The sequence below is a fragment of the Grampus griseus genome (genome assembly GCF_964374135.1).
Source record: "Grampus griseus genome assembly, chromosome: 11".
Classification (NCBI taxonomy): Eukaryota; Metazoa; Chordata; class Mammalia; order Artiodactyla; family Delphinidae; genus Grampus; species Grampus griseus.
This window is the reverse complement of record NC_139005.1, coordinates 4,175,023-4,318,485: the sequence shown is the minus strand read 5'-3', so window position 1 is coordinate 4,318,485 and position 143,463 is coordinate 4,175,023. Positions and strand designations below refer to the sequence as shown.

The 143,463-nt window shown below is 47.5% G+C and overlaps 4 protein-coding genes across 4 annotated transcripts in view; 2 read left to right on the top strand and 2 right to left on the bottom strand.

The window, feature by feature from the left end:
• FGF6 (fibroblast growth factor 6) overlaps window positions 1-5,498 on the top strand; it is a gene marked incomplete at its 5' end in the record, with an annotated part of 10,675 nt that extends 5,177 nt beyond the window's left edge. Inside the window, one exon of the mRNA XM_082667089.1 lies at window positions 5,264-5,498. Coding sequence (XP_082523215.1) covers window positions 5,264-5,440 — 177 coding nt within the window. The 3' untranslated portion in view covers window positions 5,441-5,498. The remainder of the gene's footprint in view (window positions 1-5,263) is intronic.
• A 42,390-nt stretch (window positions 5,499-47,888) lies between these two features.
• On the top strand, window positions 47,889-57,742 carry FGF23 (fibroblast growth factor 23). Its single transcript, XM_082666439.1, has 3 exons — window positions 47,889-48,178; window positions 53,834-53,937; window positions 55,310-57,742. The coding sequence occupies exons 1-3, from the start codon at window positions 47,983-47,985 to the stop codon at window positions 55,742-55,744; spliced, it is 735 nt and encodes a 244-aa protein (XP_082522565.1). The 5' UTR covers window positions 47,889-47,982; the 3' UTR covers window positions 55,745-57,742.
• A 7,204-nt stretch (window positions 57,743-64,946) lies between these two features.
• On the bottom strand, window positions 64,947-92,738 carry TIGAR (TP53 induced glycolysis regulatory phosphatase). The gene is made up of 6 exons (XM_082666706.1): window positions 92,608-92,738; window positions 84,124-84,161; window positions 80,493-80,614; window positions 71,219-71,296; window positions 67,798-67,908; window positions 64,947-66,897 (listed from the first exon to the last, which is right to left on the bottom strand). The coding sequence occupies exons 1-6, from the start codon at window positions 92,637-92,639 to the stop codon at window positions 66,469-66,471; spliced, it is 810 nt and encodes a 269-aa protein (XP_082522832.1). The 5' UTR covers window positions 92,640-92,738; the 3' UTR covers window positions 64,947-66,468.
• An 18,830-nt stretch (window positions 92,739-111,568) lies between these two features.
• CCND2 (cyclin D2) lies at window positions 111,569-139,294 on the bottom strand. The gene is made up of 5 exons (XM_082665001.1): window positions 138,842-139,294; window positions 136,861-137,076; window positions 134,145-134,304; window positions 125,594-125,742; window positions 111,569-116,874 (listed from the first exon to the last, which is right to left on the bottom strand). The coding sequence occupies exons 1-5, from the start codon at window positions 139,034-139,036 to the stop codon at window positions 116,725-116,727; spliced, it is 870 nt and encodes a 289-aa protein (XP_082521127.1). The 5' UTR covers window positions 139,037-139,294; the 3' UTR covers window positions 111,569-116,724.
• Between the last annotated feature and the right edge of the window lie 4,169 nt (window positions 139,295-143,463).

Sequence of the window (143,463 nt, the reverse complement as noted above, 5' to 3'; positions counted from 1 at the left end):
TCCATTTCAGCTAAGGACCAGAAAAGTAGCAGTCAGGGACTGCAGGAGGAAAGGGTCTTAGGACAAGGAGTTTTCTGGTTTTTTCTCACCACCCGCCTCCTTACCCATCCACACCCCTCCCCAGCTCCCATGCACACACGCAGCCAGGAGTAACGGGGGCAAGTGGCCCAGGGCAGGCCTAGAAGGAAGAACTTTAAAGATAAAAAGACACTTTCATTAGTCCGGGTGACCTACTGACCAAAGACAAGATGGGATGGATGTCTGGTCCACCGCAGACTCTAAGGGGCATTTCCGCCAGAGGTGACTCACGCCGAGAGACACCCCTGTATGTACCCCCCTGCAAAACGCCCTTCTCCACTGCGAGAGCTAAATGCGAGAGTTTGGGTCCTCATAAGTCTGATTAGACCTATGTGGAATTGAAGACATCGTCATGCTGGGGCTTGGGACCCGGCAGGCCCAGGCAATGTGATCTGGGGGAATTCTTTTCATTTGTTCAAGTCATAATATACGGTAGCTGCTTTTATTAACATGTCGTTCACTTGGCTTTTCTCAGCAGAGCTCAGGAGCCAACGTTCCTGAGCCATGAGACTCAGCGCAGGGGCACGAATGGAGAGATGAATCGAGGGGCTGGTCCTGATGCCAGCTCGAGCCTCCGTGTGGGCAGTGGAGCATCGGGCTGCAGGGGGCAGTTCAGGGCCATGGTCTTGGCCTCGCCCCCAGCCGCGTGGCCACCTGAACACCAAGGATGGGGTGGAGAGGGGTGCGGGGAGGAACGGGCAAGGGCGAGGTAGAGAGGCTTCCATAGCAAACTTCACCCATTTCTCCTTTCTCACTGCAGATGGACACAGAATTCGGGGGAAGGCTAGGGACGTGAGGTAGGCTAGGGAAAGAAACAGAGGTCGGAAACTTTTTGAAAATTTGGGGTTGGGGGTTGAATAATCAAAATCTGACCATCAGAGAACAAAGCACAGTGTATATGCAACCACTGTCTTGCACATTTAAACAAATGTGTTTTAGGAGACTCAGACCTTAGCAAAGGCTGGATTCTTCAACTGGACACATTCTAGATCAGAGGATTGGGGCAAATGCCCTGAGTTTCTGGTCCCAATCGCTCAATTCCTCCCCTCCCCCACCCCCCACTCCCCCCAGGTCCTTCGCCCCAAGATCTGCATTCCTCTCTAGAGTTTGCAAACCACACGCGAAACCTCTCCCTTGACCACCATCCAGATCAGAAATGAAGTCTCCTGGAAACTGGTGGGCAGGTTGCTCTCCAGGGTCATAAACAGTTAGAACAGAGGGGAGAGAAGCAGGGGATGGACAGGGGGAAGGACAGGACCCGGGGGAGAGAACGGACCAGTCTCTGATGCAAAGGTTCTCTCACTCCCTTTTCTGGCCCATCTTCTATCCTGAATTCCCTTCCCGTTTTCAATAATCTACTAACATGACGAGGTAATACATGGACCTGGTTTAAGGGGGAAAACGTGCCGAAGAATATACCACGGAAATGAAGTCTCCCTCTCACTGTTGTCTTGAAGCCACCCAGACCCTCCCCAGAGCAGCCACTGTTGCCAGGCCCTGTGTACCTACCGTCCCAGGAAGTCCCAATGTCCCTGTGCATGTTCTCACACTGGCCTCAGTTTTTAAAACCACACGAACCGGGGCAGACTAGCCACACAATTTGAATCTTGCTTCTTCACTGAACAACATGCCTTGGAGACCGTTTCAAATCCGTGCGCAAGGAGGTTCTGTTTCTTATGGCCGAGAGTATTCCATTGGGTGGCTCTCCCATCACCGAGCTAACCACTGCCCTCCTGGTAGACACTTAGGTTGTTTTTGGTCTCTCACTATTACAAATGATGCCGCCGTACATGACTTTTGTACCTGAGTGGGAGTGAACCAGTAAGATAAATTCCTAGAAGTGGAATTCCTATCCAAAGCTGTAGTTATTATTTTATTCTAATAAATATTGTAAAATTTCTCTCTATAGCGGTTATAACAATATACACACCAACAGACAACAAATGAGAATTCCTAGTCCCCTTGCCCTCATCAATGAAAGCCCATTGTCAAACAGTGTTCTTTCTGCAACCTGACAATTAAAAATGTGATCACACAGTTATGGTTGATGTTTCTCTGTTAGGCACATGTTCTTATGTTTAAATGCTATTTGTATTTCCTTTTCTGTGAACTGTCTGTTCATAAACGTCCATTTTTCAGTGAGTTCAGGGTTCTGGATATAGTAGCAAAATTCAATCTATTGCAAAATATATTACAAAATATAATGCATTGTAAATATTTTTAATCCGGTTTGCTATTTATATTTTTATTTTGTTTAAGGTGATTATTCTTTTCCAAGCAGAAGTCTAATTTATTCATCTTCGTTTTTAAAATGCTTTCTAGTTTTTTGTGTCCTACTTAGAAAGACCTTTCTGACTTATTTTAAGGTTCTCTTCTCTTTCTCTCCCTTATTTACTTACTTACTTTATTACTTACTTTATTTATTACTTACTTACTTACTTACTTACTTACTGTGCCCACGCGTCTTGTGGTGTCTCAGTCTCCCCACCAGAGATTGAACCCGGGCCTTGGCAATGAAAGCCTGGAATCCTAACCACTCAGACACCAGGGAACTCCCCTTAAGGTTCTCTTTTTAACATTTAAATCTTTGTTCCTTTTGGAATTTATTTTAGTGTTAGGAATAAAATCATACATCAAACTTTATTATTATTACTATTATGATGATGATTATTAAAGATAGCATCCAGTTCTTCCGACACCACGTTTCGCCAGTGATTGGAAATGCCACTTGTATGTTATGTTCATTTCAGATCCACCTTTATTTTATGTTCCTGTTTGGATTTACTTCTGGACTGCATTTTGTTAGTTGATCCACACCAGACTATTAATCCATGTATCATTACTTCTACTCAACTTTTACCATTGATCCCAACTTTATTTTTCCCTTGTGCTGTTTCTCCAGAGTTTTGCCCATCAACAGCCTTAGGTCCTGTGGCTGCCCCGACCCCCCATGTCCAGAGAGGCCCCAGGGGTGCGGGGCCGGAGCCCAGTCAGCTCTGTGCCCTCCTCCCCCAGGCTCACCTCCTACTGCCACTCAGGCAATAAATGCAGGACTTAGAAGGTAAATTGTCCTGCAACCCACAGCAAGTTTTACAGGAATGATGATTCTGGGTAAGACAAAGTCTTTTAGTGCTTTTAATTTAAACTAACTCATGAATCAATTGGAGAAGCATCACTATGGCAATACAAATTATTTTTTATTTTACTGTGGGCCAGGCATTATGCCAAGGACTCTCCATGCATTATTTCAATGAATGCTCCCTCCAGGGCGAGGACGGAATTATTCTCACTGTTCCCATTTTACAGATGAGGAAGCTGAGGCTTCGGAGGTAAAATCATTTGCCAAGTTCACACAGCTGTGTAAGAGGTGAATCGTCACATGCTCTTTGCCTATTTTGATGAGTTTTTTTTTTCCTACTTTGGGACATTCCTTTCTTCATTCTACAAGTGTTTTTGAGCACCCATAACAAGGGAGATGAAAATTTGTGAAAACAGAGCTTCCTGGCATGGTCTTCAGACGCCAGTTGATGTGGCTGGTGGAAGCTCACAGGGTCATCTCAAGCAAATTAACATCACAGGAAGGTGCTCTGTACACAGTAACCCAGGGGCGTGAGCGGGAAAGGGAGGGTGCGTTCATTCAGCTGGGGCAGAAGGGACCAGCGACTGGTACTACCCGACGTGTCTCCTAAACAACGTCGCCTGTCCCTTGCCAGCTCTCGCTGCATCAGAGAGAAGCCACCCCTGCAGGGGCATCCGTGGGTGGCTGTGCCATTCCAATTAGACCATCATTCATTCAGCATCACGTGCTCAACAGGACACAGTCCTTGTCTCAGGGATCCGGGAGTCCCCTGGGATGGTGCACTGTTTTCCGTGCTGCCGGACTGGTCCACTCGGAGCCCCGAGGAGCTGGCTCATCCTCCTCCGTTCATAACAGGAAGAGGCTCTCGTCCACCCTACGGCTGACAAGGCCAGGTGCTCATAGTATAATTCCTTTTAAGAAGGTCAGGCGATACCCCTAGCACAGCCGCTTAGCCACTGAGTGGGTTTTTTATAGCCGATGGCCTCAGTCGGCAGGAAGGAGTCGGGTGTTATGCTCAGCTCTGTTTCGGTTTCATTCTACATTTCTTTAATGACTAGATCCCAGGCTTCCTGGCTCCCAGGGAGCGACCCCCATCGGAAGCCCAGAAACCCCTCCAGTCCGGGGCAGTGACCCGGGTGGGCTTGGGAGGAAGTGGCTCTCTTTTCTAGGAATAAAGGAAGACTTGGGTGATTTACTGGGGCTGAACTTGTTGATGTGTCCTTGGCACTGCTGGTCACAGAGGGAACCAGGTTCTTTCCCCCATAAAAGTTGCTGCTCCTCGCCATCTCTGTCCCTGCCCTTCCCTGGCGACCTGTGGACGCCCAGGAGGCACTGGGCATGTTGTTCAGTGAAGAAGCAAGATTCAAGTTGTGTGGAGAGTTTGCTCCAGTTCGTGTGGTGTTAAAAACTGAGGCCAGTGCCCCCCATTCTGGGCTCAAAGTCAAATCCGAGAATGGGCCCCTTTAAGGGGCAGCAAACTTGGCCCTTAAACTGGGAGAGACAGGGTGAGGGAACACAAGTGGAGAGACAGTGACCATATTAAACAGATGCGCTGGGAAGGACTTAGGAAGCCATGCATCTCGCCCTCCACTCGCCGCCCCCGCCCCCCGCAAACGCTCCGCAACCATATGGTTTGCAGAAAAGGGAATCAGGCTGGGAGGGGAGGCGCCTGCCCCAAGGTCAAACAGCTAGAGCCACCAGGCAAACCCCAGCTCTCTATCCTGCCGCACTAGGTCCTCTCGCAGTGGACTTGAGAAAACAGCTTCTTTTATCCTTCCCTGGTCCTTTCTCTGAATAAACCATCATCCCTGTTCTTGGGAGAAAGTGTCCGGGACTGGCAGTCAGGAGAACCCCCAGCCCCCTTGTGACACAGGCTGTCCACCCCCATCCCCGGGCCTGGGCTTCCTCATCGTGAAGGAGGGGAGGGGAGGGGGGACCATGAGAGCTAAGGCTCCCCTGTTCTCAGCTTCCATGTTTCTGCTCACCCAGGATGGCCCAGGGCTCCTGGAGGCTGTCTGACATGGGAAAGCGAGGGACCCACCGCAGACGTGCCTGCTGGGCCTCACGTATCACTGATGCTCTGCCGTTTGTCCATTTCTCTCACAGCCCAGCTTCCAAGAGGAGTGCAAATTCAGAGAGACCCTCCTGCCCAACAATTACAACGCCTACGAGTCAGACCTGTACCGAGGCACCTACATCGCGCTGAGCAAATACGGGCGGGTGAAGCGGGGCAGCAAGGTGTCCCCGATCATGACTGTCACTCACTTCCTCCCCAGGATATAAGGACCCTGAAGGAAGGCTCACAGGTGGAAAGCAATGTCTTTTCTGTTGGAATTTTGCACAAGTGAACAATTCCCCCCTCCCCCCGTGCCACCCTATTCGGGCTCCTTTTATGCCTGGGGGGACCTGAGTCGGTTCCCTTGGCCACCGGACCCCATGACACGTGACCCACCCAAGCGAGGGGTTGCAGCCGGCATCCTAGAATGGCAATGGATCCCATGCTCTGACCTCATCTGAGGAAAGACGGTCCAGAGACACTTGGGGGGTGGGACCTTGGACACAGGAGAAGGCAGGGAGGAAGCGTGTGTGTGTGCTGATGCGTATCTGTACATCTTGGTATATATCGTCAGAACCAAGGCATCTCGGAACAGCAGGCTCCTTCCTCCCGGGGTCATCGCTTCAGGAATCTGCCTGCAGGAATGTCACCTGTCAACCCAGCAGGATTGACACGTGCTCCCATTCTGCCTCTTTCCAATCACCTTTCCATTCAGAGGCCACTGACTGCGCGGGTTGCATGGAGGTGGGGGCAGCAGCTGTCCTCTAAGTGCAGGGAGGGCAGGGTGACAGGCAGTAAGATTTAGCTGCTGAGCAGAAGGAGTGGGCAGGTACTCTGGGCATCCTGCGTGTGAGGGCTCTGGGGACACTGGGACACATCGTCAGGGAGGCTGGGGGAGAAGGGATCCCCCTCTTGGAGGAAAGGGTAGAGCAGCGTCTCTGGCAGCGGGGGGAAACCTGCTCGAAGCAGCGGGAGAGACTGAGTGTTCTAGAGAGAGCCTTTCTGCCTGGAAGTCAGTGCTGCGCGTAGCTCGAGAACAAGCTGGGGCCAGGCTGCCTGCCCATAATTTTTCCTCACCTTGAACCAGGTCTTATTTTAACCTCAGATGACAGGGATCCTAATAATGGCAACCTCTTTGGCGAGGGGTGAGGGGGTACAAAATAGGCCACGAAGGAAGTAGAGAGGCTTTGGACTACAGATGCTAATTCCTTTCCAGCAATGTCCAGGAAACTCACCCAAGTTCTCATCTGATACTCTCACTTCCTTCTCGGGCGTCCTCTGCCACATGCGCTGGTGCCTGGGCGCAGCGGAATCGGGCATCGTGACCTCCGGAGGTTGCCCCCTCTGACCCCCCTACGGTAGGAGAGGAGTGATAATCCCGTGAAACAGAGCAGCCAAGCTGAAACAGCTCCTTGCCGTACCTTGCCTCCTTGCCTCCTGTCCTTGGAGAGTATTTAAAGAAGAGGTGCCCCAAGCGACTATAAATGTTGTCCTCCTGGAGCCTTCAGATTCCTGAACCATTGGAACGTTCCTAAACCTGAAACAAGAGAGACCCGTATCAGAGCACAGATATTTTCAGTGTCTGTGGCTTTGCAGAACGAGCTGACACCCTCTGCGACTCTCGGGGGCCCCAGCCTGCGAGACAAGCCCTCATCTGCTGCAAATACCTTCGCCTTTGACATACCTCTCTATTTGCAGAGGTGGCCATCTATAGATTGACCTGAGATGAGCTGAGGATAGAGGCTGGCGATCCAAGGAAGAGACGCCCTACTGGCTGCCTCCCCGCCTGGCACATATCAGGGCAGGTGCATGCTGGGGGAGGAAGGAAAGGCTGCACCACGGGGGGCGAAGACGGAACGGACAGTAAGAGCTCAGGACGAGAGTGCTCGAACCTTGGATAGAAACTGGACCGAGTTGAGGTCTTGGTCAAGCAGAAGGGGGAGTAAATTGGTCCATCTTGACTGCTCAGAATATTTCAAGTGTAGGTCTGCTTGGAGGCAGGGGACAAAGCTGATTGTTTTTCAGGAGGTCTTGTCCTGAGTAACTGGTCTTTTTTAACAAGGTACCTCGGAAACAGATGCACTCAGAACCTGAGCTGCATGTCAGTTCCAGATGAGACGTGGTGGGCGTGCAGGAGGGCTGGGTGGACGGATGGACCTCGATCTGGAGAGGAGAAGAAAGTCACAGGTCCCAAACCATTCATTCCCTTCTTCCCAGGTCTTGAGCTCCCTTGCAGGAGAGACTTCTAAAGAGAGTCGAGAGCCTTCGGATGGTTAGATCTTTCCTGCAACTCCCTAAAGGCTTATAAAAGTGCCCAAATCCTGACCAGGACTTTCCCCAAATGTCCACTCCCATCTCTCGTGTTAGGAGTGAGAATGAGAAACTCTGAAATCCCAAAGCCAGCCGGGCTTGATACCCGTCGCTCTAGCATACGGGTTGTCTAAGGTTGGCATCGCTATGGGCAGCTGGGCGTCTGTTCTCACTGGTACCAGGGCCCGTGCTGTACCAGTGGGTCCATACTTTGAAGGTCACCTCTGGAGGTAGGGACGCATCACTGAGTGTTTCAAATCCTTCCCATCCAAAGGAATTCTCCCAAGGGCTTTCTCTTTGACCTGTGAGTGACTTAGACTTAGGAAAAGTCCATCCCCATCCGCAGAAGTGGGTTACGGGGCGGGAACACAGTGAGATCAGCACAGGTGTGCAGAATCCTCTCCTAGCTGATCCCCATCTGAGTTCTGAACTCACCTGTCAGCCCCATCGGACCCAAAAGGCTGCAGAAGAGGTGGCAGAAGCAGGAGAACAGGGGTGTCCCCACCTTCCCGCTGAGGATGTACTAAGAATGACTTGGGTCTTCCCTCCCTCCCCCAGATCCTGAGCTTTGACCCTGGTTCATAGAGTTTTGTAGATAACTGGCCTCTCTTCCTTTCTGAACCTTCTCTAGCAGCTCCATGCAAAGGTGGGGCTCCAGGAGCCCAGAGGCTGCCTTATTCCCTCTTCAAGAGCAAACGATGAAGAAGAGAGCAACACACGTGCACCCCTTGAGATGGCTTCCCAGCTGGGACGAGGTTAGCTCAGAACAAACTGGGGGCCCAGGACCACAAAGAATCGGCACCCTCCTCGCGGGGCCATGGATAGAGCTCAGAGGAAACCAGAAAATGCCCTGCTAGTTCCTGCTGTTGACTACAGTGACCACTTGCTGCCTTCTAAGCCCTTCCCTCCCCGCTTCCCAGATGGGTTTGCACCTCCCTGGGAAAGCAGCTTATAGCTTTGTGATGGATACCCTGCGGTTCTCCTTCACAGCCTCCCCTCCGCCCCCATGTCCCCTGCACCTCCTGCGCACATAGCCCAAGCCCCTGGTCAGAGCCGTTCTATGGCTTAAGAAAAAGGGGATTTTCTCCTTCCTCCATCCAGGCTGTAAACCTCTCTCCTTAAGACGCACTGCTTTCTCCCCAGGCCTGGAATTCTCTCCCAGCCCCGTCCGACCCGGGACAGCTGGGGTTCTCCTGCTCAGGCTGGCTCTGGTCCTCTCTTGTCCAGGACCTCAGATCTTTCACATTCTGATCCTACAAGGGTCCGGGGGGAGGAAGGAAACACAAAAGGCCGTGAGCTGTCGGTCTCCTTCTCCCTGGGGTTGGACATCCATTGCCTCGGCCCACTTTGGACCACAGCCACTAGTACAAAGCAAATGCGTCTGGCCTCCAAGATACCAGGATGTCCTCTCTGCCCTCCCTTTCCTTTTTTGCCCCTTTTCAGTGGACACAAGCTAGAAAACTCCTACATATTTCTATCCCAATGCTTTCCCCCAAGGGCTCTGTGTCTGTTGCCACAGAGAAGGTATTCTCTGCCACCCGCCACTCGTGCACCTGTGAAGTGGGTCTCTAATACTTGCCCCCCACCTCTCCTCCCAGCAAGAACCCAGCCACTCGTTCTGCTACCTCCCAGGAAAACTCCAATGGTAGGAATGTTTGTGTCAGGGCCGGAAGGATGGATAGAAACACTTCAACCTGCACTTGCCCCTCAGCTGGTGTTTGCTCTTCCCAGGACGGGAGGGAGGGGTAGTCATGCCCAGAACATCCCCAATCTAGTCCCTCCTGCGGGTAGCTAACGCAGACCCACGTTTGGATGCCTCATGAACTACCAAAATTCCACCATCCGGACAGCCGCGTCTTTGCACGGGTTTCCCTTTCTGAAAATCCATCAGTACCTCAGGCTGGGTCCCAGGGCAGAGCTGTCCTCAAGCTTGGGTCTAGTGGGTAGGAAAACGCAGACTTTGTTCAGTCACGTGTTTGTAAGATGTGAGGCTTCTATTTTTTTAATATGTATGTGCTGTGCACAAACCGTATCGTGTTCCAGCAACAAAGGAAAAGCTCTTTTTATACGTTCCTCTAAACTGTTTGACTCCACCCCTCTTCCTCTAAACTGTTTGACTCCATCCCTCTTCCTCTAAACTGTTTGACTCCACCCCTCTTCCTCTAAACTGTTTGACTCCACCCCTCTTCCTCTAAACTGTTTGACTCCACCCCTCCTATTAAAACCGACGACGCATCTCTGGGTTGTGGTAGCGTCTCACCTGGGTTCTTCTTCACCCCTCAAGGAGGCAGGCGTGTTGGAAACAGAAAGCATGATGGCACGGTGCCGTGGACCTTTAAGGCCAAAAGTCACATGGGTCACTTCAGCCAGTGCCGTATTTTACAAAAGGGGAGTCTGGCCCGGAAGAGAGGAGGGAGATCCCGTCGACCATAGTGGGGCAGGAGCCCTGTTCCACCTTGTCAGAGCCGGTTAGGCACATTTCTGTGACTATCACGTGATTCACTCATCCACTTATTCACCCGTCAAGGAGTAGCTCTGGAGCAGCCGTCTCTGTGCTGCCTTGCGCTAGGTTTGGGGGTATGTGAGTGAACAAGGCAGAGACAGTCCTCTGGCCCCTCACGAGCTTGCATTAAAAAATAAAAATCACCCATGAGTGTGTTAAATCATATAGATTCCCAAGCCACACGCGCAGAGTCCAGGCCTGGGTGGGCTCAGGAATCTACCCTTGTGACACACACCCCAGGCCACCCTGACGTTGCAAAGCCCTGGCCTAGTAGGATGACTGGACTTGTAGGAAAAAAGATACCTTTTCATAGGTTAAAAGAAGAAGGCCAGGGAGTTTAAGTTTCTTAGCCAGGATTGCCCAGCCAGATGAGACCCCCTTCCCTCTTCCTGAGTCTCCCTTCCCCCGCCCCACATCATCAGCCTGGGAACCTCCCCACAGTGTGCTCCTGCACCCACCACCCACCCTTTTCTACCTCGTCACGCAGCCTCTGGGGGAGATTGCAACGTGCCTTCTGCTGAGTGATGCCGGGTTCTGAATAAACCCGTACGCTCTTGGAAGAGCTGCCTGGCCCCATGGCCTCTGCACCTCACTCCCATGTTTATTCATGCAGTTAATATCTCCGAGATCCTACTACGTGCCAGAGACCACACTGGGCCCTGCAATATCGCTATGACAAGTTATCTGTGGGCTCATGTACTAGCAAGGAAGACAGACATTAAAGAAAGAATTCAGCAAATAGTGATAAGTGGCATGAAAGAGAAAGTCCAGGGGTAGCACAGGGGCACAGAACAGGGTCCTGATCATCTGAGTGGATAAGGCAATCCACCCCAGGGAGAGCTGAGCTGTGAGGGGCAGCAGCCAGGTGTCGGGTGGGAGCCAGCAGTCAGGGGACGAGGGGTGCTCTGGGGGACGGAGGCTGTAGCAGGTGTTTGAAGGTGCAGGTGGCTGAGCGGGGAAGATGTAGCCCCTCTGAGGCTCTGGACCAGGGAGAGAGTGAGGAGAGCTGGGCAAGACGGGCCTCGAGACAGGTCTTTAGGAGCCATAGTACGGAGTGCCTGCTGGCTAGGATGAGGTGCTTGAATAATTTTTAATTTTGCATATCATATAATTCACCCTTTTCAAATATACAATTCAATGATTCTTAAGTACATTTACCAAGTTGTGTGACCATCACCATAAACCAGTTTGAAACCTTTCTATGACTCCAGTAGGATCCTTCCTGCACATTGACTCTGAATCCCCACCTCCCCGCTTCCACCCAGGCGACCACTAATCTGCTTCTGTCTCCACAGTTTTCCCTTTTCTATTTCATGCAAGGGAATCATGAAATATGGGGTTTCTTGAATTTGCCTTCTTTCACTTTAATCTAAAAATGAGAGCTCCTTGCTGAGTTTCAGAAGTGGCAGGACCGGACAGGGGTTTTAGAAAGGTCCCTGGAGCCGTCTTGTGCAGAATGACTCCAGGGAGAACAGTTTGGAGGCGGCTGGAGTCCCAGGCTGGAGGAGACAGAGGCTGCACAGCGCGGTGACAGGCGACGGAAAAGGGCTGTCATTTCTCAGTCCTGACTCCCCGGGGGCTCTCTGGAGTCTCGATACCGACCAGGGGTCCTGGCCTTCCCCAATCAGTAGAAATTGACCAGAGGCCAGACAAGAAATTCAGGCAAGGCTTTATTGGGGTCCCCGCTGCAGCAGGGGGGAGCAAAAAAAGTAACAAGTTCCTTTGCTCACTTGCTCTCTGAAGGGGGTAGAGCTGGTTCCTTATATGGGGTGAGAGCAGAGGTGTGTCCAGGGGTCGGGCTGGAGCGGCAGCTTAGGTGTTTTGCCCGCCTCTTTGTGGTGTTGAGTGAAGAGGGCATGCCCAGTGCCCTGCTTTCGCTCCCAGCTCTTCAGAAGTGGCAGTTGGGGTTTTTTTGGGTCTTTTTGTATCTTTTGGTCCAGAATTTGCCTCAACTGCACATGCTTGCAGTTATTTTTAGTCCCATACAGTTTCTTTGTACAGTAAGTCCCCTACATGTGAATGAGTTCCGTTCTGAGAGCACATTCCTAAGTCCAATGTGTTGGTAAGTCCAGCAGAGTTAGCCTAGGTACCCAATAACACAATCGGCTCTATAGTACCGTACTGTAATAGGTTTATAACACTTTTCACACAGATAATACATACAAAACAAACACAAAAAATAAGAAAGCATTTTTAATCTTACGGTGCAGTACCTTGAAAAGTACAGTAGCACCAGCACAACAGCTGACACACAGGGGCTGGCATCGAGTGAACAGGCAAGAAGAGTTACTGACTGGAGGAGGGAGAGGAGGTGGGAGATGGCAGAGCTGAAGGGTCGCCAGCAACAGGAGACGGAGGAAGCTGCAGTTTCACTCATGCCTGACATTGACGGAACACACATTCGCATCTATGAAATTTCGCAGCTTGAAGGTTCATGTATAAGGGACTTACTGTGTTTTGCTGTTCCAGAAGTCGTTTGTCCAGCTGCAAGCAGAGCAGCACAGGGTGCCAGGTCCCAGGCCTGTCTCAGGCTGAAGCTGATTCTTCTGAAATGCGGGAACCAGCCCTCACCATCTTCCGAAATGAGTCTCTAGAGATATCCTTCTCTCTGTCTGACACTCGAATCCCTCCATGGACCCACCAGGAGGCTCCCTTGAGGGAGTCTGTGTCGGTCACTGGGGCCCCGACGCCAGCAGGATGACACAGGCGAGAGGACCTCATTCAGTATCATGTGCTTGACCCGGACGGCTGCTACGCCTCCTTCCCTCGGGTGTGAAGAGAAAGAGCTGGAATGCCAAGACGACACACTAAGAAGAGGTGTCCAACTGCTTAGGATGTGAAAACAATATCCCAGGGATATTCCGGACTCGGTCCACACTCCGTCAGACTCCCCTACCGCATTTCTGTCTATACTACAGAAATAACGCTTGGGGTGGAAACCCCGAGACCTGCAAAATCCTCGGTTGACAAAGGTGCTTGTGAAGGAATAAATACATGTTTTTCAAAAAGATTTTTAACACAAAACTTTGGACACTCCTCCCAAAGAGTTTCATGCTCAGTTTAAAAAAAAAAATCAGCCCAAATACTCCATTTCTTGAACGTTCCTCCTTTGTTGCCCTGAAAGAGAGGAGGGAGACTGTCGACTGGCCCTTTGGGAGGCTGCAGAGCCGCTCGCCCGTGGCTGCAAATACCGACGGTTAATCGCTACTTCCTCTTACGAGGAACACGAGAGACCTCCCACCCGGTTCTGGTGGGACGCCCTCCACCCAGCCGGCCAGCACATGTCCCCACGAGGCAAGGCTACTCGGGGTTTCCAGGGGCCACAGGGACAGCCTCTCCCTCCCTCTTGGAGCAGCTCCCAGCCCGTCTGGGTCTGCCCGGCTGCCTTCACAAGATGCCACAGACTCGGGGGCTCGAGCAACAGACCTTTACTATCTCACTGTTCTGGAGGCTGGAAGTCCAGGATCAAGCCCAGCAGAGTCCTCTCTTCCTGGCCTGCGGACAGCTGTCTTCTCATTGTGTTGTCACGCGGCCTTGCCTCTGGGCGCACACGTGGAGAGAGGAAGAGAGAGCATTGGTGTCTCTTCCTCTGCTTATAAGGACACCAGCCCTGCAGGATTAAGGTCAAGCCCTTATGACCTCATTTAACCTTAATCACCTCCCTAAAGGCCCCGTCTCAAAATATAGTCACACTGGGAGTTGGGTCTTCAATGTACGAATTTGCAGGGGACACACTCAGTCTATACAGTGTCCGCTGCCGCCTGGAGATGTCTGACCCCAGACATGCTGTCATCCTAACAGAATTCCAGAGGGAGATGGTCAGTCATTCCATCTACTGGACCCCAGGGGGTCTGTTCTAATCACACCTAGCCCTAATCCGGAGGCCCAGTTTTTTTGAGCGGGTAAGATAGGCAGTGCCCTCTAAGGGAATGGCTGTCGGCTGGGGGTGACATGGCCTCTGGTAACTTCTGAAGACACTTTTGATCATTGCGAGTTGGGGTGCAGAGTGTGTAGTGCTACTGCTTCTAGCGCGTAGAGACCAGGGTTGCTGCAAGACATCCTACAAGGCATAGCACAGCCCCGGACCACAGAGAACGTTCCAGCCCTAAACGCCAGTAGTGCTGGGCTTACGAAAGCCTGCTGCCAGGTGTGGCCCGCCTCTTACTTGGCCTGAAATTCTCTCTCTTTTTTTTTTTTTCCGGCCACATCACACGGCTTGAGGGGTCTTTGTTGCCCTAACAGGGCTGGAACCCACAGCCTCAGCAGTGAAAGCATGGAGTCCGAACCACTGGACCGCCAGGGAATTCCCTCACTTGGCCTGAAATTCTTCGCTGACTCTCACTGGAGACCCAGAAAGGCTTTTTTCAGGCAGAAGGGCTGTGAGAGGAGCGTCAGACGGCGTTATCAACCTTCACACCTCCTTCCCATCTCCAGGAAGTGCTGTGCAGAGGGGATCAGGCAGTGGTTGATGGAGAGCTGTCCAGAGGGGAGGGTTGGCAGATGTGCCCTGAGGAATTCACACCTGGGTGTCACGGAAGCGTTTCTCAGTCTAAGGTAAAGCATGAGGGGCAGGTGACTAGGCCCCAAGGGAAATGACGTGAAGACACCCCACAGGTCCCCTTCTCTTCCCTCTCACAGCACCTTACTCAGCTCAGGCCCCCCCCTCCACCCCCCCACCCCGCATCCCAGCCAGCAGGACTCTTCTTACAACTTTGCCCATAAATTGTTCTTGCCTATATAATCGAAGCATCTTCATTCAGTTTTCAAAGAATACTGTTTATTTTCATTTCCTCAAGATTATAAAATTAACATTATAAAAATAACATGTTCGCAGTAGAAAATTTAGAAACCGCAGGAAATGAAAACAATCACCTCGTCGCTCATAATCGCGCTCCCCCAAAGGCCACGGCTGTTAGGATTTTGTTGTGTTTCCCTTCAGCCTCTCGAGTATAAGACAGAGCTAGCACAAGCACGGCTGATGGGATGCTACGGAAAAGCCGTTTTATCTTCGTCTCAAAGCCATAGGGTCATTTCAAGTTGCAAAAACACCTTTTTCTTTAAAGGTTTTTTTTTGGGGGGTTTGTTTGTTTGTTTTCAAGCTGCAAAACACAGCTGCAATTCAGAAACTAGAACATCAGGTAACACGGAATAATCTGCACTTTGTTCTTCCTTCAGAAATGAGAGCTCCCCTCCCAGCTCCAGCGTGTCGGGCCCATCTCTTCTCTCCTCCTCCGGCACCTCCTCCCTGACTTGTGGGCTGCGGTTTCTGGCCCTTCTGGTGCAGAAGGGAAGCCGGGAGGAAGGGTAGGTCAGCGGCAAGGCTCTCAGCTGAGTGGCCCTGTCGTAAGCTCTCTGGGTCTAGTAAGTGCCTAAAACTGAGTCTCTCTCAGACTCTCAATCTGTCTGTCTGTCTGTCCCTCCCTCTCTCATTAGGGGCTGCTTTAGATTTTTCAGAGACCCTCTGTCTCTGGAGACCTCTTGCCTCTAACCTCCAGGACCCAGTGAGTTCATCTTTTTTTTCGAGGGGAGCCCTTTGCCCCCTCTTCTCCCAGACCCCTTGAAAGCCAGCAGTCCATCCGCAGCCCCCTTCTGCCACATCCCATTACCTCTCTAAGCATCTGTATGGGACCCTAAGTCCCCCCGCCCCTCCTGTGTGGCCCACAGCCAGACCCTGGGAAACACGCAGACAACCCTGGCCCCTCTGAGCTCTGGGGGTGAAGGGGGAGCCCAGAGCAGCCCACCTGCCCATCGCTCTTACCGCTGGAACAGTTTGGTGGCCCCTCTGTCCTGCCTGGGAGACTATCCAGGCAGGAATCGCACAGCTGCCCTCAACCTCAGGGACAAACGTCCAGCCGTCTGTGGGATCTCACCTAAATCTCTCCTTTGACTTAAGGCACTCCAGGCCCACCTAAAAAGCCCCCTAAAAAGGTTACCCCTAAAACCCACTTCTCAAAATCCTCTTACTTCCCGGCCCTCAGTACGGAGGAATCCCATGAATTCGTGAGCCGTGGCCACCAATGTTCTCTGGCCTTTTCCATTCTTCTCCATCCGACCTGCCCACCCAGGTTACTGCGGGGCCTCTGATCTCCAACAGTGCCAGGAAGATAACACATCTGGACATTTTTATGGTCTTCTGTTCATTGTTAATTGGAAAAACCCAGCCAAACAACAATAGCAAAGCAACGAAAAATAAATAACACATAATTCTTGATTAAAAACATTTTAAATCCATACACAGCAATTAGGAGGGTGGAGGGAGAAAGGTAACAACATTTGGAGAGTAATAAGAAATAACATTCATTATATTTTTAACCCTCTTTATGGATCTAAATGTACTTTTTCCTTGATAGAATGTGTTATGCACTTCTTGATTGGTTAATAAAATTGTGTTTGCAAAACTTAGGATGTAAAAAAAAAAAAAAAAAAAAAACTTAGGATGTAAATATTTTGTAAAGAAGGCAAAGAATACTCAACGGAAAAAGCTATTTCCCCATGTTTTCCAAATTTTTGAAAAACTCCTAAAGTTTTCAAAAACTTCCAAAAAAATTCTTTTGGTAACTTTCATCCAATTTTTCTCCCATAATTCACATTGTCATTTACCCTTCCGGCTGAGCCCTTTTCATTTCTTCTTTGCGTTTGTTCCTCTGCCCTGCGGGGTCTCCCAGGTGAAGTCAGGGCCATCCATCGTCAGACCTTTGGTACCGCCCCCTTGTGGTCACTTCCTTAATAACGACGGTTAAGAGCCAGTGAACACCGATGGTGAGTTGGGACTTGGATGCTACTTTTAGAAATGAATAGACCGTAGTCCTTGCTTAGAAAGAGCTCACAGTCCTGAATGGAGGAGTCACCTGCCCAGCTGACGCTGCTTTCAATCGGAATACATCTGAGGTTGCAGAGGAAAAGGTGACTCAGCAGAGGGGATGGGATGGGAAGACTTGCGAAGAAAGGCCACTGGGGCTGGGACTGCAGGATGGCAGACACGTGGAGAGGAGGAAGGGCTGTGCTAGGTTCACAGAGGGGCCTGAGCACAGGCTGAGGTCAGGATATAATGACACACGGGAGGTTCCGCTTAGTAGGGGGTTAAAGTGTAGACTTGGGGGGCGGACAGGTGGAGGTGAGGTCAGGGCTTAGATGTGGCATTCAGAAGCTGCCCCATCTTAGGCGGGTTATTTAAGCCTCAGTTTCTGCTTCCATAAAAATGGAGAACGTGAAAATTGGGCATAACGCTAGTGCCTATCTCACAGCACCCTTGCAAAGGTTAAATGGAATAATACACGTGAAGTGCTTCGCACGGGACGCGGTGTACGGACGCGTTCAGTAGGTGGCAGCTGCGGAGGGCAAGCAGTTCAGGGTGTCCTAGAGGGTGGAGGCGTGGACAGGTGTGGAGGGCAATGTAAGCTGGAGGCACACCTCGAAGGCCAAGCTCAGGAGCCCCAGATTATCCATAGACAGAGGGGAACCCCCGCAGGGCTTCAAAGAAAGTGGCCTGATGAGATCCTGCCTCAAGAGGAGGATTCTGTGGTGAGGGTAAAACAGTGAAAGCAAGGAAGCTACTCATTCATTTAATACTCAAATGTTTATTTACAGCCTCCCAGCTTTAAGTCAACGAGCTTGTGCTTGTGAAGGTCACTGAACTGCAGAGAGAGCGGCCTCTGCTGCTGGGAGCTTTCGTTCCGATGGAGACAAGATGGCCACGAAATCCCCACACAATATACCGTTATCAGACGTCAGGGGGAGGGCGACAGGGGCACGCATGCGGGGCTAGGACGGAGAATAACCCGGGGAAGTGAGTCACTTCAGCTCCTGCGCCTACCAGGCAGAATCAGTGTGCAGAGGCAAAAGACGTGATGTGTTAGGAGTTTGGGTTTAGCGGATACACACTACTATATAGAAAATAGATAATGGAAACCTGGTAAGGGACTTCCCTGGTAGTCCAGTGGTTAGGACTCTGTGCTTCCACTGCTGGGGACGAGGGTTCAATTCCTGGTCAGGGAACTAAGATCCTACAAGCTGTGGGAAGTGGCCCACAATAAAAATTTTTACAAAACCCAACATGTTAAGCATCTCATAACATGCTTTCATTATATTAAAACATACCAGTGTTGTTTTCTAAGGAATAATACTCCCAAAATTTTACTGGCTATTTCTTCAACTCTTTTTTGTTTGGTGGAAATAAACTGACATTCCTCCAAAAAGAAAAATAGATAAACAACAAGGACCTACTGTACGGCACAGGGAACTATATTCAATGCCTTGTAATAACCTATAACAAAAAAGAATATGAAAAGGAATATATATGTGTATGTATAACTGAATCACTTTGCTCTACACCTGAAACTAACACAATATTGTAAAGCAGCTATACTTTAATTAAAAAAATAAAAGAGAGAGAGAGAGATGCCAGCAGAGTTTGTGAAGCGCAGATCCCTAGAGAGGTGAGAACGATGTGCTGCTTCCTCTTTCCTGGCTCATCCTGGGCTCTTAGTGAATCTTTGAAGCCTTTGCCCCCAGGTACCCTGGCGGTTGACTCATCTGATCCCCCCTCAGTCTTTCCTGTGGCTGGAGAGAATCAGCCAGCTTTAAAATGCCATGGAAGCCAACCTCCTGTTTATGACCCTCAGCCTGGAATCCAACCCTGTTTTACATAAAGCAAAACGCATTTTTCCCATCATATACACCAAATTCTCTGACCTGGGTGTGAGTCCAGGAAGCACTGTACTTTGTTTGGTTTGTAACTTTCCAAGAGCAACTCACCATTTTGGAAAACCATCTCTTGACTGTGCCACCCCTGGTACTGATTTCATCTGTTTAATGAAACCTTGGTCGCTCCCACATTCACAGTGGTTCCCTCTTTACGTACGTACACCAACATACTTATTTAACCCTTATTCCAAATGTCAAAAAGGCACATAATTTTTAGTTGAAAATTTTCTTGCTACTCTTAAATCCAAATGTATCCATTATAAGTAGGTAGCAGCATCTCAGTACTCCAGTATATCTGTTAATGTAGCAGCGCCTGAGTATTTAGATATCGCTTTAGTACTTTAAGTTACTTTCTTTTTATTTCTCCTACAGTTGTGGCAGTATGTTGGTTTTTTTGTTTGTTTGTTTTTTTTAGGGCAAGAAAAGGAACATGATGATAGATAGAATTCTTATTTTTAAATAATATTACATACAGATTATTATCAATAAATTTGAAAACTTGGAGTAAATGGATATTTTCAAAGAAAACATGAAATAATTGTCTCAACAGAAGAATAAAACACAAAGAGATCAATAACCACTGGAGAAAACAGAAATGTAATTTAAAAATTCTGTCCCTGAAAAGGCGTCAAGAAGATTCAGATGGTTTTACAAGTGATTTCTAGAAAAATGTTAAGGAAAAAAAGTGATTTCTGTTTTAGACAAACAATTCCAGATCGAGTACAGAAAGGTGAAAAGTTTTCCTACTTCATTTTACAAATTAAATATGACCATGTTGGGACTTCCCTCGTGGTCCAGTGGTTAAGAATCCACCTTCCCATGCAGGGGACGTGGGTTCGATCCCTGGTCAGGGAACTAAGATCCCACATGCTGCAGGGCACCTAAGCCCACGTGCTGCAACTACTGAGCACATGGGCCACAACTAGAGGGCCTGTGCACCTCAACTAATGAGCCCGCATGCCGCAGCAGAGGAACACGCGTGCCGCAACGAAGATCCTGTGTGCTGCAACTAAGATCTGATGCAGCCAAAAATAAAATGAATAAATAAATATTTTTAAATATATATATATATATATATATATATATATATAACCATGTTACCAAAACTGGAGAAAAATTGCAAGTTGACTAAGACAGTTATTGACAGTAGGATTCAGAAATGCAGATGAAAAAATCCTAAACCAAATATTAGCAAACCAAATACAGCACAATATTAAATATATATATCTGTATGTTGATTTTTTTTGAATGGTGTGTGTAAGTTATATTAACTAGGATTTTGCATTATGATCGTAAAGACGGTGTTCTAAACTATTTGTTGTTAGAAGAGCTGTCTTGTGTGATAGGGTAGAGAACTGCTGTGTTAGTTCATTTAACTAGAGAAGGGACAGGTAAAGCTCTCAGAAACTCCAGTGAAAATGACTGGGGCAGATGACAGCTGTTGCTGAAACGATTCACCCCTGCCTCCCTGGCCTGGTGGTTTCCTTGTAAGGTTTGTCTGAGCAAGTCCGTCTGGTCTGAATTTAGCTGGGCCCAGGCTCTTTACAGCAAGGACAAGGGAAGACATCCTTATAGTTGCTCATGAAAATTCATACCCTGTATCCAGACCCCCGCACTCATCCACTACACTCCCAGGCTGAGACTGGGGGCAGGGAAAGCCCCCCAATTACAGGGAATGAACAGGATTCTCCTGATGGTTCCTACTGGGGATAGCACACAGGCTGTCACAGCCTTTGACCTCAGCTGAGTTGTCTGGGCTGAATTTAAGTCCCTCGGGGAACAGGCCAAATTAGTCCACAGCGAGGGAGCATTTGGTATCTTGGTTAATTCTTTCTCTGGAAGCAGGAACCTGGACTATTTATCAATCTATTAACTTCTTCATCAGCCGTAAAGGATGTGCTGGCTGTTCACACGGGTACAGCTCTGAGCTGGGCTGTATTTATACAACTTCCTTCTGAGACGTGTTCCATGCTCCTTGAGGACATTAGCTCATCGCGGCAGGGGTGGAGGGAGGAAAGAGGGACCAGGATGCTGGTGTTCCCCTCTCCCTTTAAGGCAGAGGGATGCGCCCCCCACCTCCCACCAGAGGCTGGGAGACTGGGCTCCCTGAGCCTCTGTCCAGGGTGACTTTGACTGAGTCACCTAAGCCTCCCCGGCACTGGCACTGAACTCCTGGCCCCCACCCAGGAAACACAGCCTGAGCTTCACAGAGGCTTCACATCCACAGCTACCCGGACCCCCGCCGGCTGCAGCTCCCTCCAGAGCTCTTTTAAGGACACTGCAGGACCTCGAACTGAATTCTTTTTTAAAAATTGTGGTCAAATATTTATAACATGAAACTTACCATTTTAAGCATGTTCAAGTGTATATAACGGCTCAGTGGCAAGAAGTACGATCAGACTGCGGTGCAACCATCACCACCATCCAGCTCCAGAACCTTTCCATCTTCTCAAACCGAAACTCCGCATCCATTAAACAATAACCTCCCATCCCCCCACTTCTCCCGGCCCCTGGGAACCTCTAGTCTGCTTTGTGTCTCCAGGCATTTGACTATTCTAGGTACCGCATGTAGATGGAGTCATACAACATTCATCCTTTATGTCTGGCTTATTTCACTTTGTCTTCAAGATTCATCCATATTGTAGCATCAGCCTGAATTCTTTTTTTCTTTTTCTTTAACATCCTTATTGGAGTATAATTGCTTTACAGTGGTGTGTTAGTTGTTGCTTTATAACAAAGTGAATCAGCTATACATATACATATATCCCCATATCTCCTCCCTCTTGCGTCTCCCTCCCACCCTCCCTACCCCACCCCTCTAGGTGGTCACAAAGCACCGAGCTGATCTCCCTGTGCTATGCGGCTGCTTCCCACTAGCTATCTGTTTTACATTTGGTAGTGTATATATGTCCATGCCACTCTCTCACTTTGTCCCAGCTTCTCCTTCCCCCTCCCCATGTCCTCAAGTCCATTCTCTACGTCTGCGTCTTTATTCCTGTCCTGCCCCTAGGTTCTTCAGAACGTTTTTCTTTTCTTTTTTTTTTTAGATTCCATATATATGTGTTAGCATACGGTATTTGTTCTTCTCTTTCTGACTTACTTCACTCTGTATGACAGACTCTAAGTCCATCCACCTCACTACAAATAACTCAATTTCGTATCTTTTTATGGTCAAGTAATATTCCATTGTATACATGTGCCACATCTTCTTTATCCATTCATCTGTCGATGGACACTTAGGTTGCTTCCATGTCCTGGCTATTGTAAATAGAGCTGCAATGAACATTTTGGTACATGACTCTTTTTGAATTATGGTTTTCTCTGGGTATATGCCCAGTAGTGGGATTGCTGGGTCGTATGGTAGTTCTATTTGTAGTTTTTTAAGGAACCTCCATACTGTTCTCCATAGTGACTGTATCAATTTACATTCCCACCAACAGTGCAAGAGGGTTCCCTTTTCTCCACACCCTCTCCAGCATTTATTGTTTGTAGATTTTTTGATGATGGCCATTCTGACTGGTGTGAGATGATACCTCATTGTAGTTTCGATTTGCATTTCTCTAATGATTAGTGATGTTGAGCATCCTTTCATGTGTTTGTTGGCAGTCTGTATGTCTTATTTGGAGAAATGTCTATTTGACTCTTCTGCTCATTTTAGGGTTGGGTTGTTTTTTTTTTTGATATTGAACTGCATGAGCTGCTTGTAAATTTTGGAGATTAATCCTTTGTCAGTTGCTTCATTTGAAAATATTTTCTCCCATTCTGAGGGTTGTCTTTTCATCTTGTTTATGGTTTCCTTTGCTGTGCAAAAACTTTTAAGTTTCATTAGGTCCCATTTGTTTATTTTTGTTTTTATTTCCATTTCTCTAGGAGGTGGGTCAAAAAGGATCTTGCTGTGATTTATGTCAGAGTGTTCTGCCTATGTTTCCCTATAAGGGTTTCATAGTGTTTGGCCTTACATTTAGGTCTTTAATCCATTTGGAGTTTAAGTTTGTGCATGGTGTTATGGAGTGTTCTAATCTCATTCTTTTACATGTAGCTGTCCAGTTTTCCCAGCACCACTTATTGAAGAGGCTGTCTTTTCTCCATTGTATACTCTTGCCTCCTTTATTAAAGATAAGGTGACCAGGTATGCATGGGTTTATCTCTGGGCTTTCTATCCTGTTCCATTGATCTATATTTCTGTTTCTGTGCTGGTACCATGTTGTCTTGATTACTGTAGCTTTGTAGTATAGTCTGAAGTCCAGGAGCTTTATTCCTAGAGCTCCGTTTTTCTTTCTCAAGATTGCTTTGGCTATTCGGGGTCTTTTGTGTTTCCATACAAATTGTGAAATATTTTGTTCTAGTTCTGTGAAAAATGCCATTGGTAGTTTGATAGGGATTGCATTGAAACTGTAGGTTGCTTTGGGTAGTATAGTCATTTTCACAATGTTGATTCTTCCAATCCAAGAACATGGTATATCTCTCCATCTGTTGGTACCATCTTTAATTTCTTTCATCAGTGTCTTATAGTTTTCTGCATACAGGTCTTTTGTCTCCTTAGATTGGTTTATTCCTAGGTATTTTATTCTTTTTGTTGCAGTGGTAAATGGGAGTGTTTCCTTAATTTCTCTTTCAGAATTTTCGTCATTAGTGTATAGGAATGCAAGAGATTTCTGTGCATTAATTTTGTATCCTGCCACTTGACCTAATTCATTGATTAACTCTAGTAGTTTTCTGGTAGCATCTTAAGGATTCTCTATGTATAGTATCATGTCATCTGCAAACAGTGACAGTTTTACTTCTTCTTTTCCGATTTGGATTCCTTTTATTTCTTTTTCATCTCTGATTGCTGTGGCTAAAACTTCCATAACTATGTTAAATAAGAGTGGTGAGAGTGGTCAACCTTGTCTTGTTCCTGATCTTAGTGGAAATGGCTTCCGTTTTCCACCATTGAGAATGATGTTGGCTGTGGGTTTGTCATATATGACCTTTATTATGTTGAGGTAAGTTCTCTCTATGCCTACTTTCTGGAGAGTTTTAACTTTTTGTCAAAAGCTTTTTCTGCATCTTTTGAGATGATCATATGGTTTTTCTCCTTCAATTTGTTAATATGTTGTGTCACATTGATTTGCACATATTGAAGAATCCTTGCATTCCTGGCATAAACCCCACTTGATCATGGTGTATGATCCTTTTAATATGCTGTTTGATTCTGTTTGCTAGTGTTTGTGTTGAGGATTTTTGCACCTATGTTCATCAGTGTTATTGGTCTGTAGTTTTCTTTTTTTGTAACATCTTTATCTGGTTTTGGTATCAGGGTGATGATGGCCTCATAGAATGAGTTAGGGAGTGTTCCTCCCTCTGCTATATTTTGGAAGGGTTTGAGAAGGATAGGTGTTAGCTCTTCTCTAAATGTTTGATGGAATTTGCCTGTGAAGCCCTCTGGTCCTGGGCTTTTGTTTGTTGGTAGATTTTTATTTTTTAATCAAAGTTTCAACTTCAGTGCTTGTGATTGGTCTGTTTATATTTTCTATTTCTTTCTGGTTCAGTCTTGGAAGGTTTTCCTTTTCTAAGAATTTGTCCATTTCTTCCAGGTGGTCCATTTTACTGGCATATAGTTGCTTGCAGTAATCTCTCATGATCTTTTGTATTTCTTCAGTGTCAATTGTTACTTCTTTTTCATTTCTAATTCTGTTGATTTGGAGGGAGTCTTCTCCCTTCTTTTCTTGATGAGTCTGGCTAATAGTTTATCAAATTTGTTTAACTTCTCAAAGAACCAGCTTTTAGTTTTATTAATCTTTGTTATCTTTTCCTTCATTTCTTTTTCTTTTTTCTTTTTTTCTTTTTTCTTTTTTTTTTGGCTGCATTGGGTTTTCATTGCTGCTTTCTCTAGTTGCAGTGAGCAGGGGCTACTCTTTGTTGTGGTGAGAGGGTTTCTTGTTGCAGTGGCTTCTCTTGCTGCGGAGCACAGGCTCTAGGCAAGCGGGCTGCAGTAGTTGTGGCATGTGGGCTCAGTAGTTGTGGCTCGTGGGCTCTAGAGCACAGACTCAGTAGTTGTGGCACACGGGCTTAGTTGCTCCATGGCAAATGGGATCTTCCTGAACCAGGGCTCGAACCTGTGTCTCCTGAATTGGCAGGCAGATTCTTAACCACTGCACCACCAGGGAAGTCCTTCATTTATTTCTGATCTGATCTTTATGATTTCTTTCCTTCTGCTAACTTTGGGGGTTTTTTTGTTCTTTCTCTAATCACTTCAGGTGTAAGGTTAAGTTGTTTATTTGAGATTTTTCTTATTTCTTGAGGTAAGATTGTATTGCTATAAACTTCCCTCTTAGAACTGCTTTTGCTGCATCCCATAGGTTTTAGGCCATCATGTTTTCATTGTCATTTGTTTCTAGGTATTTTTTGATTTCCTCTTTGATTTCTTCAGTGATCTCTTGGTTATGTAGTAGTGTATTGTTTAGCCTCCATGTGTTTGTATTTTTTACAGTTTTTTTCCTGTAATTTATATCTAGTCTCATAGTGTTGTCATGGGAAAAGATACTTGATACAATTTCAATTTTCTTAAATTTACCAAGGCTTGATTTGTGACCCAAGATATGATGTATCCTGGAGAGTGTTCCATGAGCACTTGAGAAGAAAGTGTATTCTGTTGTTTTTGGATGGAATGTCCTATAAATAGCAATTAAGTCCATCTTGTTTAATGTATCATTTGAAGCTTGTGTTTCCTTATTTATTTTCATTTTGGTTGATCTGTCCATTGGTGAAAGTAGGGTGTTAAAGTCCCCTACTATTATTGTGCTACTGTCGATTTCCCCTTTTATGGCTGTTAGCATTTGCCTCATGTATTGAGCTGCTCCTATGTTAGGTGCATAAATATTTACAATTGTTATATCTTCTTCTTGCATTGATCCCTTGATCGTTATGTAGTGTCCTTTTTTGTCTCTTGTAATAGTCTTTATTTTAAAGTCTATTTTGTCTAATATGAGAATTGTGGCGCTCCCTGCAGTTGGCCATGTCAGACTCGGAGCAGAGCTTAGACTTCCTGATGGAGCAGAAGCTAATCCACATGAGGAGATTTGAAAGTGATTTTACCCTCTAACTCAGTAATTCAACTTATAGGAATCTACACAGAGGAAATAATCAGAAATGTGAATAGAATTTATGTGCAAGAATATTCATCAAAATGTTATCTGTAGTGATAAAACAACCTGAATGTCCAACAGCATGTAATAGTTAAACAAACTCTGATAAAGCTGCTGGCTGCTTAGAGTGGTTTTCTCTTGAGGTGAGAATATCAGGAATGTTCATAAACATGAATGTTTTACAGCAAGCATGTGTAAGTTTGGTGATATGGAAAAAAAGATGATAAATAATAAAAAATAATTATGACTCTGAAAAACTTTAATGGTGTGGGAAGATACAACACTGAGTAAAAAAAGGATGGTACCATACTAAATATGTCATATAATATCATTTACATATGTGGGGAGGGGATTTCAGGAAAGAAACATTCCAAAATGTTAGCATTTGACATTATCTCTGGGGTATGAGATTATTGATGATTTCACTCTATTTTTTTCCTGAATTTTCCAAGGCTCTAGAATGAGCATTTTCCTCTTTTGTAATCATGAGAGAAATGAAAGTTATTATGCAAATAGATTGGTGCAAGAAGAGGAGAAAATGAAGCAAAGCCAAACATCACTGCATATCAGGCAAGCAGGGGAAGGGAGAAGCCTGTGGCTGACCTACAGCAGGCACTGTTGGTTGCCTTGCTATGGAGCCCGGTTTGGCTTGGATCAGTAATGTGCCCAGCTCCAGGCAAAACACTCACTTGCTCAGCCCCTCTGTAACCAGAAGTGGCCGTGTGATGTGTTTCTGGCCAGTGAGACGTGAGCAGAATTCTATCCAGGACTGTGGGAAGCAGCTCCTTCTCTGTTTCCCTTTTATCCCTGCCTTGAAAATGTATATGACGCCTGGAGCTGGAGTAGCCATCTTTCAACTTCAGGGTAAAGGCTGAGGAATCACAATGATGTCAGACCTGATGTTGACACTGAACCATCACCAGCAGGCACCTACCAATGCTTTCTTATTACGTGAGAAAAATACCCCTCTCTGTGTTTGAGCGCTTGTGAGTTGGGTTTTCTGTTAATTGTAATGGAATACCTAATAATTTGGAAGAAATGACCAAGATTTGTCATTAAGTGGTTTAAAAAAAAACAGAACACAAAATTATTTGTAAAGTTGTTTTGGTTGTCTGTTTCTACATAGCAAACCACTCTTAAACAACAATCAATCACTGGCTACTCCTCACAATTCTGTAAATCGAGAATGTGAGTAGGGATTAGCTGGGGGGTTCTTCTGCTCCACATCACCAGAAGGGGTCAGGTACTTGGTTGCATTTAGCTGGTGGCTGTGCTGGACCAGAAGGTCCAAGAAGTTTTCACTCACATGCCTGGCGCTGTGGCTTCTCTCTCTCTTGCTGGGTGGCTTAGACTTCCTCACAGCATGGTAGTCTCATGGCATTCAGAATCTTTATAAGACAGCTGGCTTTCAAGAGGGAGCATTCCAAGCATGCCAGAGCAGAAGCCACATACCTCTTGAGGCTAAGGCTTGGAAGTTATACAATATCACTTGAGCCATAATGTACTGATCAAAATAAGTCATGGGGCCAACTCAGGTTCAAGGGGAGAGGATATAAGCTTTGCCTCTCGATACAAGGAATGGTGAAGAACTTGAGGCATATTTAATCCACCACAACAGTGTTATCACGATTTTAAAAATATGGTTATATGTATTGAAAAAAAAAAAACCCAGAAGGTAGAATAGCCCTGGTACAAGACATTTAACAAAATGTCAGAAGAGGAAGGAGAGCTAATCTAACAAAGACCCGTATAGACTTTTCAGTGCTATCCTCAGCCTCATCCCCAAACCCAGAGCAAACAGAGTGGCTCAGATGTGAATAAATAAAAAGAAATGACATGAACATTATGCAGACATTCTACAGAAGTTGAGTGAAAGAAAGAGGAAAGAAGGAAGGAAAGAAGAAGAGAGGAAAGAAAAGAAAAAAACAAAATCAAAGGAAAGAAAGAATCATGCAAAAGACAGACAACTAAGTCAGTTTGGAAGAAAACAAAACGCAAGGAAAAGAAGGAAATCCTTCATAAGTGTTACACACTAAGAGACAACCTAAAAAGAACTTGTATTCAATAAAAACAAGAACTCAAAGATGAGATGAGAAAACAATATAATAAGACAGAAGAAGAAGAAGAAGGAGGAGGAGGAGGAGGAGGAGGAGGAGGAGAGGAAGAGGAAGAGGAAGAGGAAGAGGAAGGAGAAGGAGAAGGAGAAGAAGAAGAAGAGGAAGAAGAAGGAGGAGGAGGAAGAAGAAGAAGAAGGAGAAAGAAGAGGAGAAGAAGGAGAAGTAGCAGCAGCAGTTGGGGGGGAGGGAGATTGTAGAGCAAGGAAGCAAATAGAGAAGCAAAGCAAGATCATTATAGAATTAATAGATAAGAAACAGAATAGATATGCTGCATATGAGAATATTTGTTAATGGAAAGGCTGAGCCAGTGCCAGTGAATACAGAAGATAAAGACAAGAGCTAAAAGCAATTAGAGAGAAAAGAACAGATATGAAGGACGGTGAAGACAACTCAACATAAGATATTTGGTACCCCTGAGGTAGAGAAGCCAAGAAATGAAATAGAATGCTAGAGATATAATACAAGAATTTTCCCTGAAACACAAGAAGAATCCAATCTGCAGATTGAAATAAACACTCTGGTTCCATGAGAAACTGAAGCTTTGACACCAAGAAATATCCTGTGAACTTATTAAACCTTAAGAATTCTTCATACATCCTGAAGATGATACAAAATGTTAAATCAATTAATATAACTCAAGTATTTAAAATGGTTAAACATGTAACATATTATATTGTACATCAACTATAGTTTTTTGAAAAACTGAAAACAAATGGTTAAACAGTGCCTGACAGTTCTTTCAAGTATAAAATCTAGGCATAAAAAGTCAAGCTGACCTCAGACATCCAAGAGCATTATTTAACTGATAAATAATGGAGCAATATTTACAAAGTTTTGAGGAAAAGAAAATGGTACCCAAAATTATAATCATCAAGAAGTCATTTAGTATAAAAGCCAAAAAAAAAAAACCCCAGAATTTATCAAACCTGAAAGAACTTAGGAAGACAGAACCCAGCAACTCTACCTGGGATGGGGGGGAAGCTACTTTAATAACATTTTACATATTAAAATATGAATCCAAATAAAAATTCAGAAAAGGAGAAACAGCTGAAAGAGTACAGGCGATAAACACTAATACCATTAGATACTGACTGAAGACTAAACAATCGTAGAACAAATTTTGACAATGTAAAATTAATAATATAATTAACAAAATTAGGGAGTTGTGAGGAGAGCGCGGACACATGAGAGATACTGATTATCTTATTTTTCATAGCATTTACCCAATCGAAACCGCCGAATTTAAATCAGTGAACAAAAAATAGATAGGCGATGATTCTAACCTCTTAATGTTTTTCATAATATTTTCATAATCTATTTTCTTAAATGTGGAAGGATTTTATCAAAACAATATCTCTTGTGCAAATGACACATTTAACTGAAGTTCACCAATTCCCTCACCACTTTCAGTTCCATTAAATCCAAGTAATAACGAATTAAAACATTTTTGTGTGAAAAGTAGAACATGTAGTATGATCCCATTTTTGTAAATATAATTCTGTTAACATTTCTACCCATTCTTCTGTCTATATAGATACACATGGAGATTACTACCATAATGTTCATTCAAGGGTGGAGATCCATGGGCGGCAGGGTTTTTTTAACTTTGTTCTTTTAGTTTTATTCTTTGTTCATTTTTTACTTTATTTTCTTAAATTATTTATGACTAACTTATTTTCATAAAACAAAAAAAAGTGTTCAAGAAAGGAAGATCAGAAGAAAATACACTGAATTGTTATCAAATAATTATTCATGTTCAGAGAGAGTATAGGTATTTTTTTTTACCTCTCTACTTTTCTATAGTTTCCAAAGCTGCTCATCTTTCAGATCTCGGTCCTCCATCATTTCCTCCTGGTTATTCACTGACCCCTATGCCTGGATGGGACCCATTGCCGTACCTTCTCCTGGGTCTGTGTTCCACCCCTACTGCAACATTTATCACACTTTAATGCGACTTATAAAATTGTCTTTCTTCGCTGCTAGACAGTAACCACTTTGAGAGCAGAGGTCATGTCTATCTTTTTTTTCTGATAAACTATCACATAGCAAAGCTACTCAATAAATATTTATTTGATAAATGTACATGCTGAAGTTATATCACACAGCAAATATTATAGCAGCACACAGCAATTGCCTTCTATCTTCTAAATTCAATCCTCTGGTTTTGCCAGACTTATCAAGCTGTAAGGTACATGGACAATGGAAGGAGAAAATCTTTTTTTTTTTTTAAGAATTAATTTTTTAGAGCAGCTTTAGGTGCACAGCAAAATTGAGAAGAAGGTACAGAGATTTCCCGTACACTCTTTGACCCCAACATGCACAGGCTTTCTCATGATCAATATGCCCTACCAGAGTGACACATGTGTTACACATGATGAACCTACATTGACACGTCATCATCACCCACAGACCACAGATTACATTAGAGTTCACTCTCGGTGTTGTTATAGAGTCTCTGGTTTTGTACAAATGTATCAAATGATGTATATTCATCATTATAGTATCACACAGAGTATTTTCACTGCATTGCCCTAAAAATCCTCTGTGCTTTGCCTGTTCATCCCTCCCGCCCCTAATCCTGATCCTTTTACTGTCTCCATAGCTTTGCCTTTTCCAGAATGTCATATAGTTGGAATCACACAGTATGTAGCCCTTTCAGATTGGCTTCTTTCACTTAGTAATATACATAGAACGTTCCTCCATTTCTTTTCATGGCTTGATAGCTTATTTATTTTTAGCGCTAAATAATATCCCACTATCTGGATATACCCCAGTTTATTTGTCCATTCATCTACTGAAGGACATCTTGGTTTCTTCCCAGTTTGGGCAATTATAAAGTTGCTATAACATCCATTTTCAGGTTTTTGTGTAGACATTTTTGGATAAGTACCGAGGAGTGTGATTGCTGTATCATATGGTAAGACTATGTCAGTCTTGTAAGAAACTGCTGAACTGTCTTCCAAAGTGGGGCTACATTCTCACCAGCATTTGGCACTGTCAGTGTTCTGAATTTTGGCCAATATAGTAGGTGTGTAGGGACATCTTATTATTGTTTTAATTTGCATTTCCCTGGTGACATATGATGTGGGGCATCTTTCTGAATGCTATCCGCCATCTGTATAGCATCTTTGGGTGAGGTTCAGGTCTTATGCCCAATTTTTAATCAAGTTGTTTGTTTTCTTATTGATGAGTCTTAAGAGTTATTTGTATATTTTGGATAACAGTCCTTTATCAGATGTGTCTATTGCAAATATTTTCTCCCAGTCTGTGGCTGGTTTTCTCATTGTCTTGACTTTGTATTTGTCAGAGCAGAAGTTTTAACTTTAATGAAGTCCAGCTCACCAATTATTTCTTTCATGAATGATGCCTCTGGTCATGTATCTAAAAAGTTATCACCAAACCCAAGGTTATCTAGGCTTTCTCCTATATTATATTCTAGGAGTTTTATAGTTTTAAAGAGAAAATCATTTTTAAATTCAAAATGTAGCCCTTGATTTCCCATTTCCCTGATTGGAGAAGACAGTCAGTCACACATTAGCCCTGTAAGTCCTCCCAAAGTGAAAGCCTTATGATTGGAACAAATGTCAAAACTGGCAGTGATATTCTTTTAAATTTTTTCTTTTTGTGGTCCGATAAACACATCATTTTGCTCTTGAATTTCTTAATTAATCAGCTTGGACCATCACCTTATGGCCCTTCCTATTAATGTCTCTCCAAACTTTAAAGGAGTGTCCACACTCTCTACTTTCATCCCCTCATTTCTTGTTTTGCCCTCAGTCCACACAATCTGGTCTCCAATCCTACCCTGTTGAAGCAATTCTTTGCAAAATCATGAATGAAAAATTGCAAAGTCTGGTCCCTGAGCTTGTGTGTCCCCTCTGCAGCATTTGGCATGGTTCTTCATGCCCTCTTTCTGGAAATCTTTCTTCCTCGGACTTTCCCAAGACCCCACTCTCCTTTTGTTCCTCTCCTCATTCCTGATCATTAAGAACACACACTGATCTTGACAGGGAGCTGAAGACTTCCTCTTTATTCCAGCCCTGGGAATGGAATCTCGGATGTGAGTCAATAACAAAATGGGCTTCTTCCTCTGAGGGGTATACCCTGGGGTCCTGACGCTAGCAGCTGGAGCTCTTCAGTAGAAGGAATAAATAAACTGTAGCTGGAAGCGGCATCACATTACATCACATCATGCTCTTCTCTGCCACTAAGATCTCTTTTGTTCCTTCCTTTCTCTCTCTACCTCCTTAGACACCTGGCGGGCATCAGGACAGGGCTGGAGGGAGGAGAGACCAGATCAGCTCTGCTCCAGCCTCTCAGAGAGGGGTCTTCAGTTCTTCCCTTTATTTAAATGTTTTCATTCATTTCCTTCTTTGGGGATTGGAGAGGTAAGACCCCAGGTATCAAGGGCAGAATGGGAGCTTAGAGGAAAGAGGCCAAGAAGAAGCTGCCTTTGTGTCAGTCAAGATCTCAAGTTAAAGTTAGCGATGCCCTTGAAGCTCACACACTGCCTAGGACCACTCACTGGTGTAGAAGTTCTGGCTCCTAATCAAGACGGTGCATTTGCCTGTGGTGTCTTCTGCACATCTTCAATCAGGAACCCACTGCAATCAGAGGTAGTTAATCCAGGAGTCAGGAACACAAGCTTCTCAGCAAAAACTCTCTGAGTAACATTTCTTGATCTCAGTTGTCAGCTTGTTAAATGTCATCACCCCCCGGATACCCAGGGCCCCCCTTTGCCAGTCCACGTGCTCTCCCTTGGTGGCCCAACCTTAAGATTGCTTCCACTACAACCTGCATAAAAACAACTCCCATGTCTCTACCACCACGCCTGATCTCTCTTCCCCAGAGCCACACACCTCCCAAGGCCCCCAAACCCACCACCCCCAAACTCATCATCTCTCCTACCAAACCTACTCCTTTCTGGTGTTCTCTAAACTGGGGATGATTTTTTTTTTTTTTCAAATAAATCTGATTCTTGTATGCACAGCGTACAGGTGTGAAAGCCCTCCAATCCTGGGCCCAGGCAAACAAATGCATGAGGAGCAAAATCCTGTGTAACCCCCTCAGTGCTGTCCTCCACCCCCATCTCCCTCTTGAATTGACTCCATTCCACCCCCGGCCTCCAGTGGTCCCAGTTCACCTTAATCCTCCCACCCCCCGCGGGATTGCAGTTTCCTGTTGACAGAATCACCCATCAGGCTCTGCCTGCCTGCATGACTAAGTCCCCCTTCCGAGTCTCCCTCACCCACATCTTCTGATGCTGTCCATGGGGCTCTGGGCCTAGCGTAATGTGGGCACACACCTGCGTTACCCATCTTCTCCTTCAGAGACGGCGGAGGGGGCATCAACGCCTTGGCATCTCAACCCGACAACCTTGCCAGCACTGCCCTGCACAGTTCCAGGGACAGACAGATGCCACCCCATCTCCAGCCAACCCCCAGGGGCCCTGACTCAGCTCAGCTGAAGACGCCCAACTCAGAAACACAAGGGTCATCCTTGACTTAACCCCCCGTGTACAATCAATCATTTCTTCTTGTGAATCTTCTTTCTAAAGATTTCTCATAACCCTATTTTTTTTCTAGCCCCAAATGAGCCCTGTTTTAGTCCAGTCTATTACCATTTGTCATCTAGAATATAGTTGACGCTTGAACAATGTGGAAGTTAGGGGCACCGACCCCTTGTACGGTCTAAAATCTACGTATAATTTTGACTCCCCCAAACTTAACTGCTGATAGCCCCCTGATGCCCAGAAGTCTTACTGACAACATAAACAGTCAATTAACACATATTCTGTATACGTATTATGTGCTGTATTCTTGCAATAAAGTAAGCTAGAGAAAAAGAAAATGTTATTAAGAAAGTCATAAGGAAGAGAAAAGACATTTACAGTACTGTAATGTATTTATCGGCACCATAAGTTTACAAGATGAATTGCCCGTCTATACCTACCTCAATGTTGTCTTATATGATACAAAACACTGTAGATGTTATACGTGTTACTAACGTTACTAACACTGGATATCAAAAATGAAAAGACAATGTGAAAAAGACAATGTGTTATACCTGTTATACAGGTATAATAATGCACGCACAGATAACGAAGATGCAGCAATAGGATTGCTTTAGAGTCTCCTAGTGTAATCAATACCATTACAAAGTTATAACACAGTAAGAAAACTAAGACATTATTAATTTCATATTAAATATCACTCGACTTATGCCTCTGTAGGAATAGACTAGTATCTACAAATATGAAAAGATATTTTATGCATTCATGGCAAGACTTTTTCTTAATTTTTTCAATATTTCTAGACTATGCAGTTCATCTTCAAGTTTTTTCAAATTGTCACAAATCTCCAAAAATATTTCCAATATACTTATTGAAAACAATTCACGTATAAGTGGACCCACGCGGTTCAAACCCATATTGTTCAAGGGTCAACTGTATTGTGAAGTTTTTCTAACTGGCCTCCCTACATATAGTCTTACCCCTCCTCAGATTTATTCACCACACCACTACTAGTGATCATCTTTAAACCCACATTTATTTATTTATTTATTTGGCCAGACCACGTGGCTTGTGGGATCTTAGTTCCCTGACCAGGGATGGAACCCGGGCCCTCGGCAGTGAAGGTACAGAGTCCTAACCACTGGATGGCCAAGGAAGTCCCCTTAAAACACAGCTGTAATCCTGTTGATTCCCTGCTCAAAATTTCCAGGGCGTCCCCCTAGGCTGAGACTATAATCTAAATTCCTTAATATGTCATCCAGGTGCACGTGTAATCCGTCTCTGCCCACCTTCTCTTCTCATTTCTCACTGCTTCTCACCTCCTTTTATACTGTGGTTAGATTGAAATTCTCACAGCTCTCCAAAGATGCTATGTCCCTCCACAGCCCTGCATTTCCACATGTGATGTCCCCTTTTACAATAATCTCTCCTACAGCATGCCTTGCCCACGTGGCTAGCGCTTCCTCCTTCAAAACTCCACTCTGCTGTTGAGTCTTCTGGAAGGCCAGCCTGACGTCCCCTGGCCAGTTTCGAGGCTCTTCCTGCTGCTTCCCAGAGCTTTCCAAACACACCTCCCTTGTGGCCCAAGTCACACTCAGGGGAGTTTTCTCTTTGGCAGGCACAGGAAGGCAAGAATAGTGGCTTCACCCACTTACCTCTGAACCTACCACAACAGCTGGTGTATATTAGGCACTCAGTATATAGTCACCGAATAATTGGATAAAGATTCAGTCCACCTCACCTTGAAAGCCCTTCATGCGGGTGGGAATGGAAATATAATACAATATGCACACACTTATTAGAAACCGTTGGGGACCAGAGCAGCTATAAGGAATGGGAGGGAAGGTTGAGGACCTACTATGAATCAAGCACTTTGCATATGAGGTAGACAGTGTATCCCCATTTTACAGACATCTTCACTAAGCTCTGAGACCATGTAACTTGTCCCAGATGGCAGGCAGTAAGAGGGCAGAGGCTGGAAACCCCGGATGTATTAATCAGGGAGTCGGAACACCCATGCTGTATAGCCCATCCAAAGAACCCTGGTAGGTACCACCTCACCTCAGGATTCCCCAGTTGAGGAAATGGGTACAACTCATTGGCTGTGAGACATTGGGTCAGTCAATCACCATTTTTAGGTCTCAATTTTCTTCTCACCTACAAAATGAGGGTAATAACCCATGTCACCTCTAACGCAGAGCTGAGACCTGAGGTGAAGTTTTCTTTTTTAAAAAATTTTATTTATGTTTTTTATACAGCAGGTTCTTATTAGTTATCCATTTTATACATGTTAGTGTATACATGTCAATCCCAATCTCCCAATTCATCACACCACCACCCACCTCCACTGCTTTCCCCACTTGGTGTCCATACATTTGTTCTCTACATCTGTGTCTCGATTTCTGCCCTGCAAACCGGTTCCTCTGTACCATTTTTCTAGGTTCCGCATATATGTGTTAATATGCGATATTTGTTTTTCTCTTTCTGACTTACTTCACTCTGTATGACAGTCTCTAGATTCATCCACATCTCGACAAATTACCCAATTTTATTCCTTTTTATGGCTGAGTAATATTCCATTGTATATGTGTACTACAACTTCTTTATCCATTCATCTGTCAATGGGCATTTAGGTTGCTTCCATGATATGGCTATTGTAAATAGTGCTGCAATGAACATTGGGGTGCATATGTCTTTTTGAATTATGGTTTTCTCTGGGTATGTGCCCAGTAGTGATTGCTGGATCATATGGTAATTCTATTTTTAGTTTTTTAAGGAACCTCCATACTGTTCTCCATAGTGGCTGTATCAATTTACATTCCCACCAACAGTGCAAGAGGGTTCCCTTTTCTCCACACCCTCTCCAGCATTTGTTGTTTGTAGATTTTCTGATGATGGCCATTTTAACTGCTGTGAGGTGCTACCTCATTGTAGTTTTGATTTGCATTTCTCTAATAATTAGTGATGTTGAGCAGCTTTTCATGTGCTTCTTGGCCATCTGTATGTTTTCTTTGAAGAAATGTCTATTTAGGTCTTCTGCCCATTTCTGGATTGGGTTGTTTCTTTTTTTAATGTTGAGCTGCATGAGCTGTTTATATATTTTGAATATTAATCCTTTGTCCATTGATTCATTTGCAAATATTTTCTCCTGTTCTAAGGGTTGTGTTTTTGTCTTGTTTGTAGTTTTCTTTGCTTTGCAAAAGCTTTTAAGTTTCAGTAGGTCCCATTTGTTTATTTTTGTTTTTATTTCCATTACTCTAGGAGGTGGATCAAAAAAGATCTTGCTGTGATTTATGTCAAAGAGTGTTCTTCCTATGTTTTCATCTAAGAGTTTTATAGTGTCCTGTCTTACATTTAGGTCTCCAATCCATTTTGAGTTTATTTTTGTGCATGGTGTTAGGAAGTGTTCTAATTTCATTCTTTTACCTGAAGCTGTCCAGTTTTCCCAGCACCACTTACTGAAGAGGCTATCTTTTCTCCATTGTATATCCTTGCCTCCTTTGTCATAGATTAGTTGACCATACGTGCATGGGTTTATCTCTGGGCTTTCTATCCTGTTCCATTGATCTATATCTCTGTTTTTGTGCCAGTACCATGTTGTCTTGATTACTGTAGCTTTGTAGTATAGTCTGAAGTCTGGGAGTCTGATTCCTTCAGGTCCGTTTTTTTCCCTCAAGACTGCTTTGGCTATTCGGGGTCTTTTATGTCTCCATACATATTTTAAGATTTTTTGTTCTAGTTCTGTAAAAAATGCCATTGGTAGTTTGATAGGGATTGCACTGAATCTGTAGATTGCTTTGGGTAGTATAGTCATTTTCACAATGTTGATTCTTCCAATCCAAGAACATGGTAGATCTCTCCATCTGTTGGTATCATCTTTAATTTCTTTCATCAGTATCTTATAGTTTTCTGCATACAGGTCTTTTATCTCCCTAAGTAGGTTTATTTCTAGGTATTTTATTCTTTTTGTTGCAGTGGTAAATGGGAGTGTTTCCATAATTTCTCTTTCAGATTTTTCATCATTAGTGTATAGGAATGCAAGAGATTTCTGTGCATTAATTTTGTATCCTGCAACTTTACCAAATTCATTGATTAGCTCTAGTAGTTTTCTGGTGGCATCTTGAGGATTCTCTGTGTATAGTATCATGTCATCTGCCAAGAGTGACAGTTTTACTTCTTCTTTTCCAATTTGTATTCCTTTTATTTCTTTTTCTTCTCTGATTGCCATGGCTAGGACTTCCAAAACTATGTTGAATAATAGTGGTGAAAGTGGACATTCTTGTCTTGTTCCTGATCTTAGAGGAAATGCTTTCAGTTTTTCACCATTGAGAATGAAGTTTGCTGTGGGTTTGTCACATATGGCCTTTATTATGTTGAGGTAGTTTCCCTCTATGCCCACTTTCTGGAGAGTTTTTATCATAAATGAGTGTTGAGGGCTTCCCTGGTGGCGCAGTGGTTAAGAATCCACCTGCCATTGCAGGGGACATGGGTTTGAGCCCTGGTCTGGGGACATCCCACATGCTGTGGAGCAACTAAGCCCATGTGCCACAACTACTGAGCCTGCGTGCCACAACTACTGAGGTCTGCGTACCTAGAATCCGTGCTCCGCAACAAGAGAAGACACCACAATGAGAAGCCCGTGAACTGCAACAAAGAGTAGCCCCCTCTCGCCGTAACTAGAGAAAGCCCGCATGCAGCAATGAAGACCCAACGCAGCCAAAAATAAATAAAAATAAAATAAATTTATTTTTTTAAAAAATTGGTGTTGAATTTTGTCAAAAGCTTTTTCTGCATCTATTGAGATGATCATATGGTTTTTATTCTTCAACTTGTTAATTTGGTGTATTATGAGATCAAGTGGTTTCGCCTTGAAAGGCACCATGGGCGTGACGGGTGCCTGACGGCTGCCATAAAGTTACGGTGAATGGATGAATTCCTCAAAAACACGAGAGCATGCCAAAGGAATAGACCACGTGCTACTCAACACATCTGTGCAGGGAGGGCTGGAGTGATGATTGGTTGACGCCCTCGGGTCTGGGGGAGGCTGGTGGGGATGGCTTCCTTTACGAGGTGAGTGGGCTCCTTTCTGAAGGGAGGGAGCTCTGTGTTTTGAGGAAGAGAAGGAAGAGGAAACAGCTCAGGCAAACCTCAGCGCTAGTTGAGAGCATCGGAATATGAAACTGGGTTCGACAGAAGAGATGTGGCTTCCTGGAGTGGGAATCAGAAATCACTGGAGGTAAAGAATAATCTGCCTGGAGCTGCTTCCAAAGCAGAGCCACACCCTTCGCCCATGTGTTCCCACACCCTCAGGAGAAGCCTGGGCACGAGCCGTGGTCCCACCGACAGGGAGCCGAGTGAGGGGCACCAAGACGGGATGCTCTCGCTGACATGGTTGGTGATGCCACTAGCTGTGGGGTAGGCTGGGACTTGAGCCCAGGTTTTTGTTTTGTGTTTGTTTTCATTCCAAGTTCAGTGTCCTGCCATCACGTCAAGCTCAGGGAAGAACTCATCGCTTCATTCAGTAGATACTTAATAATCTCCTAACACGTGCCAGGTATCGGAAATAACTCTGAAATGACGATGGCTCTGAAGGTCACCTGTGAGGAATTCTGAGAGCAGATGAGAGCCATGTGGGAATCGTCTGAAACTGCAATGGGAGGTTGGGGAAAAGGAACCCTAAACACAAGAAACATTTACCGTCTACCAAGCGGGGCTATGTGACCCCTTCCCATGAAATTAAGTACCACATATGTCATAGTATTAAATCGGGTTGACTATCTAATGAGGCAGCTACAATTACGACCTTTCTTTTTAACTTTTTATTTTATATTGGAGTAGAGTTGATGAACAATGTTGTGTTTGTTTCAGTTATACATATACGTGTGTCTATTCTTTTTCAAATTCTTTTCCCATTTAGGTTGTTACGTAATATTGAGCAGAGTTCCCTGTGCCATACAGTAGGTATGACCTCCTTTCTGACAGGTGAGGAAACAGAGGCTCAGAGCGGGGAAGTGGCTCGATGGGGTAGAGCCCCGTTTCTGGCCTGAACTGTCCAACCCCAGGACTCTGCTTACTCCGAGCCACACTGCAGACAAGTGACTCACAGATAGAGAGGGAACAAGGGGTCTGAGCACGGAGCACAACGGGAGGGGCGAGAAGGTTAGGTTCTTGCCTCTCCCGGCGGACTCCCACCCCCTCCCCATCATGCGGGCCGGAGCATCCTGTCTGCCCCAGCCCTACGCCTCAGCAACCTGAGGGGATGCCTGCCTCCGGAAGCCCCGGCTTCCTGCTTTCTGCTGAACCCACAACGCGTCAGGCCGGCTTTCCCAGCTGCAGCACGCAGACGACCTGACCTTACAGGCTGGGGCTGAATCACCAGCCCCTCAGCTAGAAATAGCCTTCGCAGAAGTGTGCGGAGGCCACGTGTACACCGGGAGGGGAGGGGGCAGGGCAGTGTGTCCAAGGAGTCCCAGGACCCCGAGATAACACGGGTCCGGATGTGCTGCATCCCAAACACGGTAGGCTGGCCTTGGTCACAGGCTCCAAGGAGGTGAGTGGGCACCAGGATGTCTGCTCTCCGACGTGGGCTGCGTGACGAGGCCCAGGCATCCTGCGAGGGCGGGCTGGGTTCCGATGGGCAGCCCTCGAGCGCCAATCAGATCAGGCAGGCTGCGCGTGTGTGCGCACACACACACACACACACACACACACACACACACACACACACACACGTGACTCTGCAGTCCACAGCTCCCACCGTTCTTCCCTGAGAACAGTCCCAGCTTGAAAAGCATCGCTGTCTTCTCTCTGGTTTTGGTCAAAGGAGCAGAGTGGGGTATTAGGAGAAGGCGGTAGCCCGGCAAAGCCCGGCAGGCAGAGCCACGGAGGGTTCTAGACTTTGCTCCTTCTTCCCCACCTAGAAGAGAGCAAACCTCCAAAGTTCACCCTGTAGAGCTTGTTCCCAGCGTACCACGTCCTCCCAGCTCTCCCCTGGTGTTGTTCTCTGCCTACCATGTTCCCATCCCAGCAATTCAGTCCCTGAAAACAGGAATGTTCACAGGACGGGGGGGTGTCGTTGGCGGAACTCTGAATTCAAAGCAAGACGGCCGGGGTCTGACTCCGTGTTCTGCCACAGTCGAGGCGCAGAACCTCGCACAAATCCCAGATTGATCCTCAGTTTCTTCATACGTAAAATGGGATTCTTATTCTCCCACGGGGTGGTTGGGAAGATCCGATACGAGAATGCACGTGAGGATGTTCTGTGAAGAGTATTCCGTTAGGAAAGTTCTTTGTAAATGTCAGGGGGGCTTCTGTTATTACACAAGACTTGGGGCATGGGGACCAGTCCTGGCTTCAGTTCAGATCACCATGGGAATGCCGCTGAAATGTCTCCTGCTGTGACACTGCCCTGGCCTCCTCCCTGGGGTTACACGTGGGCCCAAGTAGGTGTGAGAAAGCACTTTGTCACTGGGGTTGTTTTATACCTGGGGCAAGGTCCTACCTGGTGACCTTGGAACAGGGCTTCCCAACTGTCTTCACATGGTGGCCGACATAGAAGGTGACACCTGTCGGCACACTGGATGCCCATCCTCCTAGGTCCCTGCCACTGCAGCCAGGAGTCAACGGCCCTGCACACCTGCTACCCCTGGGGACTTACAGGACGCACAGCTCAGGAAAGCTCCACTTCGAATCATAAACTTCTTTAAAAAAAAAAGTGAGATTGGTTGGTGGAGGTGTGGGAGGTACAGATGGATAAACTTCACACAGAATCCTTATCCAGAAGCTGTGTCCCCGCTTCCTCCATCCCCACCCCCATGCTTCCCCAGCAAGTCTGACCTAAGTCTCTGACTTTACTCTGAACGGAACCAGCACAGCCCTGTTCTTTTCACCCAAAGTGAACCCTCTGTGAAATCACTCCCGCAGCCTGGGACACACAGCGTCGTCTTATCTCCCCCGAGCTGTAGTGGTGGAGGCCAGGAGAGGGTTTCCAGTAAGAAGCGTGTTAGCGGAAAAGAGGCGGGGGAAGACGTAGGGAAGGAAAGGGGACTTGAGGCTGCAGCCACTGGTCATTCTCTGTCCTCTGCTGTCAGGCTCTTCTGTGACCTTCCCTTACCCGGGGTCCCCAGAGAAGGCATCTGCAGGGCTTTAGCCCTCTTTCTCCTGCAGCATAAACTTTGTTCTGGCACCAAAGGAGAGACTGCAGAGGCATGGATTCTGTGATATTACAGAAGCCCCTGTATTTCATTGGGGAATGTATAATGAGGGTTTTATTTATATATTTGGGTTTCCTTCTGAGTACCTCTATTATAATAGTGACCTATAATACTAAATTATAAAAAAACACAGTCCTATGTATGATATTAAATATTAGAAGCATCTGTAGAATCTGTAATTAAAAAACTAAATAATAAAGATCAGAGAGGAAATAGATAAAATAGAGATTTAACAAACAATAGAAAAAAATCAACAAAACCAAGAGCTGGTTCTTTGAAAGGATAAACAAGATTGACAAACCTCTGGCCAGGCTCACCAAGAAAAGAGAGAGAACCCAAATCAACAATATAAGAAATGAAAAAGGAGACATAACAACTGATACCACAGATAACAAAACACCATAAGGGAATACTATGAACAATTATATGTCAACAAATTCGACAACCTAGAAGAAACGGACGAGTTTCTAGAAACACACAGCCCAGGAAGAGATAGATAATTTGAACAGACCGATCACTGGAAGTGAAATAGAATCTGTAATGTAAAAAACTAAATAATACAGATCAGAGGGGAAATAAATAAAATAGAGAAATAAATAAAATAGAGATTAAAGGCGTCTGCCTTGCTTGAGCTGATCCCTCAACCACTGTGGACATTATAAGCAAGGCAGTGGGAGAGAAACAAGGCCACCAGCAGAGAATGTAAACACTTCCAGTCACTGTCTACAGGTGGGCAACTCCCAGTCGATCAGGTCAAGTGTAGCAGGTGATTAAGCAAACAATGCAGGAGGGGGCTGGAGGACAAGACAGTGTGCAACCCTCAGAGAAACTCTCAGACTAAGGCATCCGGGAGGGACTTCAGAGACTGTTTCATTCACCATCCACCACCTCCCCAGTTTACAGATGGGGAAACAGGTCAGAGGGAGGACATGGTCCCTCAGTTTGCATGCACAGATTTCAAAAGAAACAGGTTCCCTTTGACGGGGAAGCTGATACACATGACGGGGGCGGGTAAGGGATCTGCTCACGTCTTATCTAAAGGAACGAAAGGTAACTAATTACGCAGGCAGATAGATGCTGTTCTGGCACATTTCATTTCCCTGACCCTGGAATGAATTATTCCAGGTAGTGATTTTGACACAGATTCAGGCAAACACCGTGGCCGAGTTTTGTTCTCATTCTTTTGAATATACTTTCTTTTTTAGAGCAGTTATAAGTTAACAAAAAACTTGAGCAGACAGGAGAGAGTTCCCATATACCCCCTTTCCCACCCTACACACAGTTTCCTCTGCTACCAGCATCTTGCATTAAGTGGTACGTTTGTCACAGTCGATGAGGCAATAGGGACGCATGATGGTTAATAAAGGTCCAGAGTTTACGTGAGGGTCCACAGCGTGTCGTGAGTTCCGTGGGTTTTGACAAACGCACCGTATTGCGTTTCCATCATCACGGTCTCCTACAGAACAGTTTCACCGCCCTAAAATGCCCCCCTGCACTCCAGTTCTGGGCTGTGGGCGTCCTCCCAGTGCACAGTTCCCCTCACTGTCTCAGACGGTGGCCAGGTACCACCAGCCCCAGACAACAGGGTGCAGTGCGTGCACGGTACACTTGCAGGGCTGGTCCTGCCACTAAAGCATTTGCTCCCAAGAGATGCTCTTGTCCTAGGAAGACCTCCATCTCCTGCTTCTCCTCACCTCCAGCCACTCCCCCTTCCACGTTCTCACGACAGCTTCCTCTCGGTCACCGTCTAGCAGAGCCCCTCCCGCCAAGTTCATTTCTGTTATATTTGAGATTCCACATATAAGTGATATCATACGATATTTGTCTTTCTCCGTCTGACTTACTTCACTTAGTATGAGAATCTCTAGGTCCATCCACGTTGCTGCAAATGGCATCATTTCATTCTTTTGTGTGGCTGGGTAGTATTCCATCGTATATATGAACCTCTTCTTCTTTATCCATTCATTCAAATGTAGATGGACATTTGGGTTGCTTCCATGTCCTGGCTATTGTGAATAGTGCTGCGTGAACATTGGGGTGCACGTATCTTTTTGAATTGTAGTTTTCTCTGGACATATGCCCAGGAGTGGGACTGCAGGATCATATGGTAGCTCTATTTTTAGTTTCTTGAGGAATCTCCATACTGTTCTCCCTAGTGGCTGTATCAATTTACATTCCCACCAGCAGTGCAAGAGGGTTCCCTTTTCTCCACACCCTCTCCAGCATTTATTATTTGTAGACTTTTTAATGATGACCATTTGGACCAGTGTGAGGTGATACCTCATTGTAGCTTTGAGTAGTGAAGTTCTTGAAGTGACCTGCTAGCACTCCTCACAGGACTGTCAGAGCATCAGATGGGATGCTGGGTGTGTGTGTGCATCGTAGGTTGGGAAGAGCCAGACAGAAGCAAACGGGCTTCTGCCCAGAGCATCATCAGCGCCTTGAAGAACAGGACTGTGCTTTTTCATTCTTAGGCTTCCCTAAAGACTTTCTGCAAACACTAGCCACAGAAGAGACTTTCCATAAACAGTTACGTGTGGGTTGATTGGACGCATTAGAGGAAGAGAGCATAGGATTGGATGTTAGGAGTGGAGCTTTCATCGTCAGGAGAAGAAGACACAGGGTGGCATTTTCAGGAAGGCTGGAGCTCTTCCCCTATGACCATTCATCCTGGAGGCTTAGACATCCGTCTGCCTGACCCCAGGGATTGGATGGGCAAGATGCCAGGGAAACCGCTGCTGAAATGATGGAGCCAGAATCATGACGAGGTGGGAATAGGGAGCAGAGACCTCCATCTGCAGACGGAGACTTTAGACAGAGTCCAACAAAGCAAAGCAAAGTGTGGCCCATCCTGAGACCGTCGCCCCGTTCCCTGGTCTTTCTTTTACCAAGATTCCTCGAAATTTTTTTCATCATAGTTTAACAACAGTCAAAACAACATTTTTCTTTTTGAAAATTGGTGAAAACCTTCACATGGAGAGAATACGACCTTGGGAGAGAATTCTCTGCACCTTCTCAGAGAGGATTCTGAGAAGTCAGGGGATGAGGGGAAGGAACGAACTTGTGGGAATACAGATTTGTCTAGTCCCCAGGCCATATTCAGAGCCTCTATTCTATGACTGTACAGGCAGGGTCTGGACCGGAAGTCCTCCACAGAGCTCCCGGGGCAAATTCTCCCAACGCCAGGGCAGATGTCCCCACCTGCTGCATCCCAGGCAGCCCCATGGGATCCATGGACAGAGATATCCAAAACCCACAAGCCGCCGGTCTTGTCCTGAGCTTCCTGTTCCCATCTGGTACCAGGGTTTCACACCTGGTTCCCAAGGTCACACGCTCCCAGATCCTCTGACCTGTGCAGTGACAGCTGATGCCCTCCAGGGGCCAAGAAAAGGAGCACACTTACCCTGGGCTCTGTCATCCTCACCCTCGGAAGCTTCTGAGGAGATGCCACAACGACAAGGCTCAGAGCACTGTACGGACTTAGCATTCGGTGCTAGGACTCCCCAGAAAAGCCCATGTACATCTTAGGCTGGAATCGTGGAAGGGGATGGACAGTGAGATGTGGCTCGGTCCCTGTGTATTGACTCCAGTGCACAGGACGGGTGCAAAATCTGTTCCTTGATAAGAACTGTAGAGTCAGGCTTAGGGGTTACAATCTCTCAGGGAGCTTTGGAAACAAGTGCAAAGAGTCTCACCTTCATTCAGCAGGGCGAAGGATGGTTCTGGGGGAGTTATGGTTGTTCTCTCGGGCAGCCAGGTTGGGAGCCCCCGGCAGGAAGCTGGAAGGTCTTCCAGGAGCTGGAAGGTCTGCCATCCCTGCTACTGGGCAAATCCCTACCTCCAAGCTCAATGTTTCCTTATCTCAGGTGGGAAGAATTACTCTGAGATGCTGGCACCTTCCTTCACTCTCACCAAGTGGGGGATCCTTCCTCTCCCCGAAATCAGCCTACTCCCCTGGGCGGTCCTCTGCCTTCAGATCCACCTGCCAGGCATTCAGGGCTGGTGGGGAGTCTTCGGAAGTGACGTAGGCCGGCACATCAGTTCTGTCTCCTAACAGGACACACGGAAGTGGCCAGGGAGGTTCCACCTCCAACCAGTCTGGGACCAGAGCGCATGACCACATCCTTCTCTCAAGACACCTGCCCTGCCCCCTGCAGCGCCCTGGCAGCCACTGGGAAACCCTTCTCTGACCCACCCTGCAAGTCTCCCTCAAGCCCCTTTGCCCCCAAGTCCCCCTTGACCACAGTGTCCACCACCGAGGTCTGTCTGTCCTCCAGATGCTCTGGTATGTCGCACCCGTCCTGGTCACCCAACGCCTCTCACATGGTGGCGCCTTGTATGGAACAAGGTCTTCTCTGCTCACTCGCATCGTGGGCCCCTTGAGGATGTTTGCTCTGCTTTGCATCCTGTGGTGAACACACGTACGAACCATTCTGTGGCTGTCACTAAAGAAAGCTGTCTCACACATAGCACTGAAGCGTCCTAAATCTTCTCTCTAACCTGGGGGGGCAGCACCCCGTGTCTTAGAGACACATCCTGCGTCCAGGCAAGGAGCACTATGCCCCTTTGCTCCTGGACCTGTCTCTCCTGCTCTTGTGGCTTCAGTCCCAACACGGGGACGGCTCAGGACACCCGGATTCAAATCCAACCTCTCCCGGTATGAGCTGCACATCTTTGGGTGCATTATTTAAACTGTCTACATTGGCCTCCTAATCTATACAGAGGAAGTACCTGTACCTCTCCAAAGGGTTATTATGAAAAGTGAATGAGTTACTACAAGTAAAGCACATCATAAATTCCGTAAGTGCCAGGTGTCTCTGAGATCATCATCGGAGGGAACCGGAAGACCCTGTCCCGGCTCTCCTGTTTATTTGTTTTGTGACTCTGGACGTGTGAACCCCAAGAGTTCCATTTCTTCGTGTCTAAACTTAAAATATGGATGACACCTGCGGAGTCTACCTCACAGAGTGGCAGCGAGGTTCAGATGAGCTCATACCCGTGAAAATGCTTTGTAAACGATAAAAACACGTGCATGGGCAGGATAACCAATGCCACGTCTTTGTGCCCGCGTCTGTATGACCACCCTTCCCATGGTGCCTTCTGTGTTAGCTGGGAGCGCCTGGGGCGGGGATCACATCGCTCCCCTCTGCCAGCAGCCCCGATCTCTAGCCTGCCGCCCGCACGTGGTCTGCACTCAGTAGAGGGGACGTGGGAAGCGCAACAGTCCCCTCGCATGTATGTTTTTCTAGAAGGCGTGCAGTGGCTTGGCCCCCAGGGGTGGCCCGTGATAGGACTGTTGCCCCACACGAGAGGGCACGTCTAGTCCCAGGAGCCAGGCCCCCCACTAAACGTGGGGACGCCTGGCCTGCGGCTCTGCTCCCGGGACCCTCCCGGGCTCCGGTCCCTGGGCTTAGCCAGCAGACTTGTCATCTTCATGAGGTTTCTGAATTCACCTCCACGCTATTGGAGAGACCACAGTACCAGTGGAGTTGCCCTCGGCGGTTCAAATCAGGGAAACCGAGCAATCAAACCTCAGCATTCCGGAAAGGCGCAGGGACTCTGAGGCCTTTCTCCTTCCCTCCCGTCTCGAAACCCTCCCAAGGCTGCAACCTTGCTTTTGTGCCTCTGTCTCGGTCTCCCACATCTTCACGAAGAGGGGGTCTCAGAGGACGACACTGCCTGGTACTGACCTGGATTCCTTCTGTATCCCTCAGAACACCCACTTAGGGCTGTGCACAGACAAAGCTCTGGGCGCTTAGTTCCGGATTGGAACTAAAAAGACTGAGAAAAACAAAATGAGTGGACTTGATGGGAGATTAATTGCACAGGCATCTGTTGACTGCATGAGTGAAGCTGGATTTTTTCGGAACCACTGGCTGCCTTTGCATTTCCTGGTGGAAGTGGGGCAGGTCAGCAGACAGCCCAGTGTCGTAGATAACGTTTGCCCACACATCATTCACTTTTGGGAGCGTTGGCTTGAAATCGAGGGGCGTGTGTGTGTGTGTGTGTGTGTGTGTGTCTGGAACCGACGTGCCTTCCGTGAGCCTCAGAGATCCCTGTATTCTCTTCAAATGGGCTGATTACAACACAGAGGATGTGGACGGCGGAGTTTTTCCTGTTTGATGTCACACTGCTACCCTTTAAAAGTCCGAGGGAAAAAAAGGAGGGAATGCAGCCTAGGAGCCTCAGGCCAGAAACCAGCAAGGAAGAGGAGAAACAGTCCAGGGAGGCCAGGCGCAGAGCCAGGGTCGGGTTTCAGACTCCACACCAGCCAGAGAGCCGCGATGCTGGGGGCCTGCCTGGGCCTCTGGGTCTGCACCCTGGCCTGTGCGGTCCACGCCTATCCCAACACCTCCCCGCTGCTGGGCTCCAGCTGGGGCGGCCTGACCCACCTGTACACGGCCACGGCCAGAAACAGCTACCACCTGCAGATCCACAGGGACGGCCACGTGGATGGCTCACCCCAGCAGACCATCTACAGTAAGTTGGGGCTCCGTCTAGGCTGGGAAGAGGGGGGACGGATCTGTGCCTCCACCTGCAGGGACTTGGGGAGGCCTTGGCTGGACCAGAGGGCTACTCCAGCCTCCTAGCTTCTCGCCCAGGATCCGTGAGTGCGTGTGTGTGTGTGTGCGCGCGTTTAAACCTTGGGAGAAGATCCTTCCACCTCCCCAATTACTGTGTATTGGTTTCTCCCAACAAGAACAATTTCCATCTTAACTCCAGTCCATCTTCCCACAACAGCAGCCACTTTCTCTGTGCCCTGTCCAAAGAGTCAAAAAACGTACAAAAGACAGGCAAGGAGCCTGGGAGCAAAAAAAGTCAGATCGGTCAGTAGACACTGAGTTTTGGCACGTGAACTTTGGACTGGGTTAACGGTAGAGGTTGTGAAGATTTCGGTACCAGACCAGGGCTTGGAATAGATAAACCCAGAGGCCCTTTCCAACTCAGAGCTTCTAGTATGCTGGCCTTATAAAAGTTCTCAGGGAAAATGTATTAAAGACTAGACTGTCCAGGAATCCTGTCTTGATGAGTCTGACCCAGTGCCTCCATCCATCCATCCACGCACACCCTTCATCCAACAAGCTTACTAGGGGCTTCAGTGGAACCCAGGATGCTATGAGCTGGGGAGTCTTCTCTGTGGAGCTGGAAGATCCACTTATTAGCAAATGAATCTGGTTGGGAACTCACTGAAAACACGAGACAACCGGAATGTTTTTAAAGATTAGGTTTGTGGAAAGTTGGACCACAGTCCACAACAGTCAATCAATTAGCGGTGTTTCCGACGTCCCCAGAAGGAATAATGGGGTGGGGGGACGACGGATATTGAAAAAGACAAGGTCTTCTATTTGAGGAAAACTGTAAAAATTAAGGATCCAGAAAAATGCCAACCGATTCAAAATAGATCCAATCAGAGGAAGGGAAGAGTAAGCACAGTCTCTGTTTAATTAAAGACAATTTCTTATAGGAATAATGACTGGCCCTTTATTGTTGCACTAAATTATTCTGTCATTTTGCTGTGGCCTTGCTATACGCAAGACATTCATCTGCTAAGAGTCAAAGGACCTTAAACCTGGTAGTGAGAGAGAGGCATGTGCAAAGCCAGAAGTTCAGACCTCTTCAGGTGCTCAGTGGATGGTGACAGGGGGTGAAAGAAAGGAGGAAGTTCTCCCCAAATGCCAAACAGGTTCCAGAACTTAGGGGAACACAGTGGGTTCAGGAGTCAACATCTTGGAAGCCAAGTTTGAGTCCCATGGCAAAAATTCTGAAATAAATCTGGATACAGTTGTTGCATCCGAAGCATTGCCCGTTTTATTCAATGGGTATTTAGCAGAACCTACAACGTGTCTGACATCGTGAAAAGCTCTGTGGCTTCAAAGGAAGACCAGCCCTTCACGCACCTCCAGGTTTCCAACCTTCGTGTCTCCCAGCTCATGACCAGCTTTGAGGAAACCCAGTTTTGCCCTCTCGTGGAAGGCCGCCCTCACTTCAAGATGAGAGGCGATTTAAAACGCAGGATGGTAGATTATGGTAAATTATTTTGATTCCCCTACATGGAAAGGGCTGCAGATAATTAGAGGATGCTTATAAAATTTCTCTATAATCACAGAATCCTTTTGATGAAAGGAAGCCCCCGAAGACACGGCCTGGTGGGGGGAGAGGGAGGGCTGTGAGCGGTGCCCGGAGTGGGTAGGGCTCAGCCCACTGAGTTTGCAGCATGAATCATAGAATTTTCCCTGTTATATCCACCGACCTCGGGCCCCGAGAAGGCACAGAGCGCTAGCTGGAATGAATTAAAATGACTGAGAGGAAGCAAAGTGAACTGAACTGATTTCAGATTTTTTTTTTTTTTTTTACAGAAATGTGATTTTGTTTTGTCATATAAAGAACCTACTAAGCCTTGTGTCTCTGGCAATTAAGGAACCTGGGAAGGGACTGAGTCAGGGGCGAGAGAGAGACACTTTTGCTTAGTTGAATAGTTTATATAACATTTATACTATTCAGATCAGTTATCATGAGCATTATATATATAGATAGACAGACAGATATACACACTAAGATAAAAGTTACCCCAAAAGGAAAGAAGAAACACGGATGCCTGTAGCTCCGTAGGACAACTAAGTAATAGGCTGGAGAAGGATTTGTAATGACCTCCCCGATGAACGCAAAGCAACGGTTTCACATTGATGGAAAGGCGTGGAGTGTTTTTTCCCCTCCTGATTAATTACAGATTTCCAGTGAAATGTGGTTCACTTGATTACTGTGCTCTGCTAAATTCTTGATTAATAGTTGAGTGCTCAGCCCATCTCTGGTTTGCTGATCGTTGTAAAATTATCTGCCTACAAGATTCAATACCCTCGTGACTTGCAGCTGGTGTCAGGGAGTGTGTCTCCAATGTCTGTCTCCTTCCTACTATGAACAAGGCTACCCTCCCACTCTCCATGAGCCCCACTTTGTGGCAACAGCAGCAAAGAGATGCTTATTACCCCTGGTTACTATTACTCCCTGGCTCCTGGTCTTTTTATTTCCTCTCCTTCCCCAACGTCACTTTCTTGTGCCGAACGTGAAGCCGAATTATCCCTGGGCTCTCTAACCCTTCAAAATGTTATCTTTCTTTTGGGGAGCTCAAAGTCCTTTACATCCATCATCTTATTTATCATTTATTGACCATGACACTAGAATAGGGCAGATAATTTTCTACTTTTATAGCAGAGATTGAGGCAAAGTGGTAATAGTAACAATCACCGGCATTTAGAAAGTGGGTTTATAGCAGATAAAAATATTATCTCCTTACACCCCAAAGACGACCAAATGAAATAAATGATTCTACTCCATATGAGAAAACAGAGGTTCAAGGACTCAGATAACTGGCTTGTGGTCACACAGGCGGTAAATGACCTCGGGGAGACCTGGACCCGGGTCCCCTGCTTCTTCTGTATCACGTGCACAGACACGGCATCACGAAAGGAAATGTCCTTTACGCCTGCCGGGCTCCAACAGGTGTGGTCCCAGCGGCCAGCGGTTGGTGCCTTCTTTCTGCCAAATGCTGCCCTTGGGTCGGTGCAGACCTGCCTCAGTCACCTGCACAGGGAGGACAATCGGCTCTTCCATTTGCTGGACTTTTGCACCGGCTCCTGTGGGTTTGATTCAAGCCTGTGCGTCCTCACGGCAGCAGCTCCCGGTGCCCCTGAAGGCTGTCTTCTGTCCTCACTGGCCCTGGAGACAACGCACACTGCTCACAGGGACCCAGGCATCGGCTGGCAGCTGGCAGGGTGTGGGCTTATCGTCAGGGGCAGGCCAGCCATCCTCCACAGGGCCTTCCACCTGCTAAATGTTTTCAAGGCCCTTTTTTACAGCATCATCCCATTTGATCCTAGCTGCAACCCTGGGAAGCAGGCAGGACAGCTGTGATTCTTCTCTCTTCCCAGCTGAGGACGCTGAGGCTCGAGTGATGAGCTGCCCAAGGCTACAGAGGTAGTACAGGGCGTAACAGGGACCAGAATCTTAGCGCCCCAGTTCCGGGCTCCTGGCTCAGCCCCTCTCCCCTGACCCCCTCGGGGGTACCGTGACCTGGGGGCTCATGGCCGTGGCCTGGATCTCGGTCCTTGACTTCATCTTCTGAGGCTTGTCGTGATGTCAGCTGGAGACGAGCTCCAGGGCTGTGGGCAGAAGATGTTAGGGTCACTGACCTGAGTTTCCTGAGTTTGAATCTTGCCTTGGTTTCCTCATGATTTAAATGGGGAGGCTGCTACTTCCAAGAGTAATACTGGTGACATTAACAACAGAGCTGGTTTTGTGGGGGGAGGTTTTTGGAGGTGGGATTCTTTTCTTATTTATTTATTTTTGGCCGCGACCCATGGCATGTGCGATCTTAGTTGCCCGACCAGGGACTGAACCTTCAGCCCCTGCAGTGGAAGTGCAGAGTCTTAACCACTGGACCACCAGCGAAGTCCCACAGCAGCTATTTTGAGAGTTTAAAGTGTGTCAAATACGCAGAGTGCAACATCTCAAAAACAGTTACGAAGTGTAATTTTTTTTCCCCCCAAGTAGACTGAAAATTCATCAGGCTGGAAACAGTTTCTTCCATGTTCCTTATGTCTCTCTCAGGCCTTCTCTCAACATTAGCCACAGATCTGAGACTCACAGGCAAACCCCGTTACAGAGCATTTCATATCTTCCGCACCTCCCATGCCCCACCCCACTTCCAGAAGCTTCCCTCAAGCCTAATCCTTAGCCAAACTTGGAAACCAGTGACCTCTCCTCTTTGGCCCTCTGCCTGGGCTTGTTCCCAGCCTCGTGGCCTCTGCCCCACATCACTCTGACTTCTCTGTGCTCAGCTAGTGTCTAGTACTGCCTGCCGCTCTCCTTGGAGGGCTCTGTACTGAGCCTCCGTGGGGGTAGATCTGGGCTATGAGTCACCCCACGAGGCACCATCACTTACTGGGCACAGATGCCTGGCGTTTCCACCCTCTCCAGGCTACATTTCTAGAAGACTCGACCCCCTGCTTGGGCTACCTGCCTGGGAACTGTGAGGCCAAATGAGATGTGTGGGGAAATTCTGTGGTCGGCAAAGGGAAGAGGCCCCAAGACCTGAAAAGATGATTCTAGTAGAAAATGTCAGGTAATTAAACAGCATCTGGGGAGGACGTCTTGCTGAATTATCACTCATATCACACCTCTTATGGTCTCACTGTACCCTTGCTACAAAACAGAAACCTGAACTACTCACTGGTACTTGTTAGACTTGCACATCCCCATGGGGGGGGGGTCACGCTTAAAACTGTTGTCAGTTACTCAGGGTGTAGGTAGTGCGAATGGGTTTCAGGCCTTTGTCCAGGGCTAGTTTTTGAGAGGGGCTGCACCTGGGGGCACCACCAAGTGAGAAAAGGACCAAGAATAGCGATGAAGAAGCAAGAAGTAATTCCCTGCGTCCCAGGATCTACTCGACACGGAAAGATAAACCGTCTGCTTCTAAGTGGCTCACCCTAGGGAGGCACCAGACATGTGGACTTATTAAGGCAGGTGAGGAGATACGTGCTCTGAGAGAGGCGAGTCGGAGCGGCTGAGAAGAACAGGTCATTCTGATTAGGGAGATTAGGAAAGTCTCCATAAAATAGTGACATCTGAGCCTGGCCTTGAAGCGTGAGTGACCTCGATAAGCAGAGGGGGGAGGAGAACCATCGGAATACAGTTCTTGACACACAAAGGGTGCTGACTGCTGTATCACTGACTCCTGCACGGCTCCCTGGGTGGAGGGTCAAGCTGGATGCTTGAAAGACATCTGGGCATAGATTTAAACATCACAAAAGCAGAAGGCTTGGGAGGATGTGACCACCACCACAGACATTAAGAAGTATGAGACAGGCAAAGGGGAAAATAAAGAGAGTCCAAGCAGAGAGAGAAACACGTTGGTACAGGTGGAAGAAAGCTGGGAGTTCAGGGTGCTCCTTACAGGCAGGAGGAGACGCAGGAGGCAAGATGGGGCGGGGGAGGGGAAGTCAGAAGAAAGAGCCTGAACAAGGACAAGAGGAGGCTTCTGTGAAATCATCACCACCCTTTAGATCAATCAAGGGAGGGTCCTTGGAGGTAGGGGCTGGATGTGAAGCCAGGTTTTGACTTGAATGATTTTCTCCATAGGTGCCCTGATGATCAGATCTGAGGATGCGGGATTCGTGGTGATTACAGGGGTGGTGAGCCGGAGATATCTCTGCATGGACGTCAGAGGCAACATTTTTGGATCTGTGAGTTTCTTTGTGTGCTGGGTAATTCTTTGCAAATAATTATTTCATTGCTCTGGCAAAATGTAGAATTTTATAGCTTAAAGATTCCACTTGCACATTACCCGGGTGATGTTTTCACTGAGTACTTTTTTCCATCTAAGTGTCAAATGCTCAGGCTTATACAGCTGAGGTCTGAACCCAAGCCATCTGGCTTTGGAGCATCTGGGCTCTCAGTCTCTAGTCCTACCTGCCCTTTGGTCCCCATTTTTTAACTAGCACAGCACCTTGTCTGCAGCCCAGGTCCTCAAGTCACATACGTTCATGTTGGAAAGGCCATTAGAAAAAAAGGGTGAGAAGCCACTGGGGTCTCATGATCTTGTTACTAGATATCCTTGACCTTGGGCAAGTCCCCTATTTCTCTCAACTTCAGTTTCCTCACCTGGAAAAAGTCAAGTGGGATGGACCATGTGCCCTGTGGGGCTCCCCCAAATCAAGATCTGTAACGAACTCCCTCGGCCCCAGCTGTGATGGCTGGTCTTTTGGACTGGCGAGCAAGGGCTTTCCCAAACTACAGGGCGCAGCACATTCCAAAGCACGGGGGGCATTGGGCAGAAGCAGGGCTGTGCATCTCAGAAGCTCCTCCCACCAGAAATTCCAAGAGAGCAATTACTTTCTGTTTTACTTACTTCTGTGTCCCAGCACCCACCATAGTATCTGGCCCAGAGTACATAACTATCTGTTGAACAAATATAGACGAGTAAGTACATAAATGCCTGCTGACCGCATATAGGCATACACAGAGTCCCCTCATCTGTAAAATACTTACTGCGTGGGCTTCTGAGGATTAAAGGACATCCTACGTAAAGGCCCTAGCAGGCACTTAGCAAAACACAGCACCAGTCAGTGGCAGAGTGAGGGCTCACGTGGGTCACCTGGTGATGAAGTTCATGTCCCTTAATTCCCAAACCCTGTTCTGCCTCCGAGGGGGAGTCTCCTTACTTATGTGCGGCCCTACAAACCCCAGCCCACCTTTGTCCAGGTGAGGAGACAGACCGAAGCCACCTCCGAGCCAAAAACAAAAGGCAGAGAGAGGACAGGCCTCAGTCCAGAAAGCAGACAGAGGCGCCGGCTCCGTCCAGCCCGGCCCCAGGCAGCCAAGTGCCGGCGGCGGGTCCGCAGGCGGGGCCGCGAGCTCCCCAAGCCTGTCCCCACCTGCCAGTCGTAACCGCAGTTTGGAAATGAGTGGAAATCACTTTTGCTCAGCAGGGCACGACGGGGTTAAAGGCAAGGCCCGAGGAGAGTGGGTGGGAGAATTGGGGTCCCCGGATGGAGCTGGTCCCATCCAGCCCGCCGAGGACTTCGGCCTCACCCGGTCGCCCCGCCCCGCTTTCAGCATCACTTCAGCCCCGAGAGCTGCAGATTCCGGCAGCGGACGCTGGAGAACGGCTACGACGTGTACCACTCGCCGCAGCACCGCTTCCTCGTCAGCCTGGGTCGGGCCAAGCGGGCCTTCCTGCCGGGCACCAACCCGCCCCCGTACGCGCAGTTCCTGTCGCGCAGGAACGAGATCCCGCTGCTGCACTTCGCCACCGCGCGGCCCCGGCGCCACACGCGCAGCGCGCACGACGGCGGGGACCCGCTGAGCGTGCTCAAGCCGCGCGCCCGCGCCACGCCCGCGCCCGCCTCCTGCTCGCAAGAGCGGCCCAGCGCCGAGGACAGCGGCCCTGCGGCCAGCGACCCGCTGGGGGTGCTCCGCGGCCACCGGCTGGACGCGCGCGCCGGGCCGGGGGGCGCCGAGCGCTGCCGGCCCTTCCCCAGCTTCGCTTAGGGCGGCCCAACTCGGAAAGCCAAACCGTCTGGGGCGCGGGCTGGAGGTGGGGCGAACCGGCCCCGCTTCCTCCCTTAGCGGGAGGTCCCCGGGGATTGCCCTTGGAGCGGTGACGCCCCTCGCCTTCCTCCTCCCACCTGGACGCGCTCCTTTGGGAGAGAAAGGGTTCCCTCACCCCCAGTCCTTCCTCTTCCCTCTCCTCTCCTCTCCATCAGTCTAACATTAAGAACAGGGGCTTAGCGAGTTGACCAGCCGGGAGGTGAAGCAGGGAGCCCAAGCCAGCGGCTTCTCCACCGCCCCCTGCTTTGTGCCATCTGCCTGGACCCTGTTGGCAGGGTTTGAGTTTGCAACCTTGACCTGGGGGATTAACAGCTCGACTGAGCAAAACCCATGAAAATCCTAACCTCAAGCCTTCGTTCTTCCTTAAGCATCTCTGGAGAAGGGCCGTCAACAAGACTGGGGGTAGGCTGGTCAAAACTTAGCCAGAATGAGCACCCGGAGGATGGAGGCAGGGATCAAGCTAGAGACGCGAGCTCCTTACAGGATGGCCCCTTGCCCTGCTCTGTCCCTCTGTGCAGCCAAAGCCCGGCCCAGAGTGACGCTGGCTTCCCACGTGGCCCCTGCCTCTTGGCCCTACCTTTGGCTTGAGTGAATTGGGCCTGAGGAGTTTTGGTCTTGGCTCCTGAAAATCTACCCTGCTAGGATTTGTTTTTCAAAATGGAAATAAATTCAAACTCTCCCAAGAGGCCCTTAATTAAACCTCTGCTTTCAGGCTGAGTGGTGATCCATTCTGGATGAATCAGACAAATGTTGCAAGGAGGGGCCTGGTGACAAGGGGACTGCTCTGGGCTGGGTTTTTGTGCCAATTGTGTCTTTTTTTTTTTTTTTTTTTCGTGGTACGCGGGCTTCTCACTGTTGTGGCCTCTCCCATTGCGGAGCACAGGCTCCGGACGCGCAGGCTTAGCCGCCATGGCTCACGGGCCCAGCCGCTCTGTGGCATGTGGGATCTTCCCGCACCGGGTCACGAACCTGTGTCCCCTGCATCAGCAGGCGGACTCTCAGCCACTGCGCCACCAGGGAAGCCCCAATTGTGTCCTTTTGTGAAGTGGCATCGGGGATTCCGGGGAAAGAAGCCCAACCACCAGGGATCACAGTGTAGGAGTCAGGAAAAGCCAGCACTGTCAGCTCTTCACCATGACCGCAACCCGCCCTGTAGCCGTGGCTAGAGGCTTAGCTAAAACACTCCTAGGCGGGCGTTACTCCACTTGGACGTTCTGGGGGCACCAAATGAAGACAGCTTTCAGTCCCAGGAGCCCCAGCGCTACCCTGAGGAAAACCAACCCTCACAGAACAGCTGAGCACCAGGCAGGGGGAGGCTGATACCTTAGTCACCCTCAGGGGCCCCATTTCCTACCTCTATTTAAATGGCCACCTGAACAGCAGGATATGCACGAGCAGAGTAGATGCGAACAGCAGCTCCCTCCCAGTCACCTTCTCCCCCTGCTGCCATCACGCACCCGACCTTAGAAACGGATCCATTCTTTTACTTATGAGAGAAACATTGGCCGACTGCTCTCACCTATGGTTTCAGGCTGATCTTGAAGGATGAGTTCCTATTTCAAAACACTCAGACTGTGTATAATAACTATATAGCAGTGCACGGCAACTACTTTCTTTATAGTTTTCATTTTCCATTCGAGATACTATAGTGTATAAAAGCTACTGGAAACCTAAACGGAAAGGACTTCGGCAGAAAACTGGTTCCTTGGGGTTTTCTCTTTGGCAGAGCTAAGAGAGCCTCACAATGTCTTATGTCACTTAGCACGTGGCAATATTTATTTATTTATTTGGAAGATTTTTGCCTGTCGCTCTATATTTATGGATATTTATAAAAATGTAACACCACCTTTTTCCTTTCTTCTTTTAAAAAAATAAAATTTATCTCAGCTTCTCTTAGCTTTTCCTTTTTGTATTACTACATGAAAGTACATCGAACTATGAGAATAAAAGGAATTACGGGAGGAATTACGGGAGGGGAGCACTGGGAAAATCTAGAGGGAGCAAAGTTGAAAATTTTCAGAATTTTAAAATAGTCAAGGTTTTTTCCATACACAAATTAAGTCAGCAATTTTGCCTAATTCAGACAGAATTACTGAAAACAAGGAAAAAATTTTAATGCTGGATTTCTGATCACTCTAGCTTGTGTTTCCTTTAAAGAGAGAAATTTTTTTTTATTTGAAAAATACCCACAGACACAGCCACCTCAAGATCCCAGTAAGCTTCTAAAGAAAGAGGACACATTCCAGGCTCTGGAAGAAATAAGGGGAAGTGGCCCAGAGTCAAGAGAAAATTCAATCGCTAGAAACCAACCGTTAGATTCCCCAGATCTTGGAATTAGCAGCAGGAACGTTAAAGCAGCTATTATAAATATATTTAAGGGTTTTAAAGGAAGGAGTGGTAATAAGGAACAAAGAGATCAGGAATCTCAAAAGAGAAAAGAAATAATAAAAAGAACCAAGTAGAAATCAAAAATTGAAAGATACAATACCAGAAATAAAAAATTTATTAAATGTGCTTAATAGTAGATGGAAGACGAAAGAACAGTCATTGAAGATAATAAAGTTAACATGTAATCTAATCTGAAGAAAGAAAAAATATGTTAAAAAAATAATGACCAGAGTCTCAGTGATCTGTGTGACAATATCAAACTGTCCAAAACATGTGTACGTGGAGTCCCAAGAAAGGAGCGGGAAGAGTTGAGGAATAATATTTGGAGATACAATGGCTGAAATTTTCCCCCAATTGATGAAAAACTAATGTACTGATAAAAGAAGCTCAGCAAACCTCAAGAAAAATAAAAACAAAGAAAATCACAGTCAAACTGTGATTTGAGTATATCACAAACTTCTGAAGGCAAGGATAAAATCTTGAAGGCTGCTGAAGAAAAATGAAACTTTAGGTGTACGTGAACAGCTATGCGCAGCTGAGTCCTCACCATAAACAAGGGAAGCCATAAGGCGCTGAGAAGCTTGAAAGAAAATAAAGCTACATGCCCAGAATTACATATCCTGCAAGAACATCCTTCAAAAGTGGGGAGGGGGAAACGAAGGTGAAATAAAAACTGACAGAACTTGTTGCCAGGCTGAAGAGAAATAACACCATGTAGAAAACAAAGAAGGGCAGCAGAAATAGTAAAAATGTGGGTAAATTCAAACAACTACAAATATGTGATACACTTTCTTCTCTTGGTTTCTTTAAAATACCACTTAAAGCAAGAATTATAACACTGTACTGTGTGGCAGAATTTCCACACAGAATGGGAAGGGTAAATGAAGGAGACGGTTGCAAGATTGTAACACTGTATGTGAAAGTCACACAACATGAATTCTAAGTAGACTGTGATAAGAATATATGCATATTATAATTCCTAAAGTACCTCCAATAATAAAAACAATGAAAGGGGTGTTGACAAAAGCCATTAAAAGTATTAAAAGAGAATACTAAAAAAATACTCAATTATCCCAAAAGGAGGCAGAAAAGGAAGGACAGTAGAAGAAAAATCAGAGGGGACCAATAGAAAAATGACAAGACTAAATCCAACCATATCAATAATTAGATCATATATAAATAAAACACCACGACTAAAGGCAGCAATGGTCAGAATGCATGAAATAAAAACACCCATTTACATGTTGTCTATAAAAGATGGACTTGAAAGAAAAGAAGGGAAGGATATTATATTAGTTCGCTGCCATAACAAAATGCCACAGACTGGGTGGCTTAAACAACAGAAATTTATCTTCACAGAGCTCTGGAGGCCAGAAGTCCAAGGTCAAGGTGCCAGCAGGTTTCACTCCTTCCGAGGCCTCTCACCTAGGCTTAGAGGCACCACCTTCTCGCTGCGTCCTCACCTGGTCTTTCCTCCGTACTCAGGCATCCCTGGTGTCTCTTAGTGTGAACAAATTTACTCTTCTTTTTAGAACCCAAGCCAGACTGGATTAGTACTTTCCTTACTGGCCCCATTTTAACTTAATTGCCTTTTTAAAGGCCCTCTCCCCAAACACTTTCACATTCTGAGTTATTTGGGGCTAGGACTTCAACACATGAATTTTGGAGGACATAATCCAGTCCATAACAAATATATACAGTGAAAACAGTAAGCATAAGAAGTATGGCTTACTATATAAATAGCAAACAAAATAGGCTTCAAGTTAAGGAATACTGCCATTGGTAAAGAGGAACGTTGCTTAATGACAAAAGGGCCAATTCATAAGGAAGCATAAAAATCACAAATGTTTATGTCTCTAAAAACAGAGTAACAAAACACATGAAGCAAAACTGACAAAACTGAAGGGAGGAATAGACAAGTACTAATCTGAGTTGGCAATGTGAACATTCCTCTCTCAGTAACTGAGTAAGCAAACAGGCAAAAAATCAGAAAGGATTAGTGGTATCTAAGCGACACTATTGATGAACTTCATATAACTTACATTTATAGCGCATCAAACCCGACAACTACAGAAGACAGTCTTTCTGCACAGACGGAATGTCCATCAACACAGACCACATACAGGCCAACAAACAAGCTCAATTAACTCAAAAGTTCAAAATCTTACAGAGCTAAATAAATGACTGAATAAATAAATAAATAGGGAGAAGAGTACAGTCCCTCAGGCAGAGTTCCGAGTGATGGATGTGGATACTGTGTCCTTAAGAAGGGAGCATAAACCCCACTGTGCACACAGACTTCCTTCCGAAAGGTATAGTCAGAAAAGGGGGAAAGAAGAGCCTCTTTGCAGTGGAGAAACCTCACGAACACTGCCGCAGGCAGGTGATCAGGTCAGTATCAAAATCAACACCAACAATCAAACGAAATAAGTCACGTTGACAGTGTGTACTCCTGAGATGATGTGATAAAAAATGGTACTTTGCTTCTGTGGTCTTCTCCCAGAAAACCATAACCCCACTCTAATCATGAGAAGAACACCAAATTCCAACAGATACACATCCTATAAAACATGCTACTAATCCTCCTCAAAACTGCCAAGGTCACTGAAACACAAGCAAAGTCTGAGAACCTGTCACAGCCAAGAGGAGCCTAAGGAGATGGAACCCTATGTAACACCATGTGGGATGGGGCTGGGAATCCTGGAACAGAAGGAGGACAGAAGGAGGTAAAAACCAAGGAAATTTGAATGAACTGTGGGCCTTAGTTAATAATACCGATCCATTGGTTAACAAGGGTACCATACTAAGGTTAAGATATCAATAACAGAGGAACTGAGCACAGGGTATATGGAACTCCTGGTACCATATTCTCAACGTTTCTGTAAACCTAAAACTATTCTAAAAAATAAAGTCTATTTTCAAATGTACATGGAGATAAAAAGGTCCTGTAACAGCAAAAGAAAATCAAGATAAGGAATTCAGAAATAGACCCACACTTATGTGATCAACTGATTTTTGACAAAGGAACAAAGCAAGTCAAGGGAAGAGGAGTCTCTTCAACAAATGCTGTTGGAACAACCGGAAGAACCACGTGGAAGAACCATGCAACTCAACCCCTCATCTCACACCATACACAAAAATTAATTCCAGAGGGATAAATTGGGAGATTGGGATTGACATATACACACCACTATATATAAAATAGATAACTAATAAGGACCTACTGTATAGCACAGGGAACTCTACTCAATACTCTGTAATGGCCTATATGGGAAAAAGAATCCAAAAGAGAGTGGATACATGTATATGTATAACTGAATCACTTTGCTGTACACCTGAAACTAACACAACATTGTAAATCAACTATACTCCAATACAATTTTTTAAAAATAATTTGCATCATGAAAAAAATAAAGTTGACAGTAAAAACAAAAACAAAACTAATTCCAGATAGATTAAGACCTAAACAAAAAAGGTAAAATTACAAAACTTCTAGAAGAAAACAGAGTATCTCTATAGTTAGGGGGTGGGCAAAGATTTCTGAGAACACAGAAAGCAATAACCACAAAACAAACACAGTGGTAAATCAGTCTCATGAAAATGAACAACTTCTCATAAAAAACACTGTTAAGAAAATAAAGTTATATTTTATAACAAACATATGGGCTGGCATATTATAAATATCTAAAAGCCTATGTGTGTATACATACACACAGACCTGGAGTAAAGGTCTGACAACTTTCTTGTATATTAAGCATACACCCACACCTATGCTACAAGCAGCCCAAGAGAAATGAAAACACATATCCAGAAAAAGACTTGTAAAAAAGAAGAATTTGTAGCAGCTTTTTCAAAATACTCCCAAACTGGAAATGGTCCACATGTCACCAATAGAACAGATAAACTGTGGTATATTCATTCACACAATGGAATTCAATGCAATAATAACAAGGAAGACCTAGGTTAGCAGTGAGCACACCTGACAGCCAGACCTTGGTGTCTAAATACCATTTCTGCTGAAAGCAAATGGCTCCAGGGCTCTTTGGAGAAAAAGCTGATTCCCAGGACTGAGGCTGGGAAAGAGTAAGATGATTCTGGAGCATCTTGTTCGTCAGAAAAGAAAGAAGTGCTTAAAGAATGATGGGAATATCCCAACAGAACACAAGAAGCAGCTGCGAAGTGTTCCCACAGGACAAATCTGGGACAATCTGAGCATCAAATAATGATAGTACTGGGATTTAAGTCATTGAATAAGAATCCCTGAGTTCATAGTGATATAAATAAGTAAGTAGGGGAGAAGGCAAAGTTCTCCCTTACTGTATAATACCAACTAATACATACAGAAACAAAAATAGAGATAGAAAATAATCAATGGAGGCTAAAAGTGTGGGTGACAGTTTAATGAGGAACCAGATAAACAGTCATTTCATGGCAGATGGACTTGGTGATACCACTCACGCACCTCCTGACAAGACTCACCATGGACACATCCTTCCTCGGGTGCTTCTGACAAAGAAGCATAACCTGAATCTAAGAATGAGAAGCACCAGAAAAACCTAGTAACTAGCCTGGAGCCTCTAATTTTTCTTTTAACAACTGGGTCAAGAAAGACAAAGAAAGGCTAAGGAACAGTTCCAGATCAGAGAAGAATGAAGAGGCACGACAATGAAATGCAGCACGTGGTCCCGGACTGGATGCTGGGTTGGGGAGTGAGGAAACAGTAGGCAGAAGGCACACCGATGGAATAACTGACAAAATTTAAATATGGTGTGTTGCCCAGATAATAAATTCTATCAGTATCAACCTTCCTGATTTTGATATTTATTCTGTGGCTGTATATAAGGACACCTTTGATCTTAAGATTAACACACACTGAAATTTTGCAGGGGAAAAAGGGCATGATGTCTCCAACTTACTCTCAAATGTTTCTGGGGGAAAAGACACACACGAGCGTGAACGACAAAGCAAATGGGGCAAAATGTAAGCAAGTGGTGAATAAGGGTAAAGAGATTAACCCAAGGAGTTTCTTGGATCACTGTCGCCATTTTTCTGTAGGTCTGACATATCAAAACCAAAAGGTTACCAGAACACACATACAGAATTCTAATTATTCTCCATTTAACATGAGGAAACAGCAGCTCGGGGATATTAAGAGACTTGCTTGGCCACAATACTAGAAGGACTTGGATGCAGGTTTTCTGACCACAAACCTTCCCTGTGTCACTGCCCGGTCCCACCAGACATGAATCCATCAACAGACAACCCCTTGGCACAGGCCACAGAGCCATGCCTCCCTCCCCCATCCCCTCTGCTCTCTGCCCCCGTCTCCTGTTGCCTGCCCAGCGCCCCCCAAGCTCGGGTCCCACACGCCCCCCATTCCATCTGGGTTGCTTTCCTCCCACAGATGAGCAGAGTCGCCTTGGGTCCTCCAAGCCCACCCAGGGAAGCCCTTCTGCACGTCCCCCAAAGAAAGCAGCACGCCTCCCTCCGCGTCCGATTCACTCCCTTCCATTGCATTGACCACAATGACAGGTCATGTATTTATCCTCCCTGACGGGGTATAGGCTCCACAAGGATGGGGACTTGGTCTATGTTTTGTTCATTGCCATATATTCGCAGTTCGTGTAATAGTCTAATAGTTCTTATAATAGCCTGGCATGTGTGTGCCATGCTCGAAATGTATTTACCAAATGACTAAACAAATGAATAGAGGCATGTGATTCCAATTAAATGTGCAACAGAATTTTTCTGGAAATTGACCAGTTGGTTCTAACATGTGTATAGAATAGAGGTGCTCACCCTACAAGGTACTCAGCCGCAAAGCGACAGTAACTGAGGATGCCAGTGTGACGGGAACCCAGAGCTTGCACTAAAACAGAACAGAGTCCACACACTCCGGCAAATGTGGGTAAGTGGGGGTCTGACTGAGACTCACCAGACACCTGGGAAAAGAAAGACTCCTAATAATGATGCTGGGGTAACTGTTTCCCCATACGGAAAAATAAAAGATTGAATTCTGACCGTATACCATACAAGAATAAATTCCAGATAATTTAAAGATTTAACATTTTAAAAAATCCTGTAACACTGTAAGGGAAAGGAGATTAGGATATGACCTCATGGTAAAGAAGGCTTCTTAAAGACACCCGCAACTCCCCCCACAACCATAAAGGACAAGGTATATCGGCAGTTTGACTTCAAAATAAAAAACACGTGAAAAAAATGGATGGTAACACATGCAAGAGATCAGTGAACTGCAGGATATTTGCAAGGTCTCCTGTAACTCACTAAGAAAACGCCCCACAGCCCAACAGAAAACCAGACCAAGAATGTACGGTGGTGACTCGCCAGGGAGGGAAGCCTCACTGTCAACGTGCACATGAAAAAACTGCCCAGACTCCAGCAGTCACAGAAAAGCTCATTGTAACAGTGACATACTGTTCACTCATCAGATCAACAAAAGGTCATCAGACAAGATTTCCAGAGACGTGGAAACCAGGAACTTTCAAATACTTCTACCGAGACTGAAAACTAGTACAGCCCGCTTTAGAGAACCACTGGCTCTTGCCAAACTGGAGATGCACATTCTTTATGACACGGCACAAGGCTATTCCATGTAAGCACTGTTTCTATAAGAAAAGAGTGAATATACTGAAACACCCACTGATATGAGAATAAAGAAATAAAAGGTACTACATTTATTTTGTACGATACAGTGGTTACAAGTAACCAGATCTATCTATACATACCAATATAGAGCCCCAAGATATATGTAATAAGTGAGAATACAGAATACAGACAGCTTGATATTTTGAATCAAGACCAGAAACACCAGAACAATACCATTGTACCCTTATGACACTAGGTGGCCACGTGAAGGACGGATGGGTATATGGACTCGCGGTGCTGGCTGTCTCTGTAGAGAACAGGAGGGAACAGGACAGCAACAGCTGCTTAAAGGAACTTGGCTTACATCGCAATGTGTTATTTCTTTTTTCAAAAAAAGCGGGGGGGAATATTACTTCTGGATGGCAGGGATGTGGACGTTTATTATCTGTCCTTTTTGGTTACTTTCCAACTTTTCGTCTGCAGTGAACTTCCCCTGCGCTCAGCCACATGCTCTGCTCCAGCACTGGCACGAGCACTGGCAGCGCTGGACACACTAAGGACAGCAGGATCCTGAACTTGAAATATGACTACACGTGATTTTAGCCTTAACTGACAGCCTCAGTCCTACCCTCTGTGAGCTGAGACTCACAGCATTCATCAACATGATCATTTAAAAGCAAACTGCGTGGAAAACACGTTCTCCATTTACATGAGGGCCTCAGAGCGAGCCATCTTTTGTACAGAATTCAGGTAACCAAACTCCCTTTTCTCCAGTGCCATCTGGTGGAAAAGAGAGGAAACCTCATCTGTACCTTCCACAAAAAAAACCACGGTTCTTTTCAGTGAAGCCCCTCTTTTATTCTGGGGCTACTGTGAAGCAACCGTTTACTTTCTTTAGTGCCACCTTCAAACTAAATTCCTCAGCCTACAGCTTAGATAAGAAAGATCTGCTCTTTCCTCTTCCTCCGCTCAGATTCCTTCTTTAAAAATTTTGTAATCAGATGATGCTTCTTCCTCACGAGACTGTTCTGCAACCACAATCCACGTTCATCTGCATCTCAAACCCTCCAGAGTAAACAATTCCAACAGCTGATTTCTGTATTAATCATTTAGTGTCGTTTGCTTTTACATGAACTATGACGGCAAGCATTTCTCCTTTAAAGGACTTTTTGAATATAACATATTTTCACATAAATATGGAGTGGAAATTACAAATAGTTCCCTCTTCCTAGGACTGGATGAGACAGTAAAAAAGAAAACATACAGTGTCTTACCAAGAGCCAATAAAACATGCCAGATTTTTCAGACATTAAAGAAAAATACCAAAAAAACCAGGACATTAATGAAGCAAAAAAACCACAGTTAACAGGATTATTACTCCCCCAGTTTGCAATACTGAGTTCCTTCATCCATTTACAATCCAGAGATGTCACTGCAGGGCGGTAAGATTACCCTGGAAAATTCCAACCGTACTCACAAAGAAGAAGTCAATTCTCAATGGTTTTCCATTAGTGTTTCATGTGGCTCTGATTCCACCCGAGCTTTATGACCTGCTCTAACGGACAGCTTTTTAACTGTTCCCAAGCCTGCATTAGCAGAGAGTGGAAATAACGTCAAAGGCCCCCCTCAGAGGTTCACATTTGTTAGCTTTCGATGCAGATTTAAGTTTAGTGAACTTTGGTCACCCCGGTCAGGTGGCCCTGGAGGTTCACACACACACACTGCGTGGTTGGTTTCACTTCTCCTTTCTCACAGTTTATGATAAAGACACTCATCCCTGTATTGGGGCTGACTGATGTGAGTTCGGACCTGCTCAGGGTCACCGGGAAGGAACACTTAAGGTCGGTCAGGAAATAATCCAACAGGCTTCTCATGTAGGCGCCGTGACTCACAACTAAGACACTGGCCACTAACCCTGGAGCGCCGCTGTCCGAATTAAACGTGGAGGTACAGTTTTTCCCTAAAGGAAATATCTCTGCCAAAGAACTTTCCAGACAGTCGCTCGGGGCTTCTTGGGAAAACTGTTCATTCTGACCTGCTTCTTTCAGGATCAGCTGACAAAGAAATTCAAAGAAGTCTTTTCCACGCATCTTCACCTACAAGGAAAGAAAAAAAAAGGTGAAATAAAGTGACATTAATGACTGTTTTAAGACGTAAACGGAACTGAGTTTTTCTACACGTCAGCGTCCGTGACTACAGAAGCAGATGAAACGCTGTGTTTCTATTCATTCAACCAGTACTTCCACAGACACTGGTAAGTAAGCGCCCACCTTATTTCTGGACCCATGAAAGCATTTTGGGGACAAAGGTGAGTAAGATACAATGACTAATTCCTGACTTCAAAGCACTCGGAGTCTAGCTGGGGAAATCTACACGCAAACAGAAGCCCATAAAATAGCGGGAAACTAGGAATACCTAGGAAGCTGCCTCGGGCACTTCCGTTCAATTAGAACAACGAGGATAAGAAGCCTTCCCTCAGTAAACTGATACAAAGTCTTTACAAGAAATTTATGAAAATTAAAAATGGTGGGGGGGGGGAATCACCAATAACACAATCAAAAGCAGAACACTCCAGAGCGACGCAAGCAGGGCTACAATGTCACTCAGAGCTGCAGGCGCAGGAGAGGCCTGCTGGTCTGCCACCCAAGTTGCTGGGTTTTGCCCACCATCCCGCTGACCGGCACCATGCCTGCTCCACCGACTCCACTGCCACTGCGAAGGCTACGCTGCTCCCTTTGCAAGGAGTTTTCTTAACAGACCCATCTAATAACCCATTTCCTCAAATCCATTATCGGTAATGACTTAATAAACGAGAAAGACAGGACAGCTTAGAAGGGGAAAAAATGGTATGATGCAGAGTTGTTTTGTGAACCAAACAACTTCCAAACTGCTTAGCTACAATTCAGAAACATCTTGCTTACGCGACGAGTCAAGATTGCAGCTACTTTGACGTCGGCACGCTCATGGACGCGGCGACTTTCCCCAGGGCTACGTACCTGGTCCAAGGTCTCTCCTCCGGGCGGTGTGAACACAGGGCACTCCTGCCCAGCTGCTTTGGCCATGGCCCTTAGCTCACTCAGCGGCGAGCCTTCTGCAACCCCATATTTCTGCAATGATCCAACAGACAAAAAGGCCTCAAAGGAATTTGCAATACAACAACTAAGTACATGTTTATGGCAAATTCAGAACAATCATTCTGGGGATGAGCTTAGATTTCTTTGGCTTACTTTAGCCTGTCTCCTCGGAGAAAATGCAAACCCAGATCCATGTGACTTCAAAGCTCATTCGCTTTTTAGATTCATAAAAATTGAGTCTCAGCAAAGGACACGCAAGTCACAAAGGAAATGCAAATGGCCAATAAACATGGGAAATCTACCTCACTAGGAATCCAGAGAGTGAAAACTAAAATGACACCTTTCGTAAGTTATTAAATCAGAAGACCACAGAGATCACTAACAGCCAGTGTTGATGTGGGAAAAACTCTCTCCTAGATCATTCATGCGAGTATGAATTGGCACAGATTTTCTGGAAGGAAATGTAGCAAGACATACAAAAGTCTTTTTAAAAAGTACACACTCAGCAATTCCGTTTCTAGGAAATGTATGAGATATGTGTGTGAAGGATCAACTACAAAGATGTTTATATTTTAACATTATTTACATCAGTGGAAAATCTAGTCACAGCCTAGATGTCCTAAACTAGGTCAGTAGTAGCTTGGTCACACACATGACGCAATAGCAATATCTTAAGAGTACAGAGTCATTAATTATGTGATCATATTGATGTGCATTTATGGGCACTGAAAAACACAGTACGTGAGACAAGCCAGTTAAAAAACAATGCACAGAGTAGGATTTCATTTCGAAAAACATATACACAAACAGACAGATAAAAACAGACAAGAAGGAAAAAGTCAGGAGCACACATACCAAAATATTCAGTGTTTGTGTGTGGTAGAAATTTTAATTGTATTTTTTTCCAAAGTGTTCTTAGTTTTAATTCCCTACAATGACAATGGATTACTTGCATAAGAAAATATTGAAAGAGACAAATCGTCATTTAGGGTTTGCACTGATGATGCCAACAGATTCTAACACCACCATCAGATAAGAAATCCAATAGTGAAATATTACTTTTTAATAAGAATACATGCACACTTTACCAGCTGCTCTTCCCATCTTCAAGCCCAATTTCTTACACTCTTAATTATATCTGGAGAACTATTACAAAGAGGGCCACTAAAAGCCATCAGTTGCTTTGTTTTCACAGGAATGGAAGTATCCTTTGTTGAATACTCCAAACGCTTTGCTGGGGCAGTTAGGAGGAGAGGACAGGCGGCTGCACAGCTCCCACCCTTGCTGAGACCGCAGGGTGGTGGGGATACCAAGTAACTGCAAGTGGAAAAGTGCCGAGATGGAGAGAGACTGACAGATACGGCAGGGATGTCTAATCTGGACTCGGGAAACCACCGAGGGCCATAGTCTCTGGCGAGTGGAAGCTGGTCAGGCCTGGGAGCAAGCATTCCAGGGAGAATGGAGGACAGATGCAGAGGTTCACTGAGCACAGGGTGTTCGGGAGATTCCGGGAAGAGGCTGAGAAGCGAGTGACCAGCGGCCCAGAGCACGGACTCCAGGCCCAGAGGCCTCAGTGTGAATCTGAACTCTGCCACGAATGAGCTCTGGGACCCTGGGCCTGGACTTGACCTCCATGTGCCTCGGTTTCTGCTTCTGTAAAACGGGGGTTAAGAAATGAGGTTTTTACATCTTCCCGGCACTGGGGTTCTTGTGAAGATCAACAAACCCGCAGCTCTTGGAACAGTGGTGGGATGTGGTGAGCGCAGCGCCAATGCCCACTCATGTGACCGCTAAACCCAGGCACCGAGCACCCGGCAAGGGGCAGGAGGCAACAGATCAGACCCCGCAGCTCCCAAGAGCCGGGTCAGAGTTATGACAACTCCTGAGGGTAGAAGAGAAGCAGTGAACCCGTTTATACAGGGGTGTGGCAACCAAATTCTGCCAAGATTACCCTGGCTGCAGCGTGCAGATCAGACTGGGAAAGCAGGAGACCCGCTGTCCCAGCGCCCCAGGCGACAGGACGCCGCGCGGCAGCAGGAGGGCGGCGGGGGGCTCGCAGTGACCCAGGCGCCAGGATGCCGAGCAGGAGGGCAGCGGGGGGCTCGCAGAGACATGAAGCATTCAGGAACTTCTCAGAGGCTGAGCGGACGAGACGAGGACAGGATGCGCAGTGCGAGAGACAGTGAAGAGCCGGCAGGAGGGTTTCAGCCACTGCGTGAAGCAGGGCCACGTGGGGGGGGGGGCGCATTCCACTGGCCGGATGCGGCCGCGGGGCAGCTGAGCCACAGGCGGCTCGGTGTGTGTGTGCAGCTCAGGGAAGAGCCATGGACTGAAATCACTGCAGAGGATGAAGTTACTCAGGAGAGAGCACGGATGGAGAAGGGACGGCCCAGCCGATGACAGCGCTTTCTCCTTCACGTGATGGCGGGCCCTGGGCAGCGTTCCACTAAACTCGGGACATTTTCTTCTTTTAATCTATTCAGATTTAGTTTTGGGGATAGGTGTATTTTTCGTTTTGTTTTGGTCGCGCTTTGTTTTATTTTTTTGTCTACAAAGCGCGGCTTGCGGGACCTTAGCTCCCCGACCAGGGATTGCACCCGCGCCCTCCGTGGTGAAAGTGTGGAGTCCTAACCACTTGACCGCCAGGGAGCTCCCAGGACGTTTTTCTTTAACAACGTTCGAGCACTGGCTCCTGGGCACACAGTGAGCCTTTCCAGGGACAGTTTATGCTGGAGCTCTAGCCTACATGCTGAACTATAACAGTGAACACACGCAAGTTATGAAAAGCAGTTCTTTGAAGATGCCCTGGCCATTCTGTTACATTTCCCTCCAGGGGTAGAGGAAATCACAGGGCTCGCAGGACAGCAACCAGCTTACACGTTAGTATTACAGAGTGCACTAAAAACACTGCTCGAGGAGGAGACTTGGGGCCAAATCTCAGATCTGAAATTGCCGTCTTTTAGCTAAATCACCGTTTCAGGAAGATTCATTTCTGGTAAAGTATATAAAGTTGGCATAAAGAAGTCTATTCATGCTTATAATTATGGGGTAGGATTAGGAGACTGGGAAGAGAACTTTTCACCTTTAACTTTAAACTCTTCTGTACTAAGTTCTCACAAGTATGCCTTGCTTTTATAATTTAAGATGCCTCTTTCCTATGATTTTAATGATCAAAAAAGACACCATTTATGAGAGTAAGTAACAGTACTGCCACACAGTAGATTCTTCGTGTAATAGCTGATATCACATCCCTAGCAGGTAGGCATTTAATTTCTAGCCATGGGATAAACTGAGTTGGTTTATTGATAATTTATGGTAAAAGAACAATATGTAAGTTACTTACCCTTTCTCGAAGTCTTGAATCATACTTTACTGTCATATCTTTGCAAAATTTGCTCTTCTCCAAAATTCCATGCACGGTCTGCAAATCAAAAGACAACTATCTCTTTTCTCATAAAAATAATCATTCTTGGGGAATTCTCTGGTGGTCCAGTGGTTAGGACTCTGCACTTCCACTGCAGGGGGCCTGGGTTCGATCCCTGGTCGGGGAACTGAGATCCCACAAGCTGCACACGCAGCCAAAAAAAAATATCATTCTGGGAGTGTTCAGGATGGTAGCATAGGAGGTCACTGAACTCACCTCCTCCCAAGGACAAGGAAAACCCCATAAGGCTAACAGCAGATTTTCCAGTAGAAACCTTACAGGCCAGAAGGGAGTGGCGTAACATATTCAAAGTGCTGAGAATTCCAACTAAGAAGCTTTTCTCTACCCAGCAAGGTTATTCAGAATTTAAGAAGAGATCAAGAGTTTCCCAGAAACAAAAGCTAAAGGAGTTCATCACCACTAAACCAACCCTAGAAAGAAAGAAACATTAACGGGGGAATGCCCTGGTGGTTCAGTGGTTAAGAATCCACCTGCCAATGCAGGGGACATGGGTTTGAGCCCTGGTCCAGGAAGATCCCACATGCCCCGGAGCAGCTGAGCCCGTGCGCCACAACTACTGAGCCTACATTCTAGAGCCTGCGAGCCATGACTACTGAGCCCACGCGCCTAGAGCCCGTGCTCTGCAACAAGAGAAGCCACCGCAATGAGAAGCCCGTGCACCACAACGAAGAGTAGCCCCCGCTCGCCTCAACTAGAGAAAGGCCGCCCACAGCAGCAAAGACCCAACGCAGCCAAAAATAAATAAATAATTAAATTTATTTATTTTTTTAAAAAAAAGAAATATTAAGGGGACTTCTTTAAGCTGAAAAGAAATGGCACTAATTAATAATAAGAAAACATATGAAAGCAAAAATCTCACTGGAAAAGGTAAATATATAATAAAGGCAGTAGATCAATCACTTGATGAAGATGAAAGACAAAAGCAGTAAAGTTACAATAATTAGCTAAGGGACGCATAAAATAAGAAGATGTAAAATGTGTCATAAAAGGTACAAAACATGGCAGGGAGGAGTAAAAAGCTAGTTTTGGAATGTGTTCAAATTTAAGTTGCTACCAACTTAAAACAGGCTACTACTTATATAGGATGTCATATGTGAACCTCACAGTAACCACAAAGAAAAAATTTACACTAAATACACAAAAGAAAATGAAAAAGGAATCTAAACATAACGTTAAAGAAAACCACCAAACCACAAAGGAAGAGAGAAAGAGAAGAAAGGAGCAGAGAGAAACTACAGAAATAGCCAGAAAACAATGAACAAAATGGCAATAAGTACATACCTCTCAATAATTACTTGAAAGGTAACTCAACTAAATATGCCAGTCAAAGATACAGAGTGGCTGAACAGATTAAAAAAAGAGCCATTTATGGGCTGCCTACAAGTGACTCACTTCAGAACAAAGGACACACACAGACTGCAAAAAGATGGGAAAAGATATTCCATGCAAACAGGAATGAAAAGAAAGCTGGAGTGGCTACACTCATATCAGACAAAGTAGACTTTAAAACAAAGATTGTAATAAAAGACAAAGAGAGCATTACATGATAAAGGGGTCAATCTAGCAAGAAGATATAATTTTATAAATGTATATGCACCCAACAGAGGAGCACCAAGATTAAAGCAAATATTAATGGACTTAAAGAGAGAAACTGAGAGCAATACAATAATAGTAGGGGACTTTAGCACCCCACTTACACAAATAGGTAGGTCATCCAGAGAGAAAATCAGTAAGTAACATCAGTCTTAAATAATGGATTTAATAGATAAAAACAGAACACTCCATCCAAAAGCAGCAAAATATTCTTAAATGCACATGGAACATTCTCCAGGACAGATCACACACTAGGTCACAAAACAAGTCTCAATACATTCAGGAATACTGAAATCATAACATGCACCTTCTCTGACCACAATTGTATGAAACTAGAAATCAAGCACAAGGGAAAAAAACCCAGGAAAAACCACAAAAATGTGGAGGTGAAACAACATGCTACTGAACAACCAATGGATCATCGAAGAAATCAAAGGAGAAATCAAAAAATACCTAGAGACAAATGAAAACAGAAATACGACATACCAAAATCTATGGGATGCGGCAAAAAACAGTTCTGACAGAAGTTCACAGCAATACAGGTCTACCTTATGAAATAAGAAAAACCCCAAATGATCTAACTTTACACCTAAAGGAACTAGGAAAAAAAAAGAACAAAGCCCAAAGTTAATAGACAAAAGGAAATAATAGAGATCAGAGTGGAAATAAATAAAATAGAGACCAAAAATAATAGGAAAAATATCAAGGAAAATGAGGGCTGGTTCTTTGAGAAGATAAACAAAATCGACAAACCTATAGCTAGACTAACCAAGAAAAAAGAGAGGCCCCAAATAAATAAAATCAGAGATGAAAGAGGAGAGGTTCCAACTGATAACACAGAAATACAAAGGACTGTAAGAGACTACCACAAACAATTTATGCCAACAGATGGAACAACCTAGAAGAAATGGATAAAGTCCTAGAAATTTCAATGATTTTAAGACTAAATCATGAAGAAATAAAATATATGAATAGACTGATTACTAGTAAGGAGACTGAATCAGTAATCTAAAATCTTCCAACAAAAAAAAGCCCAGGACCAGATGGCTTCACTAACCACCTGGAACGCTACAAAACATTCAAAGATTTAATACCTAACCTTCTTGAAATCTTCCCCAAAACTGAAGAGGAGGGAGATCTTCCAAACACATTTTATAAACCCAGAATTACCCCTGACACCAAAACCAGACAAGGACATCACAGAAAGAACTATGGCCAGTATCCCTGATGAACATAAGATGAAAAAATCCTCAACAAGATATCAGCAAACCGAATCCAACAATACATTAAAAGGACCATAAACCATGATCAAGTGGGATTTATTCCAGGGATGCAAGGATGGTTCAACATATGCAAGCAACTAACATGGTACACCACATTAACTGAAGGATAAAAATCACATGATCATTTCAATAGATGCAGAAAAAGGATTTGACAAAATTCAACACCCATTTATGATTAAAAAAAAAAAAACTCTCAACCAAGTGGGTATAGAGGGAACATACCTCAACATAATAAAGGCTATATATGACAAGGCCACAGCTAGCATCATACTCAATGGTGAAAAGCTGAAAGCTTTTCCTCTAAGATCAGGAACAAGACAAGGATGCCCACCATCACACTTTTACTCAATATAGTTTTGGAAGTCCTAGTCACAGCAATTAGGAAAGAAAGAGAAATTAAGAAAATAGTCCCATTTACAGCTGCATCAACAAGAATAAAATACCTAGGAATAAATTTAACCATGGAGGTGAAACCTGTACACTGAACACTATGACACTGATGAAAAAAACTGAAGATACAAATAAATGGAAAGATATTCTGTGTTCATGGACTGGAAGAACTAATATTGTTAAAATGTCCATACTACCCAAAGCAATCTAGATTTGATGCAATCCCTATCAAAATTCCAGTGGCAATATTTCACAGAACTAGAACAAATGATTCTAAAATTTGTACAGAATCTCATAAGATCCCAAATAGCCAAAGCAATCCTAAGAAAGAACAAAGCTAGAGGAATCATGCTCCCTGATTTCAAACTATACTATAAAGCTACAGTAATCAAAACAGTATGGTACTGTCATAAAAACAGACACATAGATAAATGGAATAGAATAGACAGCCCAGAAATAAACCCACGTATATATGGACAATTAATTTACAACAAAGGAGCAAAGAACATACAATGGAGGAAGGACAGTCTCTTCAGCAAATGGTGTTGGGAAAACCAAGCGGCTACATGCAAAAGAAGAGACTACACTACTATCTTACACCCTACACAAAAGTTAACCCCAAATGGATTAAAGACTTGAATGTAAGGTCTGAAACCATAAAGGTCCTAGAAGAAAACACAGGCAGTAGTAACTTCACTGGCATTAGTATTTGCAATGTTTTTGTAGATCTGACTCTAAAGACAAGGGAGCAAAAATAAACAAGTGGGACTACATTAAGCTAAAAAGCTTCTGCATAGCAGAGGAAACCATCATCAAAATGAGAAAGCAACCTATTGAATGACAGAAGATAACTGCAAATCATATATCTAAGGGATTAATATCCAAAATATACAGTTGATCCTTGACTATGGGTTTGAACTGCACAGGTCCATGTATCCATGGATTTTTAAAAATACATACTACAGTACTACACGATCCTCAGATGTGGAACTGTGGATACAAAGGGCTAACTGCAAAGTTATATGCAGATTTTTGACTGCAAGGAGGGTGGGGGCCCCTAAGCCACACATTGTTCAAGGGCCAACTGTATAAAGAATGCACATCAGTCAACTACAACAGAAACCCAAACAAGCCCGTTAAAAAATGGGAGGGCATCTGATTAGACATTTTCCAAAGACACACAGATGGCCAATAAGTACATGAAAAGATGTTCAACATCACTATTGCGGAAACGCAAATTAAAACTACATGAGCTATCACCTCACACCTGCTGGAATGGCTATCATCACAAAGACAAGAGATAAGAAACCCTGGAGAGAAAAAGGAACACTTGTGCACTGTTGGACTGTAAATTGGTGTAGCCACTATGGAAAACAGTACGGAGAGTCCTCAAAAAATTAAGAATAAAACTACCATATCACCCAGCTATTCCACTTCTGAGTTTTTGTTTTTGTTTTTTTTTTGGTCGTGACATGTGGTTTGCAGGATTCTCAGTTCCCTGACCAGGGATTGAACCTGGGCCATGGCAGTGAAAGCCCGGAATCCTAACCACTAGGCCACCAAGGAACTCCCCCACTTCTGAATATTTATCCAAAGAACACAAAAACACTAATTTGAAAAGCTATATATACCCTTATGTTCATTGCAGCATTATTTGCAATAGCCAAGATATGGAAACAACCGAAGTGTCCACTGATAAATGAATGGATAAAGAAGATGTGGTAGGACTTCCTGGGTGGCACAGTGGTTAAGCATCCGCCTGCCAATGCAGGGGACACAGGCTCAATCCCTGGTTCAGGAAGATCCCACATGCCGCGGACCAACTAAGCCCATGTGCCGCAACTACTGAGCCTGAGCTCTAGAGCCCGCGAGCCACAACTATTGAGGCCGTGTGCCACAACTACGGAAGCCTGTGTGCCTAGAGCCCGTGGTCCGCAACAAGAGTAGCCCCCGCTCACCACAACTAAAGAAAACCAGGGTGCAGCAACAAAGACCCAACGCAGCCAATAAATAAATAAATAAATAAATAAATAAATAAATAAATGGCTTGTTCATAAATAACATTTTATTAGAACTCAGCCATTTATGTATCATTTACGGCTGCTTTCACAGTACAACGGCAGAGTTCACAATTGTGACACAGACCATACAACCCACAAAACTTAAAAATTTAACTAACTAGCCCTTTACAGAAAAAGGTTCTAGTTCATTAGTTCTCCATTCAGGTGTGTCTAAATTGGTTTTAAACCCATCCATTGAATATTAATTTCAGTTATCTTTTCAGTTCTAGAATTTGCATTTGGTTCTTGTTTTATAATTTCCAGTTCTCTGCTGAAATTCTCCATGTCATTTTTATCTGTGCATTCAATGATTATTTTAAAGGCTACATCTGATAACTCCAGATACCAGATAACTCCTGTGGCTCTTTCTGCTGCTTTTGCTCATTTTTGTTCATGTTTCCTTCTCTCATTGTGTACCTGGTTACTCTGACAAGAGACACTGTATTTGCAAAACGGTAGAAATCATTAAAGTCCATAGTCTGCCTTGTTTTTTAACTCCCTTCCAAAAATCAGACACTGTTTTACATCGTCAATATTTGTTTATATTTACCTATACCTGTAACAATTTCTTTTGTTCACTATTCTTTTCTGAATCTCAGACATCTCTTCTGGAATTTCTTTCCTTCTTCAATTATCCTTTGAAAGTTTCTTTCTAGCTTGTTTGTCTGAAATGTCTTCACCTATTCTCTAGAAAATGTTTTGCTGGTATAAAACTCTAGATTAATCTTGATTCTCTCTCAGCACATCAAATTATTGTTGATATTGACACATTTGTTGATGGTCTAATACTGGTCTTTAATGGATAATGTTTTTTCCTTCATAGTCTTTGGAGTTTTGCAATATTGCTGTAAGTGTAGATGTGTGGGTTTCTTTCTTTAATTCTGACCGGGATTTGTTTATACTTTCTGGATCGGATATTTTGCTATCTTTCAATAATTCTGTAGTTTATTAACTGTGACCTCTTCGAATATTGCCTCTTTCCCATTCTCTCTGATACTTCCTCTCGAAAGACGACAGACCTTCTCATCACATCCTTCTGTCTTAGTCTTATTTTTAATCTATTTTATCACACTGCGCTACACTTCAGTTGCTATCTTACATTTATCTATAAGCAAATGACCATTTCAGCTACATCTAGTCTATAATTTAGTACAGCCACTGAGGTTTTCATTTTTGGATAAACTTTTTCCATATTTTAAGTAAATTTGATTGGAGTATATTTCAAGTGTACAGGTCACCGAGCTGTGACAGAGCTAAGTACCGCCAAAATCAAGACAGAGAAGAAGTCTATCAGCCGAAATGATTCCTTCGTGCCCTTGCCAGCCAATGCCTCCCACTCCTGGCCCCCGGCCCGCACTACCTGCTTTATGTGTTCTAGAGTCTCATGTAAATGGAATCACACAGTCTGCACTCTTCCACATCTGCCTTCTTTTGCTCAGATACTGTTCTGGGGACTCCTCTGTCCTGCTGATGAGGTGTATTCCACTGTATGAATATACCATGTTCATTTTATCCATTCACCTACTGATCAACACACTGGTCGTTTCCACTCTCTGCCCATCACAAATAAAGTTGCCATTAAACAGTTGTGTACAGGTCTTTGTGTGGACATATGTTCTTACTTCTCTGGGATAGACTTCTGGGATTGAAACTGCTGGATCATAGTTAGTGTGTGTTCAACTTTCAAGCCGTTTTCCAAAGCAGGCGTTCCGTTTTACATTCTCACCAGCAACGCCTTGAGTTCCAGCTGCTCCACATCCTTTATCTTTCTAATTTTAGCCACGCACACGTTGTGTAACGGTATCTTGCTGTGGTTTTAATGTGCGTTTCTGTCGCGATCAGTTATGCTGAGCACCTTCTCATCTGTTTACTGGCTTTCCCCGTATCTCACTTTGTAAAGTGCCCGGTCAAATTCAAACCTTCTGCCTATTTGTCTAATTACTGAGTTGGAAGAATCTTACATATTTATACAGCTAAGAGATATATACTGACATATGTGTCAGATATATACACATATATTACATACATGTAACACACGTTTACAATTTTCTCCCAATCTGTGTCTTGTTTATACTTTGTCCCAAGATGCCTTTATAAAGATCTTCCCCGTTTCCTTATAGAATTTTCATAGATTTAGCTTTTAGATTTGTTCTACGAACACCTGCAAGTTAGTTTTTGTGGACTGTGTGAGGTAAGAGTCACATGTCATGCTTTCCTGCTTGGATGGTCCACTGTTTCAACACCCTTTATTGAAAAGACCAAAAAAAAAAAAAAAAAAAAAAAAGAAAAGACCATCGTTTCAACCACGGAATTACCTTGGCACCTGTGTCAAAAGCCAACTGACCAAAAAGACTAAACGAAAACAACTGACCATATACGTGTGGGTCCCTCAACTTGTGCCTGAAAGAAAAAGTCTTTATTTTGCCTTAATTTTTGAAAGTATTTTCACTGGGTATGTATTTGGAGATTTTTGAGTCATTATTTCTTCAAAATCTGTCTTTTTACTTTCATACTCACCCTCGTCCTTCTCCCCACTTCCCTTCTGAGACTTCAACTACACGTATATTGCACTGCTTGATACTGTCCTCCACGTCACTGAGACTCTTCACTTTCCCTTCTTAGTCTTTTTTCTTTCCACAGTTAATTTTGGAATGTTCAGTTTCCACGTCTTCACGTTCACTGACGTCTTCTTCTACAGTGTAACCTACAGTTAATCCCACCCTATGAAATTTTCATTTCAGAATACTGCATTTTTCACCTGTAGAAGATGAAATTTGGTTCTGCTGTCTCCTACTTCTCCCCTCATGCTCCTCTGAGGACAGTTTAGCCTCACTATTAAGGTGTAATATGCTCTCTGTATCCAGCAAAGCCTCCCCTTGCGCTGGTGGGAATTCTGACTCCGCACCCTGTGTGAGCCCCAGGAACTGAGTGGATGACCGCCACCCGCCAGGGACCTTTGCCCTCCCGCCCGAAGCCGTGTTTTCTGCCCTCGTGCAGTTTCAGCCACACGTGTGCAGATTAACCAACCGTCCAACAAAGAATCACGGGGATCCCTACACATGTCTATAGAGTTTTCTCTGTGCAGCTCTCTCTCCAGCACTCTTCCCCACAAATTTTACTTACTTAAACTCCCCAAATTCCAAGCTCTGTCCCCTCAATCACTGAGACCACTGTTCTCTATTTGGCTTCTTCTGCCAGAGTCTGGGAATTGCTTCAGCTGGAAAACCAGGACGATCAAGGGCTCACCTGTTTTGTTTCACTTCATTCGGGGATCGCAGCCCACGCTGCCTGGAGTCCAATGTCTGAAAACAGTTGCTTCACAGATTTTGTCCTGTTTTCTAGTTGTTTATGGGGGGAGGCTACATTCCAACCCTGTTATTCCCCCATGGTTGCCACAAAAGTCTCCTTCCACCGACCTTTTAGAAGTTGATTTGGTTCTTTCTTAAACCTCTGGGATCATTTTTATAGTAATCTGTTCCTCAAAGATATTTCACACGTCCTTTATTTCTTTAGAGTAACACAGTTGTTTTTCAAACTGTATCTGGATTCTAAAATCTGACGTCTCTGTGGTGTTTCCACTGGCTCTCTCTCACGACACCTTCTTTGCCTTTTTATAGGCCTTTTGTTAGACATTTTCCCCAAGCTACTCTAACTTAAAAATTACCACAATAAAACAAAGCACAGAAGTAAAATGAAGGGAAAAGAAGTAAGTTCTGTCAGGGAGAGGAGGGCTGGGGATGACGTCTCGTGTGAGTTAGTTCCCTGCGGACTCTGGCAGCAAATGTTTCAAGGTCACGACTGCTGAGACTTTTGACTCGTCAGCCTCAACCTTGACTCTAAGCTCACCTGCTTTGTCCTCATGAGGTCGCTGGAGAAAACGTGAGTAAACTTCACGTTATTAAGAAATATACCAGCAGCAGCTGCTTGTTTAAATCCAGTTTCTGAAAGAGGCTCATCTATTCCTTGTCCTGTGGTATTAAGAGAAAGAAGAGTCACATTCAAATATATATACATATATATGGGATGCAATAAAAATCACACCTAAGAGAATATACAGAGCATTTATCTATACTTTATTAAAAGATTTCCTTGGGTACTTTTCCACATAACTTTTCAGAGAACTGAAAGCAAGCAAAATTCAGCTAGGATCCTGGAAAAGCTCTTCTGTATCTCCCAGAAGAATGTGTGTCTGGCGAGAACTGGGTAATGAGGAGGCTGCCCCGAGCTCTCCCCCCACATCGCCCATCACTTCACCACGTGTTTTATTAATGCTGCCCCCAACCTCACGTTTTCAGCTCAGCTGCTGCATTTGGGTAGTCGGATCATCACCTAGAAAAGTTTTCCTTCTTTATCTCCACTGTTTGAATTCAGGAACGTTCAGTATTGCAAGTCATCCTCAATAAACGCTGACAAGTCTTCTACTAATTTAGAGCAAGTAACAGGTCAGCCAATGACTCAACACACAGGAAAATAATCTGTCATGAATGAGAGTTGGCAGAAACAACAAGTAACAGATTTGGAACCACTAATACGTCAGACGTGTAAATCAGCAGAGACTATAAACAGAGTCACAAAAATAAGCGACAACAAGCGATCAAAAACCAGACAGCTTTCCAAAAGAACCAGACAGGTCTTTTAACAGTGAAAAATGGAATTGCTGAGGAGGGGAAAAAAACATCCCTCAGTGGATAAAAGGAGATTCTTTGAGCTGAGAAGCTTCACGAGCCCAAAGGCAGGGCTGAAGCTGGCCCCTGGCACAGACACGAGGAGACGGAGAAGCGCAGATGTGTCAGAGACATGGAGCAAGGACGAGGATTCCTGAGCACAGCCAGTGGGAACTCCAGAAAGACAAGAGACAAAATGGAGAACAGAAGTGAGGGAACACATAAAACTACAGATGAAGGAAACACAGTGTACACCAAGAAGGATAAATTACTAAAAAAAAAAAGTACCTTCCTAGATTTAGTAAGAGAAACTGCAGAATACCAAAATAAAACACAAAGACTTTAAAAGCAGTTACAGAGAAAGACAGATACCCACGGTGGGACACCATTTGGATGAGACAAGACTTCTGAAGCCAAAAAGCAGCAGATGAAAAGCTCCCAGGAGCCAAGAGAACTGTGAGTCTAGAACTGTCTGGACTAAAAAAGATCGAGGAGAATAAAAACAGTATCGTCTGGAATAGAATCAGTTGAAACCATCTTTACCACAAATTGATTTGCACAAGAGGACTTTTCAAAAAAGATGTTTCAGGAATGAAGGTCTGAGACGCAAAAGAAATGGTGAGGAGAGAAACTGGCAACTACAGATGTCAATCTAAACAAACACCAGGTAACAAATTAAATCATAATGCCTACACCGCATGGTTAAAAAAGGACAGGACCGAGATACTAAACAGCAGCACACGCTTTGTATTTTTTCAGGAGAGATGATATTTCTCTTACACCTTGTTAGGCACAAATGGTAAAGGTATAAAGGCAACCATCAAAAGGATAGAGATGGCTTAGTTTGAGGCCAGGAGGGAAAGTAAGAGTGGGCTGGATAAAGAGAAGAAAAGGAAAAGCAGGCACCTAAGAAGTAAAGGTGAGTGAGAAGGAAAGGACTAGATAAAGAAGGGAGAAAAGAACCACAAAGGAAAAGTCCAAACACACCAGAAACCAGAGTCAATGTGGACAGACCACTCTCACCAGTTAACAGAAAGACCATATTTCTTTTTTTTCCTTTTTTTTTTTTAAGAATCAGAATCAGCTGCCTACCCTTTACAAGGTAACACTTAGGACATCAGTACACAGCAAGGCTGAATGGAAAGGGATAGGAAGATCTATACCGGGCAAATCCCAACCCCAAACAGCCGGAGTTGCCATGTCACTCTCAGACATGCAGACTTTATGACAACAGTCTTAGTAAGGATTGTAAAGATCACTATAAACAATCAGCGTTCCCATTCACCACGAAGACAGAGCAATTTTAAAACTTGTATGTGCCTAATAAATTAGCCTCTAGCTGCATAAAAGCAAAACACATAAAGCACAAGTTGACAGAACTTCAGGTATTAAAGGATGAGCTGGCCATCACAGCGGGAAATTCAACATATCTCACTCATAAACTGACGCTTAGCTCATACAGGCAAATGAGTAAATTTACAAAATTAGTAAAGTATGGAAGATTTGAACAACAAAATCAAGGTCAAGTATTTGATACAGAACTCCACACCCAACAATTAGAAAACAGATTTTTTTCTCAAACACACAGTAGTAGGTTTATAAAAACTGACCATGCTAACCAATTTCAAAGACGTATTATCAAATAAACCATATTGTCAGAACACAAAGCAATTACAGTGGAAGCCAATCACAAAAGATGAAGAACAAAACCAAAAAGCCCATTCATTTGGAAATTTAAAAAACAGTTCTAAATAACTCATGGGTCAATGAAGAAATCATAACGGAAATTTAAGACACTTGGTGCTGAATACTTACCAGATTACTACAAATCAAAACTGCAGGTATGTGACAAAAAAATGGTACTTAGAAACATATAAGGCTTGAGGGTTTTAAAAAAAATAAAAAGGAGGCTATAACTTAAAGAACTAAGCATCTAACTTCCAAAGTTAGGAAAACACAAAACAGACCTAAAACACACAGGTGTGGACGTGAAAATTCTATTCATGCTTTACCGTCAGCTTCAAATGAAATGAGACCAAGGAGCAGGGCCCACGGACAAGGCGGTACTGTACGTGAGCCCAGAGGATGCTCTGGGTGGGGCCCAGGTCAATGGGAAAGAGAGGTGCGTTTAATTATCAGACTGATTTCCAGAAGAGGGAGGCGAGCACACAGGGTATGAAAATCAGCTTCTGCAAACCCCAGATGTCCCTAACCCAAAAATATAAAACTAAATGCTTGTATAATCCAAGCAGAGAAACAGCACGTCTAGCTGAAAGACATTCTTTAAAAGCCAGGCCAGCTGGATCACAGGGAGATTAAAAGATCTGAACCCAAATTAACAGAACAAGGCAGGGGGCAGAGGAGAGTCTATTCAGAATAAAGTAACAACCCCATGTGAGAACAGGAATTCTCTTTTTAAACCATTTCTTTGTTACTACTAAAAATAATGTAAGTATCTTAGCAGAAAAATACCATTAACACCAGCCAGTAAATTGTTTGTTTCCAAATATGAAATCATTTAAAATCCTGGCAGATACATTTTAAGACAACTAGACTCAATATAACTCCTTAATCAGCTTTGAAGCTGCCCACGAACAACTTGGAGCACTGTTCTTTACATCTAATTCACTCAAGAGACTCTTGGTTACCATCTGCTCTGATCGTATTTCTGTGACCATGATGATTTAATTCCGTAATCCCAGTTCACAGTCCAGAGCGGCCCCCGGTCCACCCTACCCCACCGGATCTGATTAACCCATATTTCACATTAATACTAACAGAGAGAGCTAAAATAAGAGTCAGAGCATACCAACCTTGAAGGATTTTCTCCTTGTTAAGTCTTGTTTCTCCACTAAAACAGGGAGGGAAAAAAGCCTTTATTACCAAATTAGGTTATTTTTGAAATGAGGAAAAAAAAATCAGCAACGAAAGGTAATGATACTTGTAAAGACAGCATATTGTACATACGTCAGAGTCTAACCTGTAAAGATAAAATGTATTCTAAACTACTGTCTGCAATCATCTATTCTATGTGCCTAATCGATAAGCTAAAAATTTCAAATTGCCCCAAATTCAAATGTATAGATCAACAATCTTAAGCGAACTAAAGGTAGAAAATGCTATTTCAAAAGTAGTATATGTATGTATAAAAAATTTTTGTTAAATAATCTTCTTAAATATGTTGATCAAAACTACTCCCACATTGTGACAGCCTGGAGGGGTGGGATAGGGAGGGTGGGAGGGAGGGAGACACAAGAGGGAAGAGATATGGGAACATATGTATATGTATAACTGATTCACTTTGTTATAAAGCAGAAACTAACACACCATTGTAAAGTAATTATACCCCAATAAAGATGTTAAAAAAAAAAAAACAAACTACTCCCACAGGCATCGGGACCAAAACACAACAGCTGGTCCATCCGTCCGTCCGCTGCGCTGAGCGGACAGGCGCGAGGGACTGAGAGCGGAGCGCAGACCCGCAGACCCCGGCCCTGCCCCCTCGGTCCTGGAGCTGCTCAAAGCTGCTCCACTTCGCAACACCAAGGAATTACAAAAGCAAACCCAGCCCACTCTGAAGCAACCCAGAGAGCGACGGGGGAAGTGGTGCCCCAAAGCAACTGGACTGAGGCTGGAGGGGGAAGGGGAGGGTGAGGGCACCTGGACCAGACCAGACAAGAGTGCAGGTGGGAGCTGGCGTGTGCTGTGCGCACACTGGACAGAAAACTGGAAACGGTGGGGGGAAACACCCCACAGGCCTCTTCGGATCGAGTTATCGCCTCATCTGGAATCAACTGTCCCCACAGCCCACGTCCACACCCTTTCAGGTCGGCGAGAGGTGAAACTCCGTGAGGGGAAACCTCGCTGCCATCTTCCGGGCCCAGGAGCAAGACTGCTTGGCGCTACACTCACCTGCTGGGTTAAGCTCAATGCCTCAGCTTCCTCATCTGTCAAATGGGGATAACAGACGGTCCCAACCTCACAAGATTCTCGGGATGATGGGATGAACACAGGTAAAGCACCCAGACACTGCCTGGCTGTAGGAAGCACTCAGTAGCTGTATTTATAAGCCATTTTTGGACAGACTATATAGATATCCAAGACTTAATGCACTTTTAATCTTTTAAAAATTATGAAACAAATAGTAAATAACATAATGATAAAGCCAGCAGGCACGTAACACCACCCACGTTAACAGATCACTGCCGGCCTCCAGGACCCCGTCCCTGTCCACCACGATGTCCTCCCTCCCCAGTGGATGCCGTGCCAGGACTTTTGCCCGCTCCGGTGCTCACCCTTCCTCTTCGCTTTCCTGCCCACGTGCAGCATAGATTAGTTTGCCTGTTGTTGAACTTTACAGTGACTTGCTTCTTACTCTACGTGGTTTTCTGTGTTGCTTCTTTTGTTCAACATTTTGGGAGATACACCCAAATGCTGAGTGCTGAGTGTGGCCGCACTCGATTCTCGTTTTTACTGTGTAAACTTCACTGTAAGGATTTACTACGACGTAGTACATGGTCCACTGTGATAGACACTTAGACTGTTTCCAGTTCCGGGCTACACTGCCATGAATGTCTTTGTTCAGAGCACAGCAGACTCTCTAGGGCAGTGGTTCTCAAAAGCATGGTCCCTGGACTTGCATCACTGGCATTGCCTGGAAACTCACTGGAAATGCAGTGTCTCAGGCCCCACCTGCCCCCAGACACACTGACTCAGGAGCTGTGAGGTGGCGGCCAGCAGAGTCTGTTTTAATAAACCCGCCAAGTGATGCTGATGCGTGCTCATGTCTGAGATCCACTCAAGGACTGGTAAGCAAGTCTTTCCGTGAAGCAAGTTTTGTTGGAATACAGTCATACCCATACGTTTATTTATTGTTTATGACTGTTTTCACACTCTAATGGTGGAAATGATCAGTTCAGACAGACCATGCGGCCTGCAAAGCCTGAACTATTCGCTCTCAGGGGTCTGTTGACCCCTGCCTAGGGACCGTGCCTAGCACTAGAACTGCGGGGCCACGGCGCATCCAGCTTTATTCGATAAGGCCAAGTGGTTATACCAGTCGCGACCCCTCTGCAGCGTTCCACATCCTCACTATAATGTGACAGCTTTCAATTTGTGCCAAGACGGAACCTGAACAGTTTCCCTCACCTTGACTTTAATTGGTGTTTCCCTGATTACCATGAAGGCTCATCACTCCTGCTTTGTTTTTTATGTGAAGCAGTAGTTGAAAAATATCTTGCGTGGGACTGATCCACTCAGATCCAGAAAGGAATGCCACCAGACCTTGGTCGTGATCACAAACTCGCGTCTCTGCCCCTTGTTTATACCTTGCCCCTCGTTTATAAAAACAGGGGTTTTTCAACCTCACCTAGAGCACAGGTTCTCAAACTCGAGTGTGTCTCAGAATCCCCTAGGGGTCTTATTAAAACAGAGACCACTGGATCTGGCCAAAGTGTTCTCATTCTTCAAGACCCAACACAGCCAGATGACTCCTTGAAGTAGCTTTCCCTCTCCAGCACCGTTCCCTACCGCCCCATCCCCTTTAACTACCCCAACTCTGCGCTCCCATTTTTCCCGGCACTACTGTAGTTAGTTACCTTCTGTACTACGCTAGTTAACTTTTGTAGTCGTGCATCTATCCTGGCCCCAGTTCCTTAAAAGGCACGGCCAGAGGCTGCATCACCCTAACATGCCTGGTCCCTGGAGAAAATCCTGGGAAATAACAGAAGCTCAGTGTACATGCTCTCTGGATGGAGGGTCATCTGGAAATATCCACCAAAATGACAAGTCTGTTTACCCTTTGATTCAGCAGCCCTGTTACTGGAAATGCTTGCATTCATCTAGATTTAAAAGAATATTTGCTACAGTATATTTCTAACAGTGAAAGATGGTAAATAACCTAAATTCCCTTTAGCAGGGAACCCGTTACTTTAACAAATGAACAGTGGGATATCTACCTGATGGAAATCGATGCGGCTGTGTCTGCGGGAGAGTGATTTACGTAAAGAGATGGAAAAATCACCAAGACATATTCAGCAGAAAAAGCAAGGTACAGAAATAATATACAAAGATTGCTACCTTTTTAGAAAGGCAGGACAGGGACTTCCCTGGTGGCGCAGTGGTTAAGAATCCGCCTGCCAATGCAGGGGACATGGGTTCGAGCCCTGGTCCGGGAAGATCCCACATGCCGCGGAGCAACTAAGCCCGTGTGCCACAACTACTGAGCCTGTGCTCTAGGGCCCGCGAGCCACAACTACTGAGCCCTTGTGCCACAACTACTGAAGCCTGCGTGCCTAGAGCCCGTGCTCTGCAACAAGAGAAGCCACCGCAAGGAGAAGCCCGAGCACTGCAACGAAGACCCAACAGAGCCAAAAATAATTTTTAAAAAAAGAAAGAAAGAAGGAAAGAACAAGAAAGGCAGGACACAAGAGTAAACGTTTGCATCTGCACGAGAGATGCCGGGAGGACGCAGAGGCTGTGGTCACCTGCAGGGGGAGAGGACAGAAAACTCAGGAGAACTGTTCTGATTTCTAAACGTGTGGACGTAGCGGCTTAAAAAATATACGACAAGTGAGTGAGATTACACAGCACGACTAGCCGCGCACTTGCCAGTATTATCATTCGTGAGGTGAGTATTAATAAAAGATGTCTTGCAGCATTCCAAAACCCATTCAGAATCATATGAAATGGATAGGAAAGAGATTAAGCTCTGCGGTTCAGATGAACAAAGCATCCAGGGAAGTGATGGGGAAGGCACTGCTTCTCATACAGAAAACGGTTCCCAAACACTGGATCCACTTCCTGTCTGTCTCAGCCTCACAGTCTTGCCGAGACCAAGAAGAAAAGGGCTGTACTTCACTTCTGTACGAGTGACGTCCTCTTTAGACAATGGCTTTGTAACCAATTCAATTACCAGCAAAATTCAAATAACGCCTCCCTGGCCCCCAATCCCACATTTACTTTTATATGGGAAACGCAGAAGGTTCTGCCCACTTCCTGTGGATCACAAGCTCTCTTGCTCATTGCACAAATTTAAAATCAAGGGTGAGAAGAAATTTAATAATTACGCTGGACCAGGTCTTTACAAATCACACAAATGATTTGCCAAGACGATAACTTTTTGTGTGCTTACTGAAAAGGTAGCTCAAGATTTTAACTTAATCCCAATAGCTGATTTGATCACGGATTCAGAAGAACACATTATATCATCAAAATGTCATCCTATTAAAAAACAGAATCCCAGTACTTTGATAATTTGTAACAGTACTGCCCCAGCATCTCACCAATTCCAGCAAAAGGAGAAAAAATAGCTGTAATATAATGAAAGATTTCCTTTAGCTATAAGTCAGTAGAGACTGCTGCAGACATTAGTGCATTATTAATAATCACTGCTGTTCCACTGGGCATTTTTTGCTTTCAAATCACTTTATAAACATTATAGTGTAAGAATCTAGAAAGAGAATTTTTTTTCCAAAAATGTGCACACATATTTAGTTTTACAGCTTTTATCAGCTTTTTCGAGAGGTCTGTACAAATGCTTGAAGCCACTGTTTAGTTTGTTTGGGGAGTGGGAGAGGAAAGTGGGTGGCTAAAATAGGTTTACTATGAAGCTACTTCCCTAACCGAAGCTCGGCTTGTGGCAGTGGCGGGGAAGGCAGGGGGAGTGGAAAGGTCAGAGGAGTGTATTTTAAAGGAGTCAGGAATAACAGCACTGATTCTCAAAACCTGCAGTGTGACTCACTTCCAGGACAGACGCCCGACTCCGCGAGAACGCAAGCACTTCGGCCGGGAAGTCAAGTCTGTGACCGGCCGTTTAAAGGCCCACAGATATGCACCATTTATTTTGTGGATAATCATGCTCTTCTCCCCTTAAAAAGACATGTTATTTTGTTAGTTCTGGTTTGTATTCTATAGCGTTTCTCTAGAAATCATATAGAAAGCTTAATTTCCCAATCACATCCTTTTTAATAATTCAAATTCCACGGACCAGGACTCGGTTTGCTGCAGCAGAGACAAATCATGGGAAGTCAGTATATACTTGGGGCAAGTTTTCAAAATAGATATGCTTTGGTGTACACAGGAGTGGAGTGTGCTCGCCTGATATTTGATCATGCATATACAGCTATATCCTAATTCCCCCACACCAGTTAATTCATTTGAAAATGGATTAATAATTTGAAAACATAGAAGATTTCAAGCACTAGTAACATGGAGAGTTTCACCAGATGGTCTGGGGGCAAAAATGTAAAATACTCAATTCATGATATATTTTTGTCTACATGTAGATTAGGCCTAGTTGCGTAGGTTCTCCCAGTTAATCAACCCTACTCCCAGAAAACAAATATCACAGTAACATAACAATTACATGCATCTTGATAAAAGTTGACAGATGATCCAATATTCATCTGGCCTCTGCTTTATTAACAAACAGAACAATGACTAGCATTCATGAAGACTAAGTGCCGACAGAGGCAGAGTAAGAAAAACCAATCAGTTTTGCTGTCAATACCTACACTGATTCATCATCTTTTTTCGAAGCACAGGCTCCGGACGCGCAGGCTCAGCGGCCATGGCTCACGGGCCCAGCCGCTCCGCGGCACGTAGGATCCTCCCGGACCGGGGCACGAACCCGTGTCCCCTGCATCGGCAGGCAGACCCCCAACCACTGCGCCACCAGGGAAGCCCCATGATTCATCATCTTTAAGTAGTTAAAAGTAAAGGAAATTTACTTTGTAAAAATGTTTAAAGAGCTAGCTAAAAACGGAAGTGAAATGGGATGGTTTTGCAGGCAACCAACTGCAAACTCCTACAAAGAACCTTTCAAGGGAACTAGGGCCTTCGATGTGCCGTGTGGGTGATGGCAGTGCCGACCTGCATATACTGGGGTTTTCAACCATGCTGCTCTAACGCCACCAGACGCTACAGCTCAATCAGACTAGTAGACTTGAAGTTTGAAAGGTGGGGTATTCTGTTCCAAAAATGATACAACTGGTAACTCTCCCTTTCAAGTATGATGATGAAGACCAACACACAGATGGTAACAGCACAGATTCATAAAGGATTTGCCTGAACTTAAAGAAACTGCATTTAAAAAGTTTTCTTGCATTATCCAAAAGTTATCCAACTCTTAAACACACTGAGTTTCAAAGCGTTTGACAGAGTCAGGTAAGAGATAACTCAAGTTAAATTCCCACTATTATGCTCAATGATTCAATCTTGCTGATTCCAGTAAGAGTCATTACATTGAACTCTGGTGATCAATCAAGTTTGAAACTGTTTCTTTTCCTGAAAGAATCATCCATTTTTAGCTTTGAGAACTCTGAAGGAGAAAACTAACCCTATCAATTATTTCAACACTTCCTTTGCACCTTCCCATGAATAAAACAGAGCAAAGTAAACTATTCTTATCACTCTTCATGGTTATATCACAGGAAATAAAAAGTAGCCTCTGAAATGGCTGATGATATTTAAGCAACCTACAAACACTAGGTTTCAACTCTGTAAAATTGGAGGCAGAAGGGCATAGTATATAGTTAAGAGGATGGGCCGCAGATCTGCTGCCTTGGTTTAAAGGCCACCACCCCAACTTGTCATGTGACTATAAGCAAGTCACATGCCCTCTGTGTCTGTTTCCTCACCAGCAAATTGAGAAGCCAGTCTTTACCTCACCAGACTGTTGTCAGAATTTAATTACGACAGTGCCTGGCACATACTAATTTATTAAGACTTATTTTTAAATTCCTCATAGGAATTCTATGATGAATGCATTTTAAAAATCAAGCCCTTTTTAAGAAGCAGGGAGGGGATAAAATCCGAACTCATGTAACTACTGTTTATTAAGAAACTGAATCGGGATCATCTTGTTTTTCAAGGGGTGGTTTTGCCCAGATTTTCTACGACTTCTGAGTGGCAATTACACGCCAGGCACTGTGTCAAGGCATCCAGAAACTTCAGAGGAAAATGAGGGCAATCAAGACACTAATTCCTGTTCTGCTACTGACTAGCTGGATGACCTTAAGAAGGTCACACGACAGTCATAAAGCCTTCTAAAAATGGAGAGGGGTGGGGCGGAAAGAGAGGAGCTCGATTTCTAGCTCAGTCATTAAAATCCTGTGAATCCTAATGGAACAACTTCAGATGGTTGCCAAGATAATCTTCCTATAAAGTAAAAACAGGACCAAAGACGATAGCAGCTAAAGTCAGCTTGACAAGGTTAGACCATATTGCTGTTCTCCACAAGCTTCACGATGTCAAAAACGGCATCTTAGTTCCCTGTAACCCTGTAACCCTTAGTTACCTGCTGACACACAGCACCCGCTCAGAATGCTGGTCCCATTAACACACAAATTGGAGGACTCCCTGCATCTGTATCAGAGCTGTCCTTACAGAAACAAAAGTTAGTTAATTCTCAGATATATTTCTCCCCCTCCACTGTGCTGTACGCTTTACCTTTCTGACACTTCATTATCACACTAACCCAGTGAAGTGGGTCCTATCACTAACGCCATTTTATAAATCAGGAAACTGAGGTCGTAGAGATTAAGTCGGTGAAAGGAAGCCCAGGTTACAAGGCTCCTAGCTGGAGCCCAGATTCTAACCTACGTCGATCTTTCTCGAAAAATCTGTGCTCCTGACCTCCCTGAATTCCACCTCCCATTAACACCGGGCCAAGAAGAGTCGAGAAGGAAAAAGGAAGAGACGTAAAGACTTGTCAGCATTTAGCTCCCTGTAACGTTATATGATAAACATATTTATTCGGGGCGATGCAGGCGGCTGAGAGCAGGGCGAGGCCCCCTCTCCTCCCCCAGCGACAGAAGATCTGCGGAGAAGAAGCGAATCTCAGACACAAGCCTGGGGGGCCGAGGCGACCGAGGGGACAGGGACGGAGCCGTCGCAGAGCCTAGAGCGGAAACGTCGGCCCCGGACCAGTCACTCTGCAGACCCTGGAGGACCGGCCGCGGGCAAACGCGGGGCCCGGGAGGTGCGGCGACAGGGCTGTCTCTTCAGCTTCAGCTGCCACCCGGAGACGGGGGCCCTTGACACTCACTCCTCCCGACCTCCCTGTCCCCATCGAACGCGGGACCGCTGCCATCTGACACCTGGCTTCCCGCTCAGCTTCGCTGGGGCAGGAGGGCCGGTAGGGGGTAACTCACAGGAAACACCTAGAAATCGCCAGGCCGAGCCTCGGAGGAGCAAATGGGACGGGCAGGGCGGGGCGGGTGCAGATCTTCAGTCCCCCAGCCCAGCCCGCAACACTCCACGGAGGGGAAAGGGCAGCCCGCGCAGGCCATACTCACTGCCGGACCACTGTCAGAGCGAAGCGCGTCATCCCGCCGGCGCCGGGACAGAGCAAAGCAAAGGCCGCGCACGCCGCCCGAACCGTCACCCACACTCCGCACAAGCCAACCGGCACTGCGCCCGCCGCACCCCGCAGCTTCCGCACCCCGCCACCGACCGGCTCCGCTGCCATAGGCCGAGGCGGCCGTCACGTCACTCCAGGACGGCCAATCAGGGAGGCCGGGGGCCGGCAGGCAGCGGAGACTGATGTGCGGCGAGGCCCCGCCCAGGGCCGTGGCGCGTGCGCCCCAACGCGCCGGCCCGTGATTGGTGCGCGGCAGGTGCGGCGGCCCCGCCCCGGACCGGGAGGCGGGGCGTGCCCGGGGAAACCCGGTCCTGTAGGCTACGAGCGGCTAAGGGGCCGCCGCTCCGATTGGGGTTGGTCTGATTGGAAGCTGGAGTGCAGCCAGCAGTCCTGCTTCGAGGGTGTACAGAGCCAGACACGTTCGGTCCTGTGAGGTTTGCATTAACCCCGGCCCTGGGGGCGTGTAGGGCGTGTAGGGTCAGCAGTGTCTGCGCGCTTAGACTCGCCCGGCTTGAGCCCCCAACTCCGCCTAGACCCGCTCCGGGAGCAAACTCTGGTCTGGTCCTTGGGAGCCCTCGTGTAGACTAGGCCTCGTGCCTGGCCTGCTGAGCCTGATTTTACCAAAGAATCCTGCGAAGCCACTCGATCGAGAATCCCCCCCACCCTTGGTACCTAATCAAGCTCCTCTTCCTCCACTCTCGATTTCTAATCACGTTCCTCATCCCACCCGCCACCCTACCCCCCAATATCTCACCAAGTTCGTCTTGGTCGTTTTTTTCCGTTCTCTCCTTCACCCTGCCCCCTGGCTGTAAATCTCCGTTGGTCCCAGTTGTGTTCAGAGCTGCATTCGGTCTGTTTCCCCCATCGCAGTAGTCTGTAGTAAAGTCTTCCCCGCCGGTTTTTAAAGAGAATCTGGTGAATAATTTCTCTTTAACAGCCTTCGGGGCCTTGAGACAGTTACTTAACCTCTCTAACCCTCCATTACGTGATAGGTAAGATGGGATAACGGTACTCAGCCATGACACAGGTAGAGTGTAATCATGTAAGCTTTACAATTATCTTCCATGTATTTTTACTTATATTCTCATATTTAATAATGCATTTGTTTCCTTAAATCCCCAATTGTATAAGAGAAGATGGGACCCTCAGAACAACTCTGAGGTCCACAGGTTATCTTCACTTAAGAGATGAGAAGTCTAGCCTAGAGAGAAACTAAGCAGTTTGTCCAGGTTCACAGCTGATTGTGGTGACTCAGGACTAGTTCAGAGATTCTCAAACCTACCTGCACATTGGAATCATCTAGGATTTTCTGAATGCCAGGCTGCACCCCAGGAAAATTAAAAAGGAATCCCTTTGCGAGGGACCCAGGCATCAGTAATTTTTTAAATCTCCAGCTGTTTCCAGTGTGCAGCCAGTTTTGAGCTAGAAGTTTAAAGCAGTGCTTCTGAGACTTGAACTGTGCATACAAATCACCTGGGGATTTTGTTAAAATGTAGATTCTGATTCAGTAGATCTGGAGTGGGGGACAAATTCAGCACCTCTAACAAGGTCCCAGGGAAAGAGTCCATCTTCAGGATGAGGTTGGAGGGATCATTAAGAGGTTCCTAACAGGGGGTGGGGATTACCACGGGCGTCCACTGCCTGTCCTTAGTAGATACTCCATGTATGTGTTCTGAATGCCTGAATGAACAAATCGATCAAACAGATTCTTCTGGAAATTTGAACTGAAAAATTAAAGGTAGTTATCTGTGAGGGCGAAAGAAGAAAGAAAGCATGGAGATAGAGCTCAAGGCAGTGTGTAGACTGAAGCTATGAAGAAACGGAAACCACCAGCAATACAAGCTTGAAAGCAAAATTACGGAGTAGAAGGTAAGAGCAAGCAAAGATAGTGGGGGAACTGAGTAGACAGACAGAAAGAAGACACAGTGAGCAATGCAGAGACCACCTGGTCCCTACTTCCTCTCTCCAGCTGCCCGAGCACCAGGTACCTTGTAGATTCTGGTTTTTCCAGTAAAACCCCTTTGTGTTAAGATGGTCTGAGTGCATTTCTAAATGTAACTAAAAATAGCCTTCCACTTTGTCTCATTTTATTACTGCAATACCTCTGGAGGGAATGAGTTACTATTTCCATTTTACAGATGAAGATATTAAGGCACATAGAGGTTAACTAATTTCCGATCTCTCAGGATCTCAGAACTGAGTTTGGCCGTAGGTAATGCTCCAGGTGGTATCAAAACCATAACTATGGGCTTCCCTGGTGGTGCAGTGGTTGAGAGTCCGCCTGCCAATGGAGGGGACACGGGTTCGTGCCCCTGTCCGGGAAGATCCCACATGCCGTGGAACAGCTGGGCCCGTGAGCCACGGAGAGGCCACAACAGTGAGAGGCCCACGTACCGCAAAAAAAAAAAAAAAAAAAAAAAAACCATAACTATGAGGGTAAGTACTGGATCTTTTCCTTATTTCCCTGGCTCCTATCAAAATGTTTAGAACAAAGTAGGGGCTCAATTAAAACTTGTGAAATGAATGAATGCGGAATCTCTTTTATCGTCAATTTGTCAAATGAATCAAACATCTAAAAAATTAGCTGATATAAGGGGAGAGCATTGTTTTTGGAGAAATTTAGAAAATTATAAAGCATCAATATTACTTTTTTAATTATCCAAGAACTATGTATAAAAACGATGTTTTCATAAACCTTAACAATCAGGAAAAAACAGTTGAGAAATGAGGATCTTTGAAAGAATGGACGTTATCCTGCATTATTCACTCAACAGTTCAGAGATTACCCTTCAGCTTATAAAATGAACAAGGAGTTCATTTAAATGTTGTTTAGACAGAAGCTAGAAATAACCACTGCTATACTTTTGTTGAAAACATATCAAATCACATATGCTATCTTTTTTAATGAAAGAGGATGCTTTGTTGTGGCAGCTTATATGATGGAATTCTGAATTAGTCAGGATAGGCCAAGTTATGCTGAGGTAACAAATTCGTCCCGAAATTTCCATGGCTTACCACATAAAAGTTTATTTCCCTCTCATGCTACGTGTGGGACATGGAGTAAATTTGTGAATTTACTCTGCAAATTCCCTCAGGGACTGGAGTTAACAATGACATTAGTACATGGATTCATGATAACTGTGGCAGGAAATGAGGACAACTGAGGGTCTTGAACCAGTTCTTAGGTGCTTCCTCCATTCACTGTCCAGAGCTACTCACACAACCCAGCTAACTGCAAAGGTGATGGGGAGTATGGGGGAACACATAAATGTTTAGTGTGTGGACAATGCCATACGGACCATGCATGTCTGAGTCTCCCAGGTGACCTCACCCAGTGTATAGGTCTTATTTGTGCCTCTGGTCTGCAACTTTCCCCTGATCTCCTCATTCATTTTTTCTTCTTCCAATTTTACTGACATGCAGCAGCACTGTGTAAGTTTAAGATGCATAACATAACGATTTGACTTACGTACATCATGAAGTGACTATCACAAGAAGTTTGGTGAACCTCCATCATCTCGCAGACACAAAATAAAAGAAAAAGAAAAAGTTGTTTTTCTTGTGATGAGAACTCTTAAATTTACTCTCTTAACTTTCATATATAACACAGCTGTGCTCATCATCTTCATCCTGTTGTATGCTACATCACTAGTATTTAATCTTATAACTGGAAGTTCGTACCTTTTGACTGCCTTCATCCAATTCTCCCTCCCCTACCCGCCCCCGCCTCTAGTAATCACAAATCTGATCTCCTTTTTCTATGAGTTTGTTGTTCATTTTTGAAGTATAATTGACCTAAAACTCTGCGTTAGTTCCTGTTATGCAACATAGTGATTCAATATTTCTGTACATTTCAAAGTGATCACCAAGATAAGTGATTTAAACATGTCACCTATATTCACCACACCATACATTTAAAAAATGTATTTATTTATTTGGTAGCACCGGTCTTGGTTGCAGCAGGCAGGCTCCTTAGTTGTGGCATGTGAACTCTTAGTTGCAGCATGCATTTGGGATGTAGTTCCTTGACCAGGGATCGAACCCCAGCCCCCTGCCTTGGGAACACAGAGTCTCATCCACTGGGCCACCAAGGAAGTCCCCCCTCACTGTACATTTTATACCCATGAATCATTTATTTTGCACCTGGAAGTTTATACCTCTTAATCTCTCTCACCTATGCTTTCCTCCCAGCACCCCCTTCCCCACTGGTAACCACCAGTTTGTTCTCTGTATCTATAAATGTGTTTCTGTTTTGTTTTGTTTGTTCATTGGGTTTTTTTATATTCCAGATATAAGTGAAATCATACAGTATTTGTCCTTCTCTGTCTGACTTATTTCAGTTAGCATAATATCCTCTAGGTCAATCTACGTTGTTGCAAATGGCAAGATTTCATTCTTTTTTATGGCTGAGTAGTATTCCAATGCGTGTGTGTGTGTGTGTGTGTGTGTGTGTGTGTGTGTGTGTGTTTATTACATTTTTTTTATCCATTCATCTATTGATGGGCATTTGAGTTGCTTCCATATTTTGCCTATTGTAAACAGTGCTGCTATGAACATTGGGGTGCATGTATCTTTTCAAATTAGTGGTTTCATTTTCTTCAGATATATACCCAGCAGTGGAATTGCTGGATCATATGGTGGTTTTATTTGTAGTCTTTTGAGGAACCTCCATACTGTTCTCCATAGTGGCTGCACCAATTTACATCACACTAACAGTGTAGGAGGGTTCCCTTTTCTCCACACCCTCGTCAACACTTCGTGTTTTTGATGATAGCCATTCTGACAGGTGTGAGGTGATATCTCATTGTGGTTTTGATTTGCATTTCCCTGATTATTAGTGATGTTGAGCATCTTTCCATGGGCCTATATGTCTTCTTTGGAAAAAATGTCTATTCAGATACTCTGCACATTTTAATCAGGTTGTTTGGGTTGGTTTTTTTTTTTTTTTTTTTTTGATGTTGAGTTGTATGAGTTCTTTCTGTATTTTGGACATTAACCCACTATTGGATATATCATTGGCAAATATCTTTTTCCCATTCAGTAGATGTCCTTTTTCATTTTGTTTATAGTTTCCTTTGCTGTGCAAAAGCTTTTTAGTTTGATGTAATCCTATTTGTTTATTTTTGTTTTTGTTTCCCTTTCCTGAGGAGACATATCTAAAAAATATGGGACTTCCCTGGTGGTCCAGTGGGTAAGACTCCACCCTGTCACTGCAGGGGGCCCAGGTTCAATCCCTGGTTGGGGAACTAGATCCCACATGCATGCCGCAACTAAGAGTTTACATGCCACAACTAAGGAGTCTGCATGCTGCAACTAAGAAGTCCGCACGCTGCAACTAAAAAAAAGATCCCACATGCCGCAGTGAAGATCCCGCCTGTCGCAAATAAGACCTGGCACAGCCTAAAAGAATAAATAAATAAACTTAAAAAAATACGTTTCAAATAAATGCCATTAAAAAATAATAATAAAAAATTAAAAATATTACTAAGACTGATGTCAAAGAGCTTACTGCCTATGTTTTCTTCTAGAAGTTTTATGGCTTCAGGTCATATAATTAAGCTGTATATTTAATCCATTTTGAATTTATTCTTGTGCATGGTGGGAGAGAACAGTCCAGTTTGCTGCTTTTGTATGTAGCAGTTCAGTTTACCCAACACCATTTATTGAAGAGGCTGTCTTTTTCCCATTGTCTATTCTTGCCTCCTTTGTCATAGATTAATTGTGTATATAAGTATGGGTTCATTTCTGAGCTCTCTGTTCTGTTCCATTGATCTATGTGTGTGTGTTTGTGCCAGATCATACTGTTTTGATTACTCATGCTTTGTAGTATAGTTTGAAATCAGGGAGCATAATACACAGCTTTGTTCTTCTTTCTCAAGATTGTTTGGCTATTCAGGGTCTTTTGTGATTCAATACAAATTTTACAATTATTTCTTCCAGATCTGTGAAAAAATGCCATTGGTATTTTGATATGGATTGCATTGAATCTGTAGATTGCTTTGGGTAGTATGGTCATTTTAACTATTAATTCTTCCAGTCCATGGACACAGTATATCTTTCCATCTGTCTATGTTGGCTTCAATTTCCTTCATCAGTGTCTTACAATTTTCCGAGTACAGGTCTTTTACCTCCTTAGTTAGATTTATTCCTAGTTATTTTATTTATTTTGATGCAATGGTAAGTGGAATTGTTTCCTTAATTTCTCTTTCTGATAGTTCATCTTTAGTGTATAGAAATGCAATAGATTTCTGTATATTAGTTTTGTATCCTGCTGAATTCATCAATGATCTCTAGTAGTTTTTTGGTGGTGTCTTTAGGATTTTCTATGCATAGTATCATGTCATCTGCAAACAGTGACAGTTTTACCTTCCCCTTTCCAACTTGGGTTCGTTTTATTGCTTTTTCTTGTCTGACTGCTATGGCTAAGGTTTTCAATACTATGTTGAATAAAAGTGTCAAGAGTGGGCATTCTTGTCTTCTCCCTGATCTTAGAGGAAATGCTTTCAGCTTTTCACCCTGGAGTATGATGTTAAATGCGGGCTTATCATATATGGCTTTTATTAAATGTTGAGGTATGTTCCCGCTATACCCACTTTGTTGAGAGTTTTTATCATGAATTGATGTTGAACTTTGTCAAAAGCTTTCTCTGCGTCTATTGAGAGGATGATATGATTTTTATTCTTCAATTTGTAATGTGTGTCACATCAATTGATTTGTGGATATTGAACTATCCTTGCATCCCTGGGATAAATCCCACTTGATCACGGTTTATGATCCTTTCAATGTATTGTCGAATTCAGTTTGCCAATATTTTCTTGAGGATTTCTGCATCTCTGTTCCTCAGTGATACTGGCCTGTAATTTTCTTTTTTTTTCTGTGATATCTTTTTCTGGTTTTGGTATCACGGTGATACTGGCCTCACAGAATGAGTTCAGAAGCATTCCTTCCTCTGCAGTTTTTTGGAATAGTTTGAGGAAGATAGGTCCTAGAGTCTCTGGCTGTAGGACCTGGGGTTCCAGAGCTTGTGTTGACCTGCTGGTAGGTGGAGCCAGGTCCAAGAATCTCTGGCTGCAGGGCCCAGGGGTCCTGGGCCTAGCTAGCTGCTTGGCCTGAGGCATCCCAATACTGTTGCCTGCAGGCTGGTGGGTGTGGTTGAGTCCCAATGGTAATAAACTCAAGGGAGGATTCCAGAATGGCAGCTGGCAGCGCCCGTGTCCACGTGGTAGAACAAGCTCCCCAGAATGCCTGCTGCCACTGTCTGTGTCCCCAAACATTCTGGGGCCTTGTCTTCCTGGTGCTGGGCTGGGGAGCCTGATGTGGGGCTCAAACCACTCGCTCCTTGGGGAGAACCTCTGCAATTGTAACTATCCTCTGGTTTGTGGGTCACTCCCTCACAGGTGTATAGGTCCTGACTGTACTACATCTCTGCCCCTCCCACTCATTTTGTTCTGGTTCCCTTTTAAAATCTTCAGTTGTAGAAGATCTTTTCTGTAGTCTTCCTATCTTCCTCGTCAATAGTTGCTCTGTAAATAGTTGTAATGTTGGTGTGCCCCAGGGAGGAGGTGGGCTCAGGGGCTTCCTACTCTGCCATCTCGGCTGCTCTCTCCTCTGCTCATTCATTTATCCAGTGACCTGCTCAGCATCTTCCCTGGGATCTCTAGTATAGGCATCTCAAGCTAGCTTTATCCATGCAGAACCTTTGATTTTTGCCTCCAAAGATGGCCCACTCCTCTCATCTCAGTAAATGGCAATACCTCTACCATTGCTCACATAATCCTGATTCTTCACTGTAACCTTACATTCCCCATCAGTGTCATCACAAATTTCTGTAGGTTCGATAGTACAGTGAGTGCTGGACTTTTGCTTTTATTTTCAAATAAAGATCTAATCCCAGTCTTCACTGAGGATAAGCCAAGTGTGAAAATACCTGATCTATCTGGAATGTGGGATAGGGGAGGCTAGTGAGGGTGGGAGTCCATTTGCAGGGCATCTAAATGGTTTCAACAATAGAATTGGGGCTGAGAATAATTCTATTGCGACCAAACGTTGGCCTGTTGGTTACTCAGAGTCAGTGAAATTTCTATTCTTCTTGTTTATAAATATATATTTTTAAACTGAAGGTTTTTCCTCTTTCTGATAGTAAGACTAAAATATATACAGTCTTAAATCTCCAGGACTTGAGAGCTCTTTAAAGATACACGTCTTTGAAATTTGCAGAGACTTGTTCCATGAATTTGTCCCCAGTCCTGTGGTGTAAATGTTTCATGTATGTTTGTGAAGAATGTGGATTCACTCATTATATGGTGCCGAGTTCTATATGTGTCTGAAATAATTGTGTTGTTAATTGTGTTGTTCAAATCTTCAATAAGAAAGAAAAGGAAGGAAGGGCGGGGGGAAAGAAGGAAGGAAGGGAGGGAGGGAGGGAGGAATTTAAAACCGAAAAAAGAAGTTTCTGTGGCCTCTCTCACCAAATTATGTCTTGAATCCACTTCTTATGGCTTTACTACATCCTCCACTAACCCTCCATCATCTCTTGTGTGAACAACTGTTAACATAGCTTGTCTGGAGAGTCTGTTCACATAGCTCTGCTGCCTGCACTCTTGTACCCCATAAACCATCCCCTCCCCAGCCAGCAAAGCGATAGCTCTGTAATCATCTCACGTCACCCCCCTGCTGGAAAATTCTCTCACGGATTCTCACTGCCACTGAAGTCCCAGCCCCTCCAAGGCCTAGGTGACTTGGCTTCTCTCTGGGTTTCTGGTCCCATTTCCCTCCTCATGGTCCCTCTTCACCGAGCTCCAGCCATAACGGCTTCCCTCTGTTCCTGGACCACGTCATGCTCATTCCTGCCTCAGGGCCTTTGCATTTTCAGTTCCTTCTGCCGACAAAGCCCTTTCCCAAGATACTTGCATGGCCTACCTCCTTCTAGCCTTCAGAACTTAACTCAGAAGTTAAGGCCTTCCTTCCAGTCCCCGCCCAGTCACTATGTGTTACCCTATCTTAGAGCACTTAGGCCTGAAATTATATCATCTATTTACTGTTTTCACAGGTTTATTGCCTGTCTCTCTCTGCGGGAATGTAGGTTTTTTTGAAGAAAGGGACCCTCTTGTTCTCTTATACGTCTTTAGTGCCTAGAACGGTGACAGTCACGTTGTAGAAGCCCAATCAGTATTTGTCATCCAGAGAAATCATGTTCCTAAAGAATAATGATACCGGTAAGTGGTTAAATGGAAAAAAAAAAAGGAAGAAAAACTATTCAATAGGATAGAAAACTATTCACTGTGAGCCTGATTTTGTAAGAAAAGACACGTACATTATAACAAGATAAGAAGAAACGTATAGGTTGTGTCAGGGGTTTGTCTAGGTGATATTTATAATGTTAAAAATGCTTCTGCTATTCTACTGTTAAAGAACTTTTCAGCTGTAGGCGTATAATTGAGATTTTTTTCATAAAGAAAATTACCCAGAGGGCAGATAGGGGAGAGCGCATATACTGTTGTATGTATGTGGTCGCGCATATCTGCTGAGGCAGGCCGAAGTTCTAATGGAAAAGCACTTACTAGAGTAAAACTCTGAATATTCAGAAAGAAGTCTGAGTCGGTGGGTGTGTGTGCTTCTGGGATTTGTTCTGTTTACTTACGACTGTTACGTTAGGATTCTAACATGAAGCTCGTCAAGGCCCATCAGAAGAGAGACAAGAAGATTTTAAGGCTAAGAACGGGCAGACAAGACAGACATCAGGTATTAGTATAAACTAACAAGAGTCTTCAGGACCAACTGAGAATTGTGGTTTTGCAATTACCCAAGTTATTTCTTACCCCGCGACTTTGCTTTTTCCTCCTATTGCTTTTAAGTTGGAAATTGTCGTGGTTTATGCAAATTTAATAAAAGAGAAGGTCTTGGACTTTTATTGGCAGGGATTTTCTTACACCACCCACTGTCATAATTGATTACATGCTGTACCCTGATGGAAGAACAGAATTTCTAGGCCAACAAAAAAAAATCACAAATACACGGTAAACCATCTGTTTGTCCAGCGACTGAGAAATAACAATGTGAGCAGTGATCCGAGCCGGAAGGGGCTGCCGGTCCAGCTGCGCCCGGTCCTCCATCAGCCTGAGGTCTGAAGGTGGAGGGAGATTGGTTCTGGCAGCCGCTCTGGCAGCATCTGACATCTGTCACCCAGAGTTCCCCATGATTGCTGGTTCCAAAAAATCGTATCTGCCAGACAGCTTTCCTGCTGATGGACAGTCGAAGGAGGCCTTGTCAGCCTGCTTCTGGGGACCTCCCTTTTATCTGAATTCATGTATCCAATAATCCCTTTTCATGCCTTGCCTTATAGCCTGTCACTTAGCAGGGAAAAGAACTTCCCCTGAGCCCAGGTTCATTGCTGTTCGGAAGAATGGCAGCAGAATGAAGGGGATACCATGGAAGTTGTAAGTGCTTATGGTTTCATGAGCCTTTACAACTTCCATAGTTGTAAATGCTTCATAGGCTGTAGATGAGAGCGGTCTCCTCCATCAGGATCCACAGGAAAACACTGCCCCCCACCGCCCCTGCCTTTTTGGAAAATTAACATTTGCATTGTTAACGCCTTTAAAAATCATTAACAAGGTGCTTGATGTGTTTGCATATACAGTCAGTGTCTGCTGGGAATTGTTTCCAGGACCTTCCTCGGATAACAACCCGTGGATGTCCACGTCCCTCATATACGGTGGCACAGTATTTGCATGTCACCTGTGCACATCCTCCCGTATACTTTGGATCGTCGCTAGTTTACTTGGAATACCTAACACAATGGAAAGGCTATGGAAGTAGTTGCCAGCGCTCTGCAGATTCACGCTTTGCTTTTGGGAACTTCTGGAATTTTTTCTCAAACATTTTCAATCTTCGGCTGAACCTGTGGATGTGGAAGGACTGTATTCAGATTCTTGTTGAAGCTTCCAATGTATTAGGCGCTGTACATAGACCACCTCATTTAATCTTTTTAATAAACCAGCAAGGTTTCCCAGCTAACAAGCAGCAGCCCTGGGATTCAAACACAGATCTTCTTGCTTAAGTGAGATTCCCTCTCCACTGTGGCATCCTGACTTTCCCTGTCACCATATTTGTGACAATTTTTATGTAACAGATAAATGTACAATACTGTCAGTAACACTCCAGACAGACAGCGAGCAGTGGGGGGTATTGATTGGGAGGATCCCCCCCACCCAGACACCTGACAGAGTGCTAAGGAAAACCCTGGAGTCCTGTTCTCCTGGTCCAAGTATCTGGAAAGATGTAGGATGTGAGGCAAGTAAAGCCATAGGAAGTGCCCTACCGAAGCAAACCTTCTGTAGACTCTTCATTCTGATCTATGGGGATGTGTGGAAGACAGAAGTGAACGATTTGCTGTCAGAACATCTGAGGTGTCAAGACTTTCCAGGAAGGTGCTGACCCAGGTATCCAGAGGGTATCCAGACTCGTTAAGCCCAGCCACGAATGGAAAACTGCACAAGCCAGGAGCTCCCTCAGCACGTTAACACCTCCGTTGCTGGGCAACCCTTTGCTGAGAACAGCAGGGAGCCCTTGCAGGGTTCAGGTTATTGTATCCATGGTAGGATACATTTTTTGAAACAGTACCAGTGTATTTCTCCCAGCATTTTTCCCTTGCATTTTTGGCCCTTTATCCCGTGTCCCCTTTTCAGGGAAGGGAAGGTGACAGAGAGCCAGGGAAATGACCTCCTGGAGGATAAAGAAAGTAATCTTGACATGAGCAAAGTTTTGAGAGACTGTGATGAGGTCTTCCCTGATCCCTGGAGCAGAAAGATTCTCTGGACTGTTGGGGGAGGGGAAATGATGAGAGCAGCGATGGTCCCTGAGGAATAAGGACAAACTAAAGATGTGATTTTTTTTTTTTTTTTTTTGGCTGCATTGGGTCTTCTTTGCTGCACGCGGGCTTTCTCTAGTTGTGGCGATCAGACGCTACTCTTCGTTCTGGTGCGCGGGCTTCTCAATGCGGTGGCTTCTCTTGTTACGGAGCTCGGGCTCTAGGCGTGCGGGCTTCAGCAGTTGCGGAACGTGGGCTCAGTAGTTGTGGCTCGCGGGCTCTAGAGTGCAGCTCAGTAGTTGTGGTGCACGGGCTTAGTTGCTCCGTGGCATGTGGGGTCTTCCCGGACCAGGGCTCGAACCCGTGTCCCCTGCATTGGCAGGTGGATTCTTAACCACTGTGCCACCAGGGAAGTCCCAAGATACGATTTTTTTTAAATGACATACGTGTGCGGGGTTGTTAGGAGAGCAGAACCCCTGCCCCTTCCCAGGCAGAGCGCCCCTGGAGGTGGCGAGACCCCACAGAAGCAGTGGCTTTGCAGAGCCTTAGACAGAGTCTGGGGTAATCTTTTGGCTCCAGGCCCCAGCATAGTATGGGAGCAGCAGAATGTTTCTTTTCCATCCAGAAGAAAACCACAGTTACAGTGTTTGCAATTTTCTTTAAAATATTTTGGAATATGCAGCCCATGTGTGTGATTTCGGTAAGTTATAACCCAGATGCTACAACCATTCTGCCTTAGCCACCTGGCACTGCTGTAACAGAAGACTGCAGACCTGGGGGCTTCAACAGCCAACATGTTTCTCACAGTTCTGGAGGCTGGAAGTCCAAGGTCAGGGTGCCAGCACGGTCGGGTTCTAGTGAGAGCCCTCTTCTGGTTGCAGGCTGCCAGCTTCTCACTGTGTCCTCACACGGCAGAGAGAGAAGAGACAGCTAGGCTTCTGGCCACTGCTTATAAGAGCACTCATCCCATTCATGGGGACTCCACCCTCAGGACCTCATTATCCCCCAAAGGCCCCACCTCCAGATACCATCTCACCGGGAATTAGGTTCCAACATATGACTTTGGGGGGACACAGACATTCAGTCTGGAACACATTCTAATCAAGAATGGACAGTCTAGGGCTTCCCTGGTGGCGCAGTGGTTGAGAGTCCGCCTGCCGATGCACGGGACACGGGTTCGTGCCCTGGTCCGGGAAGATCCCACATGCCGCGGAGTGGCTGGGCCCGTGAGCCGTGGCCGCTGAGCCTGCGCGTCCGGAGCCTGTGCTCCGCAATGGGAGAGGCCACAACAGTGAGAGGCCCGCGTACCACAAAAAAAAAAAAAAAAGAATGGACAGTTCTAAAGTTGGTGCACTGGTGTCCTAATCAGGAGAACCACAGCCCACGGGAACTTCTATCTGTATTTCGATTGCAATGGATACTTAATTAGCATCCTGAATTAAAGAAAATAGATTTTGTTGGTGCAAATGGTAACGTGTGCAACACGAGTTAGACGGGGGCCTCGTTGAAATTGGGTGTATTGGCTGAGACGTTTTAGGGACCCCCCCTCCCCACCAAATGACCAGTAAAGGGTCTAGAGAGACCGGCCTCCATCCTCGGGGTGCTGCTGGCCGACACTCGTCTCTCTAACAGCCCTCCATCCAGCCGTGGGATTGGGAGGCCCTCTGGTTGCTCCTTGCTGACTGTAAAGGAAGAGAACCCTTCCTTTGGAACATTTGCCTGGAGGAGGGAAGCCTTCCTGCGAGGTGGTGGTGGAGGCAGAGCCGCACAATGTGGCGGAAGATTCCGGGTCCCAGTCCTAGCCTGACCCTTGCTGCGAGCTGTGTGTCCCTCGAGTCACTCGGCTACAAGACAAGGCGTCAGATTCATCGGGGGTCGTTAGGGTCATGAGACGCTTGTGAAAGCTCTTTGAAGATTGCACTTAGCTGCTAAGAAGTCTCCCTCATCTCAGAGCTTAAGCTGGCGGTATTGAGTGGCTAAACCATCGATACCTGTCTGGAAAATGAACTTTTGAAAAGACTGAATTAGGTGCCTCTCTCACACTCCGCTTTATTTATTTATTTTTTAACTTTTTATCTTATATTGGAGTATAGCCGATTAACAATGTTGTGACAGTTTCAGGTGCACAGCAAAGCGACTCAGCTGTACACATATATGTATCCATTCTCCCCCAGAATCCCCTCTCATCCAGGCTGCCACATAACATTGAGCAGAGTTCCCTGTCCTGTACGGTAGGTCCTTGTTGGTTATACTTTTTAAATATAGCAGTGTGTACATGTCAATCCCAAACTCCCTATCCCTTCCCTGCACCCTTCCCCCACTGTTAACCATAAGTTCATTCTCTAAGTCTGTGAGTCCGTTTCTGTTTTGTAAATACGTTCATTTGTATCATTTCTTTTTAGAGTCCACATATAAGCGATATCATATGATATTTCTCTTTCTCTGTCTGACTTACTTCACTCAGGATGACAATCTCTAGGTCCATCCACGTCTCCACAAATGACCCAATTTCGTTCCTTTTTATGGCTGAGTGATATTCCATTGTATATATGTACCACATCTTCTTTATCCATTCCTCTGTCGATGGACATTTAGGTTGCTTCCATGTCTTGGCTCCTGTAAGCAGCGCTGCAATGAACATTGGGGTGCATGTATCCTTTTGGACCATGTTTTTCTCCAGATATATGCCCAGGAGTGGGATTGCTGGGTCGTACGGTAGCTCTATTTTTAGTTTCTTATGGAGACGCCATACTGTTCTCCATAGTGGCTGCACCAATTTATCACACTCCGCTTCAACCTTGACAATGGCTAACATTTATCAAGCTCTGGCTCTGTGCCAGGCACTGCGGACGTGTTAAAATGAGTAACTCAGGAGGTACTGTGAGCGTTGGACCCCATTTCAAAGATGAAGAAACCGAGTCGTGGAGGGGCTCAGCAGTGATGCCCAAGGTTACGCAGCCAGTGGGTGGTCCAGGGGTGGGAGGGGAAGGGGGGGAAGAGGGGATCCCAGAGCAGGCACTTGTGTTCGTTACCACTGCATGAAATAGCAGCCGTCCTGTGACTCCTTGTCTGTTTCTGCAGGGAGTGCAAAGACATCGTACCTGGAACACTAGGTGCCGGAGACACATTTGTCGAATGGGGTGTTTGGTGCAGGATATGCCCGGCCCATGACCAGCCCTCACTTATTGAATGAACAAACAGTGCCCGAGAGCCCCACGCGTAGGAAGGGGTGGCGAGAAGTCATCATTGTTGATGGTTGGGATGACTGAAACAGTCTTGGGATTTGTACTTTTCAACAGATCCAAAAATCTCACAGGTTTATCTTCTTATGGGGTGAATATAGTGGTAGGAGAATTGAAAGTGGCTCCCCAAACAAGCAACAGAGAAAAAGCTGATCTTTAAGCTGGAGCACCTGCAGACCTCAGTGTGGGCTGACTCGGGGGTCTCAGAGGAAGTTCAAGAATCTGGCCCAGCTCCTGGTTATCTGGTAACTAATAGCCCATGAAGAGATAACAGAGCAGAGATGACAAAGCCTAATGAGGAACGCAGGTCTTTTTCACTTGGGGTAGAAAAGTAAAGGGAGGGTCCCAAGCCTGCTCTGCTCCCCCTGGGACTTATGGGGGTCCTGTTTCATAGCTGGAGGTGGGACAGGCCGCAGAGCTGCAGACTTCTTGGGGGACAGGCGGCTGACGTCAGTGAGGGAAGCAGGTTCCACGGGGGGGGGGGGGAAGGGGTCAGACTGTCTTCAGCAGCAGCCCTGACTGCCTCGCAGGCCTGTCTTTTGCCAGAAATGTATTTCCCAAGAGGAGTTAAAATCCTTACTTTTACGGGAAAGTTCTCATCTCATATTGGCCCGTAAGTCATGATGAGAGTCAAACTGAACACGCCCGCAGGCTGGACTTGGTTTACAGGCCGCCGTTTCTATCTCTGAATTAGACACTGAAAAGAATGGCAAGAAGTCACGAATGGCACCAGCCCCTCCCAGGTGGAGTCAGGATGTGGCAGTGCTGACAGGTGCAGGAGAGGGAGCTGCCGTCCCGCTCACCTGCGGGAGGTAGGAGCCACCCTACACCTGGCTGACCCCCTTCTCTCTGTTGAGTTGCTCCCGCCTGTGGCATTAGCGCCACCTACTGGACTTTCCAGGAAGTGCTCTATGTTGACACCCACCAAGGCCAGAGGGAGGAAGGAGATGGGGTTCCAGGGCAAGTCGCCAGCAATGAAATGGAAGCTGTGTTTTGGATAAGCATAAACGCCAAGCTCCCGTGGGATGCTGAGGCACGGTCCGAGGGAAATCCGCGGGGCTGTCTTGCTGTGTCCTCAGGCCGCCCAGTTTTGCTTGCCCACCCGATGGGATCTGACCCTCCACGGCAGCAGGAGGCCTCCAAGCCCAAGCCATCGGCTCAGAACGGCCAGACGTATTTCTCAGGAGGAATTAGGTACGTGGGAATCGACGTCTGTGGCCAAGTTCATCCCGTTTCACGAGGATAACATCTGTGTTCATGGTGTTTAAAATCCGTTATATTATGCATACTCTTCAAGCTCTGAGTATTTTCCCGTCACTTTTAAAATCACTTCCCATCCCCTTATTTTTGGAAAAAAGTCAAACGCTGTTTCCAAACTCTCCTGCATCTTTCCACACGTGTTTTCCTAAAACTCATTTGCTTAAGGGAAACCATCCCATCTTGTCAGAAATTGCCCCCTGCCACCCAGGGCACCGGCGTTTGCTGTCAAGAGCTGTGTGCAGTCTTGGGGGCGTGTGTGTGTTGTGTCCCATGGAAAGCCTCTTAAACCAGGGGGCATGGGTTTTGTCTGCTCTGCTCTTCCTTGCCGGCCCAGTGTAGACCCTGCACACGCGTGTTGGCTGTGGCCAGTCAGCTCTTTGTGATGTGCTGACCCTTCCCCCCGGCACGTTTGTTGCCGTTGCTGCTATAAGAGCAGGGCAGAAACGATCCGGTGTAATACCCAGCTCTGAATGTTCGCCTCATGGCAGCAGGTTGAGAACATCACTAAGGCAACTGGAACTTTCATTTTGGTGTGACCTCTGTGTCCTGACTTAAAAGTCCCAGATCTCTGCAAAGTCGTTAGAAAAGTTAGTCACTAGAGCACAAACAAAAGACCTGGGATTTCGAAGTCTCCACTCCATCACTAACTTCCACTCGCAGAAAGGGCCCTCTGTCTCAGGTTTGAGGTTTTCCACTTATAAGATGAAATGGATCTGAGAGTGTGTTGTGAAGGGGCCGTTGGACTGACCCAGAGCCAGCTGTGTGGGATGGAACACGTGCTTCTTCCGCGTCCTTCCCACCTGCAACACCCGCAGCCCCGGATGGGAGAATCCAGCCTTTCTGGATGGAACTTGTTATGGGGCCGTGTTGGAGTGTTATTAATGGACACGGCACCAACACTGCAGGGCGAACAGATCGGGAGGGGAGGGAGGGAGGGAACTGGCTGGACAGCAGGTCATGCAGAAGAGGATTCCAAGGATGGTTAAGAGTGGCAACCAGAGGCCTCGGAAACTCCCGAGAGGTCCAGCAGACTCCACGAGGCAGAAACCCAAGAAAAAAGTTATCCCTACTTTTCCCCGAGAACACTGGAAATCAGTGGGGGATGGAGACAGAGGGGAATTTCCAGAGTCCTTGTAAGATGAAACATCCTATAAAGTGGAGCTCCTTGGGAGTAACAGGGAATGTTTTCATCTGGACTTTCGCACCGTGACCAGTATTTATCTTCCCACTTGCAACTCAGGTCAGAATGAAACTGGAAAACAGCCTTCAGTGACTTTTTTCTTTTTCCTTAGGAACTAGGTTATTATTTTGTGTCTCTGTAGCTTTATTTCCTTTAATATTTCATTGTTTAACGCTCACAGAAATTCACTTATGTTTTTACTTTTATTTTCACATTAAAAAAAATTTTATATTGGAGTACAGTTGATTTATAATGTTGTGTTAGTTTCAGGTGTACAGCAAAGTGATTCAGTTATACATATACATGCAACTCTTCTTTTTTCAGATTCTTTTCCCATATAGGTTATTACAGAGTATTGAGTAGAGTTCCCCGTGCTCTACAGTAGGCCCTTGTTGATTGTCTGTTTCATATAGTGTGTATATGTTAATCCCAACCTCCTAATTTATCCCTCCCTACCACCTTTCCCCTTTGGTAACCATATTTGTTTTCTAAGTCTGTGAGTTTCTGTTTCTGTTTTGTTGATAAATTCATTTGTATCATTTCTTTAGATTCCACATGTAAGTGTTATCATATGATATTTGTCTTTTTCTGACTTATTTCACTTGGTATGATAATCTCTAGGTCCATCCATGTTGCTGTAAATGGCAATACTTCATTCTTTTTTACGGCAGAGTAATATTCCACTGCATATATGTACCACATCTTCTTTATCCATTCAGTGACTTTGAAGGAGACAGGGAACTACAGAGAAAATGAATTTTCATAGTAACATCAAAAGGGCATGACTCATCACTCTTGGGAAAGAGGCTGGTCTGAGTTGCTGAGGTCAGGGAGCAACGGGCAATTTTTCTAAGTGTGGACTTTCCCACCCCTTTCCCAGGCTCTACCTCACCACCCTTCCACCAAGGCAGTGGGAGTCCAGTCCTCACAGGAGGGATAAAGAGAGGGAGGGTCAGGAAGCAGGTGGGAGCCGGGAAGAGCTGCAGGCCACCGGGAAAAGCTGCGGAGGTTGGGTTCTCCAGAGACACGCCCTCCCCTCCCCGCCGAATCTAGAGGTGGCACCTCGGAAGCCAGGAGATACTCACACCCAGGAATGAGTAGCTGGCAATAATCAGAAGATTAGCACCTGAGGTCTGGTCAGGACAGCAGTGACTGACCCACCTTCTGAAGGTGGCCTGAGGCTTCTGGTTTCTAAGAGGGTTGTACGGGTGACCCAAAAGTTAAAAAAAAAAAAGGTCATCAATTGGTTGCACTGCAATGACACACAGAGATGACCCTCCAGGTTAGGATTTGCACTTCACCCCAGCACCAACTGCGGCCAACAGAGTCCTGATGCAAGAAAGTTGTGTTCCACGCTGAGGACTGCTGGTCAAGAAAGAAGTCAAAAGAGCCAGAGAATTTAGGTCAAGGTGAGTTTATTGTCCAAATAGCATAACCTAATTGCATCCAAAACCATTTTCAAATCCATCTTTAAGCTAGTCAGAAAAACAGGTTATTATTTTTAAAAATCACTTAACACTGAACAGATAGGACCTCTGAAAAGGCAGCTTGACTATACCATGTCACCATCATGGCCAATACAACACTTTTCTCCCATACTTCCTAAAAACCTTCCGTGTATACTGATCACGCTACTTCAGCACTTGCTCGCATGTCGACCAAATAAACACCCACACCTCTTACAGAGTACATGGTGAGAGAATAAAACTGACGGGATATGGCATCACACTCATTTTAAAGCAAAAAAAAAAAATTATAATAATAATAAAAGAAAGTCCAAGACGAGAAACTGTAACTGAGAGAGAGAGAGAGAGAGAGAGAGAGAGAGATCTGAGGTACATGGTAATGAACATAATGGAAAAAATCCAATGGCCTGGTGATCTGCCGGGGACTTCAGAGCTGGCCAGCAGTAAGGAATACAACCAATTTAAAAAAGAAAACAAAAGAAACCACGAGAACTTTTTTTTTTTTTAAAGGATAGGCACCTGTCAAAATACACTGGCTACTGTAATGGCTACAGTCAGTAAGGCACTTTTTTCCCCAAAGTAGGCTGCAGGCAAAGGGATAAATGCGGCAGCTCCAGCATGCGTGTGTATGTTTGCCGATGGCTTCTGGAAACCTAAGCCAGGAATCGGGTCTGACAGCCCAGCCAAGTCTAAAAGCAGAGACACACGGATACAGAACGGTGGTCCTGGCTGAAGTGACGGTTCTGGGTCATTGAGAATCCAGAATCATGAAAAGCCAAGTGGGATGAGGAAGCCATACACGTCCTCTCGAATCTCCCGGCCCGATTTTGTACCAACGGGTGACAGGAACTGCCCCGTAGCTACAGAGTGTCTGCTGGCTGAAGGGGACTTTACCGTCTCAGCAGTAATTTCCCTTTTAAAGCTATTCTCAGGGTCGGACTGTCTCAAAGATAAACAAAGAGGAATCCTTTTGGCTTAGAAGCCAGCTGGCTTACTCAGATTTCCCCCCCATTCTTACTTCCCATTTCCACTCTACCAATATTCTCTTCTTGAGCTAGAAAATTATTTACATGAGATAAGGTGCGAGTCTATTTCTTCTCCCAGCCCTGACCCCTGTGGCCCGTGGAGGGAAAATGCCCCTGCCCTCTTCGAGAAAGTCATCCAATCCTGCTACCGTCCGCAGCCCCTTCGCAAGGGAAGCCCCCGATGCCCGCAGCCGAGGTGGCGTCCCCTCGGAGCCACGCGTGCCCAACTCGCATGCTGAAGGAGGCCGAACCGGGCCTCCGCCGCAGCACACGCCCCAGCAGGGACCCGGCTGGGGGACGCAGTGGGCTGCTCAGTGGGGTGGGGCAGTTCCAGAGGACAGCCTCCCCGGACAGAAGCCCCTTCTCTCAGCCTGGGGGGGGGGGGCGTTCTGCTGAGGCATCGGTGCCCTGCCCCCGCCTGCAGGCTTCTCGGCTGTCATGAACCCGCATGGAACTGAATTATGCTTAGCATATATTTTTGGCATACAAGGATTTTCCCCCGTAGGATTTGGCCAAAATTTGGCAGGTGAGGGGAACAACTTAGCTCCCACTGATGGAGAAAAACATAAACAAACAAACCACCAAAAAAAACCACCAAAAAAAAACCATACAGAGGAGGAAGTAAAGAAGAGAGAGCAAGACAACAAGGTAGAAAAAGACCAGAATAGGTTTGGAACCCTCTTAGCGGGAGGAAAGAGAAAAAAAATGCATGGGGAGAAGCGAACTCCTCTGGGACAAAAACTCCTACCGAGGAAACCAATCCAGGGAGCGGGTATAAGCCAGTTCAGCAAAGCCGGGATCCCTTCTTCTGTGTTAAGGAGAGAGCAGGCAGAAAAGCTAAACTACCTGGCGCGCTCCTCACCAGCAACCCTACACCTCCCATCACACTAGGCCCTGAGGATGGGAAGGAGACAAAGCCGGAAGGCCCCAGTGGCCCCCTGGGGGCTCCAGGGCTGGGAAGAAGAAAAAACCAGAAGGCCCCAGCGGCCCCCTGGGGGCTCCAGGGAAAGTGGAAAGTGAAGGACTCTGGGGGAGTCTGTTGGCCTGTTTCCTTATTTGTCAGGTTCTCTCATTTGCTGCTTCCCTTTGAGCTTAGCGGCTGGTCACTGTTCAAGGGATCTGTACCTGGCTTTCTCTTTAGGTTCCAAGACGCCCAAGAACTCTAGGGTCCATGCATTCCTCCATCCTGTGGAACCCCTCAGGGCCTAGAAGAGTGGCCTGTGCAAACTGTGCTCCCGATAAAACAGGCTGCTCAGCCTTCCTCTCCAGAACCTCAGGATACAGCACCCACTGGCCCACCAGGAATCCCTAGAATGTCAGGGTCATGTAACTCACCAAGTCCTGAACCCTTCTCACACACTTCAAGGGAGACTGACGCATCTGGGGCTGCATCTCTCTGCAGAGAAGCAGCCTCCCTACCTCCCTTCGACCACCAATCCAATACTCATCTGACCCATCTTTCCAACCATGCCAATTCAACGCACGATCTAAAACCTGAAAACCATTTAGTGCCACTTAGCAAGGACCTGGCTGCGCTTGCCTGCCGCAGGCTGGACAGGTGGGAGCAGTTGCCGTGGCAACCCTACCTGCTGCAGGTTCAGACCTAGGAAACCCTCCGAGATCATCCTGAACGGGGGCTGCCCGTATCCGGGAAGGGGCCAGAGAGAGGGGAAACGTTCCAGATGAAAGGACCCAAAGCAGATGAGAGCCCTGCTTTAGAAAGGTCTGCAAGATGAGACTCTCCAGATAGCCTGCTGGAATTCTCTAGTCTGTGTCCTGATCGCTGGTACCCACGTGGTACCTACTCCACTGCATCAACCTCTGTGCTGAGTGTCAGCCTTGCGGGGGAGGGGAAATCCCTTGGTTCAATTGCATTTTTTCCATCATGATGAGGATACCAGAGTCAGAATGGAAGCCTGATGACCTTCACCACGGAAGAGGTCCCTGGGCGTGAGACACCCTGGGGCCAAATCCTCCACCTGCCACCTGGGAGGGGCCGCACAGCCTCCTCCCCGCCTTCTGCCTTCCCTGACTAATGGGCTCCCAAGCAGAAACTGTCCGGTTGTGAGGTATTATGAGAACAAAAATGTGAACCATTTTCTTTTGTAGCTATTGATTTTGTCCAGTACACCTGAGGTAAAGAATACTCTGTCTTTGAAGGATGTGACCAGAGAGGAAAAAAAAAAAAAAAAAATCCATGAATACGCTACCAGAAGAAAACAAACTATGTATGGAAGGGCTTTTCCAGTACGAAGAACTCCTATCTCAACCATCTACTTCAGGACTTGGAAATTTAAGCGGGAAAATAATATATTATAAAATTGTTTATAAGATAGCAGCACACTCGGTGAAACATTACAGCTATAGGTACTGTTAACGTGGATAACAATGAATGATCTCAGCTTCTTAGCAGCGCAAAAAAAAAAATAATAAAAAACTGAACATAATAAAATGAAAAATAAGAGACCCTTAGATTTTTCTCCATCTTAAACCCTTATACTACGAAACAAGGCAGAATCTGTGTATAAAACAATTCTTCAGAGTAGCCCTGTTCTGATCTTTTTTTTTATTTTTACTTAAAAAGGCAAATATTTTAATAGCTTCATTACCTGTCAATTATAATTGTGCAAAAAAAAAAAAAGTTGGTGCTTCAACCTCTCTGCTAACTGAATGCCTCTAAGACGTGGAGAGGAAAAAAAATTCAAGTACGCTGAATGCAACCTTGCAATGAAATCAACAAAAAAACGGAAACGGGAACGAAATGCCACACTGATGACCCGCTGTCTGTCTTTGCACCAGCAATAACGCTTTTTTCCATGTCCAAAGGAGGAGTATAGAGGTGGGAATTAAGATCCTTCTGTGCCACCAAAATGGTAACAGAGCTTTGTTTTTAGGAATGTTGTGATGGGGATTTCAGCGGAAGAGGGTGTGTCTTGAGTTCCGGTGGGGATGCCAGAGAGTGTCAGATACAGGACAGCAACCCAACTGGGGGCAGGAGGGGAGGGGGCACAGGAGGAGAAGGGAGGCATCTACTCTGCATGATTTGCATAAACCATCCCATCTATCCCTCGGGAACAATTTTTCAAAGTGCTTTTCGAATGGAATGGTTTATACCAAAACGCTCACCTGTGGACCAGACACGCCAATCAGCACCAAAGAATTCGTTTGTTTCCTAATGAGGGATGCCAAGGTCACATTACTCTCTTGAACACATCAGGAGAAAAGTTTCCATTCCAGATCCCACCCTCGGGCTCCATCTGCCTCCATCTCATAGGAGTTTTGGGGATGGCCCGTAGCTAGATTGCCCCTTTTCGATAAAAATTGGGTGGTGTCTGCAACGAACCATGTTTGGAAGAAGAAGCAAGATGTCGAAAAACGTGAAACCCCAGGATCCAATCACCTGTGTCCAACGGGCAAACATCACCTCTTTTAGGTAGCAGCTACTGTAGACAGCGAGAGCTGTCACGAGAGGCCCAGCAACGCTCCTGACTTAGTAACAAACAGGTGGTCGGGAGGAAGGGCGCTTCTCCATCCAAAACGGTTCGATCGCACTGAGATTATTTTGTAACTCCCTCCCCATCCTGTCCCTCCTTATTTCTAACTCCTTCTCGAGTTCATTGCTTTGCAATCTAATCCTGCCATAAGTGGCATCTGCAATTCCTCGAAAGTATCCTACCAGGGGTACATACATGCTAGTTCATAACAGGAAAAAAAAAAGTCTCTAATTTGTTCCCATAGTGCAGGCATACATTTTCGCTAGCTACTCTGCAGGTTTTCCTGTAAGCATTTTACTATGACTTTTAACATCATCAAACAATAATAACTGTTCGCATATATACGGGATTCCCTTCTGTTGTACTTCAAATAGGCACCAGATGCTGTTACTGATTCCGTGTTTATAGGACCTTTATCTCTCACTTCTAAAAGATCTTTCAATATGATCTAGGTGGGGGCAGGTTTTTTTTTTTTTTTTTAAGTTTCATCCTAAAACATTAAGAGAACAAAACACAACCAGAGAGAAGGAGAGAGCAGATTGGACGCTTCTCTCCCATTCGGCCTGCCCGACATCCTCACAGGTCAATATCCCGCACGTCTGTAGGGGTGCTGGCTTGGTCCAGCTCGTCCTCCGACTTGGATCCGTCGCCCTGGTCCTGACGGTACTGCTGCAGGCTGTTTAGCAGCACCACCTCAATCTGCTCCTGGCAGGCTTTGAGGCAATCCTAGAGGAAGAACGGTCCAGACCAGAGCTGTTAGCAAAGGCAACAGTACGCAGAGCAACTGACGAAGAGAACACACATGATTCAAGCCCCGCCTGAGTCTGCGCTCGCTTTCCAGCAGAAAGAAAGCTGAAATGTACAGGAGATGCATCCTTCCGGCGCCGGAACCTCACCACTCCAAGTGGGGTCCACGGGCCGGCAGCATCAGCACCATCCGGGAGCTTGTTAGAAATGCAGAACCTAGGACTTCCCTGGTGGTCCAGTGGTTAAGCATCCACCTTCCAATGCAGGGGACGCGGGTTTGAGCCCTGGTCGGGGAACTAAGATCCCACAGGCCGCGGGGCAGCTAAGCCCACGGTGCCGCAACTACTGAGCCCGTGCTCCGGAGCCCACACGCCAAAACCAGAGACAAGCCTGTGTGCTGCGATGAAAGATCCTGAGGGCCACGACTAAGACCCGATGCAGCCTAATTAATTAATTAAAGAAAGAAAAAAGAAATGCAGAACCTCATTCCTCTCCAGACCAGTCAGATCAGAATCTGCATTTTAGCAGAAGCCCAGGTGAAGTGTATGCACAGGACCTGGGCACCACTGGCCAAGATGAGCAGCTGTTTGTGGCCACACGGTGCCTGGTAATCCAAGGGCCAAGGAGATGCTTCCCGCTTGGGGACACCGGGAGGTGAGAAGGAAAAGGGGAAGGCCAGCCGTACAGACAGTGTGACCACACTAGACCACCCAAGGGATAGATAAGAGAATGGACTGAACTACACTGATCCTCACAGCGACTGCGGAACCGCTTAAAAACAAGCAATCTGTTTTTCCCTTATTTACCGTTCCCTTAACTCTCATAAACATACAACACAGAAATGTTTTCAAAATTCTGGACGCTTGAGCCGTCTAATTTGGGAATAGGCAAAAAAATCCCTGCAGCATTGCTTTGATATTAGTCTATATTTGGTAGGGAAGATGCACCATGTGTTGATCTCAGGCAGATGTTTCTGTTAGCTGGGTGGCGTGGGACACAGCGGCAATTCGTGGGTGTCACTAGGGAGGGATGGTGGTTGGTAGTAGCAAGTGGGAGGTGAGCTGAAGAAATTGCTCTTAGGAGCTATTTCCCAACATCTCTCCTTGGCAAGCCTGCTTTCCTGTGCCCTCGTGAGCAGCACAGACACATGGAATAGGTTAAATCCACTCTGCCTGGGTCTTTCCACAGTTTAATGTACGTTTCCCTTGTGCTTGTTTCACCGTGCAACTACCCAGCGGTTACTGTCTGCCGAGCACCAAAGCGTTATCTCTATTTTCCCAAGATCTAAAAATAAAGTTGGGGTTCTCAGGAACACCGTTTCCATTCCTTTCTCATCTCTCATCCATTTCAGCTTTGTATGAAATTCAAGATCGGGAGCAATGGCAGACCGAGCACTAAGGGCAGAGATGAAATTTCACCTGCAATGAACTAAGAGTGACTAGAAGGCAGGGGTATTTGCTGTCGCCCCACCAGACTTGCAGGCAGCCGCTAAGTTATCTTCCTTCTCTGACCTCAGTTTCCCCACTTGTAAAATAAGGCTCAGGAAACGCTCACAGACAGAGGACCAACTGCGATCATTTGGACAAAGTGCTAAGTTCAACACACGACAATCATTTATTACGAACAGAAAGAAGTCCATCCTGGACTGTGAAAGAATCCCTGAGATTTCTTTGAAACGAGGTACGAACGAGCATTTGCTCAGGACAGGTGAGGCGGGCAGTGCAGCGGGCACAGTGGATGGAGCGTCCGGCAGGGCAGACGTACCCCGGCCCAGAGCTCTCTGTCCCCAATGAGAAAGAGCCAGGGACTGGCCACTGAGGACCCAACAACGTTTCTCAGACTGGCCTGTGGCCTCGCCTGGTCATGTCCTCTAACCTGCCTGACCCCCTAACTGGTGAATTAGAAGCTGACGGGCCTCGCCCACTGCCTGCTCTGCCCGTCCAGCACTCCTCCTCCAAGGCCCGTCCTGCAGTGGCCGTGCTTCTGGTCACTCACCACTCACGAAGGTGCTCGGTGGTGAAGGCTAAAGGCAGGATGCTTCTAAGGGCACCTGCATTTCAGCGGAAGGCACTAGAGGACCCGAAAGCCTTATGATCTCAAACAATTAATCTTAAACAACAAGGTTAACAACGTAAAAACTGGTGAGAGTCAAAACTCCTCTGGCTTGTCCCTGAGGAAGCTCCTGGCCAATCCTGTCCGACTTTCCTTCCCCAAGGCTCTATTTCTGGGTCAGCACATCTGCCATCCCAATAATACGACAAACTCAGGATGCCGTGACCATCACTGCCTTAGCCACACCAGCAGCCAGAATGGATGGTCCTCCAAACAGGGAGACCAGGCTCTGGAGAGCTGAAGAATTTGATTCGGGGCCACGGGCAGTCTCCCTTTGGGTCACCCATGTTCCTACTGTTTCCGGTATTTAGATTTCCCTCCCAGCAGCCTTAGACCCTAAAGGAACAGTTCTGAGAAAGGCCTACAGGGAGGGCTGGCACACTGGGCAGTGACTTCTACGGGACTTCAAGAGAACACAGGCGTCGAATGTCATATTTATGTAACTTCCAGCCAAAAACAGCTTTCCCGAATAAAATGAAGAAAGAGTTCACGTTAAACACAAACTCTCCTTTCTTGATTTTTCCAGTCCCACTTGAATTTCAATCTAAATCATTCCTGACTATGGCCAGCTCTTCCTCTTTGATATCTCTTACTCCAAGGGAAAAGGGACGACTATAGCAGTTCCCCCAGAAACGAGGGACCCTGAAGCCCATAGGCTCAGCTGTGACAGCAGGACGCTAAAGCTCTCGGTGGACCAATGGTGGCCCTCATTGCTGGAAAGCGCTCTGGGGTCTCCGTCTAACCCTCCCCTGGTTCCACTGCTTCATGACTTGACTGTCCTAATCTGAGTTTCAACTGCGGGGACCTCTCGCTCTCGGCTAGATGAAAACCTACTTAAGGGCAAGAGCTTGTCTTGCATAAAGGATGTTGCACGTTCTACTCGGACAGTGGCAGGAAGGAAATCGGCATCCCTCTTCCTGGAAACAGAGCTCACTCCCTGCATTTTAAACCTTCCTTTAGGATTGCAGGAGTCCTTCTTGGGCGTCCCAAGAGCGTGTGGATTTCCTGTGAGCTGGTGGAAAGTGAGGTCCGAGGGAGGGCGGGCTGGTGCCCCTACCTCAGCAGACACGCCCCTCCACCCAGTCCACCCGGCCCCAGTCTTGCCGGAGGGGCTCCCAGTCTCCCGAGCGGGTAGGAGAGCGCCGGGGGGACTGGGGTGGGAGGGGTGATCTGGACGAAGGGAGGAGGCCAAGCCCAGAGAAGGAAACAGAAGGGGGGACAAGTTGCAGAGCCTGAAGGGAACCCAAAGCGAAGCTGGAGAGAGTGATGGCCATGTGTCCACGGGCGGAGTTCTAAGGCGACACACACAGATCCTTACAGGATCTGAGAACTGGGGGCTCTGGGGGGCTTTTGGAGATCCAACAGCCAGCTGCGCCCACTTCACAGCTAGGGAGCCGACCCGAAGCTGGCTCCTCCCCCAATCACACCTAGTTAATAACGATCCCTGGCCTTCAAAGGGCGAGACTCCAATTCCAGAACTGTCTTCCCTGTGCACCTCTCCACCTCTTCCGGGCTCTAAGGAAAGACAGAGCAGAGAATCTCCGAGAAAGGGAGACACAGCCCAAGTGGCCTGGAAAACCCCCGACAGCGCCTCCGATGAAAAGATGCTGCGCGCACGGCAAGCGCCGGGGCTCCGGGCCCTCTGCTTCTCCGCAGCCTCCAGAAGCACCAGCCATTGTGCCGAGATGCCCCAAATTAAGCTGCTTAGAGGGAGAGCCATAATGCTCGTCTGTCAGCCTGGACAGGTGGCACTCCAGTGCTGGGGGTCGGGCAGGCCTCCAGCCCGAGGATGCTCGGCCCCTCCCCCCCCCACCCCCGGCCCGCAGCCCTGACAGCGGCATTTGTGATGCCCGGCTCCTTCCCCGGCCCGACTTCCTCCGCGTGCTGGCTCCAGCCCCGCGCCCCGCACCCTCCTCGGCCCTCTGAATGGGCTGCGGAACTGCTACCATCAGCCTCCAGTGTCACTGCATCACGGCATTGTCACCACACACGCACTGCACTCAACAGGGCCACAAAGGGCTGAATGAGCCCCAGACCCGCGGCCAACTCAGGCACAGACAACTTAGGAAACTATCTCATTCTTCCTTTCTTCACAGCCTGTTGGGCTTATTTCCTTGAATACCAAATGAGGCCCGCGGCAAAACTCGAGCTCAAGCAGGGGCGGGAAGCATCGGCCTCCGTTTCTGTTTCCTCTGCCGTCCCGCCCCCGGCTTCCCGTCCAGCGACTCTCCTGCGGGCTTCTGACCACAGGCCCTGTTCGGGGCACAAAGGACAGTCTCGAGGACGCGGGGGCCTTCAGGAGAAGGTGTGCTGTGAGGGCTCCGGGGACCAAGGCAAGGGTGGGGACCCTGGGGTTCTGACATGCAGTCACTATCGAGTCTTCCCTGGCGCTGCGGATGACCCTAGGGGAGGGATGGCCTGGAATCTTCCTGGGCAATAGTTAAGAATTCAAGGGACTTCCCTGGCGGTCCAGTGGTTAAGACTTAGCCTTCCAATGCAGGGGATGTGGGTTCGATCCCTCGTCAGGGAGGTAAGATCCCACAGGCCTCCTGGCCCCAAAACCAAGACATAAAACAGAAGCAATATTGTAACAAATTCAATAAAGGCTTTAAAAAAAAAAGAAAAAAGAAGGCAACAGAGAGTTTTGGTGTAATCTAGGTAGAAAAAGGTACATGTAATGACAGGACGACTCCCATCTATACCTGTCCTGTTGAATACCTTCCAGTAACTTCCCATCTTCATGGCCCGTGAGCCCCAGTTCTACTTGTTCATTAGTGACTTAGGAAAATGGTGTCACGTGAAAACAAAGTGACTTGCTCTAAGATAAAGTCAGGTAAAACTCAGGGGACCCTGACATATTGTTAATGTTAAGACCTATCTAGCTTTTCCAAAAGACCTGGGGAGACCAAAGCACTAGAAACACACTTGAAACCCACCTGCCCAGCCTTTGTCCCCCTTCCTTCCTCCCCCGCCCTCCCTCCATCATTCCCCAATGACTCTGCCAGGGGATCTGGAGAAAAGGCTGAGTCAAAGTTGGGCCTCGTTCAAAAGAGTCTATATACAAGTGAACAGGGAGATAAAGGCTGGCACCAAGCTCCAGCAGGATGCCGAGGGGACGGAAGAGGAACCCCGATTCTGCCAGGGAAGTGGCCCAGTCGGTCCCCCCCTTCGCAAGCGGACCCTTGGCAACGGAAGCCCCGGTAGACGTTCCCCCAAGGCCAGAATGGCCTCTCTGGCTGGTGTCTGTTTTTAGCAACACTTAGGAGTAGAAGGAAAGAGTACTTAAAATACACCACCCTCTGAGACTTATTCCCTGTAAAGCTGTCAGGCTTCTCACTCAGCTTTCTCTTTGGAATGAAGCGTTCCGGTTTATTTTGACAACCAGAGCGAACAACAGAGAGCAGCTTTCTCAGGGCCGCGTGGGTCCCTCCTATCAAAGCTCCCTGCCGCCGGCCAGAGAGCCAGAGAGCCCGAGAGATGGCTCTGGCTGTTTCAGGGAGAAAGAGGGGATCCTCTTTCTACAGTCATATCTCTGACAATCGACGGAAAAAGGACACCGTCAGCTGGTCCAGGTCTCTAGGTGCAAGGGGCAAGGGGCACGGGGCTAGCACACAACTGTAGGGACTCTGGGGTCAAAGGCCGGCACGTCCCGATTCTCATCTGCCCGTGCACCAGGGCCCATAGGGCAGAAGGTGGTCTGGGCACTGGGCTTCCCTGTGGGAGGGGGGCTCAACGCAAACCCCTGGGCACTTCAGTGTGGCCCAAGGACATTTTACGTCTATGTGGGTATCTGCAACTTTTTGTTGTAGCAATATATACACCACCCAGCACTGAGCGTCTTCATCAGTTTTAAGGGTACAGCGTCAGCTCTGAGTACATTCACTGTGTCGTGAGACCACCACCCTCTCCAGGACTTTTCTTCCCAAACGGAAACTCCATCCCCATTACACAATCACTCCCCCACCCGCTGGGCCCTGGGAACCTCTATTCCACTTTCTGTCTCTATGGATTTGACGACGTCTAGGGGCCTCGGGACCTCATGTAAGCGGCATCCCACGATATTTGTCTGTGTCTGGCTTATTTCACTGAACACGTCCAAGGCTCATTCACAGTGTAGCATGTATCGGAATCTCACTTCTTTTTAAGGTTGAATAATGTCCCATGGCATGCGCATACCACAGTTTCTTTCTCCATCCCAAGGCCATTTTCAACCACCAAGTGATGGCTTCTACTCTGCATTTTACGTTAGGCCCGGAGAGCTCCTTCCCGACGGCTGATTTCCTACTGCACGTCTAGTTCCAAACACCCGCTTAGCATCCACTCATTTGATCTTCATTTGCTGGGGTTTTACGTGCTTTACCGTGGATTCGCCATACAATCGCTACGTTCCTTGGTGACAGGAACCTCATCTTTTATTTTCCGTGTGCCGCCCACCCCCCACCTTCTTCCACGCTGTCTGTGCCTCGCTTGTTCGTGGGCCTTGCTCACAAGGTGACAGCCTGCCCGAGAGCTCTCCGGAGAACACAGGCTGATGGGTGGGAGGACTTAGCGCCCGACGTCCGGCACACACAATAGCTGAGGCACCGAGGACGTCCCCAGGGAGAGTGGGATGCGGCTCTGGGGACCCGAGGTAAGCTGGGAACTTCCTGAGCTCTCCAACTGTTCTCTGAAACGGGTACATGCATGCTTGGTTTTTCACATTAAAATGTTTAACCCGGGGCCGACTGGTGAGAACAAGGCAGATGTGTGCACGTCCAAGAGCTGGCGACTTTTAGAAGGAACCTCTAAACCAGCTTTGCATCTAGTTGACCCAGTCTGACAGCGACCAGGATGGCCTGGCTACATAGTATCTGACAGGGGCAAGCAGCGTCTCCCATATGAAACGAGAGACTAGTTTGCGGACTTGAAAAGCAAGGCACAGCCCACGAGCTCCCCTGGCACCCCAGGAGCGACCTCTGTCCATCTGAAGCCTACAGTAACGGGTGACAGAGAGATGCGGGAGAGAGCTGGAGACCCCGTGGGACAATCGGCCCATCAGGGCACATCTAGAAATATCCGAAGGAGGTTACTATGCTGGCGGGGGGTGGGGTGGGGGGAATCAAACACTTGTCACTGACATTTTTGTCCCCGGGGGTCGAGGAGGGGCTGGTCTTCAGCGGGTTGGGAGTCCTTTTGGCAAGGCAGCCTCAACAGAAGATATTCAGAAAAGGAGGGAAGCATATCATTTCTATAAATGCTAAGTTCCGTCCAAGATTTGCCTCTAGAGGATTCGAAGAGCATTCTTCCCAGGAAGCTGCACTGGAGGGTCTTTTCCATCTACATTTTGGAAACCACGCTTCGGAAGCCTGTTTGCAGCCAGCGTTTGAAAAGCATCTCTAAGAACTGTTTCAGAGGAGAACCCCTCCCTGTGCCACGTCCTTGAGATGGTAATGAAGGCCGAGGCAAAATCTGGGGGGGGGGTCGGGGGGGAGGCCAGCCAACTGCAGTCTTAGGCGTGCTGACATCTACCCTTTTGCCCAGCATCCCTGGTGGGGGCACTGGCCCCAGGCCTGTAAACCACATTATCCCTTATAAGTCAATATATGCCCACAGCAGGGCATTCAGAATCCCCCTGACCATCTAGAGGGGGTCATCACAAAGTTCCCCTGCATTCTTGAGTCTCTCCATGGTGACTTGAGAGGGGCCTCAGAGCTGACACCCCTCTCTCGAGTGGCTTTAAACCAAAGGCCTTTTTCAAACAAAAAGATCCCAGGAGCTGCGGCGAGGGAGGAATGCAGGGTTCCCAGGCTGGGCGTCAGAGCCCCCAGGTTCTGGTCCCAGGCCGGTGACCCCGGCTTCTCCCCCTCTCTGACCTCGCAGAATCAACCTTCTCAGGACCACGATTTCCAGCTAGCTGAATCAGAGCCTCCCTGGCCCCTGGGCTGTCCCCCAAACCTCTCTTCTTCTAAGGAGCTCCAAATGCTGGCAACCAGAGTTCCAGCCTCTGCACTGTCCACAGGGCACCCAGAATGGAAAAATCTATAGCTAATAATAGTTCCTTGCATTTGTACGGCACTTAACTCTTTTTAAAGCGCTTTTTAATCCGTCATCACGTTGAACTAAAGGGAAGTGAGAGGCAGGCGGGGTGGAGAGGTCTGTGGAGGTGGACGCCTCCTGACGGCGGGGGGCCCCTCCGTCTCCCAAGCCCTGAGGTGCAGGAGGGGCTCGCTCGGGCCCTGCCTGCCAGCCTCAGCGCCCGTGAGCAGGCGAGAAGGCTCCACGCCGGAGGAGAGGCCGCGGATTGTACATAAATGGAAACAGGCAACAGGCGACAAGTCAGACCCATGGGGAAGCCCGGGCCACACAGGAAACTGGTCAGCAGCCCTCCCTCCCCCCTCGTCTCTGCTTGCGAAGCTCTTTTCTCTGTTTGATGGCATGTGGGGCCTCACCTGCTGAATTCTGTATGACCGCGGGTGCCGATCTCAGAAAACAGAAACCAACAGACAAAGAACCTCGGCCACCTCCTCACTGAACCAACTGTCTCTCTCCCCGAGCTGAGGAAAGAGAGGTCTGGTCACAGCCAAGGGGATGGACGGGGGCCACCTACCACGTCGGTGTTGGTGATCTTGGCCAGAAGGTCCACCAGGGCGTCGCCCGTGAGCGAGCTCACATCCTCGTCCTGCTGGAGCCCGCAGATGGCGGCTCCCACGCTTCCAGTTGCGATCATCGAAGGCGGGTACATGGCGAACTTGAAGTCTGCGAGGACGAGAGGCGGAAGGTCAGGACCCCCGCGGACGCACCCTCTCCTAAGTCTTTCCTTCACGAGATGCCCTTCATTTATTTGCCCGTGACCGTGGCGGTTCCAGATTTAAAAGGAGGAGACCGAGTAGAACAGGGAGGTCTGAGACCAGTACAGACAAGATAACCCACGTGCCACACAAGCGACACGAGCCAAGGGCTCCACACGTTCGAAGGAGGGGGAAGTACGAGCAGGTGAATCTTAGGAAGGACGACAGCCCTGACGTGACTCTGCCATGCTCTCTGGACAGGCATCAAGGACTGAGACGGCTCAGAACAAAAGAGATGATTTGATTGAAAAAAAAAAGAAAAGGACGGGACTTCCCCGGTGGTCCAGTGGTTAAGACTCCATGCTTCCACTGCAGGGGGCCCGGGTTCAGTCCCTGGTTGGGGAACTAAGATCCCATGGGCCATGCAAGAAAAGTGGGAGAAGCAGCCATGGGGGGCGGGTGCTGGGGGCAAGTTTCACACAATTCCCCACTTCTACCCAGCGTCAAGGGCCCTCAGAACGTTAGAAGAGAGGACAGGAAGCCAAGCACACTCCCACTATTAGCCGTCCTAATCAGAGGAAGGACTTGCTTTAGATTTTATGGCTTTGAGGGCTGACGATCCCATTTTCTTGCTGAGGAAAAAAAAGAGTGGTTTGCTAGAGACAAGTGGAAAAACGATGATACATTGGATGGGCTCGAACCCCCTCATTTTCCATTTCTCCAAGAGCAACTACAGAGGATGCTTTTATGTACCAGCCTGGGAGCCCAAACACCAGTTTCTTCTGGGGCGGGGGGGTGTCCCCCAGAAGGGCCGGCAACCAAATCGGCCACCGCTGTCCATGGCAGGGAGGTAAGGATACACACCCCTTAGCCCTGCTCCTGCTGCTAAGGGCTCCCACCTGCCGACACGGCCAGGACCTGACTCGTTACAGCCTGTGTGATACAGCCGTCAGCCACGGAAGCTGTGTACAATCAGTACCTTAACGTCGTGGATGAGAAACCAAGCTGCCTGAGTCTCCACTGCCCTCCCCCTGTCCTGTGCTGATAGGTGAAAGAGGCGAGAGCTTTGTCCCTGATCCTGACCGCAGCCCCGGAGTGGAGAGCATCTTCCACAAAGGGTTCTCTCTAGTTTTGCCATCATCGCAGTGAATTCACTGCATGTAGAAGTGGAAAGTTGGAGGGAGGGGGATCGCTGTAGAGGGAAGACGTGGGTCACACTTCCATTCCCAGCATAAGCACCGCGTTTAACCTACAGAAACAGTTCAACCTACTATCTCCCCCTCTTGCTATTCTATCAACATAGTCCAAGGACGCACTTCTATCAGTGACCCCACTGTCCACATCAGGTCAGTGGCGTCCTCAGAAACTGCTCTGGGTTGCTCAACCAGGCACACACCCTTCCCCTCCTGGCCGAATCCCATGAACACAGCAGGCCTGGCCGTCTGTCTGTCTTTCTCCGTGGTCTTCTGTTCTTAGCCCACGCACCATCTCCACCTCTCGAGGGATGTATATATATTACGCCACTCCACCCAAAGCCTGCTGTGCTCTAACTCGTCCAGAGCCTCTTCTCTGTCCCCGGACAGTGACGAAGCCAGCCTCCCTGCCTCCCGCTCTGCTGTAGGTCTCTTCGCATGGGGTCACACAGGAGTGTTTCTCTGCCCAGTAACCTCGTTAGCTCCCCCCGGGGACATTCACAATGCAGAGGCAGCAGCCAGCCCGTGGCCCTGGGCCCACACAGGCCCCAGGTGGGAGCAGCTGGCAGGGAAGGGCAGGGCAGGAGGGGATCCCCGGCCCCCCTGCCCCAGGCCTCAGCCCAGGGAGCATAGCCCACACACGCCTATCTTTGCATCCCGCTGCCTGCAAACCCAACTCCCACTTCCAGCAAATGAATTAATCCTGGCAGTCAGGGCGTGTGGATGGATGGTCCTGGGGTTGCCGAGAGGATCGTACCTCCCTTCTCGTTTTGTGGGAAAATGCTGAGGGGCACTGTCCCCTGCCCCGCCCCCCAGAACTGGGGAGCAAGGGCTGCATGAACACGGCAGCCTCTGGGCAGCACCGGCAGGGCCAGGGAAGCTAGGCTGGCGCCTCTAGGGCCCCGACAACTGCCCGGCTCTCCCACAAAGCCAGGTCCAGCCCGTGGGACCCTGGGCGAGTCACTTCCTCCCTCCCAGCCCCTTGGAGTCCCAGTTGTCTATGAGGAGGGTAGAGCTAGAGCAGCGAACTAACTAGTTTTTCTAACCTCCACCTGCAACTCAGTACAGGGTCATGAAATTCGTTTGTAGGTGGTGACCAGCATTTTTTGTTGTTGTTGAGTTGAACAAAATGTTAGAATAGAAAGTATCATGAAGTAATGCAAGTAGTGAGAGTCAATACTGTCTTAAGAAACATTTGTATCGATTTGACGTATACTGACAGTTATCCTGAATTGCTTTCAAAATGTATTTCTTCCTTTATGGTTTAGGTCCAAAAAGTTGGAAGAAGGTAGGCTGGCTAATCTTCTCGGGGCCTTCCGGCTCTAATTGGCTTTTTACTTAAGGCTCTGGAGTAAAAACGACTCTCAAGGAAAAGAATAAGGAAGAGACACTAGAACACAGCACGGCTTCCCCCAGGCAGCAAAGTCACAAGACATCTCTCTCCATCGAGCGGTTCTGCATGGCCTCAGGGGCTGCCCCAAGACCACACCCAGGGACACCCCCTCTCTGCTGGTAGGGGAAATGGCAGAGAGAAAAACACCTGAATAAAACATCTGAAGGGTCGTGTCCTTGTACTAGCTCTTGTTAACTAACCTCCACACTCACCCGTGGAAAGTTCCATCCAACCCATTCAGCCATTTCTGGAAACCTTCAACTTTTGGCTACAGAACTGGATGGATAGATTCACGATATTTACTTGAGGGAGGGGGCAAAAATAAAATCAGGCTTCGTGAGCACGTGCTATGATCAAGATTGCAACTGTCCATAACTACGTAAATAGAAATGCATCAACATGCATGCGCGTGGGGATGTCAGGAGAACACGAAGATGTATGTAAACGTCCCCACCGTCCAGAGGGGGAAACGCTATTTGCAAAAACAAAGTACAAAGTAACGATCTCTCCCAAATCTCTGAATCTCTTGGTCAAAAACTGCCGACAAGCTCTATGCTGGTGCTGAAGGTGTGCTCAGGGCTGAGGGTCTATCTCCATCCTCAGCCGCCCACCTGGAAAGCTGCAGTGTGTGTGACTTCCTAAGAACCCGCCCCCCAGAGTGAGAGGCAATTAGCTGAGCAGGGACCCGTTCTGATCGAGTTACGACGTGTTCCTCCCTGTTCCAGGCAGCACCGTGATGATTCCCCCAAGACACGGGACATGTGATCTAAATGGCTAGGTGACCTCTAAAGAAATGTCTCCAAGAAAGGATAGGAGCATTCGAGACACACGCTTAGGAGGATTCCCCAAAAGCAGGTGGGAAGGGTTTGGGCCAAGCAGCTCCAAGCACTGGAAGGTGGAGGCCACGGAGGCTGGTGACCTTACCACCTACCAGCTGCGTGAAGGTGGGCAAGTCACCTGACCTCTCTGAGCCTCCGTTTTTCCACCTACACATGAGGATAATAATTATACTCTCATAGGGTACTTCTGAGGATGCCACTAAGAGAACAGGGCCTGGCTCTCGGTAAACAACCCATGACACCCACCAGCAGCATCGCTGTCATCACCCCACTATCCCTACCCCAGGGGCCCGCTGTGGGATCGGGGTGGGCAATGCTGACCGTCGGCGATCCTGTTCAGCATCTGCAGGGATGCGGCGAAACAGCAGGCCCTGCACAGCAAGGCCGGGGAGGACGAGGGCTCTGCTCTGGCCGCCCTGAGGCTCTTTCACTCTGTCTCTCTCTCTCTCTCTTTCTCTCTCTCTCTCTCTCTTCTCTCTCTCGCAGAACCGGCCTCATCGCGTCCCCACTGCCTCCTGCTGCTTTGTCAGCAGTGGGGGAAGCTGAGGCCTCACAGGGGGATGGAAAGAGGGCACAAGCACACAAGGAACGAGAGAGAAGTCGGACTATTCATTCAGCTGGGGTCACCCAGAACCAAGGAACGGGTCCCATAGCTCAGCAGCCCTGATCTGACCTCCACCTTCTCCACCGACCAGCCCAGGCAGTGTTCCTACTGTTTGCTTACTTGGCAAGGAATTAGCAAAGAACAAGGTGAAATTCACCTGCTTCAAGACACTCCCTTTTACCGGTGAATCGATGAAATCTTGAGAGGTTAAGTGACTTGTCTAATGTCTGATGCCGGGCCTGGGCTTAAGGTGGAGAGAGGCATCTGGACGTTGCACTCTGAGACTCACCAGCAGGTAGAGAGCTCTTCAGAGGCACCGCCCACGCCCCACTGGGAATCCACGGCCATCTTTCCCGTCAGAGGCGGGAGAAAAGGCCAAAGGAAGGAACCCTGGCTCAGGAGTCCAGGAGATGGGAACGCCTCCCGTCTGTGGCCCCAGCGCCCTGTGGGATCCTGCAGAGACGACGCTTCACCACCCAAGGACCTCCTGGGGCCCCACTGGGCTCCTTAATCTGGACAAGGGCAGGAGAGCTGCTCCACAGCTCATCAACTTAGTTAAGATTTCACTGAAGGAAGCGTTCTGAGCTAAGCGGGTTTGAAACCACAGATTACACGGCCCTGGGGGTGGCTTTATCCCCATTGTTTTGACTATGGTGGCCGAGGCCTTGACCAGCAAGTGTGACCACTGTGCTTCTGTTCACCACTAGGGGGCGAGAGGCGCTCGCTCCGAGGGGAAGAGAACCAGGGATGCCCTTCTCTCCCTCTCCTCCAACCTGCCTCAGGTGGGCCTTTAAAAGGCCAGAGCCGGTGGGGGGCTGGACGAGGACCCTCAGCCTGCTCCCCACGCACCTTACGGCCTGGTGGGAAGTGAGATGGGCCCCGTCAAGCTGCCCGTATGGAAGAACTGAGACTCCCGGTTCAACAGTCCACTTCCCTGAGGCCCCGTGGCCGCTCCTCGGTGGAGGGAACTCAGAGGGTCGCAGATGGAAAGGGCTTTCCATCCTTCCTTCCACCTTCCAACCACCCAGGCAGACCTCCCTTTCTGGATCAGGGGCCAAGTCGTGGACCCCCTCTGGGCCACCACTGTCCGGCTGTAAACCAGGGATGAAGCGTCGCGAGACACGTCCAGGTACAGCCAGGAGGACGGGGAAGCTCTGGGGTATCACCATCCCTGGGGCCCAGGCCCGCTGGGCAGGGAGCCTGGATAGCTGAGGGCAGCACCTCAGGGTGGGGGGCTCCCAGGCACAGAGGGAGATGCGGGGTGCCGTGGGAAGGGAGGCTAAACACCCCCTCCCTCACCCCCGCCCGCGCCAAGTTCAAACTCAATGCCACTGGCTCTTCTAAACTAACTGGAATCATCTGTTCAGCATGATGTCATGCATCAGGAATCTCCCCCACGCCGGCGCGATCCTGAGTCATCCCAATGGTCTCTTTCCTCGTTGGCAGACTTGGGGGCTCTGCCATCAGAGTGGCACCAGGGGGATGCTGAGAACAGTGTGCTGCCCAGCGTCCAAAGCTCTACGGAAGGCAGATATGAAGGGCTCCCCTCACCCCATGGCCTCCACCGACCAGCGCCAGCCGAAGCCTCCACCCCAGAGGCTGTTCAGGGCTGGGAAGGGAAGAGGACACCTCTCTCCGTCTCACCACCATGTGAAGCCTCAAGCCCCCGGAAGGAGGACTGGCAGCCCTGCCCTGCCCGCGTCTTCCCCTTTCACACACAGGCACTCTCCACGGACCGCGGGACCACCGCCAGCTCTTTCACAAGCAGCTTTCCCCCTCAACTCGCCACACAGCCCCAGGGTCGCGGCTGCCCCCGAAAGGCCGGGATCCCCGGGCGGAAGGGAGCAGGACCTGTGCTGCTGTAACTCGTGCCGGCTACCTGCCGGCCTGGCCCGGGCACGCGCCCATTGCTCACACAGCCTGGCCCCAGAACGAGGCATCTCATCCAGCCGGAAGGTGGTCCCCTCAAGAAAAGCAGCCCCTTGGCTTTCACTCCGTCAGGCCCACAGCCCTAAAACCCCAGGCAGCGGGATGCCACGTGACTCGGCCATGCAGACACACTCGAGGGCAGATCAGGGAAAGAAATGCCTCTCAGACGGGCTCATCCCCTCTAGACCCAGAAACGTGTGAAACCCTCCTTGAGCTCCGAGCGGTCCACGCGTGGCGCTCAGTACCCAGCTGGAGATGTTCCTATTCCCATCCTTCCCTGCCTCTGCCCCACGCTAGCCCCTCTCTCAAAGGGCAGTCTTCCCGACTTCCTCCGCCTCCCCTCAGACCTCTATCCCTTGCCCCTGAATCCCAGGCTCCCTCCTCGGGCCCCAAACGTGGCAGCTGCCCCAAGGACCTGGCCAAGGAGGCCAGGAGTGGCGGACGGGATCCCCAATTTTAGAGCGTGGGTGGGCCTTTAGGCAATCCGGGGATCTGCTTTTGGCCTGGGTCACTCCACCCACCCTCCCGACCCGAGTCAGAGATCAGCGAGGGGGAGTGGGCAGACGGACCCCAAAAGATACGTCCGTCAAGAGACAAGGTCAGAGCAGAGCACTGGCTATCGACAGCTGGGCGATGGGGGAGCGCAGGGTCAGGGGTCAGCTGTCCTAGAGAGAAAAGGGCTGGTTGACCCCTTCTCCACAGTGAATCATGACAATGGAGAGGAAGGGACAGCGGGGCCTGGGAGACAAAATGACAAGTCAATGAGGGGCTGACCTCTAGGGGCCAGGCCAGACAGCAGAAGGGGAGGAAGCAGAAGAAGGGCTACGGTGTGCAGGGCAGCAAGAATCGCGGGCAAAGAATGGTCCCCCAGGGCTGCAGGAAGGGCACAGGGCACGCACACTCCACGAGGCTGGGCCTGGATCTGGGAAGCTCAGGGACGGGAAGCCTGCTCTGGGATCCACAGTGGGGGGGCTGGACCCTGCATCTGAGCCCACAAAGGCTGAGCACAGCATCCTGCTAAACTCAAACGGGGGTAGCAGGGTTAGGGTTAGGAAAGTCATTGTATCCACTCAGTAAAAGTCAGAATCGGAGACATTTTCACATTTGGTACCAGGGCACATCGCCTACACCTTGCCTGGTTGACAAAGGACCTCCTTGTACATCATCTCTCTTCTGACGTGCGTTTTCCTAACCACCTGAAAAGGCCGTAGGAGCGTCATGTGTCAATAGGCATATTTTGCAGATGAAGAGGCTGAGGTTCAGAGAGGTCGCGGGCTGGTAAGTAGCAAAGCCCGACCTTTTGACTGTGAACAGGGCACGTAGGCTACATTGCAGATAACGTGCTCATCTTAACACGTAACAAGATACTGAAAGAAGTCAAGCCCCAGGCCCACCTTTGCAATTCCAGTACATGCTCCTGGCAACCGTGGACCCCGCCCTCTCCCCCGGGGCAGGGGGGAAAGGTCCACCCAAGCAAGTTCTTTCCCTAACACTTCTGATTGTGAAAATATGAACTCCTGACGCTCCACCCTGGCCAACGATGGGTCCGGAGTTTCTCCCATGGCCACTACCGTTAGGGGTGGGGGGAAAAAGATGGGGGGAGGGGGAAGACGGCGGAAACTGGCCAAAGTTCAGTGTGATGAGACGGTATCAAACCGCTGCCTTTAGTTTATCAGTTAATTGCAAAGCAAACGGGCCAACGAGGACACAGAGGACTATGTATCCATTGCGGGATCAATGGGGTGGGTGTAGCGCTCTTAACATGAAAAGGCGGTTGCAGCGGTAAAAAGGCTGCAGTCAAAACCCCAACACGTGGAGGGAGGGCAGCAGAGCCCAGGCGCAGGAAGCAGTCCTTGCTGAAAACCCCACATGTTCACCCGAACCCTGCAGAAGGAGCTGCCAGAAGGCAGTAAATGTCCTGCAGCCAAAAGAATTCCTCTGGCCTCCCTGACCACTTATCAGGGCAGGCGGTATTTATCTTGACAGCGTTCCTCGGACCTATATTTGCATCCCGCCCCCCTCCAAATTTCCTCTTGGGCTTATCTCCAAGCCATCCTTTTCCTCCAAAGATGAAAGATTGAAACACGACCAGAGGGCAGTATATATAATCTTCAAAGAGCACTTTAGACACCATAAAGAATATTTTAACAGGCGCTGTTTTTTTTCCCCCCTCACCACACCTGTCCTCATAAACCATTTATGAGCTTGGCAGAGAGAGAAAATATACCAGCTGAGATAAAGGAAGGAAGAAACAGCCCAGGAATGAAACCTTGGACTCTAGATTACTTGGGACCCCCTCCCCTCGACCCCCCAATCCCTGGAAGTTAGGGCTGCGGTCCTCCTCCCCTTGAATCCACCCCCCCCAAAGCCCTCCCCAGCACCAGGCCCCCACCGGGCTCCAGCAGCTCCTACCAGTGGCGCACAGAGCGATGAAGGTCTGAGCGTGCTTGCGGATCAGAGACAGCTTCTCGCTGGGCTGAGGCAGCTTGCGAAGGATGTGCTCGATGAAGTCGTGGGGGGTGACGGCCGCCAGGTTCCACTTCAACTTGCCCAGCACCACCAGCTCCCACTCCTGGGGACGGAGGGAGGAAGGGAAGAGTATAAAGCCCACAGGCTGACCTGGCATCCGGGACTGGGGGCTTGGCATCCAGACCAGTCTTCGTAACGATTCTCATTAGAGTGGAAGGCGGGGCCGTTTATCAGAGTGGCCCTAAAGCTTTGAAGTGGGTGACGGCTCTTCTCAGGCTTCAAAGGTCAGGCTCCACTGAAAATAATGAGCGCCCAGGTAGCTGTTGCCAAGATGGTACCTTCTTCTATTTCTCTGCCTCTCCAGCTCCCCGACCCGCACCCGACCCTGACTTCCATTCCAGGGGATGCTTCTGCCCGCCCACCCAGAAGGTTGAATCTACAGTAAGATACCAGCAAGGTCGTTGTAGCCCTTTCGTAGCAATTTATTGTATATCTATCACCAGATTAATGGTCTTTTTAATCATCGTGGAAAAATGATGTACACAGAATAAAGCTCAAAATTAGGTTTCTTGGCCCAAATCCTTGGCAACCAATTAGCTTGCTCGTAGTTGGTGCCAAAATGTACCATTTTTCTCTCTGCTGCTAAAACTTTCCCCATGACACGTAATGCAGAAATCTTGGGAAATGATACTCAGACACGGGGCACCCTTCCACTGAAATGTTTCACCGGCCTTTGTTACCATGACTGAAGGACCTCATGGTCACTGGCAACCCCCTTGTGCAGCTGGAGGTGATTCAGGGCAGGGTGAAGGTCCTTGTTCAAGGTCATAGAAGCCCGCAGCCCAAATGCTGGCACTGTGCAACCCTGTCTCTTGTGGGCCTCTCACCAGCAGCCCACCTAGTGAAAAACCTTGTTTCTCTCCCTTATTGGGATACATTGTGGGGAATTGTGCTCAAAGGGAAACAAGCCAAAGAGAAAGCCTTAAAACTACGTGCAGTCAGAGGGAAAAACAGGCCCATCGATCTATCGTCATCAGCAGAATGAGCGACCAGCTTACCAGTGTAGTCCGTTCCCCCATTCACCCCAAGGTACCGACTGTCTTCCGCCTGCCAAGCCGGCCACCAGAGCCCTATTCTGCCTGCGACCCACAGCACCGGCTGGCTGTGTGGTCTGGGCCAACTCCCTCCCCTTCCCTGGCCTCGGCTTTCTTGTTGGTAAAATAGGAGGACTCCTCCAGTTCTCAACTTCTGGGATAAAGAGACAGAGACTGGAAAAAGGCAGATTTGTCTGCAGCAGTACAAATTAGCTTGGCAAGCCCCTGGAAAAAAATTGGGGTGCTCTGAAACATACCCGAGTCCCCCATCATGTTGAAACAGTGAAGCAAAAGGAAGATTCGTTTTCCTCGTCTCCCGTGAGAAATATAACTGGATCCCAATTTTAACCATGCTCTCTTTACCTGCCTTCAAGTCTGCCTTGGTTTTTTTACGGGAGGTTGGCGGTGAAAACCCAGACAGACTACTAAACAGTCAGTGTCTTCCAAGATGGCTTGAAATTCCAGCTCTCCTTCTCACGGGGGAATGCGAGTATAAACCACTCGACTTGTACCATTATTAAAGGAAGCAGATCTCCTAGAAGAAAGCACCTTTCTGGGCCTCTCGGACCAAACCAGAAGCAGCTGAAATCTGGCAACTGTTCAAAGGTGAGGTCATTCATGCCCCTCTGCATTCTCGGAGATTCCTCCCCATCCTTGCACATGTCTGCCGCTAGGTGGCAGCACAGCCTCAGGGAGGAAGGCCTCTCACAAAGAGCTCAGTTCAGGCAGCCAGTCCCGGGCCCTGTGGACTTAGTGCAGGCCTGGCCAGCGGGGAGGGGGAGGGGGAGGGGGGTGGTAAGAGGGGGCCCCTTTTCCAAACAGTTGGGAGATAGGCTGTGCAGATCACTGAAGGTGGGCCTCTGGAGCCACCCAACCAATGCCACGCTGCTGCCACATGGCCGTCTTAAGTATGAAGCTACAGGGGCAAAGAGTCCTATCGGGTGGGAAAAAGGTTTGCGGGCAGAAAACCAGAGTCCAGACAGGACCCCGTGTCTATGTAGAGGTAACAGCCCCACCGGAGACAGGAATTCAGGCCTCCCAACCCTCTGACAAAGGGCCCAATTTGACTCTGCTCAAAAGCCAATGAGCTGGTATTTAAGTGAACAGCTACTATGTGTGGGTATCTTGAGACTCTAAGAGGTGCCTAAGACCTACCTTTGAACTCCCGGTTCTTAGGAGACACGCCACACGTGTATTTGAGAATCATGTGAGAGGTTGATTTCTGTCTCGGAATTCCGCGATTGAAAATTTGGAATTTAATTAAAATATTTTATCACTGTGCTTCATGCCTCCTCTGCATACGTAAGCCGCTGCAAATGAATCTCACCAACACAAACCTCCCTGAGTGAGGACGTTATTCATGGGTGGAGTCTCGGTACTTCGCACAGAGCCCCGCACACAGTAGGAACGCAAGGAGCGTCGTGTTAAAGAGTTCCCAGAAGTGTGAAAACGTCAGGGATGGGTAATTTGGGGTCCTAAGGATCTGTTCTGGGAGCAGCGGCATCAGAGTATATTATTAGGATAGGGAACAGCAGAAAGGCAGGGGGGAAGGAGGCAGTCATTACCAGCAGCTCCTGAGGCTTGACGGAGTTGTCCGTGTAAATGCACAACTTCTCAGCGGTCAGCGGGATGGTCTCTTTGAGCTTGGAAGCCAGGAACATGCACACGGCCCCCAGAAGCTGCAGATGGGTCTTCGGAGTTGGGACTCCGGCCAAGAAGCGGTCCAGGTAATTGATGGCCAGAGGAAAGACCTCTTCTTCGCACTTCTGCTCCTCACAGACCTATGACACGAGGGGACAGGGTCGGGGTGGGGGGAGACCATAATATCAGGAAAAGAGGAAAAAAGGGAAACCGCACAATCTAGGAAAACGACAAAAATATTGAATTTGTCGGGGGGGAGGGGGAGGGGAGTAAAATAAGCGATCAGAGTGAAGGCGAGGAAATTGGGGTCAATCTGAATGGCCATCCGCGCTGGGGTCCTCCCCGGGAGCCTAAAAACTCACCGGAGAGGTGGGTTAAGGACCCCGAGGCCGAGGGCGCAGCAGCTCCGGCCCCGCCGCCCCCGTGGGCCGCTCACCGCTCCGCTCGCTCGCACTCACTCACTCTCTTTTTTGGATTTCGTCATCTTTTCAAAAAATCAATAAAAATATTCCGGAGGCTCCGGGGGTCTCGTTCTTGGTCTCATTCGGACCCCCAGACCCTGCTCTATCATTCCCGACAATTGAAAAAATTGTCGGGGGGAGTCCCCGCGGCCCAGGCGCCGCATTTGGGGGGGTGGGTGGGGAGAGGTGGGGAAGCGGGGGGAGGGCGGAGGGAGCCAGCGCCGCGCAGCTTGGGCGGCCGGAGTCGGGGCAGGGGAGACGGGTTCAAAAAATAATTAAAAATCGAGGAAATACCCCAGACAAGACCTTTCGCCGTGAAAACCCCACAGAGGACCCAGGCTACCCGCAACGGAGGTTTGGGGTGCCGGGAAGGTCTGGACCGCGACCCCTGGGGCTTTGGATACCGAGGGGGAAACTTGCAGGGGTGAGCGCGGCGGCGGGAGTGTCCGGCCGCGGCCCACAAGGGCAGAGGCCGGGGACGGTGGCGAAGAGCTGGGGGACAGACGAGAACGGGGAGCCGCCGGAGAGAGGCGCGGGGGGCTCCGGCCTCTCCTTCGGGGGGGACCCGCTATCGCCCCTGCACACACCTCCTCCCCCCTCCCACCCCACCCAGCTCTCCGCACCCAGGAAACTGAAGGCCGAAACGTAAGTAACCTTCGTGAGGGAGGGGGGGATCGGGGGCGAAGGCGCCATCAGAAGTGGGGGGCCGGGATAGTGGGGTGAGAGGGGGAGCGGGCGACGCGTTCCAGCCTCTCCACCCCGAGTTTACAAAGCAACATGGCGAAACCACGGCAGGTCCGGAGCCGTGCAGACGTGGGCACACGGCTCGCTCCGCAAGGGTTCGGAGCGAGGGGAAAGAAGTGGTTCTTTTGGGTTCCCCGAAAACACACGTTTCTTCAGTGTGACTTCCGGGGCTCCTGAATTCCCCGTTTCTCTTCTCCCTCCGCCCTCCGCCCTCCCCCCTTAGTGCCAACGCGGAGTCGCGACCACAGGCGAGGGGGGGGGTACCCGAGGCTAGGACGAATTTGCCCTGGCCTTTGGTGGGGGGGCTGATTTTTTAACTTTGGGGTCCCGGCTTCCCGCTCCTACTCCCTTCTTCAAGGCACCTAAAGCAGCCTCGGCTTCGCAAAAGACAGGTCGGGGTGGGGAGGGGGGAGGAGGCAGCCACAGGCAGGCACCCGCGCGCGGGATGCTCCCCCACCCCCGCCCCGGGACAGCCTCGCTGCTCCCAGATTTGCCTCCTCCCTCCTCCCCCCTCCCCCCGTTAATCTTGCACCCCGCAAGGAACAGAAAGGAAGCCACGCGTCTCGCCGAGGGCACGGGGTAACCTCTCGCGCAGCAGCGGGGAGGCGGGCGCGGAGGCTGCCCTCTCGCAGGTTCAGGGTCCCCGCGTGGGGTCTGGGGTCCGGGCGGGGACGGACGGTGCGCCTGCCTGCAGACCTACCTCCAGCATCCAGGTGGCCACCATCCTGCGCATGTAGGGCTGGATGTCCTTCTGCACGCACTTGAAGTAGGAGCACTGGGGAAGGTAGCGCTCCTCGATGGTCAGCAAGTTCTGCAGCACGCGGTCGTCGTGGAGCAGGTTGGCGTCCGGCACGGCCCTGCGGACCGGGTCCACCTCTCCGCACAGCAGCTCCATGGCCAGCTGGGTGCCCACTCGCGCCCCTGCGATCTCCGGACTGGAAAATTGGGGGGTTTTTTGGAGGGGGGAGGGGAGAGGATTCCCCTTACCTCCTTCCTTTGGCTAAATAAGGGGTTTTCGGGGAAATAGCGAAGGGCAGAGAGGGAAGCTGGGGAAGAAGAGGGGAAAGGGATGGGCGGTGGGAGAGGAGCGCCCCGGGGGCTGCTGACTCTGCCTGCCCTCCCCTTCAAACTTGTCTGCTCTCCCCAGCTCGCTCTGCTCTCTGCTCTCCGAGGCAGTGACGCAAACTGGCTGGGCAGTTACTTCTCCTCCCTCTCGCCTCACCCCCCTCTCCGGTTCCTCCTCCCTTTCCCTCCCCTCCCGGTCCTCCCCTCCTCCTCTCAGTGTCTCCCTCCCTCCCTCCTTTCCCCTCTTGTTATTAAGGAGAACAGCAGCTGGCCCGACCAAACTTCAAACGCGGTCCCCCGCCCCCCGGCCCCCTCTCCTTAGCTCTCCGAGGCCCTCTCCCTCTATGCAGCCCCGCAAGCCAGGGGCCTCGGAGAGGGGAACCCACAAAAAAAAAAACCCCACCGATTCCTACTTATTTCCTCTAATTGCGCACATTCTGTAGGTGCATCCTGCCAAAATACGACCCTCCGACTCTGGCTACTTCAAAACTGATCCTAATACTACCGCCCATGTATTTTAAGATCCAGGAATGACGGGTGGATTACTTGAAGATGAGGTGGGCTCAGACAACTGAGAAATAGATCCCTTACGTGAGAAAGAGGGAGGGCGATCTGAGAAAACAGCAACTTCGCATACCCAGAGAAAAAGGTTATGTCCCTGAAATTTATGTTCCTGATCATGTTGCTGTTTCCAAAACCCGATTAAAGGGACCAGAACTTCGGCGCCCACTCCAACCCCCGCCCCCGCCCCCCCGCAGATGTGTTGGGGGGGAGGGGTGAGTGTCCGGAGGGAGGGGGCGCTTCTCCGACGTGATAGAATGTGACCCAGGAGCAGAAACCATCCCGTTCTTGGGGCGCCGCAGGCGCCACTGGGAGACGCGGGGAGGCGCCCCGAGCCGCCGCAGGCCGGGGGCAGGGCTACCAGCGGTTCCGCCGCGGCCAGCGGCCACGCAGGAAAAACCCGCTTCCTCGCCCTGCCTCTGCTGACAAGCCGCCCGAGGTGCCTGCGCGGAGCGTGGCCACACTGATACAGCTTTCTAGGAAATAGCCCGGGAGGAGGAGGGGAGAGGGGCGAAAGAGGGGTAGGTTTGGCTCCCCCTCTCTCCCCGGGCGCCAACGACACCACCCCTTCCTTTCCTCCGAGGCCCAAGAGTTCCACCCCGGGTCCCTCGCCTGCACCCTCGCGGACCCTCCGGGTTCACGCGTCGCTCGCAGCCAGGGCTTTCCCCCCGCGAGCGGAACTACGGTGGAGACGCAGCCAGTGCGGTCGGCTCTGACACGTGCTCCAATGCATCCTCGGGTCAAAGCCGCTTTTAGAGGGGATCTGATGGCGTTTCCTCACCTCCTTCCTCCCGCCACCCCCCACCCTGCCCGTCTGTGCTATTTCACTCCGGGAAGAAAGGGAGTGGGCCCAGGGCCCGCGGCGCGCTGGCGGAGCTGGCACGTGCGCCGAGCGCGGCGTGGGTAGGGTCTCTGGAGAGACACCGAGGTTGGCCCAGGACCTCCCTCGCGGAGAAAGGGGGCCCGAACCGGGGCGCGAGGGCGAGCGGGGGGAGGCGGGGGGCTGGGTAAGCTGTGAGCTCTGTTCCCTGAAAGGAGGGGGAGGTGGAATAAAGAGGGCGGACAGCGCATAAACCAGAGGTGCGAGCGATTAACCCTGGCCCCGGGGCCAGCCCCTTTCCACGAGGGTGGGGCGGAAGGGGTGGGTGGGTGGGTGGAAGGGGGATATCGCTTTAAAAGGGTGAGTAAGAGTTTGGGGCGCCGTCTCCCCTCCCTCTATTTGCATAGCCAATAGCTCTGGGTCTCCTGCTACTGCGCGCTGATTGTTACCGGGCAGATTACTTTTTTTTTTTTTTTTTTTTTTTTTTTTTAGTAGGACGCGTTCCCCGCTACATCAAAAGGAAGCCAAGGAAGGGAGGGCGGAGGGAGAGCGGGGACTGGGGCGGGCGAGGGCTGGGGAGAGGCCGGGGCGCGGGCGACCTTATCAATAGCCTCGGGAATTAGTATCCAATCGACTGTACGTAAAGAAAGGGGAGGGAAGGGGCGGGCGAGGAGAATGTCTAATTGCGGTGGAAGCCATTAGCTTTCTGGAAGAAAAAAAGCTCGCTGAAAAACCCAAGTTGCAAACTCAAAATGAAACAGTCCCGCGCGGCGGATGACAGTCGGGGCCGAGTACGGTGTTCCTCGGAAGACAGCGGGTGCCTAACAATCACCTCTTGATTTCAGTCAACGTGGACTTCCCGACTCAGGCCTTGAGTCACTCCGGATAAATAAGTGAACTTAACATTTTAAAACCCCATAAAGGACTTACTCAAACTTCAGCTCAGCCACCTTTGAGCGGATCAAAGAAAGCTGTAGGGGTAGGGGGTGGGGGGCAGTGTGGGCGAGAGAGGTATTTTTAAAGTATAAATCTGCCCCGACAGGCAAGGACAGAAGCCGGCGAGGGCTCCCAGCCTCTTGACATCACTTGGTAACTAACCCAGCACGGCCTTTTCTCCACCTCCCTGCAGGGAAAGCATCCCGAGCCCTGGGTCCCCTGAAGAGGGGCAGCTGGGGGCGGGGAAGAGGCGGGTGGTCGTCCTCCGGGCCTCGCCCACCCTGGGGAGAAAACCTGGGTGGTGAGGCCTCAAGTCTCGGGAGCGGCGAGCCGAGGGGCCCCCTCTCCCCTTCCCTCCCCCTAACCCCAAACCCGTCTGGCTTTACGGAGAAATTCCGGCGGGGAGCGGGGCCGGGGGGCGGGGGACAGACGGCTGTGAAGAGGAGGGGCGCGGGCGGATGCCCCTCTCCCCGCCGCCCTCTCCGTCCACCCAGACCCGCGGGTGCGGGCGCTCCCCGCGTGGCAGGCTCGCCCCTTCAAGTTCCCCATTGACTTCCCCTTCCGATTACGGACTGTTCCCGAACAGCAACCTCGCAGCGAATCCGTCCCCCAGTGGTTCAGGCTCCAAGGCTCGGGGTGGGGCGTGCGAGGGTGCGGAGGTTGGCAGGAATGTCTCCGCGAGGCTTGGACTGGAAACTGAGTTTTCCCTTTTGGTCGCCACTCCGACCATGTGTTAAAACTTTAATTTTGCTTGCTAAAAAGCACTCCTCCTCGCACGCGGGAAAAGGCACGTTGCCTTCTGGACAAACCTGCGCATTTTCTTTTGCGTGTAGCCTTAGGTTTAGAGAAAAAAAACAAACGTCTGTGCTCCGGCTTTTAAGTCAAAACTGGTCACTGTAGGGAAAAAAACCAAAACAAAATATTGGCTCTTCCTTATTCCTTTTAAACCCCTCAAGGGGGGAAAAAAAACACCTCCTTCCCTTTGTAGGATCAATGATAACCTTTAGCGAACGTCAGTTTTACTGGACTTTTATTCCCTCCCTGGCCGGCTCACCACCCCTCGCGTTGTGGAGTTTCGGTTGGAAAGTGTACAAACCCCTGTAGGTGCAGGGTGTTTATAGGCACATTTCTGCAGGAACCTGCAACGCTAAGCACACTTACGCCCCAGCTCACCTGGCGGATGCCGCCCAGCCAGGTGATCCCGCTGTCGGCTGCAAGCTTCGTCCTCCTAGGGGCGCTCTGGCGGGGTGGGGGGAGGGGAGTGAGTTCGGGCTCAGGCGCCCCCGCCACCCCTAACTCCCCCCCCAGAGCAGAGCGGTGTATTTCTCCATTTAGGGATGGACGGGCAGTCAAAACCGAAAACCCGACGGTCGCTTGAAAGTAGATGGCCAAGGGTCCGAGTCTCGGCTCTAGGAGGCCGGAGTACCAGGAAGGAAGCCGAGGAGGTGCAGAAGGAGGGGACGGGAGGGAGTGGGAAGGGAGTGGAAGCAAATTAGAAAAATGTGCGAAAGGAAGAGGGACAGGTCGGGAACTGGAGCTCGAGGAGACAGAAGGTGGGTGGGGACGAGCCGCCGGGTGGCTCCCCGCGCCAGGCACTGGGACCCAGGTGTGAGAGCGCTTCCGGGACCCCGCACGGCCGCCCCTCGGCCCGTGGCAGCCCCGGGGCGCCCAGACCCTGCGGGGATAGACACGGGCCGGCCTGCGCTCTCCAGCCGCCCTCCCTGGGTCCGAGCTTGAACCCGGGCTGCGTGCCTCGGGCGGCAGATGCGACAGGCGTGGGTCAGAAACGCCTGCCGTCCGTTCGCCCCCCTCGCATCTTCCTCCCCTCCCTTGAAAAAAAAATAAAAAGTAAAGAGACCCGAAATTTCCCCCTCTTCCTGTCTGATTCAGCTGCCTCACGCGGCCGAAAATAGCCCTGGAAGTGTCTTCGGTTTATAAAA

Coding starts and splice junctions, on each gene's coding strand:
- CCND2 (XM_082665001.1), bottom strand. CDS start 139,036: ATGGAGCTGCTGTGCGGAGAGGTGGACCCGGTCCGCAGGGCCGTGCCG. Junction 125,743..134,144: donor CATCGCTCTGTGCGCCACTG/GTAGGAGCTGCT, acceptor TCGTCCTCGCAG/ACTTCAAGTTCGCCATGTAC. Junction 116,875..125,593: donor AGATCACCAACACCGACGTG/GTAGGTGGCCCC, acceptor TTCTTCCTCTAG/GATTGCCTCAAAGCCTGCCA.
- FGF23 (XM_082666439.1), top strand. CDS start 47,983: ATGCTGGGGGCCTGCCTGGGCCTCTGGGTCTGCACCCTGGCCTGTGCG. Junction 48,179..53,833: donor ACCCCAGCAGACCATCTACA/GTAAGTTGGGGC, acceptor TTTTCTCCATAG/GTGCCCTGATGATCAGATCT. Junction 53,938..55,309: donor GAGGCAACATTTTTGGATCT/GTGAGTTTCTTT, acceptor CCCCGCTTTCAG/CATCACTTCAGCCCCGAGAG.
- TIGAR (XM_082666706.1), bottom strand. CDS start 92,639: ATGACGCGCTTCGCTCTGACAGTGGTCCGGCA. Junction 80,615..84,123: donor CAAGGAGAAAATCCTTCAAG/GTTGGTATGCTC, acceptor TTAATACCACAG/GACAAGGAATAGATGAGCCT. Junction 67,909..71,218: donor ATTCAAGACTTCGAGAAAGG/GTAAGTAACTTA, acceptor GGATCATTGCAG/AAATATGGGGTTGCAGAAGG.